Source organism: Zosterops lateralis (genome assembly GCF_965231275.1).
Source record: "Zosterops lateralis genome assembly, chromosome: 18".
NCBI lineage: Eukaryota > Metazoa > Chordata > Aves > Passeriformes > Zosteropidae > Zosterops > Zosterops lateralis.
In genome coordinates, this window is record NC_139778.1 from 11,481,905 (window position 1) to 11,623,024 (window position 141,120).

At 52.7% G+C, this 141,120-nt stretch overlaps 4 protein-coding genes across 8 annotated transcripts in view; 1 reads left to right on the forward strand and 3 right to left on the reverse strand.

Annotated features, from left to right (window-relative positions):
* Positions 1–5,779: 5,779 nt before the first annotated feature.
* On the reverse strand, positions 5,780–9,968 carry CHMP6 (charged multivesicular body protein 6). The gene is made up of 8 exons (XM_083874361.1): positions 9,875–9,968; positions 9,519–9,628; positions 8,952–9,039; positions 8,232–8,318; positions 8,078–8,143; positions 7,888–7,968; positions 7,657–7,711; positions 5,780–6,443 (listed from the first exon to the last, which is right to left on the reverse strand). The coding sequence occupies exons 1-8, from the start codon at positions 9,935–9,937 to the stop codon at positions 6,391–6,393; spliced, it is 603 nt and encodes a 200-aa protein (XP_083730487.1). The 5' UTR covers positions 9,938–9,968; the 3' UTR covers positions 5,780–6,390.
* An 874-nt stretch (positions 9,969–10,842) lies between these two features.
* Positions 10,843–109,655, reverse strand: RPTOR (regulatory associated protein of MTOR complex 1; the record flags this gene model as incomplete). 4 transcript variants are annotated; one of them, XR_014591336.1, is made up of 37 exons in its annotated part: positions 10,843–11,781; positions 11,812–11,965; positions 11,996–13,335; positions 14,841–14,970; positions 15,864–15,980; positions 17,857–17,943; positions 18,031–18,158; positions 20,193–20,299; positions 25,713–25,760; positions 28,296–28,400; positions 29,996–30,120; positions 30,585–30,699; positions 32,889–32,994; positions 37,259–37,369; positions 38,157–38,337; positions 39,113–39,216; positions 42,871–42,989; positions 48,498–48,656; positions 49,084–49,224; positions 50,462–50,579; positions 52,051–52,191; positions 53,146–53,337; positions 53,910–53,975; positions 54,457–54,531; positions 56,244–56,354; positions 57,267–57,350; positions 60,199–60,300; positions 62,779–62,854; positions 69,021–69,165; positions 70,058–70,158; positions 73,471–73,530; positions 77,360–77,535; positions 79,682–79,828; positions 82,314–82,472; positions 97,321–97,403; positions 98,826–98,928; positions 109,494–109,655. XR_014591336.1 is itself a non-coding variant. In XM_083874501.1 (35 exons), 35 exons carry the CDS (start codon positions 109,653–109,655, stop codon positions 13,267–13,269), a joined length of 4,053 nt encoding a protein of 1,350 aa, XP_083730627.1. In that variant the 3' UTR covers positions 11,717–13,266. The 4 variants fall into 4 exon arrangements, 1 of the variants encoding a protein (XP_083730627.1); XR_014591337.1 differs by having other exon boundaries at positions 11,715–11,965; positions 11,996–12,035; positions 12,108–13,335; XR_014591338.1 differs by having other exon boundaries at positions 11,717–11,965.
* A 13,304-nt stretch (positions 109,656–122,959) lies between these two features.
* Positions 122,960–126,693, forward strand: NPTX1 (neuronal pentraxin 1; the record flags this gene model as incomplete). The annotated part of the gene is made up of 5 exons (XM_083874925.1): positions 122,960–123,400; positions 124,177–124,384; positions 125,245–125,489; positions 125,561–125,740; positions 126,150–126,693. 5 exons carry the CDS (start codon positions 122,960–122,962, stop codon positions 126,369–126,371), a joined length of 1,296 nt encoding a protein of 431 aa, XP_083731051.1. The 3' UTR covers positions 126,372–126,693.
* Positions 126,694–135,002: 8,309 nt separating this feature from the next.
* ENDOV (endonuclease V) overlaps positions 135,003–141,120 on the reverse strand; it is an 8,697-nt gene continuing 2,579 nt past the window's right edge. Inside the window, exons 6-9 of one of the 2 annotated variants that reach the window (XM_083874487.1) lie at positions 141,100–141,120; positions 140,440–140,568; positions 136,746–136,831; positions 135,003–136,261 (exon numbers count right to left, since the gene is read on the reverse strand). The exon at positions 141,100–141,120 is cut by the window's right edge and continues 48 nt beyond it. In XM_083874487.1, the coding sequence (XP_083730613.1) occupies positions 136,234–136,261; positions 136,746–136,831; positions 140,440–140,568; positions 141,100–141,120 (264 nt within the window). In that variant the 3' untranslated portion in view covers positions 135,003–136,233. Of the gene's footprint in view, positions 136,265–136,745; positions 136,832–140,439; positions 140,569–141,099 lie in introns of both variants that reach the window. The other variant, XM_083874486.1, reaches the window with a different exon arrangement.

The following is a 141,120-nucleotide window of genomic DNA, read 5'->3' on the forward strand; positions in this document are numbered from 1 at the left end:
GGGCTCTGGGCACCTCCTGGGGGGCTCTGGGCACCTCCTGGGGGGCTCTGGGGGGCTCTGGGCCCCTCTTGGGGGGCTCTGGGGGGCTCTGGGCACCTCCTGGGGGGCTCTGGGGGGGCTCTGGGCACCTCTTGGGGAGCTCTGGGGGGCTCTGGAGGGCTCTGGGCACTTCTTGGGGGGCTCTGGAGTCTCTGGGGGGCTCTGGGCACCTTGGGGGGCTCTGGGGGGCTCTGGGCCCCTCTTGGGGGGGCTCTGGGGGGCTCTGGGGGCTCCCCCCTGCCCAGCCCGGCCTGGGGAGGAGCAGCCGGTGACACAGAGGTGGCAGAAGGGACAGGGTCAGGTCCCGCTGCCATCCCCTGCCCGTGTCCCCCCTCCTGGCCGGTCCCAGCCCCATTTCCCTGTCCCACCTCTGGGCCTGGGGCTGCCCATCCCAGCTCCCGGGAAAGCAGCAAAGCTCTGCATTCTGGGCCTGAAGGACGCGATGCCCAATTCCCCAGTTGAGCTCCTGTCCCGGCCCCAAGGCCGCCCCCTCCCCGCCCGCATCCCCATCTCTCCTGGTCACAGCCCGGCCCTGGGACGGCCCCGCTCGTTTCCTCCTCGTTAATTAATCACCGAGCGTCGGGATGAGCCTGGAGCCCGGCATGGCCCTGCTGTGATGAGTGACACGGGAGGGGACAGGGCTGGGGACACACACGGGCTGGGGACACAAGTTGGGGACACTGGCTGGGGACATGACTGGGGACATGACTGGGGACATGGGCTGGGGACACAGCTGGGGGCACACACTGGGGACAGAGGCTGGAGACACGGGCTGGGGACACCGGGCTGGGGACACACACAGGCTGGGGACACTGGGGGGCACAGGCTGGGGACATGGGCTGGGGACAGAGGCTGGGGATACAGGTTGGGGACAGGCTGAGGACACACACTGGGGACACCGGCTGGGGACAGACTGGGGACAGGCTGGGGACACAAACTGGGGACAAGGGCTGGGGACACAGTTGGGGACACGGTTGGGGACACAGCTGGGGACACAGCTGGGGATACAGGCAGAGGATAGAGGCTGGGGAACAGGCTGGGGACACAGTTGGGGACACAGGGGGACACAGGCTGGGGACACGGGCTGGGGACATGGGCTGGGGACACTGGGGGACACGGGCTGGGGACACTGGGGGACATGGGGTGGGGATAGAGGTTGGGGACACCGACTGGGGACACAGCTGGGGGCAGGCTGGGGACACAAACTGGGGACACATACAGGCTGAGGACACAGGCAGGGGACAGGCTGGGGACAGGCTGGGGACACAAACTGGGGACGCACACAGGCTGAGGACACAGGCAGGGGACAGGCTGGGGACAAACACCAGCTGGGGACAAAGGCTGGGGACACAGCTGGGGACATGGGCAGGGGATACAGGCGGGGGAACACGGGCTGGGGACACAATTGGGGACACAAGCTGGGGACAGGGGTTGGGGACACCCATCACGCGGCAGCTCCGGCCCTCGGGGACACCCGGCGTGGCCAGGGCTTCACCCAGGACTTGAGGAGCCGCATTCCAGAGCAGGGCAAGGCAGCCGGGGCCCTTTGGGACAGCAAAAGCGGTGACACGGCGACAACTGCCACAAGTGCCACCTCCCAGCGCTCCTCCCACCCACCGGCCGTGGGCTCTGTGTCCCCCAGGGGAGGAATTGGGGCTCCCACGTCAGAGCGGCTCCTGCTGAGGCATTTCAGCCCTGCCAAGCACCGGCAGGTCCCGTCTGGCACCAGGAGCCAGCAGAGGTCACATTCCCGGCCCTGCTCCCACAGACCCGCTTTGTTCCCGGCCTGCCTCTAATTAGGAAATTGCGCTGATTTCTTTTTTTTTATTTCTTTTTTTTTTTTTCTCACAGTCCAACTATCAAAACTTGGGTTTGTTCCCTGCCAAAGCCTCTCCTATTGCTCTGCTGGTGACTCAGCGTGACACCAGGGCACTGAAAATACACTGAAAATACGGCGGAGGGAAAGGGAAGGAGCTGGGGGTTGTTGGTTCCTGGTGGGTCTGAGTGGGCAGTGGGGATGGGGGGGTGGCACTGTGGGGTTTGGGTGCAGAATGAGGCACCCCAGTGGTGCCCCCAAGTGTGGGACCCCCACACAGGGCAGGGCAAGCTCAGGGTGTGGATAATGAAGAGGAGGAGGAAGATGAAAGATCCTCCCCAAACTGTGCCTGGTCCTGAGTTGGGGTTTGCCAGGGAGGGTGGGGGACAAGGGACACTGTGAGTTCATCCCCTGGGGTGGCACCTGAGGGGGACAGGGGGAGCCTCTCATGCCAAAAAGCAGCAGGACCCGGAGGAGACACCCATGTATCCCACACCTCTGAGTTCTCAGCTCGGTTTTGTTTTTCCAGGGGTGTTCCAGGAAACATCGGAGGCAGCAGAGCACGACAGTGAATCAGGGGGTGCAGCTGTTTGGGGGCTGTACAGCTGTTTGGGGTCCCTACAGCTGTTTGGGGGCCCGGCAGCTGTTTGGGGGCCCTGCAGCTGTTTGGGGTCCCTACAGCTCTTTGGGGGCTCCACAGCTGTTTGGGGGCCCGGCAGCTGTTTGGGGGCTGTACAGCTGTTTGGGGGCCCTACAGCTGTTTGGGGGCCCCGCAGCTGTTTGGGGGTCCTGCAGCTGTTTGGGGTGGGCGTGCAGCTGTTTGGGGGCCCTGCAGCTGTTTGGGGGCCCCGCAGCTGTTTGGGGTGGGCTGGCAGCTGTTTGGGGTCCCTACAGCTCTTTGGGGGCTCCACAGCTGTTTGGGGTCCCTGCAGCTGTTTGGGGGCCCTACAGCTGTTTGGGGGCTCTGCAGCTGTTTGGGGGCCCTACAGCTGTTTGGGGTCCCTGCAGCTGTTTGGGGCGGGCTGGCAGTCCCCCCTCCCCGGCAGAGCTGCCATCCAGCTGTGTTGGCATAGAAACTGCCGGGGCTCGTTACACAATTCCCTCCGAGCCCAGGGCTGAGGCTGCAGAGGAGGGGAGGAAGCTCCCGGCCTTTGCCCCAAAGCAGCTCCTGTCAGCTGGGCTGGGGGGCCTGGGAGGGCCCAGCTGCCTCCTGGACACCAGGGAATAGTCTATTTAAAGGCACTGCTGCTTGCATAACTCTGGCTGGAACCCCCAGGCTCACACATTGCTCTGAGATCCCATGGGATGGGGCAGTGTCCCCATGGAACAGGGATTGTCCCTGTGGGGGGAGGAGGGGATGGGCAGTAAAATCTCCCAGCAGAGCTCCTCGTTCCCCCTTTTCCCCTGCGTGGGGCTGGGACCCCACATTGCCACACCAGGCACGTTAAAGGGCACGGAGCTGGTGATGGCACAGACATCCAGGGAATGGTGAATTCCTGTCCCTGTCACAGGGCTGTGCCTGCACCGTGGGCTCCCCCAGAGCCTCAGGAGAGGGGCCAGGGCCGTGCCAGGGCTCCAGGGAGGGCTCTGAGCTCTGCGGGGGCAGCCCAGGCAGGAGCGTGAGGTTTGTTCCTTCTCTCCAGGGTTTAATTAACAACGAGCAGCGCTGCCTCCTCCTCACTCCCCTCGCTCAACATCTGGCCAACCCAAACACAGCTGGAAGAGCTCTGTGTGCAGCCCTCCCGGGGGGAGCTGGCTCCTCTCCCACCCCGCTGCCACAGCTGAGGGGCACGGGGAGTGTTAATTAAACACTCCAAACTCGGCACAGCTGCTTTCCCAGGGCCAGAGATGTAAATCCAGAGGAAAGAGGGAGCAGCTGCTGTCCAGGCACAGCCAGAGGCTCAGGGACATCCCAGGTGGGGCCTCACCCTGCACTGGGGTGTCCCCAGTCCCTGTGCCCGTTCCAGGCTGGGGACAGTCACACACAGGGCTCGGTGCTGCCTGGGGCAGGACAAGGCCGTGGGGATGGAAGGACAAAGTCCTACAGAGGGAGGTAAAATGGGACAGGACAGGGTGGGCCCTCAGGAGGGACCACAGGTCCATGCCAGCCCTGAGCCTGGGCACGGAGTGGCTCTGGATCAGTTTGACAATTCCAGCGCAATTCTCACCAATCCCCTCATTTGGCCTCGCTGTAAACCCAAGGAGGGGAGGGCAGTGGCAGAGACTGTCAAAAATCAGCCATCCCTGGTTCAGGGCCTGCCCCAGCACTGTCACCTCCTGGGACATCCAGGCAAACAGGAGTTTGTGTCACACACACACGGAGCCTGCTCTGAAATTCCCTGCCCACATCTGTCCCAGGAGCAGGGAGGAGGGAAGGCAAACTCCTGCTCACCCAAAACACTCCCTGTGTGCAAACACGAGGCTGGAAGAGGAGTCGGTGGAGCCACTGGAGCCAGTTTATTGTCCTTATTGTCACAGCACAGACAGAGGTCACAGCCCACTCCCGGCCTCCCTCCCAAGGAGACCCACAGGGCTGTTGGGGCAGAGGAAGCTGCGGCCAAGCTGCCCCCAGTTTTCCTGTTGGATCAGTAAATGGCCAAGGACTGGAAGGAGCTGCATTAACCCCTTCAGCACCAGCCCCACGCAGCCACCAGGACCCTGGGGAGGGGCTGGTTCCTCTCTCCTGCTGCCAGGACGTTTATCAGGAAGAAAAGGGGAGCAGAGGGACCGCAGCACACCCTCCTCATCCTCTCCCGGGGCGATGCCAATCCTAGGGAACAGGGTTTTCCCCAAGCAGCAGCAGTGGAGCTGCTCTCCCAGGACAGATCCCATTCCAGACCGTCCTGGGAGTGCCCTGAGCCCCTCCCGTCAATGCAGATGAATCAGGGGCACATTAACCAGCCCAGCATCCGGGCTGGGGAGGCCTGAAGGAAAAGCACAGCCCAGAAATGCTCCTGCCGGCACAGCACTGCTGAGTCCAAGGCTCTCTCTGGTGGGAACCGGCTGCGTTGCAGCACGGCCGGGACTGAGCAGAGAGAAGAGAATGAACCAGCAGAGCAGAGCAGAGAGAAGCCGGGCCCTGGGAGGGCTGGGAGCAGGAGCTGCCTGTCCCAACAGCAGCTGGAGTGACCAGAGACAGCCCTGAGATCACCAGTGCCCCAGGCAGCCCCAGGGGCAGCAGCTGCTTTGCCATGACTGTGCTGGTGTCACACACAGGGCCAGGGACTGTGGAACATTAGTCAGGAGTGGAAATGGGGAGGCTCCAAGGCACTCACTGCCTTGGGGACACGCCAGGAGGATGAGGAGGCCCTGGCCAGTCTTTGGAACACAACAGGGAGGACACAGAGGGCACGACTCCCCCCAGAGCTGCTGTTGGGGAGAATCCCAGTCCCTGGGATCACTTTTTGTCTAGCACCAGATCCCACAACCCCAACGACTGCCCCACAAAGTCTCCAAGGACCCTCTGGTCCTTCTGTCACAGAAATGCAGAATAAGGGTTGTGGCTTCAAGAACATAATAAACAAAGATCTGCAGTGTCCTGAAGAGCATCTGCAAGCCGACAGGTGAGTTCATTCCAAGAGCAGCCAAATCTGCCACCACCTGCCTGCCCAGGCAGAGTTCCAGACCCTTCAGCATCCCAGTGAGTCCTCAGAGAGGCTGGGGCTCCCTCCAGCTGCCCCCAGAGCCCTTTGGAGTGGTGATTTCTGAGCTCCAGGCCCCGTGTCCGGTGTGGTGTCTGAGCCCCCGAGGAAATGTCCGGTGGGAGCAGCTGGGGCAGAGTCCTGTGTCCATCAGTCCATCCTGCCACAGGTGAACTCTGATGCTGGAGCAGAGCCCACGAGGAGGAATCCTGGCTCTTAACACGGGCAGGAGCTCCTTGCTGGCACTGCAGGTGATTTCTGCTCAGCTCACAGGGCTCCAGAGCTGTGCCCAGGGCTCACAGCACATCAGACTCTGCCTGGCCACATCAGGAGCAGGGCTGAGCTCCCAGGCTGAGCCTGGCCCAAATCAAACCCCCTGGGGCTGGTTCTGCTGGTTCTGAGCCCAGCCCAGAGCTCAACGTGTGGGAGCTGAGGGTTCCTGCAGTGCCCAAGGTGCAGCAGGACAGGGACATGAACCAGGAGAGAGGAGGGACAGCAGAGTCCTGCTCACCCAGCCCCTGCCCAGCACAGCCACTGTCACTCTGAGCGTGGGCTCTCCTGGGGTTTGGCCACAGCAAAGGCAGGCTGACCACCAGAATCAAACCTACAGAGAAAAATTTGGCTTTGGATGATTTTAGAGTTGCTGTTTAATCCCGAGACAGCGCAGCTGAGTGAGTTTGGAATTTAAGTTACAAAAAAAAGAAAGCACTAGAAAATAATCTTGATACAAGAGCGATAATCAGCTGAGGTTCCCCACCCTGTGCAGGGAATGCTGCTCCACAATCCACCCAGCACAGCTGGGATGCTGCCAAGGCATTGCCTGCTCCCAGCACACACTGGGAGGGCAAACTGTCCAGGGTGAAAGTTTCGTGGGGGAATCCCCAGCACTGGGAGTTAAGATGCTGCCACCAGCTCTGCCTTTGGCCTGTTCTTGATGGGTGACACTTCTGTGGAAGGAAAAGAAACTTGTTACAGAATCAGGGAATGCAAATATCCTGCAGCCATCTCCTGAGGAGGAGCCAGGGCTCTGAGTCCACTCTGCAGGGCAGCAAATGCCTGCACAGCACCTGAACTGAGAGAAATTGGTTAAATAATCCCACATTCCCATGTGGAAATGGCCCTTTTTTACAGCACTGGAGAATTACAGACTTGCAGAACACGCCCAGCCCAGGGACAGATCCTGGGCAGGAGGAGCAGGGCCAGCTCTGCCCTCAGCCCTGGGATCCAACACCCCTGGGCCGTGTTTTGTTTGGCCTCAGCGCTGACATCTGAGCCCTGTTTAGGAGTAAACAAGCTCCAAGGAAACCAGCCCAGCTCCCCACAGCCCACATTGCTCCTGGGCAGATTCCACACAGGGAAATGGCTTCTTCCAGCTCCTCTTTGCACAGGCAGGGAGGTCCAGCTCCTGTGGCTCACAGCTCAGGGCTCTGCTGTTCCAGGAGAAGAGTCTTCACCAGTTTGAGTTTTCAGTTCCTCAGCACAGACACCTGATGAACCCCAGTGGGCTCCTTCCTTGCCAGGCAGGGCCACCAGGGCCTGTTTGGTCACCTTCTCAGTGAGCTCTGCCACTTCCCAGCTCCATCCCCACACAAATCCATCCACTGAGGCTTCGGATCGCTCGGGAACACTCGGGGACCATCAGCTGTGTGGAGCTCCTGCTCTGACAATCCTGCAACTGTGATCCTCATCCAGCTGGTTCCAAATCACTGGAAAGTGAGGTGGGAAGAGCTCCAAGTCATCCCAAGCCTCGGGGAAATCCAGTGTTGTGCAGGGTGAATCCAACAGCCACAAAATACAGTCCCTGCGCCGTGACCAGCCCGGGGCTGTGGGAGGAAGCCTTGCCTGGCCCAGGCAAGGAAGGAATTCCTTATGGAGCCTCCCCATGGAATGAGGTGTTTCAGGGCAGGAGGCTGCCCCAGAGCAGGTACAGGATGTGGCAAGGACAGCAGATGCCACATCTGCTCCCCAAGGGAACGACCAGATGGAACAGAGAGTGGAGCCGTGGATCCTCCTGGAGCTCTGGAGGGCTCAGCTGGGCCTGCCCCTCTCCAGGAGCTGCTGCTCCTTCCCATTTCCCCAGACACTCACACTGGGAGAAGGTCTCAGACCCCTGCAGGGGACAGGAGCACGAGGAGCCAGAGCTGGGCAAGGAGAACATACCTGGGATCTTCTCCGGGAGCGGCTCCGAAGGGACTTCTGGAAGCTCCAACTGTTCCTGCAAGGACATTAAACACAACATGTCACACATGTCACAGACCACAGCTGTGGGGTGGCAGTGTCCCACATTTCCCCCCAGACTGAGCTCTGACAGTAGGAAAAAGGTATTTTAACCACTATGAAAAACAGCTTCCTAAAAATGTGGATTTTAATTACAAAAACACCAACCCCTACCTGAGTAATAGCATTTAATTCTTCTAGAATGGCATCTTCATCCTCCTCAGTCAGGCTGCCAGCCAGGAGCTCGTCTATTTGCTGTGGGAGAGAGGGCAGGGCATCACATCCCCAGCCTGGTGGCTCTTGGATACAACACCCATCCCTGCCCTGTGCAGAGCAGAGCTGTCCCAGCCCCTCCTGTGCTCACCCTCTGGTACTCCACAGCATCCTGGGTTTCTCCTATGATCCTTTCCACTTCCTCTATGGACATAACCTGAAGGGCAGAGCCAGAATGCAGCTGTGGGAGGGTCTGCAGGGAGGCAGCTCCAGGCAGGCCCCCCTGAACTCCCCACCACAAGTACCTGGTGCATTTTGTTCAGACACTCGTTGCCAATTTTCAGGCCCTCGATGACCTTCATTTCAATCTGGGTGAATTCAATGTCCTGGACCTGGGGTGGGAAGGAGAAAGGGAAGAGCTTGTCACACTTTGGCCAGGCAGTGGCACAGGCTGTCCAGTGAATCCTGAAGGGATTTAACAGATATGGGGATGTGGCAGTTGGGGACAGTGGTGGCCCTGGCAGTGACTGGGCTCAGAGGGCTCTTCCCACCTCAGTAATTCCATGATTGCCATTATTAGGCAGACACAGGACCACCAGAGAGGCTGCAGGGAGGAATCAGTGGAGCCCTTTCTGTGCTGTCAGTGGCACCAGCAGCAGGAAACATCCACAGCAAAAGCTGAGCAGGTCCGACAGCCCTCGAAGTGATTTCACCAGCTTTTCCAGCTGAGACCTCCCCAAACCCAAACACATCCAGTTCTGAAACAACAGGGCTGAGACAAGCCCACAAGGCCCCAGTGCAGCAGCCATCCCCTCTGTGAGTAACATTTCAGCAATCTCCAAACCACCAATTTAACAGGGAACCTGCAGATTCCAAACACATCACTCTGTGTCTCCAGGGAAAATCGTGGCACAAGCACAATTTTAGAGACATTTGCCCTTGGACAGAGGGCTGAGCACCTGCCAGGACCTGCCAGCTGGGATGGAATTCCAGGGGATGCAGCCCCACCCCAGGGCCAGGCTCACCATCCGCTCCAGGTTGCTGATCTGGTTCTCTGTTTTATCCAGAAGCTGCTCCTGGTACCGTTTCTTCTTCAGCAGGAGCAGGGCCTTCCTGAGGGAGGGAAACACAGCAGGGATGAAGCAGCTGAAACCTAAAGGAACTCACCAAAGCCACATTTGTTCTGTGCTTTGCTAAAAGGAGGGGACTGGCAACTCAGACCTGCTCCTGTGAGGAGCAAGGAGGAGCAGACTGGGAATAAATATATTGAGAATAAATATATTGGGAATAAATATATTGGGAATAAAGATATTGGGAATAAATCCTGTCCTGGGAGGGTGGGGAGGCCCTGGCAGAGGTTACCCAGAGCTGTGGCTGCCCCTGATCCCCGGCAGTGGCTCCAGGGCTTGGAGCAGCCTGGGACAGTGGGAGGTGCCCCTGCCCATGGCTGGGGTATGGAATGGGAATAAACTTCAAGGTCTCTCCCAGCCCATTCCAGGACTGTGACTCCCACAGCCCAGCGGTGTTTCCGTGCCGGTGACACCCCGAGGTGCCGGCACCGCCCCCCGCCCGGCCCAGCCCCTTCCCCTCACTCTTTTTTGCCGTCCCGGAGCAGCTGCCGGGCCAGGGCCCGCTCCCGCTCCAGCCCCAGGCTCAGCCGCTTCTGGTACTGCCGGAGCTTGTCCCGCTGCTGCTTCAGGGTCTGCGGGGGAGACACGGGGCGTGAGGGGCGGACGGACAGAGGGACGGACAGAGGGGAGGACAGGGGTCACAACTCAGCCCTGACAGTCCCAGCTCCGCTGCCCCGCCCGGTCCCTCCCCGCCCTGTCACCGACGGCACCGGGGCCGCTCAGCCCCGGCCCAGCTCCTCCATGGCCACAAGGACCCGGCAAACCCCACGGGCAGCCCGGGCAGGCCCGGTCCGTCCCCCCGGTGATTCCCCCCTCACCAGCACGGCCCGGTCCTGCTCCGTGACGCGGCTCCGCCGTTTCCGCCCGAACAGGTTCCCCATGGCCGCTCCTGCCCGGCCCGGCCCGGCCCGGCCCGCCCCCGACGGCGGCCGCGAGGGGCCCGGCCCCGCACAACGCGCGGAGAACGCGGCACAGGCGAGAACGCGCCGCTGGGGGGCGCGCTGGGGACAGGAATGGGGATAATAATAATATAATAATATCGGGAATGGGGATAATAGTAGCGGGAATGGGGATAAATAGGGAATGGGGATAATAATTATACCGGGAATGGGAATATATAGGGAATGGGGATAATAGTAACGGGAATGGGGATAAATAGAGAATGGGGATAATTATACCGGGAATGGGGATAAATAGGGAATGTGGGTAATAATACCGGGAACAGGAATAATAATATCGAGAACGGGGATAATAATATCGGGAATGAGGATAATAATACCAGGAATGAGAATAAATAGGGAATGGGGATAATCATATCGGGAATGGGGATAATAATACCGGGAATAGGAATAATAATATCGAGAATAGGGATTATAATATCAGAAATGGGAATAACTGGGAATTGGGATAATAATATTGGGAATGGGGATAATAGTATCAGGAATGGCAATAATAATATTGGGAATGGCAATAATAATATAAGAATGGGGATAATACAGGGAGTGGGATACAGGGAATGGGGGGTGTGGGAGGGAGGCTGTAGGGCTTGGGGGCTACAGGGACAACACTGATTCATTCACAGAGCCATGGGATTGTTCAGGGTGGAAAAGCCCTGACCCCATCACGCCCAACCCTTCCCCAGCACTGCCAGCATCCATTTCTCCAAAGCCAGCTCATCCCTCTGCAGCCAGAGCTCCAGAGCAGGTTCTGCACCCTGGGATTGTGATATTCCTGCTGCTCCACTGGGGCTGGGACACAAATCTGTCACCAGCCAGACCCAGAGCACCCCAAATCCCACCTGGGTCCTTCCTTCCTGCCCCCAGCCCCACAGAAAGATCCTCACACCAGGGAGTGTTTCTGTATTTATTTTTTATTAACCATTTATTTGTCTGTAATCATTTTTACTCTCACATTACAATCGTGTGTGTGTGGGGGGGTTTTATATATATTTTATTTTTTTCTTAAACTTTATTTTTGTAAAATAAATAGAGATAAGTGAACTTTTAAGGTAGGACGCTCTCCAGATCCTTGGTTTAAACTCTGTGATCCCATGATTGAATCTCTGCCTCAGGTAAAAGCCCAACAGCCCCAATTCCTTAAAATTCCTTAAATTGGCTGCACTGGAGCCTGGCAGGAGCAGCTGGGCAGGAGCAGGGGCTCCCACCACGCCAGGAATGTCCTGTTCCTTTCACAAATACACTGATACGAGTTAAAAAATCTCTTGTTTTCGAAGCTGTGAATGTTAAAGGGGTTATTGAAATCCCAAACTCTGGCTCCACTCCCATGGACAGCCCGGGAGTGGGTTGGGAAGAGGCACAGCTCTGTTAGACCATAATTAACTTTGGGTAACTTACAAGTGGATTTTTAGGTAGTTTTTATTTTTTAAAGTTTAAAGCCTTTGATTCATTATCCTGGGATGTGGCCTGAGGCCTCCCTGACAGGGGGATGGTGCTTGGGGACACCCAATATCGGTGGGTTGGGGACCTCTCCCCAAAAAACAGAGTCCTGTGGCACCTTGGGGTGGCCTCAGCACACACAGACACTGCCAGGGGCAGCAGCAGCAGGGCCAGGGAGCAGCCACCAGCAGCACAGGGACAGAGGGTTCTGAGTCTTTCCCTCACTGCATTCCCGAGTTCTGAGCCCTCCCCTCACTGCATTCCCGAGTTCTGAGCCTTTATCTCACTGCATTCCCGAGTTCTGAGCCTTTATCTCACTGCATTCTCCTCTGACAGAGGGTTCTGAGCCTTTATCTCACTGCATTCCCGAGTTCTGAGCCCTTCCCTCACTGCATTCTCCTCTGACAGAGGGTTCTGAGCCTTTATCTCACTGCATTCCCCCTGACAGAGGCTTCTGAGCCTTTATCTCACTGCATTCCCGAGTTCTGAGCCTTTATCTCACTGCATTCTCCTCTGACAGAGGGTTCTGAGCCTTTATCTCACTGCATTCCCGAGTTCTGAGCCCTTCCCTCACTGCATTCTCCTCTGACAGAGGGTTCTGAGCCTTTATCTCACTGCATTCCCCCTGACAGAGGCTTCTGAGCCTTTATCTCACTGCATTCCCGAGTTCTGAGCCTTTCCCTCACTGCATTCCCCTGAACACTGGGAATTCCTGGCCAGTTCTGCACCTCTGGAAGGAAACCTGTCCCTGGGCTGTGCTCTCCCTTCCCACCCCCATCCCCATCCCGGATCCCAAGGGACAAAACATTCATTATCCAGAGGTGGAAGGTGTGGGAGATGGAGCAGAGTTTGCCAGGACAGCTGGGATGAGGGTGCTTTGCTCAGAGCAGTGACTGCTGCCTTCCTCCTCCTCCTCCTCCTCCTCCTCCTCAGTGCCCAGGTGTTTCCATACCTGGTTCCAGAGGGGCAGGTGAGCCCCAGGCAGGTGTGCAGCCCAAATCCTGCCCTCAGCAGCCTTGGGGAGCCCAGGATGAGCCCTCCTGTGGCACAGGGACAGGGACAGCACAAGGGGCAGTGCCTGAGGTGCCCCCAGCTCCCTGTGGGCTTGGGGGGAACGTGGTGACAACACCAGTGACTCGCTCCAGGCTCACTGAGATGTTGGAGATCTTCGTTCTCTCTCTTTCCTCGTCGTCCTCAGGTGCAGCTTTAAGGTGTGGGACGTCCTGCCCTGTCCTTGTCGTCTCCCTGAGCCCCTTCCTGCAGGATCCCAGCCTGCCCAGGCCACCAGGTCCTGTCTGTCCTTGAGTCCAGAGGGGAGGGCTCTGCAGGGAGGGAGGAGGAGGAGGTTCATGCAGAGGAGATGCTGCCCTGCCTCCCTGGCAGGAACATCCCATGCTGGGGTGGAGCTGCCCTGTCCCAGGAATGGGGTTTGGCACAGGGTTGGCAGCAGCTGGAGGGTCCCGTGGAGCTGTAGGTGAGTCCTGACTGTCCTTGAAGAACCCACACTCCAGCAAAGACTAAAACAAGACCCTTCTCAAGGGCGTTGCCTCATCCAAGTCCTTCCACGCCGTGTTTCTGACAGAGAAGCCAACCACTGGAAACAAAAATAAATGTTCCTTTTCTGTAGCTTTTAGAGGATGTAGCTGGAAAACAAAAACAAAACAAAACAAAAAAAAACCAGGAGATTGTCTCTTCCCCTCGTCAAACCCATCAGTAGCCAAAAATGTTCAAGTTATGGGGGTGCAGCAGCAGCCAACACGAAACATTCAAGTCGATGATTTCTCTATGTACAGGAGCCCTGGCCCCGGGCGCCGTCATCTGATCCTCTTCTCCACCGAGTACACCGAGATGTAGAAATCATTGCTGCCGACGGCCAGGTGGGGCTGCGGGAGAGCACAGCGACAGTCAGGGACAGTCAGGGACAGTCAGGGACAGTCAGAGCCCTCTGAGAGCACCGAGAACCAGCTGTGACCCTTCCCCGCCTTGGCAGGGCAGCTGCTCCTTGGGCACCTCCAGGGATGGGGATCCAAACCTCCCTGGGCAGTTCCAAGCCCTGAGCCCCCTTTCCATGGGGAAATTCCTGCTGCTGTCCACCCTGAGCCTCCCCTGGCCCAGCCTGAGGCTGTTCCCTCTCCTCCTGTCCCTGTTCCCTGGGAGCAGATCCCAAATCTGCCCGGCTGTCCCCTTTGTGCAGAGCCACAAGGTCCCCCCTGAGCCTCCTTTTCTCCAGGCTCAGACCCTTCCCCAGCTCCCTCAGCCCCTCCTGGGGCTCCAGACCCTTCCCCAGCTCCCTCAGCCCCTCCTGGGGGGCTCCAGACCCTTCCCCAGCTCCCTCAGCCCCTCCTGGGGGGCTCCAGACCCTTCCCCAGCTCCCTCAGCCCCTCCTGGGGCTCCAGACCCTTCCCCAGCTCCCTCAGCCCCTCCTGGGGCTCCAGACCCTTCCCCAGCTCCCTCAGTCTCCCCTGGGGCCCCAGACCCTTCCCCAGCTCCCTCAGCCCCTCCTGGGGGGCTCCAGACCCTTCCCCAGCTCCCTCAGCCTCTGCTCCAGTGACCAGCTCCAAGGTCCAGGTGTGGGGCAGTGACAGGCACAGGTGACAGTGACATTCAGCAGGGACACCCAGCTGCTCTGCAGGAGTTACAGACCCATTTCAGCCACAGGGAAAAATTATGGGCACTATTAGTTGCCAACTGCCAACATAATTTCTGTAAATGACTGCAAATCTGCTCGTTAGGAGCCGATGCCTGGGCTGAAAATGAGCTTTTCCTGCAGGGAGGGGACCTGGCCCTGCCGGACAGGGCTTTGCTTTGCTTGTTTAAAGAGCAAACTGCTCTCCCCATCACATATTAAATATCTGTGAGCTGATCTGCAGGTTCCTAAAATAACTCTGGTAACTCCCTCCTGTTTTCCCATCCATTCATTGTTTCCCCAGGTTTTCCAACTCCTCCATTTATTCTCCTCCCTGGGTGAGCAGAGTCCACCACACAGATGGGACCTCCCTGAACAGCAACCAAATTCTGTCTGTAACAACTGCAGAGCCCCTCAGGTATGACAGAGTCCAAAATCTCCTTTTGTTCTGCCTCATTCCAGCCTTTATCAGCTCCTGCTTTTAATTTTTGCAGCTCTCCCGTTTTCCTGAGGTGCAGTTTTTGCCTGACGTGAGAGCAGCCTCAGCAAGAGGCTGCAGAGCCCAGGCAGGGAGGGAATGAGCAGCTGGAATTTGGGAATTACAGCTCCTGTGGCCAAGGAGGAGTCCCAGCTGAGCCAGGAGCTGGGAGCCTGTGGAGTCAGCTCAGAGCCTCAGGCTGGCACTGGGGGGGTTTCTGTGCCCTTCCCTCTTCCCACAGGGACACCAGGATGTGCCAACCCCAAATTCCAGCAGGTACAGACCCAGTGGGGATGGAAGGCCAGGCAGCTGATGGCTCCCACTCTCTGCCCCATGAAGCCGTCGTAGTATTTGATGTTGTTGATCAGCTCCCCGTTGCCGTTGTAGATGGCAGTGAACTGGTTCATGGAGCCACTGGAAGGGAAGGGATGGAACAAGGAGTTACTGGGAATACTGGGAGGAGACAAAATTGCTGCTGCAGCCCCAGGCCAGAGTGCAGCCGCTCCCCTGAGTGGGGCAGCATTAACTGGTGGCTGGAACCACACTGACCTGTGGTCAGCTGGGACAGGGAAACACAGAGAGCTGATCCCAAACACACCCAGGGCACCCCAAACAGGCTCCAGGCCAGGAAAACACAGAGAGCTGATCCCAAACACACCCAGGGCACCCCAAACAGGCTCCAGGCCAGGAAAACACAGAGAGCTGATCCCAAACACACCCAGGGCACCCCAAACAGGCTCCAGGCCAGGAAAACACAGAGAGCTGATCCCAAACACACCCAGGGCACCCCAAACAGGCTCCAGGCCAGGAAAACACAGAGAGCTGATCCCAAACACACCCAGGGCACCCCAAACAGGCTCCAGGCCATGTGGCTGTGGAGCAGCTGCTGGTCCCCACTCAGAACCCAGAAATACAGACATTGAACAGGGACCATCACCCCATGAATGATGTCCATGGAGACAAATCATTCCCTCCAGGGATCATGGAATGGTTGGGGCTGAGTGAGACCTTAAATCCCACCTTGTTCCTCCCCCTGCCATGGCCAGGGACACTTTTCCACTGTCCCAGGCTGTTCCAAGCCCCATCCAACCTGGCCTGGGACACTTCCAGGGATCCAGAGGCAGCTTCTCTGGGGACCCTGTGCCAGGGCCTGCCCACCCTCCCAGGGAAGAATCTCTCCCCTGCCCTGTGGGAAGCCATTCCCTGTGTCCTGTCACTCCATCCCTCTGCTCACCCTGGAGCCTCCTCTGGACTCCCTGCAGAGCTCCCCCCGTGCTGGGGGCTGCAGGGGAGGCAGCAGCACTCACCACGCAAAGAGGTTGGCCTGGGGGTGGATGTCCAGGGCCGTGAGCCCCTTGACGATCTGCAGCACCTTCATGGACTCGGGCATGCGCGGGTCGAAGAACCGCACGTCACCGTTGACGCTGCAACACAGAGCAGGGATCAGGCTGTGCCCAGAGCCCAGAACGTGCAGCTCAGGGCTGCCCGTGAGCCACACACATCCATGGGGCACTGGGAACACACAGAGCTGAGTTCCCACTGGGGCTGTGGTGTGATCCCACCCACAGCATGTTCTGTGTGGAAGGAACAGCTTGGGAGCGATCCCAAATTTCTGATCCCAAATTTCTGATCTCACACTGCTGATCCCTCACTGCTGATCCCACACTGCTGATCCCTCACTGCTGATCCCTCACTGCTGATCCCAAATTGCTGACCCCACACTGCTGATCCCTCACTGCTGATCCCAAATTGGTGATCCCACACTGGTGATCCCTCACTGCTGATCCCTCACTGCTGATCTTAAATTTCTGATCCCTCACTGCTGATCCCTCACTGCTGATCCCAAATTGCTGACCCCACACTGCTGATCCCAAATTTCTGACCCCTCACTGCTGATCCCTCACTGCTGATCCCAAATTTCTGATCCCACACTGCTGATCCCTCACTACTGATCCCAAATTTCTGATCCCACACTGCTGATCCCTCACTGCTGATCCCAAATTTCTGACCCCTCACTGCTGATCCCTCACTGCTGATCCCAAATTTCTGATCCCACACTGCTGATCCCTCACTACTGATCCCAAATTTCTGATCCTTCAATGCTGATCCCAAATTGCTGATCCCTCACTGCCTCTCCTGCTTCCAGCCCATGGGTGAGTGTGCTCTCCCTGTTCTGGCACACCTAATACACCCAGCCCCAAATTCCTGGTGCTTTGCACAGCAGGAAATTGCCTTGGAAACCTGCAAGCAGAGGGGATGTGCTGGTGCCAGACTCTCCTCCAAATGTCTGGACACCAGGATCTCACTATGGATCACTGTGGATCCCACTATAGGATCTCACTGTGGATCACTGGATCACTGCAGATCTCACTGCAGGATCTCACCATGTCACCATTTGTTTTCCTTGGATTTTGCTGCCAGCTGAGGCAGAGGGAGCTGGGAGGAACTGGAGGGGAGGTAACTCAGCTCCACAGCCTGAGCTCCCCTGGGAAGAGCCCAGACCTGCCTTTTGAAGCCCAAAATTCCCTCCCAGCTCTGCAGCCCCAGGAGCAGCTCCTTAAAGCTCGAGGAGAGGGGACCACCAGCCCTCAGCCCTGGGCACAGGGAGCTGACCCCTGGAGCTGCTGGAGGAGCTTACAGAGAGGAAGATTAAAAACTCCACTGTGGGAGCCTGACAAATCTGGCAGCTGCATCACATAATCCCCTGTCTGAAAATCTTAATACATTTTTTCTGCCCCATCCCCCGCCTCAGGAATGTTCTGAATCCCAGAAAATTATGTTTTGTTTCCATTTTCCAATCAAGAAAAAAGAGGCTCTTTGTGTGCAAACGGTGGCTTTGTGACACAATAAATTCTGTTCTGCTGTTCCTTAATGGCCAAATCAGTACCTGCTGCTCTGGCTGCAGTATTTACCAGGCAGCAGCAGGAATGGATTTAGGGAATTGCACAGGAATCCTGTGCCTGACAGATGCACCATCCACCTTCCTCCTCCAGATGACCCTAGAGAGATGGTGGCATAAAGCCCCCCCAGGACAAGATATTCCATCCCCAGCTCCCTTCCCCTCCTCCTCACACACCTTGTGCTGCCAGCACCTTGTTTACTCCCCAACCACACCAACAACCTTCCAAGGAAAGCTCCACATCCCTTTTTTCCTGGAGGAGCAGGAGTTCATTACTGAAGCAAATGTCAAACTCAGGAGCTTTACCCTCCCAGCTGCTGGAGCACCAGGGACAGGATTTAAAGGCAAAAATAAGCTGTGAGTGAGGGCAGGCAGCTCCAGGAGTGTGTGACCCCCTGTACCTGACGCTCATGATGTTGCCCTCGGGGTGTTTCTGCAGATAAGCCTTCACCACCCAGGCCGTGTGCTCCCGGTAGGTCATGACTCGGCTGGGGACAAAGGGACAAAGGGACAAGTGTGAGGAGTGAGCTGAGGAGCACAGGGACACCCCTGAGCCCGGGGAAGGAGGGAGTTACCATTCACTGAGGGCCATCCTCCTGTCGAAGACGCGGATGGAGCCGTCCCCCAGCCCCGCCACGATCAGGGAGCGGTGGGAGTCGCAGGACAGGCTGGTGACACAGCTGTCAGCTCCTGTGGGAATGTCCTGCAGGGAGAACACACAATGCACACCATGGCCTGGACCCAGGGCTCCTCCCTCGGGGCCCTGAACCAAGGATCCTCCTCCCCATCCCCATCCTCACACTCAGCAGGGGGAGGCAGCTCCAGTGTCCCCCAGACGCAGCAGGGACACTTTGGCCCCTGGTAGCTCTGGCCCCTTGAGCCCCACCAGGGACACTTTGGAGCCCCAGCAGTGACACTTTGAACCCTGGCAGCTCCAGAGCCTTGCAGAGCCCCAGACAAGGCAGGGCTGTGTCTCCTCCTGTCCCTGCTGTGCCACAGGTACCAGGGACACCCAGCACATCTCATTGGAGTTGTGTGGTGGAAAAGGGACATGGCAAAAGGCAGCTGGAGCTGCAGGCACAGCCCCAGCTGTGCTGGGAACACGCTGCCACTTCCCCCCTTTTCACTTCTGGAGGCAAAAGAATTGCTGAGAATAATCCCTGTGGCTGTTGGGAGGAAAAAACACTTTCAGTTAAAGCCAGTAAAAAACATTGCAGAGCAGCACTGCAAAAGCAGGAATGACAATTGTGGAATGGTTTGGGTTGGGAGGGACCTTAAATCCCATTTCATTCCACCCCTGCCACAGCCCAGGCTGCTCCAGGCCCTTGTGCAGGAGCTGCAGGAGCTGCAGGAGCTGCAGGAGCTGCAGGAGCTCATTCCACACCTCAGTCCTGTTTGTGCCTCGGTGCAGATTCACCCCTGGAGCTGCTGTTCCAGCCTGGGGCACCAGGCCCGGGGCTGCTGCAGCCTCTGCCCACCCCCAGCTCCTCCTTTGAAGCAGCAACACTCAGCAGAAGTGCAAATGAAGCACTTGCTCCTCCAGCTCCAGCCCGAGTTGCTTCCAGAGGTGTGGGTTTCTGTAGTTCAAAGAGGGAAACACCTTTATCTGCCTCGATTATTCCTGCTCTTTGTGCTGATTCTCACTTTCCCAGTTTACTGAGTCAGGAAGTTCCAATCACTTGAATTTCAACACCCGATCTTCGCAATTAAAAAAAGAAACAACATGTTTTTAGATACTTTCGGTGCAATCATTAATCATCATCATTTAAAGAGATTTTCGCCTCCTGAATTTTTTTTTGCCGCTCCCTCATTTGCATAGAAAAAAAAAGAAGAATATGTGGAAGTAATTAAGATGAACAGAGGCTTAATTATCCTGCATCACAGGGTCAAAGTGTCGCAATTAATGTTCATCCAAGGGTAATTAATTTCGAGCAGCTTTGAAAACTCCACTTCCTTTTTATTCCAGCGTGGTGCCTCCATTCTCCCCGACCACCTGCTTCTCCTTGGAACCTCTGAGAAACTTCCCTGGGATTGGGGCTGGAATGGACTGGGGCAGGGCCTTCCCCTGTTCCCCAGCACAGGATTGTGTGTGTTTTACTGACTGACACCACCCCAGCCACCTGTTAATGTCAAATCCAACTGAATCCCAATTCCTGTCCCTGCACCCCAATTCCTGCCTTTGTATCCCAATTCCTGCCTTTGTACCCCAATTCCTGCCCCTGCATCCCAATTCCTGCCCCTGCATCCCAATTCCTGCCCCTGCATCCCAGTGTCTTCTCCTGCATCCCAATTCCTGTCCCTGCATCCCAATTCCTGCCTCTGTATCCCAATTCCTGCCTCTGCATCCCAATTCCTGTCCCTGCATCCCAATTCCTGTCTCTGAATGCCAATTCCTGTCTCTACATCCCACTTCCTGTCTCTGTATCCCAGTGCCCCCCTCTGCATCCCAATTCCTGTCCCTGCCTCTGAATTCCACAGCCTCAGCTTCCCCACACATTGCTGCCCACCCAGAGCAGATTCCAGGAGAGCCCTGACAGCTCCCTGAGTATCTCTGTGGTTTTATTGACCTTGGAATGCAACCCTGGGGCAGGGAAGAAGGGAAACAGGGAAAAAGGGAAGGAGGGAAGAAGGGAAGCAGGAGCTCCAGGGGCTGGCAGCTCCTCCCAGAGCAGCCCCAGGTGCTTTGGGATGGGCTCCAGGAGGGAGAAGGTGCTGGGGACAAGCTCACAGGGGTTACCTGAACTTTCATCTCCCGGTCCGTGTCCCAGATCCGGATTATCCTCACGTCTCCCGAGGTCATCAGGAGCCCAGTCTCTTGTTCCCAGTCCACCACCATCCCTGCTCCTGGGACACAGAAGGGCAGGGCTGCAAGTCAGAGCCAGCACGGGCAGAGCTGCACCCCTTGGAGCACCAGCTCTCCCCACCTGGTGCTGCAGACACTGTCCCTGCCAGGGGAAATGTAAAATCACACACACAGACACCCCACACACCCTCAATCAGCTGTTCCTGGATTTAAACCCAAACTCTGCCTTTGCTCCCTGGTCTGAGTGCTGAGAGAAGCTGAGCAGGGCTGGGCCCTGCTGTGGGAGAGGAGCACAACTCCCAGTGCCCAGCCCTTCATGAGAACATGAAATGCTGATTGAGGAGACCCAGCTGGTGCCACCTCACACTGCACGACCTGAGAACTCCTCACTCCATCAGAGGGATGTGGGAGATGCTCCTGGACAAGGAACAGCCAAGTCAGGGCTGCAATAGAGAGAATTTAACAGCTGGTGGGAGCACAAACCAGTTTGCTGCACTGACTGGTGAGGAGGGGACACCCAACAGCACAAACACCCTCACAGGAGCTTTTGCTCCTCGTCCCTGAAGGCACAGATCAATCTCCAGGGGAAGTTCAGCACAGCATCCCATCCACACTTGGTTAACAATACAAACAGAAACCCGGGAGCACTGCAGGAGGGAACCAGAGAAGAATTCCAGGCGTGGTGTCTGATTCCAGCCCCTCGGGAGGGCAGGGACAGCAGCGGAATTCCTGCCTCAGAGCAGCATTCCTGCCTCTCCAGACAGAATTCCTGCCTCTCCAGACAGAATTCCTGCCTCAGAGCAGCATTCCTGCCTGTCAGAGCATCATTCCTGCCTGAGACCAGCATCCCTGCCTCTCAGAGTAGAACTCCTGCCTCTCAGAGCAGCATCTCTGCCTCTCCAGACAGAATTCCTGCCTTTCCAGACAGAATTCCTGCCTCTCAGAGTAGAATTCCTTCTTCTCCAGACAGAATTCCTGCCTGTCAGAGCATCATTTCTGCCCCAGAGCAGAATTCCTGCCTCTGAGAGCAGCACTCCTGCCTGTCAGAGCAGTTGTCCACCCTCTCCTCTGTGCCAGCCCCAGCCTGTGGTGCTGAGCAGTGTTTCATAACCACACAGAAGCGGAGTCAGAACCCTCTGCAATGCATCAGGACTGCAGCTCCTGCCCCCAGCACTCCCAGTGCCTGTGTCTCCACCACTCCACAGAGAGCCTGTGCACAAGGTAAAAACGTGCATTTGTCTGGATTTCCTGCTGGAATCATCCCCAGCAGGGAACCTGAGCCTGCCCCAGTGTCTCTTTTGTCACCAAAGGGCCACAAGTAGCTGGTACAGAACATCCACCGTTGCAGAGCACAAAGGGAAGAGCAGACACAGCCTGTGAACACACAGTTCTCCTCCAGCACGATGGAGTGACCTTGTTTTGCTCAGCTTCAAGAGAAAACATTCTGCCCCTCTCCCCTTCCTAAGCATCACATAGAGCTGGTTCCTCATCTTGCTACATCCATGGAGAGGTCAGTGCTGTTTACTGACAGTCCCTCACCTCCCTGCAGGGAACTGGGGACTCTGGGCTGACCTGGGAGCCTGGATTTTTATCTGCAGTCAAATGGATTGTTCCTTCACATCGCCTGGCAGGGCTGGAGAGGCGAGGCAAACAAGCAGGCAGTGATGGAGATGATAAACACCACTGAAGTGTTTGCATTTGTCATCTGTTTACAGCCCCTGTGACAGCACAAAGATGGATCTGGCCATCACCAGCCCTGTGGAGGCAAAGAGCTCCAGAGCAGCTCTTTGCTTGAAGAAAAGGGTTTTTCCTGATCAGCACCAAGTCCAATCCAGCTGCAGTTCCAGGGGAGGGAAAGTTTTGGGGGCAGATTTGGTGGGTTTGATGCCTCTCCTGGTGTCAGGAGCTTGTCACTGAGGAGATCCAGCAAAGACATGGGGAAGGGGAAGTCTCACTGAGGGAAGAGGCTCCAGAGGGATCACACAAAGGTTCCCATGGGAGACAAGCAGGGAAGGGACAAGAGTTCACTCCCAAGCAGGTTGGAGAAAAAGGAGGGAGATGATCATGGAATCCTGGAATGGTTTGGGTGGGAAGGGACCTTAACAAGCACCTCATTCCACCACCCCAGGCTGCTCCAAGCCTGTCCAGCCTGGCCTTGGACACTGCCAGGGATGGTGCTGGGTAGTCCCCCCTTGCAGTCCCTGCCTTTCTTATTAAAACTTAGATAATTCAGCTCAGGGATAACTGCTGCTCCCTGGAAGAGGGAAGAGCAGGATTTGGATGATCCCAAAGCAAGGATCTGGTGCCTGTGCTGAGCCCTGGGCTGGGGGCTCTGCCCCTGCTGCACCCCAGTCCTGCCCTGACCAAAAAGGAGATGCTGAACCAGAATCCCAACCTGTGTGAGGAGCAGAAAAGGCCTTGTACAGAAATGTCAGTCACTTGGAAGGGTGTGAGGGGAAGGAAAGCTTCCTCTGACTGCGAAATGTTCCATCCAGAGCTGGCACTCACAGTATGGAATGAGACAGAAATAGCTGAACTATTTCTATGTACAAGCAAAGGTTTGCATGGCAGAGATGATCCAGGATTGGCTCATGTCTCCATGCTCAATTCATAGTATTTTGGGATGAGGAGCAAACGTGGGATTGAATGCTAATGATCATTTCCTTTTTAATTAACAGAGGTCCTACTCCAGGATGTTACAACTGAGCCTGCAGCCCACCCACGGGGCTTGGGCTGCTGGGCTTGGCACCTGAGCTGCTCCTGATCCCCTCCTGCTCACAGGTGCTGCTCTGAGCACACCTGGGCTGTTCTGAGCACACCTGAACTGCTCTGGGCACACCTGGGCTGCTCTGGGCACACCTGGGCTGCTCTGAGCACACCTGAGCTGCTCTGAGCACACCTGAACTGCTCTGGGCACACCTGAGCTGCTCCTGATCCCCTCCTGCTCACAGGTGCTGCTCTGGGCACACCTGAGCTGCTCTGGGCACACCTGAGCTGCTCCTGATCCCTTCCTGCTCACAGGTGCTGCTCTGGGCACACCTGGGCTGCTCTGAGCACACCTGGGCTGCTCTGGGCACACCTGAACTGCTCTGAGCACACCTGAGCTGCTCCTGATGCCCTCCTGCCCACAGGTGCTGCTCTGAGCACCTGCCCAGCCCTGGAGCTGTGCCTGAGCTTTTCCCCTCCCAGGAGCACAGAGGGCAGGGCTGGCACAGCCCCTGGCACAGGCCCTGGCACAGGCCCTGGCACAGCCCCGGGGTGGGATCCTGGTGCTCCCAACACTCAGGAGCTGCAGGGACCAGCCCTGCACTGCTGCAATGCATCAGGAGCTGAGAGCACAATTTTCCCCTAAGGGATATTATGTTCTTAGATAACGAGCAACAAATCCTCTACAGCTCAGGGAAAGGAATTTTGAAATGTCTGTGCTGGAGGTGCTGTTGTTTTTTTTTTTTTTTTTTGGTTTGGAGTTTGGGGTGTTTTTTTTTCCTTTGTTTGTTTTTGAGCCATTTAAAGGCAGTTCTGCATGGCTGAGTTTATCCACACCAACAGCTGTTCCTGCAGGTACAACTTCCCATGGCTGTTCCCTCAGGACTGTCCCTGAGCCAGAGAGATTTGCCTGGATGGGACAATTCCAGGGATGAATTCCAGCAGTGATGTGGTGAAATGAAAGCAGCTGCATCCCCAGCGTGGCCTGGACGTGGCCAGGCTGTCCTTGGCCTGTCAGTGGGATCAGGAATACCTACATGGAACAGCAGAGAAATCATCCTGGATTGTGACTGATCAGTTTTTCATCACTGGCCCTCCTGGTTGAGCACATCCCTGCTTTCATTTCCAGGAAGCAGTGGGAGGGTTGGGATGACCTCACTCATCATTAATTTCTACAACATCCTCTCAAAAAGTGTCACCCTCCTCCTGCCAAGGACTCTGCAGTGAGGGACAGCAGGAGCTGGGATGCTGAGAATTCAATTAAAAGAACACAAACCCCTGGAGCTGTGATTTCTCCAATGGTTTTATTGCCACCAAACAATCTGACCAGGACTGTGTTGCTGCTCCTGAAGCCTGGGAGGTGTGTGGGCAGCCTCCCTGCCATCCCCTGTGCCCTGGTCTGCAGGATGAGCCCCAGTCTGGTCCTTGCCCAGCTCCTGGTGCAGGTTTGGAGTTTTCCCTCGGCTCCAAACCCCATCCAGCCTGGCCTGGGACCCCTCCAGGACTGGGGCAGTACCCCAACACTGCTGCTGCACTTTGCTGCCAGGAGAACACCAACCCCACACATTTTTTCCAGTTCTCCAGAGGGCAGAGGGAATGTTTGTGCTGTCTGTGTCAGCAGGAGAGCAGAGGCAGCTGGAGGAGGCTTTTATTGACCAGCCCTGGCCGTGGGTTGGGGCTGCCCTGGGCTGGCATCGATCCCAATCCAGAATTCCCTGAAATGCTCCCCGAGTGGGGATTCCCTGCAGCCAAGTCCTGCTAATTTTAGCTTTTACTGGGGGATTTCAGAGCCAGGCAGCAGCAGCAGCAGCAGCAGCCACACATCAGCTCTGCTCAGTCCTGCCCCAGCTCCCACAGGCACAGGGATTTGCTGAACTGCACTAAGGAGCTGTGAATCAGCCCCTGGCACGGTGATTAATCAGTGCACACACAGCCAGCCCTGATCGCTCAGCAAATATTAATAATTGATGAACATCCTGAGGTGAGGACGTCAGAGCAGCCCCGGATGGGATCCCTGACACATCAACCATCTGCTCCCCACCGTGCTGGGAAAGGGGATCCAGACCCTGCACAGCCTCTCTGGGGGAAGGCTGGGGGTCCCTTCACCTCCCCTCCCCATGGCAGAGTGAATTTATGACATTTATTTGAGTCCCAGAAGGATTTGGGTTGGGCACAGCCCATTCAGTGTCACCTCCCACTGTCCCAGGCTGCTCCAAGCTTCATGTCCAGAGATTTCCAGGGATCCAGGGGCAGCCACAGCTGCTCTGGGCACCTGCCCTCCTCACAGGGAAGGATTTATCCCATGGATCCAACCTAAATTTCCCCTCTTTGCCTTATCTCTGCCAAGTGTCCGTGATTCTCCCCAGCACCTCCTTTCCACAGGTGTGTCACAGACAAACCCTCATCAGGTTGATGCTGCCTCCATCTGGAATCTCCCACTGTCCAGGGATGCTTTGAAATCTCCCTGGAAAAGGGAGAGTCTCAAATCCCCCCACAGCTCCTGTGGCTGAGGGAGCTCAGAGAGGCCTGACATGGAGATTTTCTCACCCCAGCAGGGTCTGTGCCTGCCCAGGGAGAATTGATCCCTCCCTGGATCCATCACAGGTGTCCTGGACACACACACAGGGCAGGGGATGGCAGAGCTGCAAGCAAAACTTCCCAGGAGCCACAGGGAGTCACAAACCACCCCAAAACCCCAACTCAGCACCCCGAGGAGCTCCTGAGCACAGGAACAGGAGCAGCACTCACCTCCCTGTTTGCTTCTGTCCAGGTAGATGGACACTCTTCTGGCCAGACCTGTGAGGAGAGAGGGGTCAGGGCAAAAACCACCTTAAAACTGGGATTGGAAACAGCAACTCAAAGTGAAAACATGGAAGAGAAGCAGCAGCACCCAGAGCAGGATGTGCCTCCCTCAGTGACTCCAGCACAGTGTTTTTGGGGCAGGCACAGAGCTGAAGGGTTTGTCTCCACACCTGGGAGGGCACAGAGCAACCCCAGCCTGGCTGTGCCAGCTCAGCTCTGTCCTCCCAGGGAAAATGAGCAAATTCTGTGCCTGACCTGGGCTGCTGCTCCTCCCTGAGTGTGTCACTGCCCATCTCCCACCACTTGGACAAGCCAGGGATGTTTTTAGGATGTATTTAGGTATTACACACTCCTCTCTTCTTTTGTTAAGTGGGAAAATGGCCCTTAAAGGCATGTTCTGGTCATGTTCTGGCTGTTCTCAAGAGCAGTTCAGAGGTGAGCGTGACATTCTGACACAGGGGAAAGGCTGGGAGAGGAGGGAAGGAAATCAATAGTGGGAGCAAACAAACTCCAGCAAAACTCCTGAGCTCTGCAGCTTCAAAGATGCATCCTCAGTTTTCTGAGGCAGGGCTGGACCACAGCTGTGGTCTTGGCAGCAGATGACTCTGAAGACTCTCATCTCCACGGGGACTTGCTCCACTTAGCTCTTTTCAAGTGGCTACATTTATTTCTCCCTCCACAAACAGATCTGTCCTTCTCTTCTGCCCAATCTGCTGGGAAGGTGGAAGGCAAGGAAATCAGGCCCCAGACTGCTTCAGTCCACAAGGGAAAGAAAAAGCCAAGGGGAAAAAAAAACCAAAACCCAATCCTAAAGAGAAAAGATTTAAAATTTTCCCCAATCCTGTTTTGGCAAATGGAACCATCCAGCTCTCAGAATTCTCCCAGTTCTGCAGTGTCAGACACTGAAAATCCTTTGCGGGTGTTAAATCCTGTGCAGATGAGGCACAACCAGCCCAGGCACAGTGTATGTGGAAGGAAGGCAGGACAATGGGGTTGGCTTAGGGAATTCAGCACCTTCCCTGCCCAGGACCAGCCCAGGGGCATTCCCACCACCAAAAAACCAAATCCTCAATCCAGGGATGAGAAACACCAACCAACAACCAGGAAAGCTGAAAAACAGAACTAGAGAGTGACACCACAAAGGACAACTTGTCACAACTCCTTGGGCTTGTTGTGCCTGAGCAGAGCCAGGCCCTGCCTGCTCACAGCAACCCCTCTATTCCTGCTGCCACCTTGGAAAGGGCAGCTGCTGCCATTTCCACAGCATGTTCTGAACCTCCAGCAGCTCCTCATCACTCCTGGGCACTGCCCCCAGCGAGGCAGAACCTCAAATTCAGCTCCTGTTCCCTGGGACAGACGGGAGGAGGTGAAGGGAAAACAACACACACGAGGCAGCCCCAGGAAAATCCAATGAATAGCTGAAAGAGCTGTGTCAGGCTCCTGGGATGAAGCACATCAGCTCAGAAATGAGAACTGTCAGCTTTTAAGGTCAGGATGAATGATGATGGTCATCTGGAGTGACCTCCTGCACAGCACGGGCCGGGCAGCCCCAGCCAGCACTTCTCCAGCAATCCCATAAAGTGCTGATGGGGCCACAGCACACACAGGAAACCTGCAGCCTTGGCTGGAAATATCCAAGGGGCAGAGAATTACCCTTCGAGCATTGGCACCTGGTGGGGGCTGGGAAGGGCAGAACATCCACCTCCTGGGATGCTGTGAAACCTCCTTTAACATCCTAAAACCTCCTTAAACATCCTAAAACCCCCTTTAACATCCTAAAATCCCCTTCAATATCCTAAAACCTCCTTTAACATCCTAAAACCCCCTTTAATATCCTAAAACTTCCTTTAATATTCTGAAACCTCCTTTAACATCCTAAAACCTCCTTTAACATCCTAAAACCCCCTTTAACATCCCCAAACCCCCTTCAATATCCTAAAACTTCCTTTAACATCCTAAAACCTCCTTTAACATCCTAAAACCCCCTTTAATACCCTAAAACTTCCATTAGCATTCTAAAACCTCCTTTAACATCCCCAAACCCCCTTTAATATCCTAAAACTTCCTTTAACATCCTAAAACTTCCCTTAACATCCTAAAACCCCCTTTAACATCCCAAAACCCCCTTCAATATCCTAAAACTTCCTTTAACATCCTAAAAACTCCTTTAACATCCTAAAACCTCCTCTAATATCCTAAACCCTCCCGTAACGTCCTAAAAACAGATTTCAGGGTCACACAACCTGGTTTCCTGGCTCCATCCCAGCTGTGGCTGCCTGCCAGGGCTCCTTTTTTCCACCCTTTTCCAGCCCAGCCTTCCCACCACTCCAAGCAGGTCGATGTCTCACTGTGCTGCCCTTCTGCAGGTGCCAGATTTAGACCACACGTTCCTCCACCACCTCCTGACCCACAATAAATAGAGAAGGATAAATGCCAAGAATTGGAGCTGGGGGCTAAAGGAGGTCGTGGGAAGCTGGACAAAAAGCTGATTCTCACCTTTTCCCCCAGGAGAACCTGAGCAGGACCCACCTCTTGTGCTTGGCAGCATGTCTGAGAGCCCCTGCCAGGCTGTCACCATCTCAGGGTTCTTCTCCAGGTCTGCAAAGTTCTTCCACACCCTGATGGCACCGTCGTCTTGGGGAGCACAAGGGAAAGAACACAAAGCAAAGTCACTGCTGGGGCAGCTCCTTGTGCACGGGGAAGAAGAGGAGGAGCAGAACTGAAGTCACACAGACCCCCAAATCTCTCAGTGTCACTTGAACACTTTTCATTGGAGTTGTTTTCCCTCTCTAATTTACATCCAAGAAACCTCAAGCTTTTGTTCTACTGGAGCTGTTCTGGAAGAGCTTTTTTTCTCCTCCTCCCTTGAACAACACCTGACATTCAATGTCTCTCCATTTCCTTGACATTCATTTTGTCCAGGATTCATCTCTGGATTGGTGCCGAGGGCCACACAAGTACCCACTCAACACAAAAACAGCCCCACAGAAGCAGCAGCAGCATCAAAGCCCAGCCCATCAGCAGCAAATCTTTCAAGAACATTGTGTATTTTATTTTTTTTTTCAATTTGCTCCCCATCTGTGAAATTTTTGTGCTAAGAATCAATAAATTGAAAGAAATATGTCCTAAAGGCTCTCTCAGCTCCCCTTCCCCCTCCATTAATTACACCCAACCTGTAGAGTTGAGCAGGAAGCTGTTGAAAACACTCTGAGTGCCAGGTTTGGAATGGTTCCTTGGGAGAGGAGCAGAATTGACTCACAGCTTTACAGAGCAGAGATGGGGCAAGGTCTCCTCATGCAATCCCTTCAATGAGCTGGAGGGCAGCTCAGGTGAGATATGGATTGGAGAGAAACTCAGAGAGGTTTGGTGCTGAGGCTGAGCCCTGCCTGCTCCACATCAGCACAAAGAACAAAACTGCAGCTCCTCCATTTTGGTTGCTGCCCAATTTCAGCTCTGCACAGCAGCTTTAATTAAATAAAATTTATTAAATAAAATCTTTCCCCAGGTGTGCCACAGGAGAGGGGTGAACACAACCCTGCAGTGACAAGCAAAGACTCAGATGGGAATGGTTTCAGCAAGGGTTGGATTGGAAAGTCTTTGCAGCACCTACTTGAGAGATTTCAGTGCTGCCAGGAAGAACTTGCAAGTTTGATCCTGGAAATGTTTGATCCTGGGAATGGCCTGAGATGAGGGAAAGGAAGGGGAGGGGAGGGGAGGGGAGGGGAGGGGAGGGGAGGGGAGGGGAGGGGAGGGGAGGGGAGGGGAGGGAAGGGAAGGGAAGGGAAGGGAAGGGAAGGGAAGGGAAGGGAAGGGAAGGGAAGGGAAGGGAAGGGAAGGGAAGGGAAGGGAAGGGAAGGGAAGGGAAGGGAAGGGAAGGGAAGGGAAGGGAAGGGAAGGGAAGGGAAGGGAAGGGAAGGGAAGGGAAGGGAAGGGAAGGGAAGGGAAGGGAAGGGAAGGGAAGGGAAGGGAAGGGAAGGGAAGGGAAGGGAAGGGAAGGGAAGGGAAGGGAAGGGAAGGGGGAGAAAGAGGTCCAGAAGAGCTCAGCTGGACTGGACTCATCCCAAGGCTCTGGTGGTGGGACAGTGTGTCCCTGACCTGTGACACTGTGTCCCTCACCTGTGGCAGTGTGTCCCTCACCTGTGACAGTGTGTGTGTGTCCCTCACCTGTGGCAGTGTGTCCCTCACCTGTGGCAGTGTGTGTGTCCCTCACCTGTGGCAGTGTGTCTCACCTGTGGCAGTGAGCAGCAGGGAACAGTCCTGCCCGTTCAGGTACTCCATGGCCGTGATCCGCGTGTACCGAGGGTTCCCGTTGTGGAAATAGTCCAGCTTCTCCCCTTTCTCCCAGTCCCAGAAACTGTGGGAGGAAGAAACAGCACAGAAAACAGTGAGTTTTCAGCTCTCTGTGCAGGCTGTAAAGAGATGGACTCGTTACAGGATTTGGCATAATTTATTAACAACCTGTAATGGAATCATGGAATAGTTTGGATTGGAACAACCTCAGAGCCCACCCAGTGCCACCCCTGCCATGGCAGGGACACTTCCCACTGTCCCAGGCTGCTCCAAGCCTGCCCTGGGACACTGCCAGGGATCCAGGAGCAGCCACAGCTTCTCTGGGCACCTGTGCCAGGGCCTGCCCACCCTCCCAGGGCAGGATTTCAACACCTCCCCTTGATGAGAGAGAGCCAGGACAAGGGGCAGCTGTCCCTGCTGTCCCCCAGGGTCCCCAGCCCTCACCAGATGCTGTCCCTGCTGTCCCCCAGGGTCCCCAGCCCTCACCAGATGCTGTCCCTGCTGTCCCCCAGGGTCCCCAGCCCTCACCAGATGCTGTCCTTGTCAGCCACGGCGATGCAGGGGGTGAAGGGGTGGAATTTCACCACGGAGGGCACACCCGGGTTCCTGTTGAGGAAGATCTGATCGTCCAGCCTGGAAATGCCTGTGGGGACAGCAGGACCTGTCACAGCTGGGCACAGCCCCGGGGAGAGCCCTGGCTCAGCTCATACCCAGGGATGTCCCCAGGGATGTCCCCAGGGATGTCCCCAAGGCAGCTCCAGCTTCCCAGTGCCACAAGTCCCCCCGGCCGCAGCTCTCACCAGGTCACCTCCAGCCCTTCCCTCCTTCCAGGAGTTTTAACAATCTTAAAACTCTTAAAAATTTTCCAATTCCAATGGCATCTTGGCCGAGTGATCAATATTAAACAGAGCAAGGCATGCACACAGGCTCATGGAAAGTGTCAGCTGTACTGTACATGACTTTTATCTCCTTCCTCAGCTTTCCCAGCCCAAGTTAATAATCTGTGCCCACAGGTGCTCAGCACACCTCCAGCTCCTCTGGATCCTCATTTTGCAGATTTTTTGATTAAAATGCTGCTAATCAGCCATCACCCTCTGCAAGGCAGCCTGCTCATCTTTCTGCAGGTGTGCAGCACTGACCATCACAATTCCCTTGCAGCAAAACCAAAGGAAGCCACCTCAGTGGCAGAAGGACAAAATCTCTGTTTTCCTCATATTTACATTAAAACTTATTTATTTATTATTGTGGAATGAAGAATACAGCTAAATTCCTTTTTTTTTTTAATCAAAGTAAGTCATATTTGCTTCCACGAGGATTTTGACAGGTAATCAAAGATAATTCATTTGCAAGGAAAGATAAAACCGTATTCCAAGTCTCACTTCCTGCTGATTCAAATTTCTTTTAATTTGAAGATTCTCAGACCCCCCCAGAGCTGTCTCAGGTCTTGAGGTGCAAACCAGGGACTTTGCTGACAAATCCTTCACCCTGACAAGCAAAGAGAACAAGCCCAGCCCAACCCAGGGAAATGCCAGGCTGTGCTGAAGGAAAAACCAACAGCATTTCTTCAAAATATAAAAATTACAAAAATACCTTTTTTATTTCTTTTTTTTTTTTTTTTCAGTTTAAAACACAGCATTTCGCTGTAGCTTGTGGATTATTTATTTAACCTTCCATCTCAGTTCCCTTCAATTTTAGGTTAATTTGCAAATGAAAAATGCATTTTCCACGGAGACTTTGAAATGATGGGTAAAAGATTTCTCCCACCCAGTTCTCAGAGCAGTTTGCTATTCACAGACAGTGCTGGGACCCCTGACACTGCTGGCTTTTGACACTCTCTGAATTCATCACACAAACCCCCAAACCCAGGAGACACCCCCCATTCAGCCTGAGTTTGTTTCACAATGCATCCATTGAATCTAATTTTCATTAAAAGCTTGTAAGTCTGTTTTAATTCTTTTTAATATTTCACGTTTTCATTATTTATTTTTTTTTTTAAATGAATAGTGGCATTCCAGTCACTCAGGTCAAGCAATCAAATATGAGCACTGCCTAAAAAGAGATTTAACTTCTCCAGGCAAGCGTGAAAAATCCCCTTGTTTGTATTCCAGCAGATCTCCCAGGCCACCTCCTGGGCTCCAGGATCATTTCTGATGATATCCTGCAGTTTCCTGGTGTGAAGCTCCACGCTGCACTCACAGCAGCAGATTCCAGTGATAAGGTTGAGCCTTGGGCACTTTTCCTTCAGCACTTTGGGATTTCCAGCCCTCCAAAAACATCCCTGGGGAGGAGCAGCTCCCACCCAGCCCAGGCAGGGCACCAGGAGCTCCTGGAATTGTGGCTCCCCAGTCTCTGCTGCTCAAACTGAGGAATGCAAATACCTCAGGAAGGTTCATCAGGTTCCACTTTATTCAAATAAATTCCTGTGCTGAGAGAATTCCAGCCCAAAGCTGCCTCAGAGAGCCCTGAAGATTCAAGCCCAGGTTCCTCCCACAGACCTGAGGCACCTTGGGATAAAATATCCCAAATAAAGTGGGATATAAGGAGTAAATATCACTTACAGAGCTCAGCAGGGCAGGGAACGTTAGAGACATCCCTGAGGTGTCTCCTGAGCTGGGGGGACACATCCAGCAGCTCCATGGTCTGTCCCACACCAAACCCTGAACCTGCAGCTCTGGATTTAACCCTGCAGCATTAACCCCTTCAATGCAGAACCTGAGCTGGGTAAAGGTGAGAGCAGAGAGTGGGAGGGAACAGGCACCATCCTGAGGGGCCATCACTGATTGGGATGGTGGCTAATTGGGGTTTTGCAGCCTGAGCAGGGCAGGCACTCACCCTTCTGGATGATCTTCTGGGCCTGTTTCCTGACTCTGGCGTTGCGCAGGAAGCGCCACTCCCGCTCCTTGCGGATTTGGCTCTCCAGGTCGTGCTCCTCGGGGATCTGCAGGGCAGAACACACACACACACATCACCAGTGAGCCCCAGGAGTGCAGGGTGAGCTCAGTGATGCCCCTGGCCCCTCTGAACACTGCAGGTCTGAGTAGATTCAATGCTGGTTTCTCTCTTAACTCTCCTCGGCTGAAAAGCGTCACGAACCAGCCCTGGGATCAAAGAGAGAGCAGAGCCCTGCCACAGCCAGCTCAGAACACTCTGAAATCTGTCTGTCCTGCTAATCAAGGGCTGCTGGCTGAGCAGGGCATGGCTGCATTCCCAAATCCCTGGGATTGTCCAGGTTTCCATTACCATTTACCTTGTTTTGGTCCCCTGTTCTGGAAAACGATGCCCCTGTGTCACCTGGGCTTTGGTTACACACAGAATTCCCCCCAAAACTGGAGAGTGGCCCTGCAGCCACAGCCACTCTGAGCCATTGGATGGTATTTATTCACACCCAGAGCTCCACGAGGCCAGGCCAGCCCCAGGGCTGCTCCCACCACGGGCATTCCCACCCTCATTCAGAACACGGGAGCAAATGGAATAAACTCACCCCAAACCATGGCAGGAGCTGGATATGAGGTGTTCTTCATACTTAAAAAATTACCCAAGACTCCCCTGCCCCAGAACCAGCCTTGGATCAATTCAGGAGCTGAGCTACAGGGCTCTGACCCAGCTTCCTTTAATGCTGGTTGTTCCTAAGGAGGAACTCTTGGAGAAAGGAGACAAATTCTCCACAAATTCCCCTGTTGTCCCTGAATAAGAAAGTCTTTAAATCATCTGTCACCATCACAAACACTGCCTTCCAACCATGTCATCCTTTGGAAAACAGCTGGTACTGAGCTGGACTTCTGCTTCTGTGAAATAAATAAAAAAACAAGAAACCCACCCTCCACCTTTCCTCCTGGCAAAGAAAAAAAGCACTTTATTTCAGCACAACACCTATTTAGACAGGCAATGACAAACGACCCCTAATGAAAAGCAATAAACAAACCTGAGCTAAAATACATCAAAGGAATTTGAGAGGGGAGAGATGACACCTACACCTTAATGAAAATCCAGCTTCTCTGGGAATAAATTAAAGGAAACCCAGGGAAGAGCCCTTGGGCCACCAGGGCAGTGTCAGAGCACTCAGGTAAAGGCTGTCCTGGCCCCCAGGAAGAGCCCTTGGGCCACCAGGGAAGAGTCAGAGCACTCAGGTAAAGGCTTTCCTGGCTCCCAGTTGTGTGGCTGAAGGATCATCCTGCCAGGAGGGAGGGAGGATTCATGGAAATACCAAACACAGCTCTGCTCCCTCCCCTGGACACCCTCCAGCTGCAGGATGGGGACAGGTCCTTCCCCAGGGCTCCAAATTCCCCCAGACAGGACCCAGTGAGCACCTGAACTCTCCCAGCTCAGTTTTCCCTCCCTGATCTGGGTCTGTGCCTCTCCTGTGGCAGTAGGTGCCAGGAGGGGAGCAGGGAGCACTTGGCACAAGCTCCAGAGGTAAATCCAGCTCTCCCTGGTCACCATCCCTGCAGCAGTGGCAGCATCTCACTCCTCTCCCAGGACTTCAAGCCAAGCAGCTCCAGCAGGGATTTATCAGGAAGGGCTGCTTATGTAATTCTCACCTTCCAGGATCCTTCCCAGCTCCTGCCTGCATGTTCTGCCAGCCCTGGAAATAACAGACGCTGGCTCCCGCTCTCCTTGACTCAGGACTTCCTGACAGCTGGCACCGAGGCTTTCCTGTTCCCCGTGGCTCCCAGAACAGCCCTGAGCAACCAGGGATTGCAGGAAGAGGAAAAGCTTCTGCAGAGAGCAGAGTTAGGGCAGGGACCTGCTTTTCCTGGCACAAGGAGCATTTACAGTGCAGAGTTTCCTTTCTCCGTTGATTTGATTAGATAATCAATAAATCAAACCTGGAATGATGGCTTGGAACTGAGCCCCTGATTTACACTGGAAATTAATCCCTCAGTCTTTCCAGTGAAAGCTTTCTCAGGGCAAGGTCCATGAAGCAAAACTAAAGCCATAAATTAAATATGACTAAGATGCACTCACAATCATTTTATGTTTATTCATTACAGGAACGGTTGCCTTGTCTCTCCCTGTTTATGAAGGCAGGGAGCAGCTCCAAAAGAAGGGCTGGAATAAAGCATCAGTCTCATTTCTCCATCAGCACTTGGTACACTTCACTCTTTGCCTTTTTCATGAGGCTGAAAGCTCCCCAAAGGCAGCAGGCAGCAGGCAGGACTGTTCCCTGCTGCTGCTGCAGGAACAGGGACTGCAGGAACAGGGACTCCATGGAAACTCAGCAGCACCCGAGCTGTCAGCCCTGACTGTCAGCCAAGAAAACTCAGACAGTTCTCACAGAGGGATTTCTCCCTGTCCCCTGCACACACAGCAGCCACTCCAAGCCCAAAGTCATCTCTAATCCCTGCCAGGACAGGGTGGCACCTGCAGAAAACTCCCTCTTCCTTGGCCTTTCGAAGCTGCTTTGCAGAAGTAACAGGGAAATCAATTCTCTCCCTGGTGTGATTAAAAAACACAGATTTGGTTCTGTCCAAGCTTCACCCACAGCTGGTGAGGATCAGCAGCTCAGCCTCAGGCAGGGGCAATTCCCAGCCCCTGGGAATTTGAATTTGAGCTGCATCTCTTGCAGAGATGCAATTCCCATCCCCAGAGGCTCAGGGATGTTCTGCCAGAGCCGGGACTGTGCCCTGCTCCTGCAGAAATCCCCTTTCCTTGCCTCCCCTCCCTGGTTCCTGTGAATTACAGAAGTACAGGAATGCTCCACGTTTTTTATTGCCTCCCCTACAGCAACTGAGTCTATTTTATATGCAGGAAGTAGTAGTAGAGCCACTCCCCCACAGAGCTCCCCATGTCCCCACTGCCCGTGCCTGGTTCCCTACTCTGATTTATTTTATTAATAAAGACCCCCCTCTTCCCTGGGAAGAAGTTTTCTTAGGGAGCAGATGAATGATTTTAATAAGAACTCAGAGCTCAAACATCATCTCCCTCCTCCTGTGCTCTGGTCTGGGTTTGAATCAAGGCACTGGAGCTCATCTTGAGGAGAAAAATCCCTGGTGGGCACAGCCCAGGTGTGCCCACAGGAATTCCTGGGTGGCTGCAGCAGAAAGGGAATTTCACAGCAGCTGAGGAAGTGTCAGTAAATCCTTCATTGGTGATTCCCCCTGGAAATCAAGAGCCAGCCTGTTCTGATATTCTTAAACTTGTGCAATTACCTCAGCCCAGCACCTGGACAGTCCAGGGGTAGGGGGATGATGGCTCAGCCCCAAATCCCAGCTGAGGCTGGGCTAAAACCACACAATTTCCTCATTATCACCATCTCAGCAGCAGTGCCTGGACACAAACATCCGTTGTGGGGAGGCATTAATGGAGCCTGGGCATTGTTCCTGCTGGCCACTGCAATCCCTCCAAGAGATGCAGCTCAAAGTCCTGACACCTCTGGGCTCCCTGAGGCTCCCAGAGCACCTGGAAGTTGCCTCTAATGAGGGAGATTTACTGCTTGTCCTGTTTCATACTTAAACCTGAAACCTGAGCTTTGCCTAAAACATTCTGGGAATTTAACAGCTAAAACGTTCTGGGAATTTAATAGCTTCTCTTTCCAGTCACTGACAGCCTTGCCCATCTCTTAGGAGCTCTGGTTTGAGTTTTTCCTGAAACAAGGGTTCAGTTCCTCTCTCACTTCACACAGAGACAACTTAGTTACCCAAACAAGTCACCTCTGAAGAGACCTGGATGTAAATTTGTAATTATCACCCTTATTCTTCACTACAACACAACTCCTAACATTTTTTTTAAGCTTTAAAACTCAACAATAATTCTCCCCAAACTTCTCCTCGTGGGCATCCAGCCATGCTCCTCTGGAAGTTGAAGGTGTCTGTGCTGGAAGCAGAGCAGCTCCCAAACCTCATTCATTTATTTTAAAAAAACAATTCATTTTAGCTATAATGCAACTTTCTATGTGCAGAGAAATAAAACATTTCAGACAGAACAACTCTGCAGTGCAACCAGGCAAAACTGGGGGATCTGGATATAGAATCTCCCCTCATTGCTGCATTTTTTGTGGGTTGTGTTCCATGGGATTTTCCCCTGGGCTGTGTCTGTCCCACCCTCACTGACCCTTCTGCTCCCTCTGCTCCCTTCTTCTCTTACTGACAGGTCCCACAGCTCCCCAGGGCAGCACCAGGTGAGGAAATCCATCCCTTTGCCTCCCCAGAAGGCAGGAAAGAGCAGGGACAAAGGGCAGGGCTGGCAGAGCCCACCAGGGTTACCTTCATGACGGGCTGGGCGAAGTACTTGGCGCTCCAGTCGCAGAATCCCGTCTGCACGGCGGCCGAGATGAAGCTCTTGTGTCCCACAGCATCGTCAGCATCATCGGCTGTCTGTGGGGAGGGGACAGGGCTCAGCCCCTGCAGGGACAGGGACACCCCCAGGGACACCCCCAGTGCCCCAGGCAGGCACCAAGAGCCTCCAACACCAGGACAGGGCAGGGAACTCCGCGCTCCCGGCTTTGGGATCAGGTCGCTCCTTGGGAAGGTGAACATCCCTCAGCTGCAGGATCTGGGCTGCAGCAGCCCCACAGCACTTTAGGGAGGTTCCTAGGAGGAGTTTTGTCACAGGATCCCCAGGATGTGGTGTGGGGAGCAGCAAGGAGGACTCAGGATCAAGGTGGATGTGGATGTGTCTGTCACACAGCACAGGACACCCCATGGGAGAAGGGAAAAGCTGCTCCATTCCCAGCCAGGCTTTCAGAAATACCCTCCAGGCTGCTGCTGCCAAACCCCAGAGAAGGGGAGGTATTGCTACTGCTGGCTCCTTGTGGTCACAGCTGTCCCTTGTCCCTGAGAGCAGCCCCAGGGTCGGGCACCTGACTCTGGGCTGGCATTCAGGCACACAAGTGTTCACAAAAAAATAAACCATGGGCTCTGATTAGACACATTGCTTAGTGGCAGAAGTGAATAATGCCCTATCAAAAGCTGTAAAACACGATTTATCCTGAAGAAAATAAATTAATCAATTTTTATTTGGCTGGTTAGAGGCAGCCAATCTGGATTGGCAGCAGCTGGAAGCAAACGAGGGATGCACAGAAATAAACCACAACCGACAGAAAAGTGGGACAAACCCCAGTGGGCAGAAAAGCTGTCAGAGCTGGCAGGGAAGTCTCCTCACCTGTTCTGGGCCTTTGTCAAACATTTTCCTCGTCCTGGGGAACTGGTGGGAGTGGGGGGTGTACTGGACCCCCACGTTGGTGACGTTGGGGCGCACGGACGCCAAGTCCCGGCTCACCGCCTGCTTGGGCACCTCGTTGGTCAGGCTGGAGCTGCTGGTGCTGGTGGTTGGAGGTGACCCTCTGAGGGATAGAACAGAGGGACAGGCTTTGGGGGTCGCTGGACACAAGATTTGTGTGTGTATTGTGTTATTTTCACTTTATTTCTTATAAGATTTGTGGTGCTTCCACTGCAGAAACATCACAATTCCCACATCTCCTCCAAAGACCAAACCTACCCCAAACCAAGAGTGAACTCTGACTGTGCCAACTCCAGACTGAGGGGATGAACCTCAGTGTTCTGAGAATCTGTGATGCCTGACCAGGGACTGCACTTCCATGGGAGAATTGAAGCTTCAAACCATTTGAATTTAAACTGGGCCCTCTGTTCCAGCCTGGAATCTTACTGGGGCACACTGGTTATGGCACCAGCAGAGATAATGTGTGCTGTTTTCTCCTGGAGAGGAGTTTTGGGCAATAATCCCATTTTCAGCCCCCAGCACTCCCTGTTTCCCTGCAGTTCAGGCAGGCTGTGATGTCCATCAGTTAACCCTGGCTTTTATCAGCAGGCACAGCTCAGACATCAGTGGGAATTTGGGCACCACAGCTCAGGGAAGGTAAAAAACAGCCAGGGCAGCTCTTCCCTTCAGCTCACTGTGAGATACCCACAGGGGCCAGTTACTCTTTGCCCTAAAAGAAAAACAGCAAGAAACTCCCCACCTTTTCCCAGAGCTTCCCTCCCTGGACACCTCACCCTGCTGAGAGCAGGAGCCCCATTCCCGTCCCTGGGGCAGTTCCCTGGGATGGGGCAGGGCAGGGATCACCCAGAGAGGGTGCAGGAAGGCTGGGCTGGACTTACCCCACTTGGTGGATGTGCATTCCTTTGTTGGTGGGGCTGGCAGGGGCCGACTGGGTCAGCGAGGAGGTGTCCAGGATGCGCTGGGGGCGAGCGTTGACCGTGGCCTGGGGAGAACAGGGAGCCTGAGCAGCCAGAACAGCCAGCCCTGGGCAGGCAGGGAGCTCCCCATGGGCTGGGGGGAAAAGCAAAGCCCCTGGGCTGCTCCCAACACCAGGTTGTTCACTTAGGCAGGAACACTTACCCCAGAGGGTCTTTGCTGCCTGCAGGGAAATGGCTCTGAGCAACCAGCAGAGCCAGCTGCAGGCAGGACCTGCCCCAGCAGCCCCCAGACAGGGCAGGGGGACAGGCTGGGGTCCCCTCAGCTGCTCCCCAAAGCCACCAGCCTCTCCCTCACAGCTCATGACTGATTCCTGCAGCTCCTACCGTGACCATAAATCATAAAGCAGTTCTGAGGTTCATAGAGAACCTTGTGGCTCTGCACAACTCCCTGACAGGAGGGGACAGCCAGGGGGGTCGGGTTCTGCTCCCAGGGGACAACAGGGCAAGAGGAAATGGCCTCAAGCTGTGCCAGGGGAGGTTTAGGTTGAGTATTGGGGAAAATTCCTTCCCTGAAAGGGCTGTGCAGCCCTGGCACAGCTGCCCAGGGCAGTGCTGGAGTCCCCAGCCCTGGGGGGATTTAACAGCCCTGTGGATGTGGCCCTTGGGGACATGGGGCAGTGGTGGCCCTGGCAGTGCTGGGGGAATGGCTGGACTGGATGGGCTCAGAGGGCTTTCCCAGCCTAAAGGATTCTGTGATTCAGCCTCAAGCCTTCTGTAAAAACACCTGGACAAAGCAACCTGGGCTGAAACAAACTTTCCTCTTAAGACTTTTTGATGTCAGAAAGTCTCCAGAGGCCAAGGCTGACCCCTGGGCCCCTGTTGTTTGTTTTGGTGCTCACAAAAAGCAGGTCTGGGCGTTTTCCAAGGCTCAGGCCGGGAAGGAGAACTGCACCATTCCCATCTGCATCATCAACATCAATCCCAAGGCAGGCGCAGCCTGGGTGAGGCCCAGCAGTGCCTAATGAGGCCAGGGAAGAGCAGAGCAGCAGATTCCTGCAGGAAGGCTGCACGCCTGGGCAGCCCACTCACCACCTGCTCACACCCAGCTCAGCCCCAGAGCCCTTCTGGAGAACCAGATCCACAGCCTGGCTCCAGTAAAAAATACCCAGCAGGACACTCTGGGCTGGTTTGGTAACAACAACCACAGAGTCACAGGATGGGGAGGTGGAAGGGACCTCTGGAGATCAGCCAGGTCAACCCCCCTGCCAAGGCAGGGCCACCTGGAGCAAGGGACACAGGGATGTGTCCAGAGCTGGGGAATGTCTCCAGAGAGACTGGGTTGGATGGGACATTGAGAAGAAATTCTTCCCTGGGAAGGTGGTGAAGCCACAGGGTGCCCAGAGCAGCTTCCCTGGATCCCTGGCAGTGTCCCAGGGCTTGGAGCAGCCTGGGACAGTGGGAGGTGTCCCTGCCATGCAGGGCTGGAATGGGATGAGCTTTAAGGTCCCTTCCCACCCAACCCACTCCATGGTTCTGCAATATTTAGTCCCCACACTCTCCAGCTGTGGAGGCCCATGGATGGTTTGCTAAGCTGTTCCCCATGAAGCCCCCAGCCCCAGCCAGAGCCCCCAGACCTTCTGCTCAGCTGTGCCAATGGAAGAAAACCTCAGCTGGCCCAGCTCCAAAATGAAGCCTCTCCTTCCCTAAATTTTACAGTAATTAAACCAAAATATTAAACTCCTGGAACACTGAAGTGTTTTACATCACCTGAGGCATTATTTTTGTTTAAGTACAACAATTTTTGTTTGCATTTCACTGGCAAAACTCAACCCCCGAGTGGGCAGCGCTTGCACACGCTGGGGAGGAGCAGTGCCCACGTCCAGCACTGCCTTCTACATCCAACCAGCTCCATCAGCACCAAGGAAAGGTCTCAGGACACAGTTAGCAAAGCTTTAATTGTCACTGATTTGCATTGGAGCTCCTGCCTGAGCTCCCAGCAGAGCCTGAGCTCGGCCCTGGTGCTGCAGCATGGCTGGGATGGGACCAGCAGAGGCCAGGGCAGCACCTGAGCCTGAACCCTCACTGGGGTGGGCAGCTCACAGCTGGAGTCATTTGTGTTTTGGGGGTTTGGTTTGCATAAAAAGCCTCGTTAGGAGCCACCCAAGGCAGGTGGTCCTGGCCAAAGCAAAGCCCCCGACATGCAGGAGCCAGGACTGAACACTTCCCTTACAAAGGCAAAGAAGAACAAATCAGTTTTGTTCACTGAAGCATCCCCAGATGAAAACCCTTGCAGGTGGGAATGTTTCCTGTTTTCCAAGGCCGTTGGAAGAGCTGTTGCCTGAGGAAGCAGGGGCAGAGCAGCTGGCCCAGCCGTGCAGTGTGAGATGCCCCATCACTTGAGCTTTGGGTCAGCACCAGCACAGCCAGGCCCAAACTTGTCACAGTCAACACACAACTGCCCCCATCAGCCCCAGCATTCCCCAGGGATATGACAAGGGAATGATCACAGCTCCTGCTGGCACAGCAGCATCGATATCAGGATTGACACCAGATATCTCCACTGGCCAGGGAGCAACTCCTGAAAACACATTTCGGTCAGGAAAAGCAGATCTGGTTCCTCCTTATATCCCTTTTAATAGCAGGAGCAACATTTCACTTTGCAAAGAGCCTTCCAAACACAGAACTGAAGTAGTTTCATGCATCTAGAGCAGAGAGAGGGAAATCTTCCACCTTTTCCTTTCCTTCTTCCCCTCGTTTGGCATCTCCAGCCTGTCATTTGTTGTACCCCTGTCCCAGCAGGGCAGGGCTGAGCTTGCTGCCCCCACTACCAAGAGAATTATCTGTCCCAAACCCAGCCCTTACCACTCACTGGCCACGTGCACTTCAAACAGATCAGAGTTCAAGTCAGTAACTGTTGTCTCAAGAGAAAAAGTGATTTCCAAGCAGAGATCTCTGAGGCATTAAAAGATGGCAGTGCACACAATGCTGGCATCTCTTACTGCAGCTCCAGCCCCGCAGCCCCGGGCTGAGGATCTGGGATTGTTCCCTGGAAAGGCCCAGTAAGAGAGTTCCCATTGCAATGGCTCATGGTCTGGATGCTTGAGAGGCCAGAAAGGTTCACACAGAGCTTTCTGTGCCCAGCCAGGGGACGCAGGGGCTGAGAAGATGTCCTGGGGTGGCCTGGCCTGGGGGAAGGTGCTGCCCCAGGGACATCTTGTCACCCCCGGGATGAGATGGGATGAGGATGGAGGTTTAGGCACCCAGCCTGGGCTGGGGTGAGGAGTGGCAGGGGTCTGCATGCTGACTCACATGTACTAGTTCACCTGGGTTGGAGAGCCGTTGTGGCTTCAGTCTGCAGGCCAGTCCCACTTGCATTATCTAAATCAGTTTGCAAACGGATAATTTAATGAAGGATACTTAAGGTTTGTCCCAGGGACTGATCTAGACAAGCAGAACTTCTAAACCAGACCTACTGTTCGAGGTCTGCACCTGATTTACACCCTAAAACAACCCCAGGCCCTCCCCCATTTATTCATTTTACCTGATCGAGGGTTCAGAGCAGAGTTTTATCATCGTGAAGCATTTTAAAAGCTCCTTCTGCAAAAGGCAGAGCACTCCAACAGACCCATCCAGGTCAGCCTGCCTAAGCCTTGCCTAAGCATGAGACAATCCACATCCAAAGAGCTGGCAGGCACAGGTGAGCAGGGACAGGCACATACCTTGTAGGCAATGCTGTTGAGAACCTTCATGGCCAGGTCAGACACGTCAGGATAGGGGTCAGCAGCCAGGTGAAGGAGAACTCTCCAAATTTGGGTATAGACGCTGTTGAAACTCACACCTAGAATAATAAAAAACCACAACAACAAACCCCAAAGCCCTGCAGCACATGACAATCCATCAACTCCAATTCTTTGATGTGATGTGAGAAAATTCATTAGAACTCCAAACAACCTGATGACATCTCGGGGAACATCAAGAGAGGAGCTCAAAAACATCCCACATGGGCATTTTGTCTCCCTTTGCCTGTCTGTGAACTCTGCAAGGGCTTGTGAAATCAAAGTGGGAGGAAGCAAAATAAATTAAAGACTCCCTAAATCATCTCCAGTCCAACTCCTGTTTTTTGCAGGCTCCTGAAGCAAATCACCTGGAAAGGCCAAGTGGAAAATATCTGGGCTGAAATATTTAATGGGATAAACCCACAGCTCCTGCCTGATGCTGTTGTGATTTTTTATTGAATTGTTCAGGGGGCTTGTACACTCCACAAGTTTACTAAATGTTTAAAGCAAAGCTTTAGGAGTTGAGCCCTCAGGAAGGAGCAGAGTCCAACTCAGTCTTTCCTATTGACATTTGTATCAATTCCTCCAATTTGTTATTTAATGAGCAGATCAGCTGTTCGGTATTTCAGCAGAAGGGACTGACAGATTCGAAGTACAAATCAAATTAATAAGCGCTTGCAACAAGTGACAGAATCCTGTGAACATTTTATTTGGCTGCTTTTTTGGGGGAGAATTTGTTTTTTTCAGGCTCGGAGCCCTGCCGGTGTCTGATCGTGCAACGCCCCAGCTGGGAGTGGAGCCATTTGGACAATGTTAAAGTGGTTGCACTAACAACAATAATAATAAAAAAAAAGAGCTAAAATAGAGATTTCGGATGAGTCACAATCAGTGCTAAATGACAGATCAAGCTGTTACTGCTTCTCTTCCCGTGTTTCTGGAGGCATCTAAATATAAAGTTGGGGAGGGAAGGGTCCTGTGGTCAGCAGGCAGATCCTCACCTGGCAGAGCTAAACCTGATCTCTCTGCAGGAGAGCAGGATGGCACAGAGCAGCTCTGAGCACTGCCTGAGAGCTCCAGGAGCCCACAGGCTGCTCTTGGGGTGCTGCTCTGAAAGGAGAACCTTCCTGTGCCCCAAAAAACAGTGACAAATCACTCTGAGAGGGTCAAGGCAGCCCCCACAGCCCAACTCCTCCCTCCACCCCACCTGCAGAAGGTCTCCCTCTCACCTGGCTCATCACCAAAGGATGCTCCAAGTGACATCTGCTTAAATCTGCACCTGGAAATCTCCCAGGTGTTTATGGAGAGACCACCTGTACTGTGCTGTTGGTGTGCTGGGGGTGACCCAGGCACATCCTCCCACTATCCCAGGTTATTCCAACTTGACCTTGGACATTTCCAGGGATCCAGGAGCAACCAGAGCTGCTCTGGGCACCCTGTGCCTCCCCACCCTCCCAGGGAAGAATTTCTCCCCAGTGTCCCATGTACACCCTGCACTCCAAGCCTCTGTGTAAATCCCCTCTCCAGTTCCCTTGGAGCCCCTTTAGGCACTGACAAGGCTGTAAAACCTCTGACAATGTAAATTGTTCTAAGGTTGTAAATTGTAAAGGCTGTAAACACATATTTATGTAATATTGTATAATATTTATATAATACTGTAAAAACTGCAAAGGCTGTAAATAGATAACAATGTTAAATCCTGGGAGCTTCTATTACCAAGGAAAGAAAAACTGGAGGGGGGAAGGATGAAGAACAAGAAGGGAGAGAAGGCAAAGTGCTACGAGGTGTGGGAGGAAAAAAGGCTCAGCTGGTGAAGCAGCAGCCAGGTAATGTCTGAGGTGTGCCCAGAGCTGTGCCCAGAGCTCTGCCTCCCACACTCCAGCCTCTTACATAAGGGCCACTGGGAAATCTGGATGCCTTCAACTCTTAAAGCCCTTGAAAGAGAGTAAAAGGAAAGGGAGAGGAGGAAGAGTGAGGAGGGCACCCAGCTGATTTCCCAGGGGCTCTGATAACCACCTCATCCACGGAGAGAGAAACCCAGAGACATTTTTTATACATCTGAGTGTCAGGGAAAAACCAAATTTTAAGCAGAACTGTGGCAGTGCAATTCCCCCTTCACAGCCTTTGTGAGAGAACCTCAGAAAGAGAAGCAGCTCACCTCTGCTGTGGCAGCCTTTGAGGAGAGCACAGGGAGTTTCTACAAAGGCACTGGGGCTCAGGGCTGCTGCCATCACCTCACTGTCAGTGCAGGAGTGACACTGACCCAGCTCCAGTCCCTGGGATGAGGGGAACAGCAGGAACAGCAGCTCCATTTCACATTTAGAGCTCCAGTACCTGAACTGTCCCCAAAATGCAGACCAGGAGCTGAGCAGGGCATTAATGGAAGCAGACAGCTCCTGTAATTAGTCACACCGACTCCCAGCCAGCTCAGAGTACCTTGCAGGGTGGACTCATGTTTACAAAATGATCCCTCTCTGCTAAGAATGTCAAAAATAAATTGCCTGCCTTTCCCCCCTGCACAGGTGGGGTTCAGCTCACCCGTGAGCCCCGAGGATGGGCTGGGCTCCAACAGCTCCAGGGAGAGCCACACTGGATGCAAACCCGACTGCTGATGGCTTTATTTATTCCCTTTGATTTGCCAGGCTGGGACAGGGTTTCTTTCCAATCCCCTGTGAAAATCACTGCAGTGATTTCAAGGCCTGAGCTCCACAGATGGGGCAGTTCCACTTCCCGCAGGCAGCGCAGCAAAACCAGCCCAGTGCTGCTCCCTGCTCTGCTGGCCCCGAGTCAGCTCCTGGGGAGGCACTGCAACCTTGCATGGCCACGGGGGGATGGGGAATTAAACCTTCAGACAGGCACACAGGGACAGGGCATGGAGCCTTCTGGTGCAGGGAAATGCAGGTGAAATATTTCAGCCGTGAGGATTCGGGGAGCTGCTCCCCGTCAGTGCCAACCACAGGAATGTGCAGGTACAAACCTCTCCTGCCAGGAGGAGAGGGGACACCTCAAATCCCCCCAGCTCCCTGAGCTCTGCCTGGGGGAACAGCTCAGTCCCTGCAGGCACAGCTCAGTCCCTGCACACCTGAGCCCTCACCAGCCCTGCAGGGGCTCATTCCCACCCCTGGGCAATTCCAGCTGGAGCTTCCAGAGCTTCCACACAAGCAGCTCATTGGAAGGAGGTTCCTCAGAGCAGGTATCCCCTGGCCAGAGCTGGTGTCACCACTGGGGAGACTGAGCAGCCCCTGCAGCAGTTCCCATCCCCAAATCCCTGGATTTTGCTGTTGTGCCTGTCCCCAGTTACAAACACTGCTGCCTCACCAGCTCCTCATTATCTCAGGGCAATAACACAGAGGGAGGAGGAGGCTCCCCTGCCCCAGCACTCTCTGTTTCCTGCACCTCAGTGTCCACCTCCACCTCTGCTCTCCTCACCCTGACTGCAGAACCTCCGCCCTCACTGGCACTCTGAGGCAGATCCTGGGAAATGGCAAACAAGTTCTCCCACCCCCAGCCTCTCCTGCTGCAAAAGACAACAATTCCCCAGCATTTCATTGCTCCAAGATTTATTTTCCTCCTCCTTTGATCACTCCTTAAGATAATCTTTCCAGAGGAGCTCTCTGTAGGACAAAGGCTTTCATGGTGCAGTTTGGATATGAATAATCTGCCTCGAGGTATGCAAACCCTCATCTCAACTCCATCCCTTTTTCCTATCTTAAAAACTGAACATTTCCAGGACACCAAGATTAATGAGTGGCTGTATGGAAAAGCAGCAAGGCTCAGCTTCCCTTCCAAAATGATGTCTTTGTTGACTAACCACAAACTGCCTCTTGCCAGCTGGAAAACTGGGCCAGAAATAAATGTCTCTCCTGGTACTGGCCTGTCTGGCCAAGGAGCAGCTGCCAGAGAACACAGAGCTCGCCTCAGACTGTGTCTTGCTGCATTTGGGGAGCCACAATGGGGACATTTGGCCCACAGCTCGCTGAGGAAGTGTTTGTAAAACGGGACAAGGAGGAATGGAGAGGTTCTCCTCAAGTTTTTTGGGAAGGAGTAGGTTGTGTGATGCCTCAGTGCCAGTGCAGAGACTGATCCAGATCAATCCCTCCCATGCCAAGTTCCTAAAGCTGCCAGAGAGGAACAAAGACCTGAGAATCAGCAGGTTGTGGCTGCTCCTGGATCCCTGGAAGTGTCCCAGGCCAGCCTGGACAGGGCTTGGAGCAGCCTGGGACAGGGGAGGTGGCACTGGATGGCCTTTAGGGTCCCTCCCAACCCAATCCATCCCGATCAATGAACCAGCTTAGGGAACGCAGAGCACAGAACACAAACTGTGGCTGAAAATTTCTCCTTTCCCTCTTACAAACCAAATTTCTGCTTCACTTGGAGCCTCCTCACAAGCCCCAAACATGTTTTTCATTGCTCTGGCTGTCTCAAAAGCTTGGCAGAGGCATTACTGCAGAGCCAGAGCCCCATTTCCCCTTTCAGAAGACACAGAACAGAGCAGAGCATTCCTTCAGTCCCAAATCTCTTCCCCCTGGGCTCTCCCCTGCAGCAGCAGCAGCTTAAGGCACGTCAGGACAGGAGGAACAGGGTTGGCCTGGGCTGCAGAGCTGTGGGGGTGGCTGGGGCTGTGGCATCTCTCCTCGGGGAGCAGGAGACAGGCCTGCAGGATGGTGATGCTTCAGAAGGAATGAGAAAAGCCTGGCTTGCAGCAGGCAAATGGGGAGGTAATGGGATTCTGTGCGAGTCATGAATTTTAAACACTTCCCTAAGCTCTGCTGTTTCCAGCTGGGTCTGAGCTCTTTGATGGAACAGGAGTGAGGGAGGCCTTGGAGAGCTGCTCTCTCTTTCCAAGGTTCCCCTCAGCACCTCCAGCTCCTCTCCAGAGCCTTTTCCTTTTCTTGTGAGACACACACAGCAGCCATCAAGCAGACACCAGTGGGAAAGGGAAAACTCAACTCCTAGCTCAAGATGGAGAGAAATTTCCCACCATCCCTGCCATGCTTCAGAAGATCCAATGTCATTACTGATAATCAAAAGCAAATTAACTGATCAAGTTCCTAATGAACTCATGATTTTAAACTGCCACAGGGGCTCAGTAATTACAGTTCCTCAATCTTTCAACTCGGCAGAGCCAAATCACCATTAATTCTCCTAGAAAACAGAGCAGAGAAAATGTTTCTTAGGTCAGGGGCAGTTCTATCACGCAGGTGATTTCTCCCTGCACTGATCTGTGAAAATATGGGCCCATTTACTGATTACAGAGGAAATACAGAGACTTCCCCCAGCATTTCCCTGGAAGGAGGCCATTCCAAAAGCCAGGTCCCTCTGCATGGTGCCTGTGATGTGGTGCCAAAACGGCTCAGACTGCTTGAAAAGCTACAGGTAGTTTAAAGCAAAGCTGTTGTGGCCCCCACATTTTTTGTGCCTGAATTCCTTTTACAGGATTTCAGCAGAGCTCAGAACTGGAGCCAACAGCTCCCACTCCCATCCCTCCACTGGAGTGACCCAGCCACGCACAAAATTCTGCTGGAATCAGGATGCCAATCTCCCAGAGAGGCAAGAGGGAAGGATGTGCTCACCTATGAGGGAGTTGAGGGAGGAGTAGGAGCTGACTCGTCTCATCTTGTCGATGGTCTCGAAGGACAGGATGTACTCCTCGTTCTCGGGGCTGCCCAGAGTGCTGCTGGCACTGCTGCTCGTGCTCAGGTTCCCAGGGGAGAACGCCACGGAGCTCCCAGCTGCCAGGACAGAACAGCAGATGCTGGAAGCAGGACTGGCAAGAGAACAATTTTCACCCAGACATAACAGCCCCTTTCTAAATCCAGCCACGCTCAGCCAAGGAAACCCCTCGCCCAGGGGGGCAAAGCCACAATTCCCCTTTTTAATACTGAATGATTAAACACAGAATAAGCAGAAGATTGAGTTAAAAATCCACTTCTGCTTGGAAGCTGGAAGGCACATTTTTACTCCCCAAACACTCAGAAAAATCAATGCTGAAGACCAGAAAATTGCAACTAATTACGAGGGGGCTCCTCATCCAAATCCTCGGAGCTGGACGGTTTGGGGTGAAGTGCCAATTCCAGTCAGTGCTGTCCTGCCCGTGGCAATTCCTGGCTGACACGAGGGGTGTGAGAAGCGGGAGAACAGGGCAGAAATGTGCCTTACACTCCTCGTTGAGGCTGAGGTTCTGCAGGGACTTGTTGAGGTTCCTGGCGGTGGTGACGGCGCGGATGTTGCCGTAGGAGCTGACGGGGCGCAGGCGCGGCGTGCACGGCCCGTCCCGCACCGGGGTCAGGCTCCCGCCCTCTGCCAGGCAACACCAGGAGGTTATGGCTGGAAACAACCCCTGCCACAGCACTGGGCTGATTTCCCAGCAAATCAGTCATTAAAACACCAACTGACACAAACAGGATCTGGAATTCTCTGTCAGGATAAAAGGGAATAAGGTACGGCAGCGGGTCTGGGATGGATCCCACGTCTCTGCTGCCCACGCTGGGATTTGGGACATCCAGCCAGGCCAGGAGAGCCCAGTGCCTCCCTGGGGCTCTGGTGACTCTTCTCTGCACCCAGGTGGTGCTGAGCACTGCCCAGCCCCTGTGCCAGGCCTGGGGCAGCAATGGCCAGCTCCTCCCTGCTGCTGCTCATTGAAATCCCCCTGGACTCTCTCATCCTCAGGAGCGATGAAAATTCTGCTTTTCTGACCAAATTTCAGGCCTGATTTCAAGTCATATTTCACCCTGAGCACACACAGTCCCACGGCCTCAGAGGGCTGCTCTGTTTCCCTGCACTGTGGTGGTGGGGGGGGCAATGCTACCAGAGTATCCCAACTTCAGGATTCTTTTGGATCAGGAAAAGCACTGTATAAACTGCATGCAGTGTTTATTTCCTGCAGCAAATGGGGAGGAGCTCATTTTCCAATATGATTCAATTATTCAGAGGACAGGGAGACTAAACCACCCTGTGCAGGGACAGCACACAGTCTTGTCTCCACGAGTCTCCTGTTATCCTTCAAGACTTCCCCTGCTGTTTACATCTAAAGAAAAGGTGAGGTCAGAGACAACTTCAGCAGAACATTTCATTCCTCACACAAATTCACAGACACAACAAAAGAGATGAGGTCACAGGCTCAGAGTACTGAGTTCTTCCCTTCTTTGTCTGGCCCTCCCAGCAGCAGGGCTGGCTCAGGGTGTGCTGGAGCTCTCCCAGGTCAACGTGACACTGAATTTTCAGTGGGGAGGAAGGAAATGAGCCTTTGTGCTGCCCTGACCAATATCCCCAGCCCTGAGCTGAAGGGAACCTCTCTGAGGGCAGGAGTGGAGCCACAGCCAAGGCTTAGGTAGGTGGAGGATGGATTTCTCCAGTGTAACATCTCACAGGGATGAACAGACACCAGATCTCCCCTCCTTGGCACTCCCCATGTCACAACAGGGCTCTTTAATAAATCCCCACCAGCACGAAGCTCACTGTGTTGGGAAAACCCCTTAAATAATTCCCCAGTCCTTTCAGGCCTTACATGTCCTGCCCAGCCAAAGCCAAGCCCCACCTGGAGCAGCTGGAGAAGGCAGGGGATAATTCTTCTCCTCCTCGATGAACTGCAAGGCCACGGTGCAGAAATTGCTCTCGTACTGAACCACCAGGTGACTCAGGGCCACCACCAGCTCCTGGGGACAGAGCACAGGAAACATCTCGTGGTTACACAGCTCAGAAAAAAGGGAGTGAAGGCAAACACTGATCAGTATTGTGGGTGTTACTGGGTGCCCATCCAGGGTGATAATCCTCCCTTAATTCAAGGGCTGAACTGCAGAAAGCCACAGGACTCTGTCTCACACACACTTAACTCCTCACAAGGCTTTTCTACCTGGACAGGCTTCTTCCCCTTTGAGGAGGTGTCCCTGCCCATGGACAGCAGGGCTTGGAATGAGATGAACTTTAATGTCTTTTCCAACCCAAACCATCCTGGGGTGCTGTGGCTGATTGTGCCCAAGTTTGTCAGACTGATGGAGTGTCACAGGCAGCCCTGAGCTGGCCCAGCCTTTAGGGTGTGCCAGGGCTGGGGGTTCTCAGCCCCCCATGGCACAGCTGGACCCTCCTGGCCCTGCCCAGCCCCTCCAGAGGCACCTCCTGCCCGGCCCCTGGGAACAGCAGACAGGAGACAGGGCTGCCTTTGGCTGTGTCTCTGCTCAGGGACTGATCTCCCAAGGAGAGATTTATGAATCTCACAGAGCATTCAGTGTGACACGCAGCTCCCTCTTGAATTAAACTGATTAAATGCTGGAACGAGACAACAGAAATGAATCTTTGCCACAACAGTGACAACTGCCAGGGTGTTGATGTTCCACTCAAGTAAACACAAACATTAGGACACTTCAGAACAGCCCTCAAAAACAATCCAGAACGTCAAAAACCATCTAATGTACTACTGATGGTGCATCAGAAGCTGTAACTCTCCCAAACCTGCTGTGGGGCAGCATTCCTGGAGCTCCAAAGGCAGGGAGACCTTTCCAGTGAGCAGAGCTGCCACATTCTCTGCACAGACTCAGGGGAGCTGTGGGGGGCCAGAGCAGAGCTGGGGTACCTCTCCTGGGTTGTGGTGTAGGATGTGCACACAGTATTTATTCCATCCCCATCCCCATCCCCATGAGCTGTTGGAACCAGGTGGGGCAGTGTTTTCCCAGGCCCCTCCTTTGGGCTCTTCTGCTCATGGCCCATCAATGCCTTGCCCAGGACTCACAGGGAACTCCCTCCAGGAGCTCTCTCTGTTTAATGGGCCATCAAGGAGCCACTGCACGACTCCTCATCCCATTGGGAGATGCTCCCAATGCCCAGGGGGAGGAGCCAAGCATTCCCACCTGGAGAGAATCTGGCATTTGGGACAGGACAAGCAGCCCTGAGCCACTGGATTCCCAGAGGAGCAGAGCTCCCAGACCTTTCTGTGGGATCACTGCTTCAGGAAGAGCCCCTCACCTGGACTGCTCCCACCACCCTGCTCAGGGTGTGTTCTGACTCTGTCAGCGGTCTTTTTGCATTATCGCATTTATTTTATTTTATTTTACTTTTTTTACCTTTCTTCTTATTAAACTGTATTTCTGACTGGAGCTTCTCCCTGTTTTTGCTGCCAGAGCAGGACAGTACCTTGCGGACCATGGGGCTGCCATCGTTGATGAGCTGGGCCAGCATCATGGCCACGTTGTGGTCGATGGTGGTCGAGTGGTCCGTGCGCTCCGCGGAGTTGCCCACGAAGGTGCCCAGAGCAAAGACTGCAGCACAACGAACCTGGGGACAACAAACAGCCCTGGCTGTCCCCTCTGCTGCCATCAGGCTTCTATATACCCCCACAAAGTGCTGCACACCCAAACTCCTGTGTCAGGGGAGGAGCAACAACCCCAGCAGCCTCAGCAAAGCGAGTTTTGAGCATTCACAGATGGGCAGGATGTGTTTAATTTCCCAGAGTTACTCAGTGACCTTCCCCATGGGTGACTCTTCCAGTTGGTGTTGCCTTGAATATTGATTAACAGGAGTGAGGTACACACAGCTCCTTGTTGGGATGTGGGTGTTTTACAGGAGTGCTGACTGCAGTCTTCAGGTATGGGGTTATGGGGTGGTAGATGATGGAAAAAAGGAGAAAAATCAGGGAAAAGTTTGGAAAGCCATCCCAGCTCTGCAGAAACACTGCTCAAAAAGTGGGGAGGATGGGGTGAGAGGCAAGAGGAGGAGGATGCAGGACAGAGACTGGATGTGGAAGGGAATCTCATCTCTAATCTCTGCACGTTATCAGAGCTGTTTATCTCAGCTCCCTTGTCCCAGTGTGTGTGCTGGCTCTGATGGGCTCTGTCAGTCACTGCCAGGCCCTGCACAATCCCTCCTCTCCTGGGAGTGTCACCAAGGTAAAACACAGCCAATTAAAGATGCATTTTCCCAATGAGCAGGGGGAGACGAGTTTTCACACGTGGACAAAAAGACTAGAGGGTTTTTTTTTTGCAAAACACAGTGAGTTTTGGGAGCACATTTTTAAGGAAGCAGAAACCGTGGCATTTCCCAACTGCAGTGGCCAGGTCTCAGGGGTCTGGGGCTCTATCAACCCCCTCTTTGGAAGCTCCTCTTGTTTGATTTGCATCACCTTGAAGTGATGTTCCTCTGAACCAGACACAAACACAAATCTGCAGAAGGCCCTGCCATGCAGGAACTTCTCTCCTCCTGCCAGCTGAGCAGGAGAGCTGGATTTTTTACCTCTGGGATTGGATCTGAGAGGAGGCTGTAGAGCTTCTCATGGGCGCTGTCTCTCACTCCACACCACCTGGCAGAGTCAAAGTTCTGCCAGATCCTGCCCAGACAAATGGCCACCCACTGCCTGAGGAGAGGGTGGGGATCACTCAGCTGCTCCAGGCAGATCGCTATCAGGTTCCCCTGCAGACAGGCTTCCTGCAACACACACCAAGCCTTTGTTTGGGATGACAGCTTCCCACCTCATCCCCACAGAACCAGATATTTCTGAAGGAGTCAGGAAGCCAAGAGAAAAAAATAATCGTTTAGTGGTTCCAGGTTGATTTTTGTTACAGAAAACCAGCAGCATGGAGGGAAAGGCAGCCAGAGTTGATTAAATAGTTGAGCATTAAAATGGTTTTTGTAATGCATGAAGCTTCGTTTTTCCTCTTTGGAAACATTCCTTGCACCTGTCAGAGCTCTGGGGTTTATGGCTCAATCCACAGACCATTCCCAGCCATCAGGTTCCCACTGGACAGGAGCAGGACTCTCTGTGCCAGTGGCTGTGAAGAGACTCCTGTCCTTGTCCCCCACTGCCAGGTGCTGGGTACAGAATGTCTGTCACATCTCCAGGCCAATTCTGCTCTTAATCCACACAGAAATAACAAAACCCAATGTCCTGCTTCTCTTTCCAAGTTCAGGTTTGGGCTTTAATGCAAGCCAGGACACTTTTATCAAAGCAAAGGCATGAGGCAGAGAGAAGATGAAGGGAAAAGGCTGCTGGGACTCACCTGGCCAGTGTTGTAGTTGTTGACAATCACAGCCAGGATGAAGGCTGTCATGGTCCTGTGCTCAGCCTGCAAACAACACACACTGAGGGTCACCTGGAGAGCAGGGCAGGGAGCAGCCACAGCCCCCCTGGAACACTATCCCAAGAGCACTTTATGCCATGTTAAAATAAAGAAAAGTCCAGCTTTCTTTCCCCTTTCTTGGCATCAGCCCTGTTACACCCCAGTATCCTCCCACCCAGCCTGGCCCCAAACATCCCTTACGGGAACCCAGCTGCTGCAGAGGGAATTCCCAAAGCTCTGGGGCAATTCCCTGCTCCTGGAGCCCCAGTTCCCACCCTCAGAGACTCTGCTTTCAGAACTCCAAATGAGTTTGTAAAGCCCTGGTTGGTGTGGCTGCCTCTGTCACAGCTCAGCAGTGACTGCCCACAACATCTCTGGGTGCCACTGCAGGGGGAGGCAGCCCCACAGGGCACCAGAACAGCAGCACATCAGCTAAAACAGGGCAAATAAATGGTAAAGAGTCTGAATAAATGGGACTTGTCCTTACTGGCATGTAAGGGTCTGCCAGGACTGAGAGGAAATACTTGTGTCCATTGTCCTTCACCAGGTCAGCCTGGCACGACTGAAAAAGAAATCAAGAAAACCACAGTGAGAACCCACAACACACAGATCTGTTCCCACAATGATGTATAAACCTTTCACTTCTTAACCGTTTTCCTCCAACTTTGTTTTTCATTTGAGAAGCCAAATAAAGCTCAAGCCCTTCCTGGAGGCTGCAACCAGAACAGCCCCACAGGGACAGGGCAGGGAAGCCTCTGCCACAAACAGCAGGAAAAATGTGAGTTCCTGCTGCGGGCAAGAGTCAAAGGAGTCATCTCTGTGCCACATTAATCCTCCCCAGCACATTTCTATCTCCTGCTACAGCCTGGGGAGCACAGGGCAGGTTCCTGGGCTGGGCTCAGGAGGACTCAGGCCTTGGCTGACACACCAGCTCAGGCTCCAGGCTCATTCTGGGGTCACCCTGAGAGGATCCACATAGAAAAAGTGAAAATGGAAGGGAGGAAACCTTGACATGGCATCAGCTCCCTGTGGCACAGCCAGAGACAGCATCGTGCATTTTCCAGCAGGAGGAGAAGGGGAAGGAGGGAACTCACTGCTGAAAGGGGAGGGGATGGCAAGGCAGGGATGCAAGAGAATATTTCAGTGCTGGAGAGAGTGGAGCTGCTGGTTTTGGCAGAGCCAGGAGCAGAGGGCCTGGATTGCTGCCAGGCTGCAGCTACGAGAGGCTTCCCCAACTCTCTGTGCCCTCTGCCCTCCCAGTGCCAGCACTTTGTGCTCCTCACACAGAACAGCCCCTGCCTCTGCTGCAGTGAGGAGAGGCTGCACAGCTCCACACTCAGCTCCTGGGGCTCAGGGATGGCCACACTGAGCTCCAGGGAGTGCCACGGGAACCCAGCACTGCTGACACCTCCTCCTCCTCCTCACGGAATAAACAGCTCCACTGTGAGTAATAACACAGCACGACCAAAGCAGGCTGCAGGCTCGGTGTGCAAGTCCAGAACTGACAGAAAACATTCTGTCTGCAAGGAGCTGCTGCCTGTCCCCTCCCTCAGCATGTCCCTGGGGAAGCTGCCCCCTCCTCCCTTCCCACTCCCACCATGTGCTGGTGGAACGAGTGAAACAGCACAAAGAAACCCAAACCCAGCACTGAACAGCTTTTTTTTTATGTTTTGCTGTAAAGCTCAGCCTGCAAACAAGTGAGGCAATGGCTGAGCATGGGAGGGAAGGTGTGAGGGGCAGGGGAGAGGGCACAGCAGCACATGGGAGTTACACCTGAGCCCCTGCACACACCTGGGGCTGAGCCACCAGCCTTGAGTGTATCACAAATTAGCTCCTTCAGAAGAGCTCCAAGATGAATAGTTTTCATTTTCTTTGCTTTCTCAAATCCTCTTAGGATGTTAACAAAAAAATACTGTTATAAAACTAAACCTGACAATGCTGGATCAACAGCAGGAAAACCTTCACAAATTCAGTGCTGTGTTCCATCCTCAAACGGAGGAGAGATACAAAAAAAAAAATAAAAATCCCCAAAGATCCAACATCCACAGCAGCTCAGACATCCTACATGGACTTGCAATTGTGCCTGAATTAATGTGTGCACCTCTCCTAATAATTTTATAGTGCTCAACTAATTGCACCCACAAACCACTGAGTCAGAGCTACGACTCCACAAATTTATCTGCAATTACTTACCAGCTTCATTATTTATTTGCAAGCCCAGCAAGCAGAGCTGTGGCTGAGGCAGGGCACTGCTGCAGGGGCAGGAATACTCACACTGTCCACTGCCAGGATCTTGGCCCAGATGAACACAAGGAGAGGTCTCAGCTCACGGGCTGAGCTCTGCAGGAGCTTCAGGACATAGGGGAAAATGCCAACAGAGAGGGCCTGGGAGGGAGGGAGGGAGGGAGGGAGAGAACAAATCCCTGTCAGTAAAACCCTGGGAGAAAATCCCTCTGGGCAGCTCAGCCCCCCAGCAGGGCCCAGGATGCAGCATCTCAACAGACACAGCTGAGAAATCTGGTAGAAAATAATTCTTCACATTTCCAGTACAGAGGGGATCCCTGTGTGTTTGTCTATTGCTCATTTTAATCTTGAATGTCACCAGGTATTTCCAGACTCATTTGGTCCGTGGGGACTGAGTTAATCCAGCTCCAGCTTTGTCTCCTCACAGCCTGGGCTGGTTTATCCTCACTTCCCCCAGCTGGGGCCACTGGCTCTCCCAGTGAAAAACATCACAAAGTCCAGGAATTCCCCCCCTGGACATTAACAGGTCTCTCCAGGAGGAGGTAAAGCAAACCACTGAAAAGTCCCATCACTGAGCTGCTCCACGACCAGCTGGTGCTTCATCTTCATCACTTTGATCCACAAACAGCTCCATTTAGGGGAGTGCTTTAAACAGTTCCTCTGTTTAATTCTTATTTATGCTCTACACTGTGCTGCCACTTCCCAAACTGCAGAATGCAGCTGCTGCCTCCTCAAAAGAGCTTGTAAAATCCAGACAGCAAACAGATAAAGGAAGAGAAGACAATGATGCAGGCAGTAAACTCAAAGAACACATAATAAATGCATATGCTTTTTTTTTTTTTTTGGCTATTTATTTTACATGACAAACCCTTTTTACCTGCCCCAGATATTTCCTCCTGGTTTGTGCCTTACATTATTTTACACTTAGCTATTCCCAAGGAACTCCCTTTTGCTGTACTGGAAACGAGAATGGGAGTGAAAGTGATGAACACAGAGCCCAGCTGCATTTATCATCCCTGCTGGGACCCAGAGGAGGGTGCAGCTCCCACTCACCAGACTGACAGCCCAGGGGCCCAGGTCCAGGAACCTCCCCAGCAGGTCCAGAGCTCGCAGTCTGTGCACCTGGCTCAGCAGAACCTGCAGGGAACAGGGTTATTGGCCAGGGAAAACACAGCCTGGGCTGCAGGGCACAGGGTTATTGTCCAGGGAAAACACAGCCTGGGCTGCAGGGCACAGGGTTATTGTCCTGGGAAAACACAGCCTGGGCTGCAGGGCACAGGGATGGGTTATTGTCCTGGGAAAACACAACCTGGGCTGCAGGGCACAGGGTTATTGTCCAGGGAAAACACAGCCTGGGCTGCAGGGCTCAGGGATGGGGTTAAATTCCAGGGAAAACACAGCCTGGGCTGCAGGGAACAGGGAAAGGACACTGGCAAACCCTGGCACTGGGGAATGCTCCCTTGTGGAGCTGCTGCAGACACCAGGGGACAATCCCTGAGGATTCCAGCTGCCTGTCCCAGCCCAGCTCGTGGTGGTTCCTGCAGCAGGAGCCAAAGGGCAGCTCCAGCCCAGCTCCCAACAGCTCAGGAGCACAAGGACAGGCTTTGCTTTCCTTGGCAAATCAATATCAGAGACTTAAGAGGGAGCAAAAGGTCATGTTGGTCGTTAATAAAAATCTCATTAAAATGGAGTCTGACATTGCTAATGAGGTGGTGTTTTACTGGCTTATACCTACCCTGGTGTGAAATATTAACAGATAGACTTGCAGTTCTTAATCTCCTTAACAGATGTAAGATATTGGAATGCAACGTTTAATCCTCAGTTTAAATTGAGGAACATCCTTCAGCAGGGATCTCAGGGAAAGAGGCTCCTTGATTTACCTCCCCAATTCCAGCCCCTTCTCAGCGTGTTTGCACGCTGCATATCGAAATTAGATTATTTTTCATGTTTAATATTGAAGAATAACTAAATTACTTGGCTCACATCTCACACTCTGGATGACTGGTACTGGATACTGAGGTGCTGCAGGAAAAGGAGCAATGTGTGTCTGACTGGAAAAGCTCTGTTTTCCATTGTCCAACCCAAACAAAGGATCACAGGATCTCCCTTCCCACCTCCCCAGGGATCTGCACAATAATCTGAGCTTGGGCTGACACAACCAGAGCCTGGCATGAGGATGGGGGCTCAGTGCACAGTCCATGATGTGCTGGGGGAGCAGTGGAGGTGCTGCTGTGCCACCCCACACACAGCCCTGTAGAGCACAGGGGGTTAATTACATCCACACAAGTAAATTAGGGATGAACCAGGACACAGGGGGACATTTACATGTCACAGTCTGTGTTTTAGCAGGCAGCTCCTCACAAGGAGGATGAAGTGAGGGTCTGCAGTGATCCCCACAAGCTCTCTGTGCATAGGAGATCCCACAGGGATCTGTGTGTGCTGCCTGCTCTCTGATGGCTTCTCTCCCTGGGGTCTGAGAACAGACCAAAAAGGGTCTGAAACTCCCTCCCTCCCTGCCCTGGATCACTGTGAGCATCCTCAGACCCGTCACCAGCCAATCTTATCCCACTGTACAATTAATGTGCTATAATTATAACAACAGTGACGCTGTCCCAGCTCAGTCCTGCTCCAGGCAGGAACACACAAGGTTCCTTTGCCAGGTGACCTCTCATTTCCACCTCCCAGTTCCACTGCAGTCACACTCCTGCAGAGCCTGCTGCTGCCAAACAATCCATTGGAAAGCAGCAAAGTTGGAGCTGGAGCAAAGTCCTGCCTGCCTCCATTGCAGTGACAGAGACAAACCACACATCTGCCTGTCCACCTCATCTCTCAAGGCTTGGGAGGCTCAGGAAATTAAAATCTGTTCTTGCAGAGATGGATGGTGCTGTCAGTCACAGACCAGCCAACAGGGAATGGGAGTCTCCTCTCATATCCCTGCACAAGGGACTGGAACCATATTCCTTTAAAAGAAAGGCTTTAAATTGTGCTGCTGGTACCCACGGGTGCCTGGGCAGGGGTTTGTAGTTCTGTCAAACTCCTGGGGAGGGGAGGCCAGAGCAGGCTGACAGATGACAGCTGCAATCCTGGCCCTGCCACAAAACACCAGCTGAAGCTTCCCCTGGATTTGCTCTCCTGTGTCTCATCTGAGCAGTGCCTACACAACCCCTCATCCTGCAGAGACCTGCTGTGTGCTCCTGCAGCAGCCCCACGGTCAAGGGAACACTTCCCAGATGGATAAAAGATGTTTCCAAACGATTTACGCTGAAGTAACTTCCACTTTCTGAAAAGGGGGAAGATAAAAGTCTCTGCCTGACAGAGCTGGCACAGAGGAGATGCCAGAGGAGGGACAATGAATATGTGCTGCCCTGAGAGAGGCAGCAGAGCCCAACATGGACCAGAGCAGGGGCTTGGCTCAAGCAGAGCCACGGGGTGGGGTCAGGAAAAGCATTTTGGGGGTCTGGTGAACACACAAGCAGCTCTCATTTATCCTGGAGAGGCCCCTGGGATTTATGTTCCCAAAGGCCAAAGGATTGGGAGCTCGAGGCTGAGGGGGCAGGAGAGACACGGACATATGGCATGGACAGGGAGAGACAGGGACACCCCTGGCATGGACAGGGAGAGACAGGGATGCCCTGGTACAGACAGGGACACCCCTGGCATGGACAAGGACATCCCTGGTATGGACAGGGAGAGACAGAGACACCTCTGGAATGGACAGGGAGAGACAAGGACACCCCTGGCACGGACAAGAACAGACAGGGTCACCCCTGGCATGTACAGGGAGAGGTGGGGACACCCCTGGTATGGACAGGGACACCCCTGACATGGACAAGGACATCCCTGGCATGGACAGGGAGAGACAGGGACACCCCTGGCCCAAATGAGGACACCCCTGGCACAGGCAGGGAGAGACAGGAACACCCCGGACACGGACAGGGACACTCCTGGCCCAGACAAGGACCCCCTGGGCCAGGGCAGCACTGACCTGCAGGACGATGGGCAGCTGCTCCGGGGGGTTGCGGTTCTCCACGCCCATGGTCAGCCACACCTGGAAGGCCGTGAGCTGCTCGGCGAAGAAGGGGCTGTGCTGGGGGGGCAAAGGGGGAGTGCAGGCAGGGGTTAAACACCAAGGAGTGTTAAAACACCAAGACAAGAGCTCTGACACTTCTGGATTTCAGTGTTTCCTGAGGCTGGGATTTGTAGCTGATACGTGTTTGTTTGGGGTTTTCTAAATGCACAAAAAACTTCCCAAAGAATGAGCAGACACACGTCCCTTTGAATGTGTTAGGAAAAAAAAAAGAAAATAGTAGAGAAACAGGAGAAGGGACCACGAAAAGTCTTAGGGAAGTGTGGCTGCTCTCTGCCCAGGAGCAGCAGATGGAGCAGCAGTGGATTTATCTGCTCTGCAGAGGCCATTTCACTCCTACAGCAGCACTCAGAGCTGCCTCTGCCCAGTCCACAGACACAACCCCAGGGCAAGGAAAAGAAATTCCTGGTGTCATCCACCCCTCTGAGGATGTGCTACAGCTCAGGGTGAGAGTGCACTGACCAAAGCACACAGCAGCTTCAGGCAGGAATCCACAGGGAAACAGAAATCAGAAAGATGTGGAGGAGGGAAGGAAAACCAGCCCAAACCTCTCCCTGCAGGAGCAGCAGGAGCCCCCAGGCCTTTCTCCAGCAGGTTATTGTATTTTCCAGGTCTGAACAGGCAAGAACAGCCTGGGAATGGCCAGGAGTGGGTTGTGATGTGTTGCTGAGACAGCCCAGCCCTGAGGCAGGCTGCAGTGCCAGCCCCCAGCAGGTCCCTGAGCCTCACCCAGCCCTGCCAGGCAGGCAGGGACAGGCTGAGAGTGACCACAGTGACCACAGGGACCACAGGGACTGTCCCCTCCCCTGCCCCCTGCCCAGCCCCAGCCAACCTCCTGCAATGTGCCTGCACACTGACAGCTCAACCTGCCTCCAAATCCAGCCAAAACACACAAAAAAATCACATTTGTCAGCCCTGAAAAGCAGCCTGTAAATTGTTCCCAGCCTACCCTGAATCGATCTCCAGCTGAGAATGGCCAGTCTTCTTCACTGACCTCCTGTCTGATCCCCAGCAAGCCTGGGCCTCCTCTGCCCACCCCAAAACACTCAGAAATCTCCTCAATTTCAGCTCACTTGACAGAGAATGCCCAGCTGAGGGTTAACACTAATAAAAAAGCCTCCAGTGACTTTGTTAGAGACTGAAAGTAAAAATGAACGTAAGCCAGGAGAAGAAAAATAGTATTTTTTTTTTTTTTTTACGTTCTGAAGCAGAGCAGAGAGTGAGGAAGGCAAGGGGTGGGAGGATAAAGGCCTGAGGGCATCCTGATCAACCCCCAGCCTGGCAGGAGCCCACAGCTCTCTCCTCCTGCACTCAGGGCTTTGGAGAAAACCTGCAATTACAGCCAGAAAACCTTTGGAAGTTTGGTAATATAAATAAACCGCAAGAATGTTACTGAAAATTAGAGAGACATCAGGGTGGAACAGGGAGCTGAGCTTGTACAGTGTTTATTATTTAAAGGTTTCACTTTCATGAAATATCGAAGGAATATCGAGAAAAATTTCGTTCTGAATAAAGGAATTTAAGTTAAATATAATATTAAATTTTTTACTTTTCTGCTCTCTGAGATTAAATAAAGCAGAACCCCCCCCCCAGTGACTTCTGTTAACAACACTGAATTTAAGAGAACTCTCTGGCCATACCCTCAAACTCTAATTTATATTTGAAAAGAACTCTAATAAAAGATAAAAGAACTCTAATAAAAGATAATTTTCATATTTAGGCCTTTAATTTCAAAAAGTGTGCTGCATGTTGGGACCTTTTGGGTAAGAACACCTGGGGAAGTCTGAGTGCTGTGGAATGTTCTGAGTCAGGTCCCAGACACTGCTTTTCCTGCCCAACCCCACCTGGGGGCTGGATCGTGCAGCAGGGAAAAGTTTAAACAGATTTTTGTCTGTTTTCACAGAATTCCATAATAGTTTGGGGTGGGAGGGACCTCAAAGCCCATCCAGTGCCACCCCTGCCATGGGCTGGGTCACCTCTCACTGTCCCAGGGTCACCTCCCACTGTCCCAGGGTCACCTCCCACTGTCCCAGAGTCACCTCTCACTGTCCCAGGGTCACCTCCCACTGTCCCAGGGTCACCTCCCACTGTCCCAGGGACACCTCCCACTGTCCCAGGGTCACTCCCACTGTCCCAGAGTCACCTCTCACTGTCCCAGGGTCACCTCCCACTGTCCCAGGGTCACCTCCCACTGTCCCAGGGACACCTCTCACTGTCCCAGGGTCACCTCCCACTGTCCCAGGGTCACCCTCCACTGTCCCAGAGTCACCTCCCACTGTCCCAGGGTCACCTCCCACTGTCCCAGGCTGCTCCAAGCCCTGTCCAACTTCCAGGGATCCACCTACAGCTTTTCCCTGTGCACCCTGAATTCCCCACAACCAGAAATCCTTAAAGTGCCCCAGCAGAATTGATGGGCTGAGCTGAGGAGGCAGAGATGGATGGGAGTGGGTCCAGGTTTTGGGACAGTCCCCAACTTACCCTGAAGGCAGTTCCCTCCTCGATGATGGTGGGTAACTGGGAAAGGCAAATGTCAACAGCAAGGTCCCAGGCTTGCCTGCAGGGAGGGCACAGAAGGCATTACAAGTTATCCATAAGGAAGGGAAATTAAAAATCTGACCATCAGTGATGTCTGACTGGCTTTTACAGCTGCTCCATATTCCTGATTTCAGGGAGAAATGGGAAAAAAACACCTAAAGAAATTTTCTGCAGCACTGGAGAATGTCAGCCCACAGGGCCTTTGAGGTACATTTTACTACACAGAAGGAGAATGGTTTAGGGATCAGAGATAACTGCTCTGATTTTGGCTGCCCACAAAAGGATTCTGTGGGTCACTCACAGAGAAGATGCTGAGCTCTTCACAGTAATTTTAGATAAGCAGCACTAATGCTGCAACAAAAAAAAAATGCCCAAAGCAGCCCTGTGAGGTCAGATCTCAAAGGGTTTAAGTGTTATCAGAAAGAACAAACAAAAAATTTAAAAAGAGATTTGAGTAGATTAAAATGAAATCTCTTTTTTGACGCTTCTGAAAACAGGCTGCTGGAAACCACTGGAGCCACGTCACCCAAACCATTCAAACCTCTGCCAACCTTCTCAACCCTCCAAAACAAAACCACCAGCTTGAGACCTCAAAGTAAAACAATTCTACTTCCAACCACTGGAACAGCTGCTCCCTCCTCAGAGGGTTACACCCAGGTTACACACAGGTTACTCACTGTGCTGGCTGAACACACAATGCCATTAAACACATGTTACGATAATTACAATAATTACAATAATTAGGATTCAAACCAAGCCACAAATGAATGGGAAAGGACTAAACCCTGGAGGGGAGGAGGAGGGAAAACACTGTGACAGGGATGGATGGGAGGAGCAGGAGGAGCAGGGATTGACACCTTTAATATCCCAAAAGGAATGGGAAAGGTGGGCACTCCCTGGATGTGCTGCCTGAACTCCCAGCACACAAACAAGAGATAAATTTGGGAACCAGGATGGGAGGTGCTGCATCCCACCAGTGATTTATGGAAGGCAGAGATCAGTGCAGCCCCTCAGCAGAGATTGCTGTCTGTAAAGATTTGTTTACTCTGCATTTGGGACACAAAGGGCTCAGCATCTTTCTCTCCTCTCTCCTCACTGTTCTCTCTCAATAACTCCAGGCCCTCCAGCCTGACTGGGGGACACTGAAACAACCCTGAGAAACACCCCAGGGCTCCAATGGAGTTATGCTATGAAAGAAAATGTTAAAAAGGATTTTTTTTTAATACTACCTTGAACTTATTGCACAAAGTTAAAAGCTTTCCTTAGCAGGAAGATTGACTCAGTTTAAAATAAGTGATTTTGCTTATCCCAAAGCCAGCACAACAGGGATGGTCTGTGGAGGGAACCCCACCTCAAATCCAACAGCCTTTCACTACACCAGGACTGCTCAAATATTTAATAATTTAGCATGAACTCATCAGCTGCCTCTTTGATTCCCAGAGGTGCTGCAAAGTTTGGACTCCAAGCAAAGAACAGAAGAGTCGCAGCCCTGCTCAGGGACTGGTTTATTGCCCAAACCCAGGAAAGCCCCAGAAAGACTCAAAGAGCAGAAACTCAGCCCAGTTGGAGCCCGTGTCTGGCTGCACCCACGGGTTCCCATTAGCTGGCAGCTCGTGGAGGCTGATGTTCTTACACTCAAATTTTCGGGGCTGACTCAATGTCTAATGTTTTTAACTCTGTCCTTTTTTTTTTTTTTTTTTTTTAATAATAACGTATTCTTGACGTCTTTGGGTGTTTTTAACGTTTTTTTTTTCCTCTGGGAACAGTGGGGACCACACAGGGACCAGGAGAGTTCCTGCCTCGTGCAGTCTTGGGGCAGCTCTTCCTTCTGAACCCATTAAACATTTCTGAGCTCGTGGAGTGTGTTGGATGAGACATCTCACATTTGTTCTGCCACCCCAGTGCCCTGTGCGACACCAGCCCCAGTTCACCTGTGTGGCAGCGACCCTGTCACCTCCCTAAGCTGCTTTAGGGCACAGCTGGGGAGCTGCTCAGACACAGCTATTTTTAAAAAACTAGTTATTGCTATGAATATTTGGCACGAGCCTGAAATCCTTTTCTTCTCCCAGCACATCCAGGCACAACTTAGAGCACAGGCTTTGCTATTTCTGTAGCCTGATAATGGGACTTGGAGATGTAAAGACTAACACATAGACACAAAAAAAAAAAAAAAATCTGGTTACAGTGTAATCTGAACTAATCTAATCCTTCAAACGTCAAACAGCTCCAAATACCTCCTCAAACAATCAGTGGCTTCTTGCAGAGCCCTGGAGTGTTTGGTGCAGCCTCATTTCCCTGAGGGATGGCTGAGCAGCCCTGATCCATCCTGCCCCCTCCCACCTGTAATTGCCTCTCTGCATTATGGTTTTGTTTCCAGCCCCAATCTCCAGCTCCTTGTGTTTGCAGTACATTATGACTCCTTTCAGCCCAAATTTCATGGCCTGCAAACACACCACTGGCTGCTTCTATTAGGGATGGGTTGTAGCTCTTCCAAAGCATAATTAAGGCACTTGGGGGTTTAATATACGACCTGTGTTAGGAAATATTTCCAAACACATTATTAGGTCTTTTCAAAGGCCATGAATAAAAGCAGCTGGCACCAGCAGTAATGCACAAAACCCAATCCATCAGAGCACAGATCAAGGTGCTGACAGAGCTCTGTGCTCAGGCACAATAGACAGAGCCACTGGCAGCTGAACAGCACAGCCAATCAATGGATATTAATATTAATGTTAATATTAATCCTGTATTAGAGCACTGCCTGCAGCAGGGCAGGGAGAGGCACCACAAACAGAGCCAGAGTCCCTGCCCCAGGGCAAGGGGCTGAGCAGGCAGAACTCAGAGAGCCAATAAAAGTGGGAAAACCAGAAGAAACACGTCAGATTCTGTCCAAGGGGCACAGGCACAGAGATCAACTCTCCTGACTCCAAAACACATTATCTGTCTTGGTGAAGGGAGGACACTGACAGCTCCTGGGTCAAATATCCCCTCAAAAAATGGGAATTCTCACTCCTCCTCAAGTCCCAGCTGAAAAGGACACTGTGAATTGGCCAGAACACCAAATTGAAAGGTTAACTTTATAAAAAGGCAGAGCAGCTCCACCTCCAGCAGCCTCAGCACTTGTGTGACACCTGTGCCACATCCCCAGCCCAGGGGCCACACAGAGTGACTTGGGGAGCTCTGCACAGGCACAGATGGGGATGAGCAGAGAAAACAGAGAGCAGAGGTTGATTTTGGGCCCCAGAAGGGGCAGTGGGAATTATCCAGGAGGTAAAAATTGATGCTCAGGTGTCAGGGAGTGTTTGCAGTGCTGCTCCCACCATGTGCAGATCTTGTCACTGCAGCCAGACCCAAAACACTCCCTGGGGACCAAAAACCCACCAGAAAACTCTGCTGGATCAGCCAGAGCCACAGACTTTGTTTCCACAAAGCTCCACAACCCCCTGGCTGGAGTTTCACCCTCTCCAGAACCCTGTGGCCAACTCCCCCTGCCCTCATCTCATCACCCACCTCATCCAAACTGTAAAATGGGGCTGCAGGTTGCAGATCAGGGATCCATTAGAAATCCCTGAGTGAAAGGTGATAGACAAGTGATTATTTTTAGAAAATATTTAAACGAGCCCTAAATTAGTTTCTAAATCTGTCCTTACTGAAAGTTCCTAATAACATCCTGAGCCCCCCTGGACAAAAGTGGAATTTTCCCTTTGCTGGATTTGCTGTTTTTTTGGAGGGCACTGAATAAAGTGTGTCAGTTCCCTGCTCCCCTGCTCTCTACCTCACCAGAATTTAGGATTCATGTGGAAAAGAGCTCTGTGCGTGTCTGTTCTTAAAGAATTTTTTTCTGGTAAACCCTAAAAAGCAGCAGCAATGGTGCTGTGCTCTGGGGGGCTTCACAGAAATATATATTTAATATATATATTATATCTATCTCTTATATATTTATTATTTATTCCTAAAGGCATTTCCAGCTCCAGAAGCACAATATAAGCAAAGAAAACGTGTTTTTAGACCCCATTGTGATGCCTGTGAGCCTGAGAGAGATAAAAAATGGGATCCAGGAGTTCCCAGCTTCATTCCTGGGGCTCAACCCGTGGATTGCAACACCAACTCCAAGTCATGTTCCCATAGGAAACCAGAAAACACAGGCTTTTAATAGGCTGGCAATAAGAAGGAATTATGTCCCTATAAGGAACAGAAAATATAGATTTTTAATATGCTGGCAAAAAAAAAAAAAAAAAAAAGCAAGCTATAAATAACTCCAGAAATTTACTGGTTTAATTTTGCAACTCCTGCAACACTCTGTCCTCCCTTCCTGCACTTTGCAAAGTGCAGCTGATGGCTGGAGCTCTGCCATGTCCAGCTCAGAATTATCACAGGGGACTTTTCCTGTTCTGTCCCCCTCTGTACCTGGCCCAGTTTGGTGCTGCTCTGTTCATCACAGTGAGTAAGAAAATAAAAGCCAGAATTTCTGTTATTACTGTTATTATTATTATTTTTATCATAATTGTTCGTGGGACATTGGTTTGATAGGCAAAACTACATTTAAGAGCTTTTTGATAACTGCGCCACCTCCATTTCCATTAATCATCTTAAAAGCAACAGGAAAAGTAGAAAAACTTTCTCCTACTTCAGCAGCACAAATGAAGGATCTTTCCCCCAGGCCCTCAGCTTTTCCCAGCCCTGGGGACCTGCTTTACCTTGGGAAAACAAAGGCAGCAGGAAACTCATTTCTTTGGTGTTTGGAGGGAGAGATGACAGGGCTGGAGTGGAGCTCCTGCACCACAGAATTACAGGATAATTGTGAATACTGAGAGCAGAAGCAGCTTTGGGGATGGGTATTAGGCTGCCACAAGCTGTTCCACTCCTGATCCACTGACTGGACCAGGGAAACGCTGCAGAGATTTGAGTGGAATCATCAGCAGTGTCAAGGTTTTTAATTGTGCTCATTTTTATAGGGGAAAAATTGATTATCTCCTCTCAGCTGGGGAGAGTGAGTGATAATTTGTGTATTACAGACATACTCAATGGACCAAAACAAAAATACAGGTTACAGCTGACAGAGCAGAGCCAAACCCTCTCTCTCAGAGGTGTCAGAGTGGTTTTCAGGGAGAGGATTCACCACTGGGTGTTGCTTCCTCTGAAAACTCTGGAAAAAATGTGCTGGGGTTGGAGGGGACCCTAAAGTGTCACCTGGTGTAACCCTGGTTTTGTCCCTGAGATGGTTTGGGTTTCTGAAATTCTTTTCTCAATGAATTTTCTGTAATCAAGAGAAGTGTTTTTGTAGCTGTAACTTTGTTTTTCATTCTTTTCCCTAGGAGGGACTTCTGCTCTGACCAATGTAAAAGAAGAATTTTGCCTTCTTGTCACCAATCAAACTGCTCTGTGTAAAATAGTATACAAAAGAAACACACCCCAAAAATAAATTTTTTTTAAAAAAAAGTAACTTTCAGCATTCTGAAGTTTGGAGTCTGTGTCGTTGTGGCATCAAACAGCATCAACCTGGGCCAGCTGTCACCATCCCAAACTGCTCTGAGCCCCTGGGGACACTCCCAGGGATGGAATAACCATGGAATAACCTTTTCCAGGGCCTGTCCACCCTCCCAGGGGCAATCCCTGCCCAATATCCCAGGGAGAATTCCTGCCCACCATCCCAGGACTGCTCTGAGCCCCTGGGGACACTCCCAGGGATGGAATAACCACAGAATAACCTGTGCCAGGGCCTGGCCACCCTCCCAGGGGCAATTCCTGCCCAATATCCCAGGGAGAATTCCTGCCCACCATCCCAGGACTGCTCTGAGCCCCTGGGGACACTCCCAGGGATGGAATAAAACACGAAATAACCTGTGCCAGAGCCTGCCCACCCTCCCAGGGGCAATTCCTGCCCAATATCCCAGTGGGAATTCCTGCCCACTCTCCCAGGGGAGCAGGGACCAACTGCCACCATCCCAGGACTGCTCTGAGCCCCTGGGGACACTCCCAGGGATGGAATAACTATGGAATAACCTGTGCCAGGGCCTGGCCACCCTCCCAGGAGGAATCTCTGCCCAATATCCCAGGGGGAATTCCTGCCCACCATCCCAAACTGCTCTGAACCCCTGGGGACATTCCCAGCCATGGAATAACCATGGAATAACCTTTTCCAGGGCCTGCCCACCCTCCCAGGGGATCAGAGGCTGCAGACTCACCACATGGCATGCATGTATGTGGGGGGCAGGCGGGGGCTGCTCACGGGGGTGCAGTTGTAGCTCCTCATGATCCTCTCAGCCAGCAGGAAGTTGCGGAACAGGCTGGCCACCAGCAGGTCCTGCCGGAAGAGCTTCTGGAAAAGATCTGCCAGGAGAGGAGAGTGCAGCAGTCACTACCAGCACGTTTTCAGCACCTCAGCTAACAAGCCAAAAGGGTTTAAGGTGTAAAAACCACGTCGATGTTGTGTTCCAGTGAGGAGGAATGTGCAGCAGCTCTGCAGGGATGTGATGACAAGCAGCAAAGGGAAATTCTCCTGCAGAGCACGCCCAGAGCACCGTGGCTGCTCCATTCTGCATTAACACAATCAACACTTTCCACCTCGGGTTCTTTTCTGCCTTTTCTGGATCAAAACCCCATTTTGGGGTTTCATTTCAGCTCATCCTCACTAAGTTTTTGGAAAATTACTGCAGGAGAACAGGACCTCTGTGTACTGTTTAATCAAGAACTATCCATCTGTTAACTGGCAGTTTGATGAGGAGCCAAAATGAATCCTAAAAGATAGAAAATGTGCTCTCTTCTACAGGGCAGAGAGGAACTGATGCCATGTGAGCATTAGGAAGAGCAGGGTTGGAGAACTGTTTACAAATTTGGCTGCTTGTGCTCCAGAAGTACCAATTCAGAGCACAACAGGGGGAGAGAAATGAGGGATGAATTTACTCATGGGAAACAAAACTGCCTTACCAGCAAAGAGAGGAAAAAAAAAAAAGCCTTTATTCATGCTACTAACCAAGGCTGCAGGAAAACAGATTGCTGTGTACAAATACAGTAAGAAAGAGAATTACTCAAGCTACAACAATTGTGTTAGCACACAAAAACCCTTTCTGGGTACTAATGATCTGCAATGCTCTGAGTAAAAAACAACAAATAAAAACCAAACTAGCTTTCAGCTCCATCCTGATCTGCTCTTCCAGCTTTAGGGTTTAATTTTCTCCCCCTTTCAGTGTCTCATTGATGGGACTCCTCGTGCATTCCTCACCTCTGGGCAGGACATTCCAGGCAATGGTGTCAGTGATGGCTGTGAAGATCCAGTTCAGCTCTCCCAGGGGAGTTCTCCTGTCGTTCAGCCTCCCAGGGATCCTGCAGGGGGGAAATAAAACCCTTCATGAGACCCCTTTTATTTTGCTTTTCTCCTCGTGAGAAAGTGTCAGCAATAGGATGAGGAAGTTTCAGAAACATGCAGCAACCTGCTAAGACATCCTGTGGATTTAATCCTAATTTCACCCAATTTCCTTTCTGTGACAGGTTTTTAAATATCAGAAATATCAGGACCAACACAGGAAACCTTTCTGTGGCCACTCACTCCTCTGCCACACGCAGCAGCACCATTCCCATGGATCAACACAGCTCTAACCCAGCCAGGAATTAACATCTTATGAAAAAAAATTCCTGTCTGTCTTGGTATCAGAGGAAAAACACACATCTCTGAAGAGTGTTTGCTAACGGATCCCCCGGAGCGAGCGCGGGGAACACGAGGCCACGGAGGCTCTGCTGAGGATTCTCTGGCAATATTTGCATTGCAGAACACCCTCTGCAGCTCCCCAAGCCACAGGGGCTTCCTTGGGAACCAGGGGGATCCTTGCTGAGCTTCCCCAGGCAGGCAGACACAGCTCACACCATGTCTGGGTATCAGGCTGTGTGATGGCAACACTCACTGCAGGGTTTAGTCATCAGGAGGAGTTTCTCCATGGAAAGGGTGGCCAGACCCTGGCAGGAGCTGCTCAGGGAGGTTTGGAGTCCCTGGAGGTGTCCAGGGAAGGCCTGGATGTGTCACTCAGAGCTCTGGGCTGGGGACAAGGTGAGGATCAGGCACAGCTGGGACTTGGTGATCTCAGAGGTGTCTTCCAACCTCAAAGGTTCTGTGTGAAACCTCCTGGTCTGGCCAGAGCTGCTCATTGAGGACCCACAGGGGCTGCTGTGCTCAGAGACGTGCCCAGCACCAAACCCCAGGGCTGACCCAGCTGTGCCATGCCCAGGCTTGGCAAACCTGGGGAAAACAAAGGTTGGAGGCTCCGGGCTGGAGCTGCAGAGCCTCTCCAGAAGGAGGATGTGAGCACAGCGTTGCCATGAAAACCATCCCTGGGAGCTGGAGCCTCACTCTGCATTCACAACAGGCTGTGCCTGCACTGCCTGAGCCCCCCCTGACAGCAGTGACAAAGGAGCCACTCCAGCACAGCAAACTGAGAGAGAGCAGGGGGGAAACTCCTGATGGTGACATCCTGCAGGGCTGGGGGAGGTCCCCAGGGCTCTGAGCCACAGCAGCCCCTGACATCAGGGCCAGGAGCACCCCCTGAGACACAGAAATCACCTCTGACTGACTTTTCTACAAGAAAATCGTGGGGCTGAAAGCTGCCAAGCCCAGGTGGCAAAGGCAAAGCATGAATTTTCATCTTCCGCTATAAATAATAAACAGACGTTAAAACATGAGCAATTTCCAGCCCCTGACATTTGATAATGCTTCAAGTGGAAACAAACATCAATTCCAGCCTCACATTTGTTAGTTCTGGTGACTTTTATGGATGTGGGGCTGGTGCACGAGAGCCTGGAGGAGGCTCTGCTCTGGAGCTGCCACAGCAGGACCTTCCTGGTGACACCCAGAGGGGCCCTTTGTCACCAGGGACCTCTGCAGGGACAGTGACACTGAGCTGGGGGCCCAGACACAGCCACCTCCTCACACTGCCACAGCAGGAACAGCTCTCGAGGCTTTTTTGTTTAGAATTCCTTGTTTCTGCACAAAGGACCCAAGCTGAAAAATCCCAGGAATGCCCTAAATCATTCCTGGTCCTCTGAGAGTGGGATTTTTTGGAGAGGGAGCCCAATGGACAACAGAAATTAAAGCATCTTTGTACATCCCCAGTTCCTGGTACCCACTTTTGGATTCCCATTACCATGGATTTATTCCCATAACCCATTCCTTAGGCTTTTTTTTTCCCCCAATTTTTTGAGAAGCAGAACAAAGGCCAGTTCATGTCACTCAGCAGCCAAACCTCCAGCACAGATGATCTGAAGTCGTGGGATCAAACAGCAAAGTGCCCTCAAGGCAGGAGAACACGGACAGAGATGCTGCCAACACAAAGTCTCAGGAGGTGGCAGCCAAAAGTTCCCAAATCCCCAACACTCCACCAAAATTCCTTTGTATTTTTGCTGTCTGGCTCCAGCAAAGATCTCTGTTTCTCAGCTAAAGGATTGTTTTGTCTGAAGCTCTGGGATGTAAATGCACATCAGGACCCACCACACGTTCCCTCATCAGGACACGGGCTGAGCCTGGATAATTGGAAATCTGAGCCCTTCAGAGAAGGTGCAGCTTCATTTGGCCTCAAAGTCTGCAGCTTAATTGCAATATAAACTCCTTCCCCAGTTTTGAAGACAACTGAATTATAAATTACAATACACACATAGGCAATCCAGGAATTATTCTGTCTCGAGACTGTAATAAAAATCTGTGTTTTCTATAATTGATCTGAGGAGCAGGTGAAGATGATGAGGTTTAAATATTTGATATCCATAGGAAGCTGCTGCTGGCACCTTTCCCCTGGAGAAACCTGTACACACCTGTGTGCTGTGGGTACAGACCAAGAGCCTGAACACAAACCTATTTCTGCCAGGAAATCTTTATTCAAAGAGGATTTTAAGTGCTGTGTGAGGCTGAGTCAGAGCTGCCCAGCTCAGACCTTCAGCGACCTCACCACGTCTTTGATTAGAGACACTCTTGTAGCAATTGTTAATTAATTAACACAGCACAGCCATTCTTCATGCAGTGCCCTGAGGTGGCCTCAGCTCCTCCTCATCCCCAAACCTGTGCACAGCTCTGGGACAGCTCAGCCCCAGGAAAGTTTCCCTCCTGTTTCCCATCTCCTCGAGGCCACGAGAAACCCAAACACCATTTTCCCCAGAGCTTTCAGAGGAAGCAACACCCAGTGGTGAATCCCTTCCCTAAAAACCACTTTGACACCTCTGAGAGACAGGGTTTGTCTCTGCTCTGTCAGTTGTAACCTGAATTTTTATTTTGGTCCATTGAGTTTGTCTGAAATATAGCTTTATACAAATTGCTGAGAGGAGATAATCAATTTTTCCCCTATAAAAATGAGCACAATTAAAAACCTTAACAGTGCTGATGACCCTGGCTAGCCCAACACACTTGTGTGGAAGGGCTGGCAGCACTGAGGGGCTTTTTGAACCTCAGCTGATTGAAAAAAACATGCAAAAATGGCACAGGAAATTGGAACTGATGTGATCTCACCCCGTTACTGATAAGGTGCCAGTGGCAGCTCCACACACCTCACTGAGCACCAGGGAACACTTTTCCTGTCAAGAATTTACACTTCTTATATGCAGACTCCTGTTCTCCTGACCCCTTTCAGGACACACCAATAGACATTAAATTTGACTTACTTCTCTATTAAATCCAGCGTGACTCCTGGCACCAGCCTGACACTCTTCTGCATGCAGAACCTGGGGAGAGACAGTAAAACACAACACACTAATTGAGTGTTTAATGGCAAGGAGGGCTCTTTATTGCACTGTTTCTGCTTTTAAAATGGTGTTTGGGTAGGGAACTTCAGCACGGTGTGATCAGAGGCAAACGAGGCCCTGAGCATTTGTCACCCTGGTGACTCTGGGGCCGTTTCCATTGCCAGGTGTCAAAACTGGGCCATTGGAATTGTCAAGGTGACAAGTGTTCCAACACAGCACGGGGGGAAAAGGGCTCCCAGCATCCAGCACAGCCTCTCTGGGAGCAGCAGCACAGAGCAGGGGAGGATTATGCTGCTGGAATAATGATCAGCCTTGCCTGGGCTTCCCTGGGAGAGCTGGCACTGCAGGCAGGGAGGGAGGGAGGGATGCGTCAGGTTCAGACACCTCCGTCGTTTAATTAAAAAAACTGCTGACTCCATTTCCTCAGCCTTACAAATCCCACTACTCCAGGAACAGCAGCCTTGGAAAACGGCGAGTGCTGTCAGCAGTGCCTGGAAAATCCCCAAAGCTGCTGAAGCAGGAGTGTGTGGGAAGGGGGGACGCTGCCTGCCGGGAGCACGGGGCAGCAGTGGGAGCTCAGCTCCACAAATTCACCTTGGAACGACTTCCTCTGACTGTGCTGCATTCCCAGCCCACTGCCCCAGTCCCTCAGGGACCCACTGTGCTGTTTGAGAAGGAATTTAGCCCTCAGTGCAATCTCAGCTGGTGTCTGCCCCAACACTGCACAGAGTCCTGGGCTCAGCTGCCCAGCAATCCCATCTCTCCTCACCAGAGCCACACTATCCATGTCCAAAAGGGTTTTCCCCAGATAAAAGGGGACAACAATTACTTATTAAACACAGGACATGCAGAGCTCATTTCTGAGATCTCGAGGAGCATCTACTGGAGCCCAGGAGTGGGACAGGCTGTGGAAAGCTCACAGTCCCCCTGTGAGCTGCTTTCCTGCTGCCTGCGTCATCCAGCAGAACGAGGAGCCATAAAGAACCCAGGAACCTGCAGTGGGATCCCTGTGCAATCTGCTGAAATATAAAATTCTTACGACAGTGCATTACAGAACCACGCAGGGAAATTCCCTCCTAAACAGCCCCAGGCAGACTCAGCCTGGCAGAGGCAGGTCCCTGGGATGAGGCTGCAGAGTTTTAACCCTTCTGATGGTGCCTGGGAGCAGCACAGCTCTGCACAGTGACATCTCCTGCCTCTGTCCCTGCAAGGCCAGCTCAGAGCAACCTGGGATCCTGGAAGGTGTTAATATTCCCAGATTAGAGAAGATGAAGGGGAGAGCTCAAAGACCAGGCTGGACAGGACCTGGAGCACCCTGGGACAGTGGAAGGTGTCCCTGTCCATGGCACTGGATGGGATTTCCCAGAAAGGCAGGAAATGGTGCTCAGCATCACAGGAATATTTTGAAACTCAATGTGGTTTGTCTAAACCAATGTGGGACAGAGGATTGGCTGAGTTAACCCCAAAACCTCAAGCAGAAATGCCAAATAAATCCATTAGGGGAAACCCTACAAAACACTTCAAACAGAACATCAGCAGGCACAGCTCCAGCCCTTTCCCATTCCCTTCCCATGCTGGCTGTGCCTTCTGGGGGACAACCTGCACATCCCAAACTCCCCAGGCTCAGCAGCTCCTCAGTGTTCTATTCCCTGCTGTTTGGGGGTTTTCCAGCCCTTTTCAGGATCTTTACCCCTCTTTACGGGCAGCTCTAAGCCACACCAGCCCTAAAGTCATCTGAGGCCAACTCTGTGTGTGTGTGTGTGTGTGTGTGTGGCTGCAGCTGGTTTGTGCCTTCCAGGAGTGATGTGAAGGCAGGCAAATGAGTCAGCCCTGAGCCCAGGGAGCTGCCTGTGCTCTGAGCACGGGGATCTACGTAAAGCAGAGCTCCAAACCCTGCTCCAAACCCTCCCAGCTCCTGGAGCTCCACGCCTGCCTCCGACAGAGCCATCCGTCAGGATTAACCATCCCCGTGGCTCAGCTCCCAGCCCGCCTCACACGCAGCTTTAGTTAGTCACAGCTTCTCTCTGGACACGTCAGCTCCCACAGCCACCACACACACACAGGGACAACCAGCAGGGACACAAGTCACACTCCAGGGTCCTGGAATTACAGGCTGGCACCCAGGAGTTTCATGCCCCACATCCCAAGGGCTTGGCTGGCCTGGGCTTCTCCTCCCAGCATCAATTCCCCCAAAATCAGACAGAAGTGGCTGCAGCTGCAGCCCCGAGTGATGAGGGATTTTGTCCTGCAGAGAACAATATGGGATGGATAGACATTTATCCAAACTTTCATTTGCCCATAAATTCAATATATGAAACCTCAGTAGAGCCCCAGTCTAGAACTGCACAAATGTTGTATTTCAAAAGCAGTTCCATGGGGTTCTGGGTCAGCTTTAGGAAAAGGGCTGAGGTGAAGGAAAATGGAAGTTTTAATGGCCAAGGTCTCTGTGTTTAACTCTGTTTTTCTTTAAGAGCTTAAGGACATCAACACAGCTTGGATGAAACTCTTAGAATGCAGCAGAGGGTCTGGTTTTGCACTTGTTGTGTTTAACATTAGTAAAACCCAATGATCCACAGCAGCAGTTATTATTTACAGGATTGCAGGGATAAAACCACACCTGCAACAATGCCAATCAACTGGGAACACAAAAGGAGCATAACCTTCATCAGAGAATGAGACTCCTCAGAGTGCACTGAGCACCACACCATCATTGGATTGGAGTGGGAGGAAATTCTTCACTCTCCAGGAGCTCCCACGGCACCTTCCAGCACCAGCCAGCTGAGGCTGAGGTGCTTAAACCCTTCCCCTGAACAGTTTTACAAACACCTTTCCTGTCAAACGCCCTGAGACACAGCTCAGAGAACCTTTCAAGCTCGTGCAGGTGTAGCCTGTGGAGAACCTGCCCTGCTCACCCCCTCAGCCACATTCCCATGGAGATGAGGAAGAGAAAATTCCTCAACAGATCACAGTAGCTGAAAAAAACCCCTTTCTTAGCATATCTAACAAACAAAAGCCACCTAAAATCCTCTCCTGCAGAACTCCACATACCCAAACCAGAGCCTGGCCACAAGACCTTGCTCAGTTTGCTGCTAATGTGAAACAGAAAGGGTTTAAAGAATTATAATTCATTATAAATATCTCCAAAGGGCTGTGAGTGACTCCTGGAGCTGTGGGGACAATTTCTCACCATCACCTGCAGTGTCCATGGGTTTCTGCCTGTTTAAACCCTTTCAAGCAAATGCCCTGAGGTTTTTTTTCCATTCAGGACCAGCACAAACTTGAGAGCAGCAGCTGGAAAAGCCTCTGGGAATGGACTCTGAGCTCTGGGGGCTCCAGGTCGCTGATGTTGGGTAAAACACTGCTCCTGGAAAGCTCCTGCACTCTGGAGCAGCCTTTTCTAACTTTCTGCCTAATTAACTTGGGCTGTCATTCCAGAACATCTTTCCCTGGTTTATCACTCCAGCACTGTTTAAAGCTACTGCATTATTTACAGCAAAGGCAATATTTGGAATGTGATTTGTGCAGAGGACAGTTTACAGAAAGTTGTATTGCACTATGTACCATCCCTGCTCTCTGAGGAAGCAGATATTTAATTCCCAGAACAGTAAATCCCTTAAATCTGAGCAAACCCAGATATTGAGCTGGAAACTAAAACGCAATAAGTAGACGATAACAATATTTTCACCTTCCTTGCTCTCATTAATAAGCTGCTGTCCCCAGTGCCCAATTCAAGCCCTGCTACTCGATATTCTGTGGGTCAGGGGCAGCATTTGGGACCCCAAAGCCCAGACAGGGGGGTCTCACTCACCAGCGCAGGGCGATCTTGATGGGGGTGGTGAGGCAGGAGGTGAAGAGATCAGCAGGCAGGTCTGGGATCATGGGCAGCAGCTCGTTGGCCTCGCAGGCTGCCAGCTGGATGCAGTTCTTCATGGAGGGGGGCAGAGGCATCTGGGCAAGGGGGTGGTTGGGGTTGATGGCAGCCACCTGCAGAGAACAAGGGAATTCCCCCCAGGGGGGAGGTCAGGGATAACCCAGGAGAGCTGGCAGAGCTCTGGGGGACTGTGGCAGCACCAGGCACAGATTTAACCCACATCTAATGAACAGCACTCAACTGCTGAGCCCAGAGTCAGTCTAGAAATACCCTGTAGGCCAAACCTCAGTCTATAAAGTAAAAATGCCCTAAACACCAATATCCTTGTTCACCAAAACCACAGGGATTCTGCTGTTTAAGGTTTTGACTAAGAATATGAGCTTTGAGACTAATAATTCAGGGAGTGAGAACATAAATAATCTTCCCAGCATATTTCTGAAGCAGGTAAACAAAGTAAAATTCAGCCATGAAAGTTTCTTGCCAACATTTTGCATTTTTTTCATTAGGGCAAGATATGGAATCAGAAGGTGAGAATCCCTCTGGCAGATTAAGGGAAAAGCAAACTCCTCTGATCTCCTTGCAGGGAAATGGGGAACAATTATCCTGATCACTCTGGCAGCCCCTCTGGAGCACCAGTTGCAGCTTTGCTTCACTTTTCATGAATTTGAACAAATGGATAATTTATAATTTTCCAAATGAATTCCCCTCCACGCTCTCCTGACGCCGTGAGCACTCTGCTCTCCCTGTGAGCAAAGCTCTGCTTTTTGTCTCTTCCCCACGAGCAGGAACCTCAGTCAGGCACCAGGAGTTAATGAAATCTAAGGACAGAATGAAAAGCTGACACATAACCCTGCAAGTATTTCCATAACCAAATTAACTGGTGGTGTTAACCCTGAGAGAGCAGCAATACTAAAGTAACCTCACGTATTCCACGAGATGCAAAGATGGAATTGAAATAAAGACTTTATCATTTGTGCTCATCCTCCTCCCCTGGCTGGACTTGCAGAGGTTTTCCTGCACAAATTCCACCTGAGCAGTGGATCTGCCCCACAGCAGAGGTGCCCTGGGGCTGCTCCCTCCCACAGCAGCCTCCAAGTCCTCCTGGAGCTCAGCACCAGCCAAGGGGAAAAGGAAATTGGTGAGGAAAGAAGGGAAAGGGAAAGTGAAGTCAAACCTGCTTGGGAACAGAATGAGAAACCAAAATGCTGAAGAGAGAATTGTGTAAACAAAGGAGAAAGGCTCCAGAAATATCCCAGTGGAAGTTCCAGGCTGATAAGGAAACTTGGGGAAGGATATTCTGACCACCTTTCTCTGACTTCAAAAGGCATCTATTACCAATTCTATTGATCTCTGTCTGGCAGTTTCACGTTCAGCTACAGACTATGGGAAGTTTCTTATTGTCACAAAATATGGAATTATTTTATGGAAGAGAAAGAATAATGAAATGATCTGCATATCCCAGGCTATCAGAGTGTCTCCTTTCAGTACAATGGAATTTCCATCTGCCAAGGAGCCCCCATTAAATCATCTCTAAAAACTGGAACTCCAGAGGAAAGGACTGACAGGCAGGGACATTTAACATCTGTTTGGAGGTTGTATTTGTGACACTCAGCTGCCTGATTAATTAATATTCCTTCCTTGAAGTTGTGGGGTTTGTCATGCAGTGTCCTGGAAGTGTGAGCAGTGAACCTTTGCAGACCTTTCCCTGGGAGCCACAGGCAGCAGGGGGAGGCTGCACACAACATTCCAACAAGAATTCTTCCCTTCCACTCTGCACTTCGGATTTGCTTCAGTAAATTTATTACTAATTCCATCTGCAACCAAAGACAGCTTTTCATTGGGAACACATTCCACCCTCTGCAGAACTGGAACCACCAGGACAATCCCTGTGTGGGATCGGGTTTTTGTTGTCGCACATTTTCGCATTCACTTCGACAGCACAAAACCACAACTGCATCGAAATCCAGCCCCAGATACCAGAGTTCTGCAACCAAAAATAATGATGTCTCGTTCACCTCGGCAGAAAAGACCATTAGGGCCCAAATTGATTCTATTAACATTAACATTTAATTAGTGCTTGTATTAAAAATCATTCCGAGTTTAATGGGATAGCAAACCGAACCAGAAAGATCAGAGTGGCAGAGTTATTTGCAAATTAATTTGCCTTTCAACAACAGTTTTAAACACATTTTTCAGCGTGTACAGCAAGGCAAGCTTAAAATTCATTTGTGTTCAGTAAACTCCAGCCTGAGCCCTCACCTCCAGCTCCTGCTCTCTCTGTAGTGCAAATTGTTTGAAGGATTTGACGATGAGGCCGGCGTTGGAGCAGTCGTAGACAAAGATGGAAGGGCTCCCCATCCACGTCTGCAGGTCATAGATGGACAGGGGGATGTACTGGGTGTAGTTCTGCAGGAGAAAAACACCAGAAGGACATGGAAACAACACATCCTGAACTGGGAGAGGTCATAAAACACACCCACAAAATAAAACCTACACTGAACTTATTAATGAATGCAAATCTCAATCAGTATCTATCAAAAATGAGGATGTGAACCCAAGTCAACACAAATGACAAGCAGATTTTATTGTGGAATTATTTGAAACATGCAACTCTTTAAAAAAAAAAAAAAAAGCTCAAAACTTTGCCAAGAGTTTTCAGTATCAGATATTTAGAGCTCTGATATGTGTTAACAACTCCAAACAGCATTTAATAGGCCAATTTTATCCCAAATTTCTGCAACGCTGATAAAGGATGCAAACCAGCTGTCTGTAATTTAACATCAAACATCTTAAACTGAAAAGCCCATCAATAAATCAGGATGGATAATTAAGCCCCTGCAGCCCATCAGCGCTACCCCGCCTGAGCCTAACGAGATGCTTCAGAATTTTATTATTTTATTACAGCTTCAGCTTCTGCGCAACTTTCCCAATTATCCATTAAAATTAAAACCAACAAAGCTGCCTTCAACGGAGTGAAGTGCCCACAGTTTCCTTTCTGTAAATAAGAAGGATCTTGTTCCTTGTCTTCCATCTTAACGAACGCCCCCAAATAACTGGAGGCAAGAGGATAAAAATCAGTCGTTTAAAAGCAGCTCTGAGGAGCCAATCCTGAACCAAGGGAGCTGAAAATATAAACCACAGAGTCCTGCCTGCAAAGAGTCACCACCAAATAGCCAGTGGCTGCCAGCAGGATCCTTCTCAGCTGCAGGCAGAGGGCAACCTGGTGTTCCTCCAAGCCTCAGCTCAGCCCAAAATCCTCAGGAAGAGCTGTGATGTTCCTATTAACATCAGCAGGATGATGGATGGGATCATAACTCTCATTTAAATTCAAGAGACTTAAAATAGCTGTAATAAAACCGGTAAACTTTTTACAAAAAATCAAATTTTCAAGGACGCATATCGGCGTCGATGAAGACAGGAGGGATCATAAACCCCGTGTTACGTAAGGCAGGGAGGGCTGAGGCATTTCCAGAGCCACTTTTAACTACAGATAACAGTTTGGGTTGTTTCATTAAAAATGAATAGGGAAAACTGTTGGTAAAAGTCAAAGTTTTTGGGAGCTGGAGCTCTGCAAATCATTACAGGGTGGAATGAGGTACCAACAACTCATTTCTTTCTTAAGGTCACCACTCACGTGAAGAATGTTCCAACCCCAAGAATTTCCACATAAAAAACCTGCTCTGACACATCTCATCAACGACATTTTATTGTTTTACCTTTATATTTCCAGTGCATCTTGCTCCAGCTACGATGGGATTATAGCTCTGATTAATATTGTGGTATTTCCAAGCAGAGGAGTTTTATGTTCCAGCTCCACTGTGGGGGTCACATAAAACATCCCATTTGCTAATGAGATGTAAATGAGGCAGTTGGGTGCTAAAAGCAGAGCTCTGCAGTGCAGTTGCTCAGGGTACAGCTTTGATGCTGTTGCCGTTTTGGGCTGGACACACGGTTTGTTCCCTGGTTTGGGCAGGAGGAGAAACTCCAGAACTGCTCCCACCAGCCCTCTGTGCCTCTTCCCAGGAATGACACAGCAACAGCTGAACTGGGAACTGCCTGTGAACAGATTCCATCCCCAATTGTTTAGTGAACAGCTCAGAAATACTTAAAATTTGCAGAGAAGCTCCTCAAAAATGTCAGAATGAAGATGTCTGAAGTTGGGGCATGTTGATTTTTCTCCTCTTGAAGCCACGTTGAGATTTGCTCAGGAAACAGCAGCTAAACTAGAACGTTATTCCTTACTGATACAACAGCACTCACAATAAATACATGAAAAATGTATTTAAATACATGAAAAATGTTATTGTAGCCTCAACATGTGGAAAAAGGCCAGAAAATGCCAAATTAATCAGTTTCCAGGGACTGTCTTGATGCTCTCTTGGTACATCCACAGTGGACAGTGAGTCAGAGCAGGAACAATTCTGAGTTTCCATGTTCCCCTGTCACCTCTCTGGCAATAATTTATTGTTTCAGTGCACTGGAGAGAAGCTCCTTGTGCCCTCCAGGGCAGGGACAGCCACAAGAATACAAAGAAAGCAAAGAGGGAACTAAACAGCTGTGAACACATCCTAAACCTGGGAAAGTGAGGAGACAATGGGTTCAGACTGAGAAGGGAAAGATACATAAGGGTATCAGAGAAGGCATTGGGAAGAAATTCTTCCCAGTGAGGGTGGGGAAGCCCTGGCTCCTCAGGGTGCCCAGAGAAGCTGTGGGTGCTGTCCCAGGCCAGGCTGGACATTGGGGTTTGGATCACCCTGGGACAGCAGGTGTCCCTGCCATGGCAGGGGTGACACTGGCTGTGCTGTAAAGTCCCTCCAACCCAAAGCAGACTGTGACCCAAACCCATCAGGGGCTGCAGAGCCCTGGCAGGGCTGTGCTGACCCACACCCACCTTGTTGAAGACCCAGATCTCCCCGTTGACCGTGGGCCGGGGCACGCCGTGCCCGTTGTAGTGGAACAGCACGCGCTCCTCCTTGGCGTTGCGGCGCAGGGACGTGCAAAGCTTCTTCACCTCGTCCACCGTGGGGTCCAGGCTCTGCTTGTACCTGGCCTGGGACACAGCAGGGACAGGGTTAGCACTGCTCACAGCCCGTGGGCACAGCAGCTGCCTGCTCTGGGTGATGCCTGACAGGATATCTGCAACAGAGGCTGGATGGTGTTACAGAATAAAAAAAATAAAGCAGGGGTTTGTTAAAAGAACTTCAGAGGATACACCTTGGGCAGAATAAAGCTACATCAACACCCAGCTGAGGCTCTACACAAAATGGATACCTGGTCATGAATTTTCACACTTTTATAAGTTTTGGTCCATTTCCATATTGGGGTAAATTGTCCCATCACAGCTTCAGATTATGAAGTTCCATCCTCCCAGTTTGCTCTCCTCAGTTCACTGCTGTTTGCACTTTCTGAGCCTGAAGCTGCAATGGTGTCCTTGGTTCTGGGGCTGGAAAAGGATTGTTCTATCTGAATAGAACTTTCTAACACTTTATATAAAGTTCAGAGTGATTTACTAATGCAGTACAGAATCTGGAAAATATGAAAGTTAAAGCTTCACCCACCATGGGGAAAGGAAACGTGGGGCAGGATAAACAGAGCCTGTCTGTGGTGCTGTGTGGGACTCACTGACAGCACAGGCTGGAGGGAGTTCAGCACAGCTCCCAACTCCCACCCAGCTCAGTCACTTTTCAATTATAAATATTCAAAAAGCCTTAGGAAGGTGAAATCTGTTTCAACATTAGCCAGTCTCCAAAGTAACCCCTTTACTTAATCCCCCAGTTCAGCCCCTCTGCACCTCCAGCTGAACAAATTCCCTCTTTTGAAGAGAGAAAATTGTACAGGTCAACACCATTCTGGAGACAAAAGGAATTTGACATTCACACAGTTGGGTAAAAAGGCGGGGAAATGATGGAGAAACTGCCTTTGCCTTGGGAAAAAGGGATGGGTTCCCCCAGCTGTGGCTGTGGACAGCCCGTTCCCCCAAACTCAGAGCACATTGGAGGACTGAGGAAAAACCAAACTGGCAAAAACCCCAATGCTTCAAACACCTTTTAACTTGGCTGAGTCCAAGACACCCAGGTAGGAACAGGTTTGTCACGCTCTAAAGTGCCTTTTTTTGAAGGAAGGCCAAATAATAACAGAAAGTCTTTCAACTGTCCTTTGAAAGACAAAAGCCTGGCTCTTTCTGTCTTCCCCAGAGCTGCAGAGACTGAAACCCCAGAATCACAATAAAAACCTTTAATCTGATGTGGTGAAATAAAGAGCCAAGTTTAAGAGCAGGACAAACACACCCCTCCAAAAGCTGCCACTGGGAGCCTGTTTGTGAACCAAACCAAGGCTGCAGAAGTTTGGGCTTTTTAGGTTTTTTTCTCTGTGACAGCCAAAGATGAGAAAGTCTGAAAATGTCACAGTTAAAGAGGGTGAAGGACTCAAATTGTTTATCTGAGGAGCCTGAAGAGCAGGTACAGTGCTGCTCAATTAACAGCCAGAGTCTCCAGCCAGCAGGGGAGAGGGAACAATGAATGGAAGCATTTAATGATGGCAACACCCAGGAAAAGCAAGCAAAAGGAGGAAAAATATGAAGCAAGAAGCAGTGATGTGACACCCTCATCCTTTCTGGGAACCTCAGCACTCAGGAAAGCCAAGAGGCTGCATTAATCTTCCCACCTCCTCCTCTCTGCACTCACAGTAGTGATGGAGACACTGATTTGCAAAAATGTGCCCCTTAAATCCCAGCCTGGCTGTTGGCAGCTTCAGCAGCCACCTAAACCTGAGAGCTGAGGAATTTCAGTGTTTTTTTTTTGTTTGTTTTTTTTTTTGGTTTTTTTTTTTTTTTTTTTCCACAGGAGAACAGGCTCATTCCATCCCTCCTCACGTCCCTGGAGCATCAATATTAAACACGGCTCGCCCTTAATGGAGGTGGATTCAGGCTCTAAAGCTAAAGTCTGTAGATCTCAATTTCCAAACTGCAAACAGATCATTTGGGCCTGGAGAAACACGAGGGGAAGGGAAAGCAGGGGAGGGAGCCTGTGAGTAAGCACAGCCTGAGCCCTGCTGCCAGCTCAGGACTCAGGTGGGAGTTTCAGATATGACAAGAACCAGGTAAGTGAGTAACACACCAGCCCAGGAGGTGCCTTTTTTGTATTTTTTTTTGTCTTTTTCTTTCCTCCCATCGTTATCCCTCCACCTGTCAAGGTGCTGATTCCTTCCCCTCCAGCTCCCAGCAGGAGTTTGCAAACACTAATGAGTGCAAAAGGTAACAGAGCACAAGCACAACCCCAGAGTTCTGTGGGGCTTAACCTGTTGGCAGCACAGCCACACCCCAGATTTTGGGTTGTTTTCATCATCCATTGGCCAGTTCCTGAGCACTGCTGGCCCTGAACACCTCCTGCCTTCCATCAGGGGCTGCTGACAGGCATTTCTTGGCCTTTGGCAAGGAGTCTGTGCTCCCTGATGGAGCCAGGACACTCCAGCCCTCACCTGGATGCTGCACCTGGAGCAGCAGAGCAGTCCCAGAGCCCTGACAGGGATGGCAGCAGCTCTTCTGTGGGAATAGGAGCTCCTGATCACCTCCTGCCTCGCTGAAAAGCTCCTGTCAAAAGCAATAAGGTGGTGGCCTGATCCAGGGGATCCTCATTATTCTGCTCACACAGGCAAAGTTAAAAGCTCTGCTTGTTTATTGCCACCATTCTGTGAAACACTCACTGGCTTATCCAACCTTGTCTCTGTTAACTTGTGACAGGATGGTGATTCTTGAGACATTTCACCCTTCAGTGGTGAAACTCCAGCACTGATAAAACACTGACTGTATTGACAAATTGCAGGAAATAGGAGGAGTCTCAACAGAAAGGAGTTCTGGCACCCAAACCAGGAAAAGAAACCAGTTTGGGGGCAGCAGCAAATGGTTTTACTGTGAACATTACACATGTTTAATGCTGAAATGGGAAATGAGAAGGTGCCACTCCAAAGTCATGGTGCTGATCATCCCCCACAGAACAACCTCCCAAATCACTGTTCCTTTATTTCACAAGGGATTTACTTCTTTCAAAGGAAAAATAAAGCAGGCAGGTGTTCACTGGCAGGGCACAGCAGTGACCTCTCCAACACGAGTCTGTCCAGAGGAGAAAAACCCTTTTAGTGGATTCATCAGCTCCTATCCCACTGGAATGTCAGTGTGCACTGGCTGCAGAAATTCCCTCAATCCTCGGGATTTGGGGCTTAAATTAATGTCTTTGCTTTGGAAACCTCACTAATTACAGCTTTTCCTTTAATTTTTAATGGGGCCAAGACACAGGTGTGACAGTGAGGAGGAGCCCCAGCCCTTTCCTGAGGATTGGGGCTGCAGCAGCTCCAGAGCTGTGCCAAAGGGCTTTGCTGTCACCTCAGACACCAGAACTGGCTCGTCATCACCTCCCAAACTCAGCTCTGCTCACCCTGCCAGCTGCTGAGTGCAGGGAACTCAGCTCAGCATCAGGACCCGTGAAAGGGAAGGAATGCAGACTGCCAGAGGTGACAGAACTGGGGATTGAAGTTGCTGATGGTGCTCAACTCTCAGTGGCAATGGGAAGTTCTGGAAGGCAGGGAAGCTCTTCCACCAGGGAGATGAATTTTTTTCCCCTTAAGAAAATATGAGAATAAACCCATTTTCTCATCAAAGCTATAAAATTCAAGTGTTCCTCTTTCATTTCTCCTGCAGCCCAAGACCTCAGTCTTTGTTGCAGGAACACTCCACAAGGCTCAGACCACAGTGTGTGAGTGATTCCACGCCAAAACCCCAACCCCCAGCACAGAGGACACAAAGAGGATGAAAAATGTATGACAAATGTCTCTGCTGGCATCCAGAGCCTCTGCTCTTCACAACAGCATCCTCTTCTCATTCAGCAGAACAAACCCTCAAGTCACTCCCCTTTTATCCCTAAGATACCTTACTGAATGTGTTCCAAATTTATCCACAGAAGCAACTACTCCAACATTCAGTATTTTATACTGAAACTGCCTTTTACACCTCCTTGCAGAAGAAGGATGCTCCTACCCAGAATCTATAATGAGATATAAAAGCTTTATTTGGCTGGAGATTGGGTTTTTTTTTTTAAACAGCTTCTGGGTGACAAAGAATCCCAAACGCAAATGGCACACACAAGGCACTGCATGTGGTGGGTAAAAGAAATAAAACTGAGGCAATACAGCTGCAGGGTCTGAGGTTTCCATGGTCCCATCATTGTCCAGAGCAGCTGGGGCTGCCCCATCCCTGGCAGTGTCCAGGGGATGGACAGTGGGACACAAGGGATGGACACTTGGACACAAGGGATGGACACAAGGGAGGGACAGTGGGACACAAGGGATGGACACTTGGACACAAGGGATGGACATTTGGGACACAAGGGATGGACACCTGGGACACAAGGGATGGACATTTGGGACACAAGGGAGGGACAGTGGGACACAAGGGATGGACACTTGGACACAAGGGATGGACACTTGGACACAAGGGAGGGACATTTGGACACAAGGGATGGACACTTGGACACAAGGGATGGACACCTGGGACACAAGGGATGGACACCTGGGACACAAGGGATGGACACCTGGGACACAAGGGATGGACATTTGGGACACAAGGGAGGGACAGTGGGACACAAGGGATGGACAGTGGGACACAAGGGATGGACACTTGGACACAAGGGATGGACACCTGGGACACAAGGGATGGACACCTGGGACACAAGGGATGGACACCTGGGACACAAGGGATGGACATTTGGGACACAAGGGATGGACACTTGGACACAAGGGATGGACACTTGGGACACAAGGGATGGACACCTGGGACACAAGGGAGGGACACTTGGACACAAGGGATGGACATTGGGGACACAAGGGAGGGACATTTGGGACACAAGGGAGGGACACAAGGGATGGACACTTGGACACAAGAGATGGACATTTGGGACACAAGGGATGGTGCTCCAGGCTGGAGCTCCTGGTTCAGTGGAAAGTGTGCCAGGGCTGGTGTGGAAGGTCCCCTCCAAGCCAATTCCATGATTCCATATCTGCAGGACACGGACAATCCCCAGCACTGGAATATTTCCTGCCCTGTGGAACCTCAGAGAGAAGAGCTGGGTGGGATTTCCTGGAGGAGCCATTCCCACCCCAGTTATCCCAGTGCAGAATCCATCACACACATCCTGGGCTGATCCCAAACTCTGAGGTGCAGCAGGTGCTGCTCTCCCTTCCCCTCAGCAATGCTTTTTCCTCATCCAAATTCCAAGCCCAAGGTGCAGCTGCCACTTGGAGCAGATCTGCATCCCCAGGTTCCAAAGGCAGAGAAGACACTAAACCTGTGCCTTTGCCATGCTCACAGCCAGCCTACTTCACATGATTTAATTAAAAGGAATCAAAGCAAGCTAATTATTCCAAGAGAGAAGGCTTTGGAGCAATGCCCAAGTTGGAAAAACCCAACTGTAAGAAGCCTTCCAGAGAAGTGACTGAAACACAAGAGGAATGGAGCAGCAGCTTGCAGGGCCAGGGTAAAACCACCCCAGTCAGAGGTGTTCTTCTTGAAAAATCTATTAAAGTTGAACACTAAAAATCCTGGATTAAGTTTTCTTGTAAGTGAAGAGCATAAAATAGAATTCATTCATATTCCACTTTATATGAGCTGCCAGTTTGATGCAACGTGTTCCTGAGAGTGTCTGGAACAAAGTGGGGCTCAGACACATAAAACAGGCACATATATGTCAGAAATTCACAGCCAGGAGGAACATGTGGTGCACACGGCAAAGCAACACCACTATATTTTACTTTTTAAATCTCCTGAACACGTTGGAGCATCTAAGCAATGAACAGGAACATGGCCAAACAAACAAAAAATTTAAAAAATAAAGGAAAATACAAGATAGGATCAGATAATTTCAATAAGATGAGAAGCCCAGAGCTGAACCACTGTGGGTGACACAGTGAGACCCCCCAGTTCCCACATCCCCATCCCATCTCCAGAAACTCAAAAGTATAAACTGAATTCTCTCTTGTATTGAATTACTCAGCATCACCTGTAGATGGTAAAATCCCTCTGAACCCACCTGGGGCACCAGGAAAGGGGAAAGCAGGAGGAATGACATCAACTTCTGAAGGAATGCAGAGGAAATCCAGGCTGAGCTCTGTGCTGGGCACGTTGGTGGAATAATAATAAACAACCAGAACCATGAACAAACACTTTGGGGAACAGCCCATTCAGCATCTCTAATGAGAAGCCAGACTTTTCAAATCAAACTCTTATCTTGTAGGGTTTTCTAAAGAAATCAAAGAGCAGAGAGATGAGAGGAAGTATCTTTTTGATATAAACCCATTTGGATTCCCAGAGGACATTTAGCAAGATCTCAACACAGATCTGGAGGAAAGTCCATCTATAAAGCCTGGCTGATCAAACAGGCAGGTGGGGGAGAATCCCCAGCTCTGTCCATGGAGAGAAGGCTCTGGGAAGCTCCAGGAGGATCTGTTTTGTAGCCTGACTCATGCAAACATCCCTGCAGGGAGGGGGCAGGAGCTCTGCCTGACCCAGAGGCACTGCAGGCAGCCCTGGGACAGGATTTTCACTGCCACTCCTTCTATACTCACAATTCCCTTTCCATAACTCCAGCACTCCAGTCCTCCATGTGCTGCCAGGCTGGAGTGCTGCCAGGCCTGCTGAGGGGGAAGCTGTTCTAGTGAAAACCCACAGACTTCACTCACAAACAAAAATACTTTGTTCTCTGGTTCATCCAAAACGGTGATTAATAACCCGAGCCTGCAATTCACCGTGATTTCACTCCAATCCTGACTGCAGCACAGCTCTTCCCTTGCATCAAAGGAGAGATTTGGGATCCTGCATTTACACTGCCTGTGGAGACACATCACAGGACACACGAAATCAGAGCTGCACACGAACACTTTGGGGTTTGCACAATTCCAGAATAAACATCCCAGGACACAGCAGTGCCAGGACACAGCAGTGACAGGACACAGCAGTGCCAGGGCTGTCCCAGGGCTGTCCCAGGGCAAGACACAGCAGTGCCAGGGCTGTCCCAGGACAGGACACAGCAGTGCCAGAGCAGGACACAGAAGTGCCAGGGTTGTCCCAGTACAGGACACAGCAGTGCCAGGGCTGTCCCAGCTCAGGTCACAGCAGTGCCAGGACAGGGCAGTGCCAGGGCTGTCCCAGGGCAGGACACAGTAGTGCCAGGACAGGACACAGCAGTGCCAGGGCTGTCCCAGGGCAGGACATAGTAGTGCCAGGACAGGACACAGCAGTGCCAGGGCTGTCCCAGGGCAGGACACAGTAGTGCCAGGGCTGTCCCAGGACTGTCCCAGTTCAGGACACAGCAGTGCCAGGGTTGTCCCAGTTCAGGACACAGTAGTGCCAGGACAGGACACAGCAGTGCCAGGGCTGTCCCAGGACAGGACACAGCAGTGCCAGGGCTGTCCCAGGACAGGACACAGCAGTGCCAGGGCTGTCCCAGGACAGGACACAGCAGTGCCAGGGCAGGACACAGCAGTGCCAGGGCTGTCCCAGCTCAGGACACAGCAGTGCCAGGGCAGGACACAGCAGTGCCAGGGCTGTCCCAGGGCTGTCCCAGTTCAGGACACTGCAGTGCCAGGACAGGATCCCACCCCTGATGGCTGCAGAGCTCAGGGAGCAGGGACACACCAAGCCTGCTGTGTGATAAGCTCAGAGATAACTCAGCCCTGTGAGAAGTGACTGCAGCTCATCCCCATCAATCACAAACCCAATCACCTCAAGCCCACGCTGATATGGCCACAATAACTCTTGTGTTGGACACATCATGCAAATACAAATTATTCTGAATCTCATCCACAGACTCCAAGCTTCTTAATTTTATATTAAAAAAAAAACCCTCCACCTGCTTTTAGGTGTTTTAATTTTAAGCTGTGGGCACATGAAATTACCCTGATGCAAATTCATGAGGATTAGGCCAAGATAATAAAAGCTGCATATTTAAGTACAAGGGAGTGTGCTGGAAATCCCAAATTGACGTTACAGGCAGCAGCTTAACCTGGTTAACACAGGCCAGGAGAAAACATTACTGATAAAATTATTAGTCATTGCTAACTCAAAAAAATATTAATTAAAAGTGGAGACAAACTATAACTTAGAGATGCTTTCATTTAAATATTAAACTGAGCCAAAGGGAGAGTCTTGCCAGCCTGAGGCAAGTCCTCTGCAGGTATTTGGGTGCATTTCAAACCCCTCTGCATCCCCCCTGTGCTAATTCCCTCTGGAGCTGCTGCTGCCAGGACAGGATGGTGGCTGGAGCCAGCTCTGAGCGTGGCACATCCCCTCCCCTGCCTGCAGCCAGCAGAGTGGGGACTTTACCTTCCCTCTGCAGAGTCTCTGACCTTGCTTTCAAGCCCAATGTGAAATGAATTCCAAAGTACCGAATCCTCTCTGTGCAGGCCAATAACACCTCCCCAAAAAAAACAACCAAAAACGCCTCCGAGCAGTTTGTTCATGAGAACTGATGTTGACAGGGAAGACAAAAATCAGGACAACCAACCTTGAGCTGCTGCTACAATACATCCAGGAGGAGACAGGTGTGTTCCTCAGCAGTTCCAAGCTGCTTCACACTGCAGCCTCGTGCCAGAGTTCACAGCAATTCCACCCACCAGCCTCCCCTGTTTGGTACAAATCCTTCCCTCTCTGCTCAAACGACCGCTCTGAGAGGGGCTGGGTAAATAACTGCTTGCTTTTAAACACAGGGGATGGTGAAAGAACTCAAATCTGCTTTTAATGTGTCAGATCTGCACCCTCAGCCTGGTGACAGCTCCATGGGTCACACCACAAGGTGCCCTGACAGGATTTTAACTCCACCCCAGGTCACATCTTTCAAACCTGCTTAGTCCAACAAGGTAACTCCTCAACATCAGTGTCAGTTCAGTCCCATTCCTTCTCTAGAATCTCAGGTTTAAGAGCTCTTTAAAGTTTCAGGCTCTGCATCTTCTTGTCTCTTGAACAGACACTTGGATCTTACTGGGAGCCCAGTTTAGGCTGCAGGAACAAACTGGTAAATTCTCAAACTGGGTGTCTCTATACCCAAGTGCTCCAAGGAGGAGCTGCAAGGCTGGGGCCCTGCAGGGCAAGAATTTCATCTTCTCAACACTAAATAATTGTTCAGTAATTTCAGCTCTCCTCTGATTGCAAAGTAATTGCCTAATGAAGCAATTTTCTGATTACAAACACCTTAACGAGTCATTCCAAGGCTTCTGCTTTGCTAAACTCCCCAGGAAAGGAGTTAAAACCAAAGCATCTCAGGATTTTCTCATTCTGCCTTGGAGAGGAGCAGGAATAGAAATAAAAATGTCAATAGATTCCTCTGCTAACCTCTAAGTTTTGCACAGAACTGGTGGTGCCTGTTAGCAGGAAGCTCCTAATGCAGCATCCTCTGCATGTCCCAAGCACTGCCCCCCTCTCTCTCCAGTGGATCCAGGAGTTATTTATTTCACACAGAGCACCAGGATGATGCTGCCAGAGGATCTGCAGGAGGCTCCTCCCTGTCCCCCAGCCCAGGGATTCACCAATCCCCACCCAACACAAAGACAAGGTGTTTTTTAAATAGGTCACCCAGAGCTGGGTGGTAATTACAGAAACACGTTAATCAGCTTTGCCAGGCAGAGCTGCTTTTCTCTCCAAGAGCCTTTTTCCTATCAGCTCTTTCCTTCCCATCTCTGACAAGCTGACATCAATGGCCACATGGAGGAAAATACCTCAAAACCACAAATCTTGTTTCCTGCCAGTTCTGGCCCCATTGTGATGACAGAGCACAAACCCAAACAGACACGAAGAATAAAACACATGAAATAAAATCCTTGTCAGGAGTGTGGAAATGAAGGCAAGGGCTTGAACAGGAGTTCAGATTGTAGCTGATCTCCTTCCTTGGAGCACCTCCTGCCCACAGAACTCCAAGACCCACAGGATTTCAGGGTTTTCCCACTAAACTGACTTGGCAAGTTTGTTGTCTCAGCTCCAGACAGGCAGCCCCTGCAGTTCTCAGTTCTCCTCCTGCTCCCCACAGCTCCTGAACACCCTTCCCCACAACACTTCATGCCCACAAGTTGGTTTTTTTTTCCTATTTGTGACTATTTATTTTTTTTTCCTTTTTGTGACTCATTTTTTTCCAGGAGAATCTCCTAAAAATCACTATTAAGTCCACCATTGCTGCAATTTCACAGTTTTCCACTTTCACTGGTGTGTTAAAGATTTATCAGCGCTTTTTTTTTTCCCTTACTATCAAAAGCATTAAAACATGAGCTGCACCCAGAGCTGCAGCAGGGAGCTTTTCTCCCTTGCACAACAATTCCCAAACCCTCAGTTATCCCTTCTCCAGGAGCTTTTCCATGTTCAGCTGCCCCCAGAGGTGCCCCAGGTGAGGGTTTGCAGCACAAAGGAGCAGCTCAGGTGTGTTTGGGTCAGCCAGGCTTGGGATGCACCTGGAGAGCCACCAAAAGGAAAAATGCAACCATTGGCTCATTTCTCCTCATTTTCTCCACATTCCCAAGGCATTCAGGAGTGGGTTCCATCCTTTACCACACCTGAGATCTGTTTTGCTGGCCCAGTGACTTCAGAGGGGATTTGAGTTTGGCTGACAGGGACACTCTGAACAGCAATAATTTGGTTTCACAATTAGACTTGTTGACTCCACTTTCTATGGAAGATTTTTTTTTTTCCCCTTCAGTTGGTTTATGCTGAAGACAGTTGATCTTTAACAAGACAGCAAAGGATTGATACAGCAGAATTTTATTTTGCAGAGCCTGAAATAGCTGCCAAATTCAAGAGGCTGTTGGGAAATGAAAACCAACAAACACAGTCCTCTAAGGAAAACCTGGTTTTGTTAAACGAGGTCACACTGTCTCCTTGTTTTTTTTTTGTTTTTTTTTTTTTTTTTTTTTTTTTTTTTTACTTCCTTATTAATTTCTTTTTTTTCTTACATGTTCTTACATCTGCAGATATCTCCTACAGGAGACCAAGCACCAGTTTTTCCATGTTCCCCTTTGGAATTCTACAGTTATTTCTTCTGCAGGAGCAATTAGTATTTGCTGTTGTTTTAAAAGAAAAAACCCTACAGAAATAAAGGAGAAGTATGACTCACTGAGAGACCAATAATTAGGTCGTGTGTTCAATTAGTTTTCATGCTTAAGTAGTTACTCTTTAGGAAATGCTCCCCCTTTGATGTGCAGCAGCAACTTCCCAATTAATTAGGCAGAAAAAAGCAATGAAGGAATGAAACCTCAGCCACGGAATCAAAGCCCAGAGATCTCTAATGAGGGGAACAACAGCATCAACAACAGACAACATGCACTAAAAGGTAGAGTGATTTCAATGATCCATTTCAAGCATCCCGGCTGCACTTTGAAATGAAGAGAAAAACTGTTGGGAAGCAGACTAGAAGACAGGGAGAGGCAGCCTGTTTGATCAGAAAATCACTGTTTCCTTGAAGGCCTGCCACAAACAGAGACAATTTATCCACATTGTGGGAGATGTGTCCTCAGAGACCATCACTCACTGGGTGAGACTGGATCAGAGAGAAATGGGAAAACCCTTTTTTTTTATAACCAGCCCAAGGAGCAGGAGCAGAGCAGAGCCCACACCACCCTCAGCAGGGCTGCTCCAGCTCCAGGCACTCCCAAACACCAGCACTGGCTTTCAAACCACCCTTCCCAAAGGCTCCCTAAAAGTTTATTTAATCTTGTCTGTTAGATTTCCCCAGCCCTTTCCCCCATCCAGGATTCTCATCCCCTTTCATGGCTCACAGTTCTCCCTCCTCCCCAGGGGATGCCCATTCAGGTATAATCCATTCAGCTCTAATGAAATCAGCTCATTCCAGGAGAGAATTAAAACAGCCCAAACGACTCTCTTAGTGGAAAAAGGAGGAAATTGAGAGAAGAAAAAAAAAAAGGGAGGCAAAATTGTAGCACTTGAATTAAAAAATCAATGCTGTAATTGACTTTGTTTTATGGAGGCAAGTGGGTGTGAGGGGGAGGATTCTCTGGGTGATGTTTCAGTCCCTTGTCCTGGCAGGGCTGGGGAAGCTCGTCAGGGAATAAAGAAGGATTGCAAAAAGCAGGATCTGGGATCTGTGCACCAGGAAAATCCCAACAGGAGCATCAAAGTGATTGAGCAAAGGAGGAAAAACAACTGTGAGTGTTCCGGTCAGTTTAGAGTTAAAGGGAGAACCTGATCAAAAACCAGAGCTAACAAAGAGGGAAAAAAAAATCTATAATTTCATGTAAATTTAATAAGCATATGCTCCAGACTATTTCATACCAGGTCCTGAACTATGTAAACTGTGCCTCATCCAAGCCCAGCCTTGGGCTGCACAGCCCCTTCTCCCCTGACAGGAATGGGGGCACAGGGCACTGCATGTCCTGGGAGCCAGCAGGACAAGCAGGAGGAACAAAGGGTTCCCCTCTAAAAAGGCAGAAATTCCATCCTGCACAGGCTCTGTGCAGGGATCAGTGCACACAGGCTGCTTCCACACACAGCTCTGACAATTCTGGGGCGTGCAGAGAACTCACTCTGAGCAGTGTCCCAGACAGCAGAGCCACCTTTATCCTCCCCAGAACTCCTTCATCCTCCCCAGAGGACTTTCATCCTCCCCAGAGCATCCTCACCCTCCCCAGAGGACCCTCACCCTCCCCAGAACTCCTTCATCCTCTCCAGAGCATCCTCATCCTCCCCAGAGCATCCTCATCCTCCCCAGAGGACCCTCACCCTCCCCAGAACTCCTTCATCCTCCCCAGAGCATCCTCATCCTCCCCAGAGGACCTTTATCCTCCCCAGGACACCCTCATCTTTCCCACAACACCTTTATCCTCCCCAGAATATCCTCCCCAGAGCATCCTCATCCTCCCCAGCCAGCTCTGCAGGGCTGCAGTACAGGGCCCAGGGCCCAGCTCCAAAGCCAAACTGGGACTTGCAGAGCAGTAACTCCTGCTCATAAAAATCCCCACGAGCTCCTGCATCTCCATAAAGCATCCCACTGCAGCAGCACTCGGTTTGCACTCCATCAGCCCTGTTTTCTAAAGGCTCTTGACTCTTGCACTAAGGCAGGTCCCTGCCTTTGAGGTGGCACGACATGCAGTGCTGCCAAAAAACCTGAATTTACACCCCAACACAACAGCAGGGAAATATTTGCTACTCCCTGGCAGCACAGCAAAGTCCTGCTCTGGCTGGGCACCAGGCAGGGGGTACTCATGGGGGTCAGCAGCACAGAAATCCCATTTCAACATGACCAATTCCTTATGGAAATATTTTAAATACAAAGCATGCGAGGAACCTCCCACAGAAACTCTGATTATTTTATTCTGGGCGGTTCTGTCTCAGCCCAAGGCTCCCCTTTCCCAGCGCTCCAATCCCCATTCCCAGCCCCTGCTGGAGGATTCCCAGCACAGGAGCAGCCCCAGGGAAGGTTTTCCCCTCCAGCCAGGCATTACTGGGTCCTGCACTCTTCACTTTCACTCCCTTTTCTCCTTCCATCCTCAGCAGCTTAAGCAGCCCCTTTGATCCCTGTAATTGAGCCTCTTTCCAGATTATCCTCAGCTTCAACCCCTTCCCTGCCCACTAAAACTCAAGCCCCAAACCCGAGGCAGTGTCAGTGCAGAGCTGTCTTGGTTTTCCTTCCACTTTTTCCACCAGCAATCTCAAAGATATCTGCACTGAATTTCAGGAACTCTTTACATGTTCAGAGAACTCTTTAGCCAGACAGATGGAGCCCAGAGCCCTGTCATCTCCTACCCTCTCCCCCAGCACAATCTTCATTTCAGAGCTGCATGAAATGACTGAATATTGCTTAACTGCAGGATTTTTGCAGAGGAAACAGCAGCTGAAGTGGTTTTTACTCCCGCAGCACACACAAATTTATGTAGCTACACAACAATAAAGCAAAGTCTTAAATTTAATCAGAACAAATACTTCAAGCCATGGCAAGCTGATAAATTATTTAGAAAGGGGCTCAATAAGACCTGGAAGAAAAGATCCATCAGCTGTGCAGCCTGGGAGCTCCCAGAACCAAAGAATTTTCATGCTTTATCCCTTTTTTTTTTTTTTTTTTTACAGTTTCCTCTCAGAAAAGCTGTTTGCATTGAGCAGGAAGGGGGATGTTTGAACAGAAGGAGTGGACTGGTCACACAGTGTCACCAGTGCCACCAAGCACTGCCAGCAACCAGCAGCATTTTGTGCATCCCCAACAAGGTGCTGATGGCAGCCTGGCAATATTGGCTCTTTCAGAAAATTCTCATGATTTGCTCTTTTTTTTTTTTTTTTTTTTCCCCAAATTGTCTCCCTGCCATCCACTCCTCAAACACTCCAAGCCCCCAAGAAACAGATAAAAAAAACTGGCTGTATTAGTATTTCTATGAAAGCTCTAGGAAATTCAATAATGTTCCTATTGTTTTATTGCAGATGGCACACCAACTTCTCTTTATTACTGCAGAAAGCTCCAGAGCCCTGTGGAGTGCAATAAAGCAGGACGTGTTTGGCTTTGCAATTTGTGTCAGGGGCTGTGATTTCCTGCAGGAACCAGAGAACCAACCCAGCCCTGGGATTGCCCACACAGAGAACCTGCTGCTCCTGAACCTCAGAACACAGGGCACAGCAAAAAGGCTTCTTTTCAACCTCTGCTCCAAGATGTTTTTTTTTCTCCTGTTTGATTGCAGGTGCTTTTTTGAATTTTTTTTTTTCCTGCTAAATTCTCGCACTGTTGGGATTTAAAAATTGTCAAAAAACGCAAAATGAAATTCTCTTAAGTGCACACTTAGAATACACACAAGAATAAAGGCTCCAAGACATAAATACCCTTAGAAACACCCCAGAAAAAAGCCCAGGAATGGGCACAGACTCAGCCAACACTCACCCTGGGCTGCCAGTTCTCATATTGCTTCTGCAGGTTGGCCCCGATGGTCTCCAGAGCTTTCTGAGGCCCCATGGACAGAGGATCTGGGAACAGAGCACACAGAGCATCTCTCAGCCCCAGCTGCACCACTCAGGGATATTTTCATGCAGTTTCAAACTCATGAGCATCTTCTTCCTTGTGGAATTTACTTTAATTTTGGGGAATTGGCTTTACAACACCCAAAAATCACCCCTGAATTCTTCAGCCCAGTCCCATCACGGGTGTCAGATGTGGAAGATTTCTCTCACTTGAGGTGCTAAACACAATTTTGTTTTGAGAGACAGGAGAGGCATTGCATTTGTTTCTTTTACTAATGAAATAAGGTTTCTATTGTAAATAATGACAAGAACTCAAATTGGTTAAATATTTGATGACAAACATTTTCTGTTGATGAATGCAAAACCCTGCCTCATTTACTTCCTTTGCTTGCTGCTGCAGAGTCTGTGTGCCATTTGTAATATTTAAGAAGTTAATTTTATTGCTAGATAATTACCACAATCCATACAGAGCAATGCAATTCCAGGCCATGTGCTTTATTCAAACACCACGGACATATAATTAAACAATTAACAAAAAACAAACCCACAAGCTAATATTTTCCTACTTAATATCAATTATTTTAAAAGCACTAAACCAGATCAATGAGTTGTTTTTTTTTTTTTTTTCCCAGTCTTTGCAAATATACTTTTGTTAGAAATAAAATGCAATCAAGCAGGACTTTGAGTTATTTTTCTTATAATAAATAAGAATAAAAAAATAGAATAAAAATAAAAAATAAGAATAAAAAAATAAGAATAAAAAATAAAAAAATAAGAATAAAAAAATAAGAATAAAAATAAAAAATAAGAATAAAAAAATAAGAATAAAAATAAAAAATAAGAATAAAAAAATAAGAATAAAAATAAAAAATAAGAATAAAAAAATAAGAATAAAAAATAAAAAATAAGAATAAAAAAATAAGAATAAAAATAAAAAATAAGAATAAAAAAATAAGAATAAAAATAAAAAATAAGAATAAAAAAATAAGAATAAAAATAAAAAATAAGAATAAAAAAATAAAAAATAAGAATAAAAAATTAAAAAAAAAATAGAAGAATAAAAAAATAAAAAAATAAAAAAATAAAAAAAATAAAATAAAAAAATAAAAAATGGAGGGGGATTGATCCAGCCCTCTGAAGGTGTCTCTGCTCAGACATTTCCTTTAGACATTTATAAATCTAAAATAATTAAGAGGAAGCCAAGCAGCTCATTAAGAGCTGTTTTTCTCTGTGGTATTTTATCTCAGAACACAGCAGGAGAGGTGACCCAGGGCAGCAGCTGGAGCTGGACTCTCCATTAACCCAGAGAACAACCAGCTCCCACATTTCCCTGTGCTCAGGGTGGTTTGGAGCTCTGGGCAGGCAGATTTTAGGATGAATTCTGTGCTGTGATTGTGCCTCAGGGGAGTCTGCAGGCTCTGCACTCACCAATCCAACACTCCAGGCGGGCACAGGGAGTGGTTTTCACCACGTCTGGGGGGTCCACGCCGACGTTGAGGCACAAAACTAAGGCAACACTGACAGTTTTCATCTGCAAAGAGAGGCAAGAGCAAAGTCTTAGTGCAGGAACAGCTCCTGTCCTGGACTTTCAGCACTTCCCAAACTCCTGCAGGGCTTTGCCCAACCTCCCCACCTGCTCCTTCACGGGGAATATTTTAAGCAAAGCCTGACTGATGAAATTTTTCATCTTTTTTTATTAGACTCCACGTTACTATTTTTGTTATTATTATTTCCAGAGCCCATTCTTCTCTTTCTGAGCATGGAAATAGATAGCAGTGAACTCCTGGTACTCATCTTAAATTAGCCACTGTCCAAGTGAAGCACATTATTAAAACATGAGGCAATGCTATTCAGGGGCCCTGACCAACATTAGAATGCAGTGTGTGATCTCTAATATTGAAACTAAAAGAGTTACAATGGAAAAAAAAAAAAAAAAACTCTCAAGTGACAAACAAAACCGTGACAAAAAAAAAATTAAACAAACAAACACGCACCAAAATAAATATATTTAGTGCTGTTTTTATTTTGTTTTCTTCACGTGTTGGGTTTTCCCTGTAAGGAGAAATCCTGGTTTGGCTCCAGGTGCTGCTCCACATCCCCCTGGCAGCACATTCCCACCCAACCTCATCTGGGACCCAAATCTGCATTAAACCAATGACAAAACACCTTGGGCAGCTAAAAATATTGCTGGGAAATTATCACTTCACATCTTTTTCCTAGACTTCCTCATGCCAACACCTAAACCAGAGGAGGAAAACAGGCAGTGATGAGGCTCTCAGTGATTCCAGGAGTTCACCCACATCCCCAGGGTGTTCCCTGCAATCCACAGCAAGAGGGAAAAAAAAAATCCCCAAATTTCACACTTTAGAGAAAACCCCAGAGCCACACAAATGTGTAATTTATACAGAAAGTGGAGCAGCCAGACACCATTCCCAGGCTCTGCACCAGGACAGAAATCCTGCAGGGTTTTCCTCACTCCCATGATGGGAAACATGGAATAAATAATCAGCAAGGACTGAGAAACTGTTCATGGCTCCATCCCAAAATGTGTTCCTGCTAACAATCCTGTAGGAGCTCCTGGTGCCAGGAATTACCCAGGCCTGAGCAGCACTGGGATGAAAAGAGGAATTCCCTGAGCAGGATTTCACAGGGATCCCAGGAATGCCCAAGGATGGGATGAAGAGCCCAGAGCTGCAGTTCAGCACTTTGGCAAAGTCAGGGACACCCAGAGGAAAAGCAGAGCCAGTGGCAGAACCAGGAGCAGCCCAGCCCTGCAGAGCCTTCAGGATATTATGGACCACCCAAAAAATACCATCCAAAAAAAACACCACCCAAAAAACACCACTCCAAAAAATACCACCCCAAAAAATACCATCCAAAAAATGCCACCCAAAAAACGCCACCCAAAAAATGCCACCCAAAAAACGCCACCCCAAAAAACGCCACCCCAAAAATACCACCCAAAAAATGCCACCCAAAAAACGCCACCCAAAAAATGCCACCCAAAAAATGCCACCCAAAAAATGCCACCCAAAAAAATACCATCCCAAAAAATGCCACCCAAAAAATATCACCCAAAAAATACCACCCCAAAAAACACCACCCAAAAAACGCCACCCAAAAAACGCCACCCAAAAAATGCCACCCAAAAAACGCCACCCAAAAAATGCCACCCAAAAAATGCCACCCAAAAAACGCCACCCCAAAAAATACCACCCAAAAAATACCACCCCAAAAACATCACCCCAAAAAATACCACCCCAAAAAACACCACCTAAAAACACCACCTAAAAATGCCACCCAAAAAATACCACCCAAAAAATGCCACCCAAAAAACACCACCCAAAAAATACCACCTAAAAAACACCACCCAAAAAATACCACCCAAAAAACACCACCCAAAAAAATACCACCCCAAAAAATACCATCCAAAAAATGCCACCCAAAAAACGCCACCCAAAAAATGCCACCCAAAAAACGCCACCCCAAAAAATACCACCCAAAAAATGCCACCCAAAAAATACCACCTAAAAAATACCACCCTAAAAAAAAAAAACCACCCAAAAAATACCACCCCAAAAACGCCACCCAAAAAACGCCACCCAAAAAATGCCACCCAAAAAATGCCACCCAAAAAATGCCACCCCCAAAAAATACCATCCCAAAAAATGCCACCCAAAAAATGCCACCCAAAAAATACCACCCCAAAAACGCCACCCAAAAACGCCACCCAAAAAGCACCACCTAAAAAATACCACCCAAAAAACACCTGAGCACTGTATAACCCCTGCCCTGCCCAGTGATCCCTCAGCAAAGAGGGAGCTGCAGGTTGTGGAAGGGCAAAAAAAGCTGCCAGAACCATCACAAGCTGCCACACACACACTGATCACCCCAGGGAACACAGAAAACTACACACAAAGTGACTTATTAGACAGGGAAACACATAAATCATCCTTCCAAGAGAAAGTATCCTGCCATGCAATCTTCTCCATCTCATTTATTTATTGGTTCCCATTTGCACTCTAATACTGACTTATTTTTCAGTGTTTTGCTGGTAACATCTGATTGGTGGCTCATGCTGAACAGGCTGATATTTCTCCTCCATTCCCAGGTTTGGGGTTTTAAATAAGTGTTTCTCCTGGAAAACTGACAGCAAAGCCACGAGAGGGAACAGGAATTGATCCCAGAGATAAATGGGGTGATTTCCCCTCTGCCACCTCCCCCAGAGGATGTAAAGCCTTGCACTCCACACCATCTGTTCTGCCAACAGGGAGCCCACCCTGAGAGCTGCAGCTCATCCTCTCCCCTCTGACCACTCCTCACAGGGAGGATTTTTCTCTCAGTATCCCCTCCTGGCACTCCATCCCTTGGGAAAGACTCTCCCCATCTTTCCTGAGCTCACCCCAAAGGTTCTCCTGTCCAGGCTGGACAATCCCAGCCTTTCCTCCCAGCAGAGCTGCCCCATCCCTGGGACCATCCTGGAGCCTCCTCTGGGCTCTGCAGCAGCTCCAGGTGCTCCCTGGGCTGGGCTGGGGCAGCTCTGCAGGTGGGGCCTGACCTGGGGACAGAGGGGACAATCCCCCTCACCTGGGGACACAATCCCCCTCACCTGGGGACAGAGGGGACAATCCCCCCTCACCTGGGGACAGAGGGGACAATCCCCCTCACCTGGGGACACAATCCCCCTCACCTGGGGACAGAGGGGACAATCCCCCCTCACCTGGGGGCAGAGGGGACAATGCTCCCTCACCTAGGGGACAGAGGAAAAAAAAACAAAAAACAACCCCAAGCTCAAAAAAACCCCAAAAATGCTTTTCCCATTTCTAAAGCTCTTTTGGAACACACCAGAAACTTCCCTGCATATTTAAAGGTTCTTAACCCAAGCAGCACGAGGACATTCTCATCTGTCATTAAGACAGTGGAAATTTTCCTTTCCCCATTTCAGGAGGAAATCCATCAGAATACATTTCCATGGATTTTTTTTTTTTTTTTTTTTTTTTTTTGTTAGGATTTTTAAAATGAAGCAGAAGGACGTTTGGCAAGTTTGTAAGAAAATCCAATACCTGAAATGCTCTGTCAGCAAAGGCTCAGGATGAAAGCCCAGCAGCTCTTAGTGTGGGCTCTGCACTTTGGAGTGTCATTTGTATGTTAAAAAATGGGATACAAGTCCCAGGCTTGTACTGCAGCCGTTCTAAAGTGATTTAATAACTCTGGGTCAGAACCTGCAATACTTAAATGGCAAAACCCACTCGGTCAAAATGCTCTTCCTGAGAGGTGATGGCAGAGAATTCATCCCAAAGCCACTGAAATGGGGCTCAGGGAGCAGAGGGAGCTCCGTGTCTGCTCGGAAGAGAAGTTGTTTATTAAAGCATTTGACACTAAAATTTACATCTTATGCTAAAGAGCTTTTAAAATATTCCTAATTCACCTCTTATTTCATTTTAGAGGCCAAGCAGATCTGCAGGTGAGTACACTGCAATATCTGCAGGTATTTTCAGCTGGGAAAAAAACCCTTTATCCTCTGGGTTTGATTGAAAAATGTGAAGTTTTATCACCCCAGAGAATCCCCCTGATCCCACTGGAACATCCCTAAAAAGTGACTCCAGGCCAGGCTGAAACCCAGACACTCATTTATTTCTGAGTGAGAGCAGGTTTGTAACTCAGAGCCACAGAACTGCTTTATGTTCTAGTTCAAGTAACACCAAGAACAAGTGAGGGCATTGATGAGAAATCCTGCATTTTGTGGTACATCTCAGACTGGGCGTTTTAGAGCCCATTAATATTTGATTTTTACACTGCAATTTGCAAGCTGAAAACTTTCTGCTTAAACATCACCCAGATGAACAGTCAAGTGTTAGAAACCTGCCTGGGTTTGTGCCAGCGAGTCCAAATTGCTTCTGGGAGTTAATACAAACACGAGATTAAGTCAGCATTAAAGACGAAATATATGCAGTTATATTATTTTACAGAGTCGAGGATGAAGTTCTCAAGCATTAAACACAGATCCTGGGACAAATTTCCAAATTCCAAATCCTCAAACGAGTCTCATTTGAAAACTCATCCTGGCCAGGAGGGTTTCTTGCTTGGGCAGGAAATCCATTTCTTTCTTGAAGCCTTTTTTTCCACACACATTTTCAGATTTAATACAAATCTCTTCACCATCAGAGAGGATCTCCTCAGGTAACTCCTGACCCTAGGCTCCTTTGGAGACCTGCCATGAAATGTTCCAACAAAGGAGGTCCCCAGAGGGAGCAGGAACAGCAACATTTAACCAGAGGAAACATTGTTCTCCCTCGAGTTCCCTTCACTCTGCAACACCACAAATTCCTCTGTGCCAACCTTCCCTTTTTGGGCTCCCAGCCCAGAGGTGACAAGTGGTGACATCTGTCCTGCATCTGTCCTTCCACTGAGGAAGGCAGGGCTGAAACCAGCCAGGGAAAAAGCTGAAGGTATTTATTGAACAAGGAAACAAAGCCTTGACCTTCCACTCCATCACACAAAACCAAGGAAGAAAAGGATTCCCGAAGTAACAGAGTTCCCAACCCAAAGGAACAGAGTCCCTGCTGCCTCTTCAGCTCCTGCACCACTTGCAAGGTAAAAAGCATCTTAAAAGAAGAGTTTTCAGCTTCAAGGAATTTTTTTTTAAATGTAAAGTTTAAGATAAATAAAAAATTGCTACAGAAAAATAAATCTCTCTGTGTGCTTCTCCACAGCAAGAGGAGCAGGAGAATGCAAAGAACTCCTTCAAGTTAACATCAATAATTCAACAGCTCTGCAGGTTGTCTCCAGCCATGTGCAGCCCACAGTGAGTTCCTGGTGTGCCAGCCTGCTCTAGATTCCTCCATCCACTCCTCCTGAGGGCTTGGTTTCCTCCTCTAACCTCTGAATTCAGCATCAATACTCTGAATTTTCTTCAGAGCTTTTTTGTGCCCAACGTGTTTATTTGCCCAGCTCCTACACAGGGCTCCAGCTCCTCACAGAGCCCACCCTGAGCTGCTGCCCTCAGTGCTCACCTGAAACCCTCCCTGAGCTCATGGCTGAGTTCCTGCTGTCACTCCCCATCCCCAGGTGCTCTGTGTGACAGCAGTGACATCCACAGACACTCCCAGAGCCCTCAGAGACCCAAGGTGACCGTGTCAGGTTGAGGTTAAAAACTCCAGATCCTGCCTGTCACAGCACAGCAGCCAAACTCTGCTTTCCAACCACTCTGGGATGCTTAGAGCCAAAATGGGGATTCCTTCCCTGTCAGTCTCTTCTTTAAAATAATAAAAAGCAAACATTTCACTGCTGTGATCTTTGCTGTCCTTACTCAACCTGCAAAGGGAACGACAAGAGGCGCCTCGCAGACGTCATTCCCCATTTATGTGCGACAAGGGCTTTCCTCCCTCCTCTGTTTTGCATTCCTGCAGCTTCTCCTCATGGCTCCACGGCATTCCCACTCCTGTCTAGCACTGCCTTTCAAAGGTGTCCATCTTCCCAGGCACTGAGTGCTGCAGCTTCAGATCTTCCTCACAAACTGCTCCTTCAAACCGTTCCTGGACGGCCCCTGAGATCCTCGGGGAGTCACTGACTCGGGATGTGCCCGGAGTGTTTGATCATTCCTCATTTGAGGAATCCCTGAGCCACAGCCAAGTGCTCCACATGCAAATGATTTCCCGCAACAGGAACCTTGCCCGGCGTGCAGGAGAGAGCAGGAGACACAGTCAGGACAAACCCATCAGTGCAGGGCAGTGCTGGGCTGTGGGGAAGGCACAGGGCACAGGGCTGGCCCTGCCTCACCCCCTCCATCCTTTATCCCTCCATCCTTTATCCCTCATCCCCTCCATCCCTCACGCCTCCATCCCTCACCCCTCCATCCCTCCACCCTTCATCCCCTCCATCCCTATCCCTCCATCCTTCATTCCCTCCATCCTTCATCCCTTCCATCTTTTATCCCTCCATCCCTCACCCCTCCACCCCTCATCCCCTCCACCCCTTATCTCTCCATCCCTCATCCCCTCCATCCCTCATCCCCTCTCCTTCCTTCTCTATCCCCTCCATCCTTCATCCCCTCCATTCCTATCCCTCCATCCCTCACCCCTCCATCCATCCCCTCCATCCCTATCCCTCCTTCCCTCCATCCCTCATCCCATTCTTCCCTCGTCCCCTCCACCCTTCATCCCCTCCATCCCTATCCCCTCCATCCCTCAATCCCCTCTATCCTTCCACCCTTCAACCCCTCCATCCCTATCCCCTCCATCCCTCACCCCTCCATCCCTCCCAGGGCTCTCAGTTCCCCCCTGGCTGTGCCATGGAGAGGAGAGGGCACAAATCTCCTGCTGCAGGCTGTGCCAGGCTCCAGGGAACCCAGCAGGACCCCAACACAGGGTTCCATCCACACCTGCTCCCACTGCCTCCTCCTCCTCCTCTGGGCACTGCCCCTGCTCCCCACTCTGCACAGCACTAATTACACTAATTACACTCATTACCCTCATTACCCTCTGCTCCATCCCTACCCAACAAGAGCTGGAGGTCACCCTGTCCAGTCCAGCAAGGATGGATCAATAAATGCCAACACAGAAATGAAAACACTGCTGGGGCTGCTGTTGGGACAAGGGGATAAAAAGGGACCCCTCACACCCCACTGAAGGATGGCATTAACACAAACCTCAATTCTTTACACAATTCACTGAAAGAGGCACACACAGAGTGTTCTCTGGGGAAGAGCAGAGGAATGAGACAAAAATCAAGCGAACTAATGGGTTTATCAGATTTGGCAGTGCCAGAGGGATCCATAACCCCCCATCACCTCTGGACAGGCCAGGGGTGAAGGTCAGCACAGCCCTGAGCCAATGAACTCCAGCTCTGAGAGAAGAGCACAGAAACTCCCCAAAAAAACCCCACCCAGCCTCAGACACTTCCATGGGTGTCCTGTGCAGGCAGGTAAATTCTGCCCAAATGAATTTAGCACATTTGTATGCAGTCCTGCTTTAATCTGCATTTCCAGAGAAACCTAATTGTGGATTCTTCTTCTCATAAAAACAGGATTTAATTCACACTCAGTAAGTTATGAGACAGCAGGAAAAAAAAAAACAAAACTTGAGGTAAAACTATTACAATCAGCTTTGTTGCTCTCTGCTTATCTTAGAAATCAATAGAAATACAGCAAATCTTAATTTAAATATTCTGAATTTAATAGCAACTTGTCAGTAAAACCTGGTGTACTTGGAGTCTTTTTCTTTAAATCAAGTTAAATGCTTTGGTTGCTACCGAGGCTGGGAGATTTAATTCAATACACAAAGCATAATTCCAACCCTCTCGTGTTAAAAATATTCTTTAAATAAATAATAGATCAAAGCAGTGTCACTTTGATGGCATATGCAGTCCAGGGAAAGGAGAGAGGAAGGATTAAATGTTTTCAGAGAAGGAAGGGGCGGGGGACACCAGTGAATTCTCACTTATTTTCTCTACATTTACCACTCATTACTCTGCTGATTTGATTCTCCCCTTATCAGAGCTCTGCCTTCTAAAGAACCTTCAACTTCACACAAACTCCGGGGTTTTTAGAGCAACAAAGCAGGATGAAAAGAAGAGTCATTGCACTCCCAAATCTGTGAATCACTTCCTCTCACTGTAGTAGAGCTGGGCTCACTCCCCATGACTCCTCGATGAATAAGGCAAAATCTGCCATTGCTTGGGGCTTTCATGATTCACAGGGAAAAATGCCACGGCTGCACCTGCCCCGGGACTGCCAGAGCCTGCCTTGGGCTGACCTTTGAGCCCTTCTGCATTTAGAGACAGGCTGGGGTGTTTAGTGACAGGCAGTGATCCCCAGCCGGGGCTGTGATGAGTTCATTTATCAAATTGAAGGAACTGGAATGTTTTCCACACTCGGCTCCCAGCCAGGGGCTCATCCCCTTCCAGCCCTCAGGAAACTCCTGCAGCAGCAGCACAAAGAGAAGGGCACACCTTGAGTCCAGGAAACCAAAGAGAAAAGGGCACAACTCCAGTCCAGGGACCAAAGACAAGGGCACAACTCCAGTCCAGCAGCTCTGGAGACCAAAGAAGCTGCAGAGCATTGGGGATGGGGCAGAGCCTCACCCTGGGGCTGCAGGGGAGGAAGGGGCTGAGCCTGGGCTGGGCTGGAGGAGCAGATGGACACCAGGGGCTCTGGGCACTGACAGGGCACTGCTGGAAGGCAAAGAGGAAAGAAAGAGGAAGAGAAGAAACTTCCTGATGACAGCTAAAACAAGGAGTAATTAATTTATGATTCCAGGGAGCAAAACAAAGAGCAGTTGAGGCACAACAAGGAGAAAAATCAACATCCTATCCGTTCTCACTGAGGGCACAGGTCACTGCCCTCACACCAGCCCTGCCCCACAGAGCCCTGGGGTTTCTCCAGGTGCTCCATTCCCTGGACAAAGCTGGGCCATGGGAAAGCAGCAGCCTGGGTGAGCTGCACCTCCTGCTCTGCTCACAGACACAGGGTCACACCAGATTAGATTTTATCAGTTATTTTGCAGGATTAGATTTTATTTTGCTGTTTTGCAGAAACTCCAGCTCACTGGGTGGAAATATTTCCCAGACATCACCCCTGCAGCATTGCAAGCCCCATCCTCAGCCCCTTCCCTCCCCAGCTGAGTTCTGAGTTTGTTAATTCACATTAAGCACCCAGGAGACAGAGAGTGATGGTTAAAATGGGGAATAAAATACAAGACATGAGAAAGAGCTGCTGAGATGTAAAAGCAACGAGGTTGAGCATTCTTAAATCTGCTGCTCTTCCTCTCTCAGGTGTCTTTTGGAATCTTCCAATGCACCTGCTCTTAAACGAAAAGGAATTACACACAACAACAAGTTTGTCCAAACAATCCCTGATCCAGGTGCCCAGATAAAACAACACCTGAGCTGCACCTCTGGCCTGGTGTGACGTTATTGGGCTCCAGCTGACAGAGAAAGCAGAAAGATTAAACCCAAAATTCCAGATTTGTTTCTATTTCCTTCTTTCAGAGGAGTCAGATTGGAGGGTGACCCAGGGCTCAGCCCCAGGGAGCAGCAACAAGCACCAGGGGAGGGTCCCAGAGGAGGAGCTGCAGCCCCCAGGAGCTGGGTGGGATCTTTATTGATCTTCACAAACACATGAAACGTTTAACAGCAACCACAGAGAGCCCCTGAACTTGTGCTGCTGCTGCTGCTGCTGCACAACCTATTGATCAGCCCAGCCCAGGCAAAGTCATTCCTGAATTAGAAACGGGCGACTCTGCAGATCAGGAAACGAGGGAACAGGAAGGCAGAGGCACCTAAAATAGACCAGCAAGCTCATCACACCTCCACAGTCTACTGGAGAGAGTCTCCTGTGTGCCAGAAATTACAGCCTGGAGCTTCAGGAAGTGTTTCCATCCTATTCCAAGAGGATTAGAAACATAACGGGAATGTGGTCACCAAAACCCCATAAATATCACCAAAACCCCATAAATATCTACAAACACAAAGTTCTGGCCACAACAACTGTGAGAGCCAAAGGCTGGAAGCCAGAGCAGGTCCCAGAATCACAACAAGTGGAGATAATGCTCCAGGACATTTTTTAGGTGCTTTGTTTGCTCTCTACTGAGACATTTAAAGTGGTCACAGAGGCAGCAGAGGATCCCAAACTCCCAGCTGGGACCTTTCTCTGTCAGTTTAACACACAACACATCCACAAACACATGAAGAGCTCTTGCTGGAACACAACAATTTCCTGCTTCTAAAACCCCACAGTCCATTTCTCCGTGTCCTGGGACACTCCACATTCCACACTCCACACAGCTGGAGCTGCTGGCAGGCTCCAAACCCCCAGAGCTCCTGTGCAGCTGCACCTCCTGCCCCTGGGAGCTCCAGGGCACTTCACTGCCCTGCCCAGAACACACCGAGTTCCCTTTCCAGAGCTGCTCTCAGAGCTGTGAGCACAGAATGAGCACTCCTGACCCATCTGCAGCTTTGCTTCCCCAATTCTGCACCACAGGGACACAAACCAGGGGATCCAGAGCCAGGTTTTGACCTGCCCCAGGCTCAGCACGCTCTGAGCTCTGACTCCTCTCCTCCTGTCCCCCGAGTGCTCCTGTCCCAACCCCGGAGCGTTACCCGGTCCTTCATCCTCCAGCTCTGAGCCAAAGACTTGGAGCCCTCGATCTTCTCGCAGTGCCTCTTCTTCATGAAGGCCAGGGGCAAGTTCCAGTCCGTCAGGTCGGACTCATCCTCCTCGCCGAGCCCCAGGAGAGGCGACTGCAGCATCTCCGCCTCCATGGGCGGGGGAGCGGCGGGCAGCGGCTGGGCAGCGATGTCCAGCCCGGCCCCCAGCGGGCCCGGCTCCCTCCGGCCGGAGGGGAAACGGCGGCCCGAGGGCGGCGCGGGGAGCGCTCCCCGGTGCGCGGGTAAGGACGGGCTCGGGGCAGGCGGCGGCCCCGGCCGGGCTCTGCGGCGCGGCCCGGGGAGGACCGAGCGACCGGCGGGGACCGGGCCCGGGGCCTCCCTGGCGCCTCTACCCCCGCGGGCCCCGCGCTCCCTGAGGCGGGCAGCGCGCCCGGCCCATGGCGGCTCCCTGGCACACGGTCGGGCCGAGGGCGGCTCGGCGGGCTACGCTGCGCTGCGGGCGGCGGGAGGCGGCGGGCGGGACGCGCGTCCCGGGGCGCCGGCGAGCGCGGCTGGGCTCAGCACCGCAGCACGGGGGCGGCCATATTGCCCGGCCCACAATGCCCCGCGGTACGGGCCGCCGGGAGGGACACGCCGCGCCGCGCGATCCGCCGCGTTGCCATGGGGACGGCGCCTTGCCGTGGGGATGGAGCGGGAATCCCAGAATCCCAAAATGCCTGAGGCTGGAAAAGCTCTCCCAGAGCATCGAGTCCTACCTGTGAGCCATCCCGGAGCTGTGAGTGCCATGTCCTTGGGACCTCCAGGGATGGGACTCCAAACCCCCTTGGGCAGCCCCACCAATGCCTGACCCCATTTCCCTTTCCCTTTCCATGGGGAAATTCCTCCTGGAAATTCCATGGGGAAATTCCTCCTGGTGTCCTTGTGGCACAGCTCGAGGCCTTTCCCTCACCCTGTCTCCTGGAGCAGCAGCTCTGTGCTTGCAGAGCTGATGAGATTCTGAAATAAAGGTGAAAAGGTGGAAAGATTCACTTGAACATATCCCAAGAGGATCATAAACATAACAGAAATCTGGTCACCAAAACCCCATAAACATCTACAAACACAAAGTTGTGGCTACAACGACAGTGAGAGCCAAAGGCTGGAACCCAGACCAGGACATTAGGAAGAAGTTTTTCACTGAAAAAGTGATTAAATTCTGGAATAGTCTACCCGGGGGTGGTGGAATTACCATCCCTGGGTGTGTTTAAAAGGAAACTGGATGTGGCACTTGATGCCAGGATCTAATGAGATGTTGGGCTGGGATGGACTCGATGATCTTGAAGGTCTCTTCCAACCTCCACATTCTGTGATTCTGTGAAATAAAGCTGAAAATCAACCCCTGATGCTGAGCTGTCGGCTCAGAGCAGTGACAGCCTCACCCTGGGCTGTCCTGGAGCTCCAAACACACCCAGGCACAGGCACCAGTCCATCCATTCCTCCTCTTGGACCTCGCTTTGTATTTTGTGGTCACTTATTCTGCAAAAGAGCAAGAGAGGGTGAAACTGAGCACAGCCTCCAGCAGATGTGTCTGATGGATATTGAGAAAAGCAGGTGAAGAATCCTCAGATCCTCCTTGCTGCTAATCTGAAGGTTAATGAATATCAAATATTGCTGCTGAGGAGGTTCCTCAGTGTTTGCTGCTGGCACTAATCGAGCCCCACCACACTCTTATTTGTAATACCTGAACGTGTATAAATTATTTCAAAGTAAAAATGAAAGAATGCACATATAAATTGATTTACAGAACTGTTAGTTTTCATAAATACTTTCGGTGTGTTTGCACTCATGGAATATTTCAAATGCAAAGACCTTTATTCACAAATAGATTGGGAGATTGGCAAGTGATGTTTCTTGGGGTGGCCAAGGTTTGCTTCTGCTCCTTTCCTGAGGAGCTGATTGATTTCCTCGTGGTGTTTTGTGCTGATCAGAGCTGCATGATTGTCACCAGAATGAACTGCCAGGCTGCAGAAAATGCCCATGGCTGTGTTTCTGCTGACCTTTAACAAATTCCTCAACAACCAGAGAATCACAGAATTCCTGAGCGCTTTGTGTCGGAAAGGACCTTAAAGATGTTTTATTTCCAACCTCCTGCCACGGGGAGGGTCAGAAGGAACAATCCCAGTCCCTGGAGAGCTCAGGGCTGCACAGATGGAGCGTAATCCTGTCTGGTGGAGCTTTGGGCAGGGTGTGTCAGGACTGGAGCCCAAAGGTGATGGCAGAAATCCCCTGAAGGGCAGGGCTGGGACAGGGCAGAGCACAGGAAACAGCACAGGGCAGATGTGGCAGTGGGCACAGCACTGAGCACATCTGGCAGCAGGCACAGCACAGGACACAGCACTGAGCACATCTGGCAGAGGACACAGCACATCTGGCCCAGCCCCTGCCCGTTCCCAGCCAGCCCTGCAGAGCTCTGTGTGTTCCCCATCCCCTCCCCACGTCCTGGTCCTTTCAGGGCTGTCTCTGAGACTCTCCCAGTGCCCCCAGCCCATCCAGCCCCATGCTGGGCTCCAGGGCACGGCTCAGAGGTGATGCCATCAGCCCTGCCCTGCTCCCACGGGCACAGGCAGCACTTCCACAGGATCTCAGCTCTCTGATATCCCAGTCTGGCCTCTCCACTCTGCAGTTCCCATGGGATTCCCCCTCTCCTGTTGATTTCCCAGCACTGCTGGCCAGGATTCCCCGCTGTCAGAGCTCTGTGCCAGGGCAGATCTGTGCCAGGCCACCTTTCCACACAAAATCCACCCTGCAGCCCCGGGTTCTGGACAGGAAAACAGATTAAATTACCCCTGTGTTCCCAGGGAGGCCAAGGAGTGGAAACATCATGTCAGGTAAGGCCCAGTGAGTGATGCCCTAAACCCAAAGCACAGGATTATCTCCCAGAAACACACTTGGACACATTCTCCCACCTGTCACTCTTTTTAATGAAAAACCCTCCTATCTCAGGCTCCGTCAGTGTCCTTTGTTTTGCCTTATTCAGCCACCTAATTCCAATTCCACTTTCGGGCAGGAAGAAATAAAGATACGGGAAGGGGGGAACGTTACTCATAAATATCATGAGAGATCTTATCTTTGGATTTCATTAGTCAAACTCGCGGGTCACCAGATGAGTCAGTGGGATGCAAAGCTCCATTCTGGGAGCCAAAAGGCCACCGGGGCACCTTTCCCGAGGCTCCAAGGGCAGGGTTTGTGACCACAATCCTCCCCCAGGGCAGCCCCTCAGCCCAGCGCTGTTTTCAGGCATTTAGGGGCCAACAACCAGGTTTGTTTTAACACTTCAGTCGGGGGAGCTTTCCCAGCCTAAAGACAGGAGGTAAAATATTTATCAGGAAGAATATCTATTTTTAACCGAGCCTGATTTTCAGTTGTATTATTTATGCATGTGCAGCACGCAGATTTCCTTCCCTCCTTCCCGGCAAATGTGGGGCTGGGATGGGGAGGGAGGTGAGAAGGGGGTGGGAGCTGCTCCTGCCAAACCCAAAACGCGTCCAGACACGATTCATGAAATCCAGTCCCGGTGTGTGCAGCCTCGCGGTGACCTCTGAGAGAGGGAAAACCGCGGTTATTGCTCCTGCCTGCAGGGGAGGGGTGGTGTCCTCACCGGGCCCTGTGGGTTTGGTGCTGCTCCTGCCTCCTCACCTGTCACAGGTGTCCCTCCTACCTCCTCACCTGTCACAGGTGTCCCTCCTGCCTCCTCACCTGCCACAGGTGCTGCTTCTCACCTGCCACAGGTGCTGCTCCTGCCTCCCCATCCTCACCTGTGACAGGTGCCCCTCCTGCCCCCCCCCCCCCATCTTCACCTGCCACAGGGGCTGCTCCTGCCTCCTCATCCTCACCTGCCCCAGGTGCCCCTCCTGCCTCCTCACCTGTCACAGGTGCTGCTCCTGCCTCCCCATCCTCACCTGCCACAGGTGCTGCTTCTCACCTGCCACAGGGGCTGCTCCTGCCTCCTCATCCTCACCTGCCCCAGGTGTCCCTCCTGCCTCCCCTCCTGCCCCAGGTGCTGCTCCTCCCATCCTCACCTGCCACAGGTGCCCCTCCTGCCTCCCCACCTGCCCTAGGTGCCCCTCCTGCCTCCTCACCTGTCACAGGTGCTGCTCCTGCCTCCCCATCCTCACCTGCCACAGGTGCTGCTTCTCACCTGCCACAGGGGCTGCTCCTGCCTCCTCACCTGTCACAGGTGTCCCTCCTGCCTCCCCATCCTCACCTGTCACAGGTGTTCCTCCTGCCTCCTCACCTGTCACAGGTTCCCCTCCTGCCTCCCCATCCTCACCTGCCCCAGGTGCCCCCGGAGCAGGGCGGCAGCTCCTGGATTGGGGAATTCCACACGTTTACGGCATTCCTCACTCTCCTGCTGCCAGTGGCAGAGAACTGGCAATACCCATTTCTGCTGCAACTCTGCCAACTCTGGAACCAGGGCAGGAACAGCAAACTGAGGCTTTCCCTGCCCACACAAAAACCACAGAATCTTCTGGGCTGCAAAAACCCTCAGAGACCACCAAACTCAACCATTCCCTGGCACTGACCCCATCCCCAGGTACCACATCCACCAGGGATGGGGACTCCAACCCTGCCCTGGGCTGGATAATCCTTTTGGTGTAAAAAATGTTCCCTAAAATCCAACCTGAAACTCCCCTGGCACAGCTTGAGGCCATTCCCTCTTGCCCAGTTGTTGTGCAACTGATGTGATGGGATGTGCTCCTTTGAGCACAGTCAAACTGCCTTAAAAAATACCAGAGACATAAAAAAGGTGTAAAGTGGCATCTTAGTCAGCAGCACCCATGGGGAATGTGACAGGGATTCATGTTCTCCTCTCGTGTTGAAAAGGCCAGAATAAACACTAGGTCAGAAATCTCTCCTTGCTCTAATGGAAGAAACACTTTGGCATCAGGGGAAAAAAAATTTTTCACCGGGGAAGAAAAGCGAGGGAGAAAGGAAAGGTGATGCAGCTTTTGGAAGCAGAAAATTTGGGAGTTTTATCTGATAACCAGTGAGCTATAAAAGGGCGAGTTTCCGGATGAATCAGAAGCTGCAGAGTTTAGTTAATGAATGTATCTGACACTCTTGGATTCCAGGTAATACACAAGTTAGGAGTCATTTAGACCGTGAAGCCGCCGCCGCGTTTGACCCCGAAGGCGACTTCAGTTCACCACGAATGTAAAGATTTCTGTGTTCCCAGGGAGACTGGAATGACCCCTCCGCACACTGACAGAAATTGGCTGCTTAATGGAGCTGCTTTCCTCGCACAGCCCGAGCCAGGCCACGCTCGATACGTTGGGGATGCGATAGATTGGAGGCTTTGGAGGAGCTGCTAATAGAGTTCTCCATCTCCGAGCAGCTCATCTGTCACCATCATCTCCCCCTGTGTCCCCGTGGGCCGAGGGGATCGGGCTGGGTGTGTTTAACAGCAAGAAATCGATGGCACCGAGGCACAAACATTCCCTGCTCTGCTCCTTGTTAAGCGCAGAAATGTTTCCTTGAACAACGTGTTGTGGATCGCTGTCAGCTCTGACCGAGCAACAAAACCAGCCCAGGGCAGAGGGAACGGGAGTGGGGAATTCTGGTTCCTCCACCCCAATCACTGGGAATAGGAGTGGGGAATTCTGGTTCCTCCACCTCAATCACCAGGAACAGGAGTGGGGAATTCTGCTGGTTCCTCCACCCCAATGCAAAGGGAACAGGAGTGGAGAATTCTGGTTCCTCCACCCCAATCATCAGGAACAGGAGCCAGGGAATTTTGCTGGTTCCTCCACCCCAGTGCAGAGGGAACAGGAGTGGAGAATTCTGCTGGTTCCTCCACCCCAAACACCGGGAATAGGAGTGGGGAATTCTGCTGGTTCCTCCACCCCAAACACCGGGAATAGGAGTGGGGAATTCTGCTGGTTCCTCCACCCCAGTGCAGAGGGAACAGCAGTGGAGAATTCTGCTGGTTCCTCCATCCCAATCACTGGGAATGAGAGTGGGGAATTCTGGTTCCTCCACTCCAATCACTGGGAACAGCAGCCAGGGAGTTCTGCTGGTTCCTCCTAGGCCTGGCAAAAGCTTTCAGCCCCAAAGTCCTGTGACATTTTTTTCCCCTGACAATGTCACCACAGCACAGCTAGGCACTGCCAGCCCTCAGAGCAGGGATGGAGCTGCAATTCCAGTGTGAAAAGCCATGGACCAAATGAGCTCCTGCCATGTGTGCAGGAGCCCAGAGCTGTGCCAGGCCATGTCTCACCCCAAGAAAAGCCATCCCAGGGGGCTCAGAGCTGGGCCCCTGCCACCCCCTGCATCTCCAGCTCAAGAAATGCAGCTGCAGCAGCAGCCAAAGTGTCTCCAGCTTCACTCAGTGCCTGGAAGCAGCTCCTGGGCCTTTCCAGTTACCCTCAGGCTCTCTGCAGCTTCTGCAGCCTTGACCTTGCTCAGGAATCGATGCCCCCAGCCCTAATGCAGCCTCTCTGCAGAGAATCTCCGCGTCCTCAGAGCCCTTTTCACACTAAAAGCTGCACTTGAGCTCGGGGTCAGCCCTGACAGCAGCAAACACAGGGAATCCCTGCAGCCTCTGAGTGCTTCTCTCCATCCTGGCTTTAAAACCTTCTGTGCTTTAACCCCAAACCCTCAAACACGAATTGAGTCTGGCACAGCAGATCCCCCTCCCAGCAGCCAGGACTGAGCTCTGGGCAGCTCTGCCCCTCCAGACATCACTGTCCCTGCTCCAGCTTCTCCCTGTTTGGAGCAGAGCCCAGCTCAGCTCCCTGATCCCTATCCCTGACCCCTGTCCCTGTGTTTGCACACCCAGCCTGGGATCTGTGCACCTGGAACTCCTTCTGGGCTTGTCCTGCCCCACATCCATCCCCAAGCTGGCCATGGAAACGTTCCCAGTCCCCACAGAGGTGTCTGGGGTTGTGTGACAGGGTGAATGTGGCAGGGGGACACAGGGGGAGCCCAGGCTGCAGCAGGGACACAGCACAGGGAGGAAGGAGCAGCAGAGACACTGAGGCATGAACTGCCCACAGCCCCTGCTCCTGTCCCCCGTGTGTCACTGCAGGGAGAGGATTCAGGAGTGAAGATGATCCTGGGGAGCAGGGAGGGCTGAGGGGAAGCTGGTTTAACATTTCGTTTTTATGTCTCATTATCCTGCTCTGATTTCATCGGTAACAAACTAATTTCCCCGAGTCCACTCTGCCTGCCCGTGGTGGCTGAGGGATTTCTCCCTGCCCTCATCTTGCCCCACCAGCCTTTTGCTCTATTTTCTCTCCCCCCCAGCTGAGGACAGAGGGATGGAGAGGCTCTGGGGGCACCCAGTGTGCAGCCCGGGCCACCCCAGCACAGCACATTTAACAGAGCACAACAGAGGGCGTGGGAGAAAAGGAGCAAGAGACTGCAAAATAATAAATAATCATGGAAAAAACTAGGGCACAGCAGTGTCACCGGCTTCTGATGATTCCTCCTCATCCTGCCCTGCCTCTTCTCCCACAGAAAGGGAACGCTGCAAGGTGGGAAGAAGCTCCAGAGCAACAGGGACACAGAGCTGTGTCTGTTCACAAGCAGCAGAAGGATTACAGATAAATATTGAAGCTATCAAAGAAGCTTAAGGGATTTAGGAACCCACTCCCCATTATTATCCTCACTGGGGGAGGGGAAGTGATCTGTGCAGCCCTACAGCAAAGACCAGAGCCCTGCTGAGCTCTGAGAGGCCCCACACGGGCTGTAAATCCCCCTTGTTTGCTGTGAGCACAGGGGGGAAATGACAAGTGTGGGGTTTGTAACACACAGAGTCACCGTCAGAGAGGCCGAGCCCTGTGAGACCCCACGGGCAGCACTGCCAGAGCCCCCCTGAGCTGCAGGGCCAGTCCCAGCACCTGGGCAGGGCTGGGAGGGCTGGGCTGGGATCCATCACACAGGGGATCTGTCCCATAGGAGATCCATCCCATGACAGGATCCATCCTATACCAGGATCCATCCCACACTGAGATCCATCCCACACTGAGATCCATCCCACACCAGGATCCATCCCACAGGGAATCCATCCCACAGGGAATCCATCCCATAACAGGATCCATCACACAGGGGATCCATCCCACATTGGGATCCATCCCACAAGGGATCCATCCCACAGGGGATCCATCCCATACTGGGATCCATCCTACACCAGGATCCATCCCATAACAGGATCCATCCCACATTGGGATCCATCCCACACCAGGATCCATCCCACACTAGGATCCATGCCATAACAGGATCCATCCCACAGGGGATCCATCCCATAACAGGATCCATCTCACATTGGGATCAATCCCAAACCAGGATCCATCCCACACCAGGATCCATCCCATAACAGGATCCATCCCACATTGGGATCCATTCCATACTGGGATCCACCCCACAGGGGATCCATCCCACACCAGGATCCATCCCACACCAGGATCCATCCCACACCAGGATCCATCCCACATTAGGATCCATCCTACAGCAGGATCCATCCCATAACAGGATCCATCTCACATTGGGATCAATCCCAAACCAGGATCCATGCCATAACAGGATCCCAGGAACCAGGAGCTTCATTCTCAGCCCAGAGGGATGGGAGGGATGGGAGGGATGGGAGCATCACTTTCCTCTCCCAAAGCCACCTCCGGATGGGCTCAGGATGGGCTCAGGCCTCTCTGTGCAGGCTCAGGGGTGGGTTAAAGCTTCACTCCCCTCTGCAAAAAGCACCTAAAGGGGCAGGACCCAAGCCCAGCTCCTTCCCTGGTTCCTACAGGAAACATCACACCCAGCCCAGGCCCCTTCTGCAGCTCCCCCTGCAATTCTGGCTCAGCCCTCCAGCAGCCAGAGTGGTTTTCTCTGCTACACTTTTCGAGGGGGATGCTGCAGTTTTAAACCACAAATTAAATTTTTAATGAAACTTCATAACTGTTGTACCCAAATGTAATGTAATATTGATAGGGAGCTGTGCATCCAGCTAGCATGAGACTGCCCTAGAAAGCTTTTTAGGATGTTATGCAATATAGAGCTAAATTAATTATTTGTAATGAAAGGATCTGTGTCCCTATAGCATCACAGAGACCTACTGGTACAGAGAGCACACTCCCCAGCCTCACTGAGTGTAAATGTCAGGCAATTTAGGAGGAAACTGGCTGGTGAGATGGGAACAATGAAGCAAGGGAAGGGAAAAAGGGAAGAGAGTGAATGTGCAAGAGAGGGAGAGAGAGAGAGAGCGAGGGAGAGATCTGCAAAGAAAGACTGCAGCAAAATGCAGCAAAATTCCCAACTCCTGTCCAGAGTGTGTCTGTCACAGAGGGGAATACTCCATCTCACACACACTGTGTGCACTGCCTGCACCCCATGCCTGAGCTGCTCCAGTGACAGCTGGAGCCTTTAGAAGGCACCAAAAAAAAAAAAAATCCATTTTGCATCTCCAGCATTCTCAACAGAACCACAGAGCAGCTGGGGGCTGCCTCCCTGTGCCTGCTCCAGCTGCAGAAGGAAAAGGCTTTGGAGATGCTCTTTCCCCCCACAGCCAGTGGTGCTGTGCCCAGAGACCCTGTCCTTGCTGCAGTTTCTCTAAGAACAGGTATTTAGATTTAAAAAAAAGACAAAACAACCTGGCAGTGCCTGGGCCTGCTGGGGATGAATGGATGGGGTGTGTGGCTGGAGGGGATGAGCCCTCAGGAACCTCACTGACAACAGGCACCACCAGCAGCCCCATGCACAGGCAAAGGGAGCTGAGCTCCTGCAAGTGCAGCCACTGCTTTTTCCCCATCCAAAGCTGCCTCCATCCCATAATGGATCACACCGTTCCCACTCCGCAGAGGAGACTCAACTGTGGGATCAGCATCACCTCACAGGAGATGGTTTATGCACAGCAGGCTGCACAGGCAGCACAGAAAAAGCTTCCCCTGCCTGCTCTCCGGGGCTCCAGCTCCTGGGATTAGAGAGATTTGTCCACTTTGAAAAGCTGTCCTCTGTGCACTGGCGATGCTGCTGCTGGCACACAGAGGTTAGTGAGGAGCAGATGGAGACTGACACCCCTCACCTCTGCACGGGCACAGGCCACAGGGCCAGCAGCACCCTGGGCTGTTCCAAACCACCTTCATCCATCACCAACACAAATGTGCCTGCTGGCTCCTGCTCAGAGCCAGATCCTCTGAGAGGGTCCTTGAGAGCTGTGCTCAGCTCTTTTCAGCCACAGAGCCACAAATCAGCTGCTACAGAGCGTTGGGAGGAGGCAAGAGAAGAGTTAAAAACAGGGGCTCCATTACAGCCACACAGCTCCTAAATCTACAGAAGCAATAACAGATCCTCCTGCATGATTCAGTGATTCTGGGAAAGCTGAAATCTTGATCATGTTTTCCGGTCCTTTCTCTGCATTAGGAGCCACGGGGGTTATTTTGCTTATCTCTTGTAGCTCAGCTTTGTTGTTTTGTTGGTTTTTTTTCCCATCCAGGCATTTCCTGATCTCCATCACCATAGTATCCGAGTGTTTATTTTATTGCATTTGTCACCTTGGTCTCATCTCCGCATAATGTGCTATGGATGACAAAAGATTGGGAGGGAAATTGGTTCAGCGACACGCTCGGCTCTGTCGATACCGTGCAGATGTGAGCAGGAGTGGGACCTGGCTCTGCTGCCTCTCACACTGCTTCACATTGGTGTAATTCTATTGCCTGCAGTAACATTATTTTTTTGGGTTGTGTTCCTGCCTGTGGCAGAAGGATTAGACCTGCAGTCCCGTCAGCTTTTCCTCTCGCCAAAAAAACCCCAAACCCAAGCGGCACAAAAGGGACATTACTCTACCCAGAAAACCCCATTGGGGTCTGTCCCCTCCTCCTGCCCCATTCCTGCTGCACTGAGACCCTGCTCAGCACAGAGAGCCCACAGCAGGGACAGTAACCAGGGTGATAAAACCAGAAGAGCCTGCTGGAAATGCAGATTTTCCCCAAAAAAATTTCCTGCAGCGAAGCACAACATCCCAAAAGGGAACAGTGCCAGAGGTGTGGGTGGCCCCACAGGGGAGCAGCACCTCAGGTGGCTCTGAGCTGCACAGGCAGGGTCACAGTGAGGCCCAGGAGGCTCAGGAGGGACACCCAGGGCTCTTCAGTCCCCAAAAGGACAGGTTGGATGGATGGTGGTGAAAGCACTACAGGATGCCCATGAAGGTGCTTTTGTCAGCACTGCCCTGGGCTCCCTGGGCTGGAATAAATGGACAGCAGAATTTCAGAGGGTTTATCAGCCTGTCATCCTCCTCTTGCTGACTACCCTTGGCCATGAAATGCTGCTTTAACTGGACCAGGGCTGGCTGGGGAAAGAGGCTCCCAAGGGCAGCTGAGCTGCCTTTGAGGATGAAACACTCCCTGCCACGTCAGTGTGTCACAAACCTCCCGGGGCTGGATGAAGACCTGCTCCAGGAGAGGCATCAAACCAGGCACAGGCACCACTGAGAGCAGCTCAGGGAGCTCCAGCCCCAGCCTGGGCTCCTCAGGCTGCTCCAGGCACATCAAAGGGGAAAGGACCCGTGGAGTGGTGGTGTTTTATCTTTTACAGATCCACCGGACTGAAAGCCTTTGTATTTTACTGACCCACTTCACTAATCAAAATTAATTGCTTCATATTTCACAGGATAACTTGGCATTATGTAAATACTCCAGCCATATGTGCTGCTGCAGTGCTGGGCTGGGCTGAGGGGGCCACAGTCCCCATTACCCTGCAGTGGGAGCTGCTCTGCAGGCCAGGGGTGCCACAACACAACACAACACAACACAACACCCCAGGGAGAGGACAAGGGTAAAATCAACAGGCAGCAGAGGCTCAGGGAGCTGGGATGGTTCTGCTTGTGTTCAGGTGTCCTGGCCAAGGGCAGGACCTGGGGAACAAGGACAGGGGCATTTCTGGCTTCCTGCTCTGGGGCTGAAGGAGAATCGGCCTTGGCTGAAGTGCTGAAGATGAGAGAAGTGACAGCTCCAACAGCCACGAGCTGTTCCCACCAAGGACAGATCCAGACACACCTGCAAGGTTCTTTCGCTGGTTAATAAAGAACCAAAGCAGCAACTGCTCCTCTGCACCAGAGCGGGCACAGCCCCGGGACCAGGGGACACCTGGGGGGCACCCAGGGGACAGCCAGGGGATAGCCAGGGGATAGCCAGGGGACACCCAGGGGACAGCCAGGGGACATCCAGGGGACATCCAGGGGACAGCCGGGGACAGCCAGGGGACACCCAGGGGACAGCCAAGGGACACCCGTGGCCCGGCAGGGACAGCCCCACACAGCCTGCACATACCTGTACCTTCACACTCTGCACACATCTGTACATGCACAAATCTGTACATGCACACACCTGTACATGCACACTCTGACACACCTGTACATGCACAGCCTGCACACATCTGTACATGCACAGGCAGAACACACCTGCACAGGCACACCCATCACACACCCGTATGGGCACACACCTGTAAATGCACACCCTGCACACACCTGTACAGGCACACTGCACACACCTGCACGGGCACACTCTGCACACACCTGTATGGGCACACACCTGTATGGGCACACCCATCACACACCTGTACACGCCCACTCTACACACACCTGTACCAGCACACTCTGCACACATCCGTACATGCACAGGCAGAACACACCTGCACACACACCCGTCACACACCCATATGGGCACACACCTGTAAATGCACACCCTGCACACACCTGTTCAGGCACACTGCACACACCTGTATGGGCACAATCTGCACACACTTGTGCATGCCCACTCTACACACACCTGTACATGCACAGCCTGCACACACCTGTATATGCACATACCTGTACACGCACAGCCCACACACACCTGCATGGGCACACACACACACAGACACACACACACACACATACACAGACACACAGACACACACAGACACAGACACAGACACACAGACACACACAGACACAGACACAGACACACAGACACACACAGACACACAGACACACACATGGACACACACACGGATGGACACACACACACAGACACACACACACACACTCAGACACACACACATACACACAGAGACAGACACACACACACAGACACACACAGACACACAGACACACACACACACTCAGACACACACACACACACAGACACACACACACAGACACACACACATACACACAGAGACAGACACACACACACACACACACTCAGACACACACACACACACAGAGACACACACACACACACAAACACACTCAGACACGCTCCCAGGCTTTCAGCATCATCCCCACTCTCTCTCCTCTCCCTCCCTCCGCTCTCCCACGCGTTCCCCCCCCGGGCCGGGATCCCTCTCTCCGTGACGCCCCTCTCGGCCCCGCCCGGGCTCTATAAAAAGCGGCGGCGCCGCAGCGGCTCCGGAGCCGGCCCGGGGGAGCGGAGCCGAGCGGAGCCATGGCCGCGGGGCCGCCCGGCACCCGCCGCCTCCTGCAGCCGCTGCTGCTGCTGCTGCTGCTGGGGCCGGCGCTGGGCCAGGGCTTGGGGCAGACGCGCTTTATCTGCACCTCGGTGCCGCTGGACGGGGACGTGTGCGCCGCCTCGGCGCTGGGCACCGGCACGGCCGAGGAGCTCAAGGGCACCGTGCTGCAGCTGCGGGAGACGGTGCTGCAGCAAAAGGAAACCATCATGAACCAGAAGGAGACGATCCGGGAGCTGACGGCCAAGCTGGGCCGCTGCGAGAGCCAGAGCGTGCTGGAGCCGCCCGCAGAGGGAAAGGGCAGGAAGGGCTTTGCCAAGAACACCATGGGAGACCTGTCCCGGCCCGCCGCCGCCGAGACCCTCAGCCAGCTGGGCCAGACCCTGCAGTCCCTGAAAACACGCCTGGAGAACCTGGAGGTACGGGAGGAGAGCCGGGGGACCGCACGGCCCGGGCACAGGGAGATACGGGGAGATACCGGGGAGATACCGGGGAGCCCGAGCATCCTGAGCGGAGCCGGCACCGGGAACCCGCACCGAGCACCGGGGGACAGGCACCGGGCACTGGGAACCTGCATCGGGCACAGGGAGATACGGGGAACCGGGGAGCCCGAGCATCCCGGAGAGGGGAGTGTGGAACCGGCACCGGGAACCGGCACCGGGGAATCCGCACGGGGGAACCGGCACCGGGAAACCGGCACTGGGTACCGGGAACCCGCATGGGGGAACCGGCACCGGGCACCGGGGGACCCGCATCGGGCACCGGGGATCCCACACTGGGCATTGGGAACCGGCACCAGGGGACAGGCACTGGGCATCGGGGATCTCGCATAGGGGAACCGGCACCGGGCACCGGGAAACCGGCACTGGGTACCGGGGAACCCGCATCGGGCACCGGGGGACCCGCACCAGGGACCCGCATGGGGGAACCGGCACCGGGGAACCCATACTGGGCACCGGGGGACCCGCACCGGGGATCTCGCATAGAGCACCGGGGAACAGGCACCGGGCACCGGGGGACCCGCACCGGGCACCGGGAACCCGCACCGGGGATCTCGCATAGGGCACCGGGGAACAGGCCCCGGGCACTGGGAACCCGCCCCGGGCACTGGGAACCGGCCCCGGGCACCGGGGATCCCGCGGAAGCGGGCCCCGGGAGGCGCTGACATCCCGCTCTGTGCTCGCCCCCCTTGCAGCAGTTCAGCCGGATGAACTCCTCCAGCCAGACCAACAACCTGAAGGACATCCTGCAGAACAAGATCGATGACCTGGAGAAGCAGGTGCTGTCTCGGGTCAACAGCCTGGAGGAGGGAAAGCTCAGCCCCCGCAACGAGTCCGAGGAGCGCGGCAAGATCGAGAGCACCCTCACCTCCCTGCACCAGCGCATCAGCGACCTGGAGAAAGGTACCGGGGCTGCCCACCCCCGTCTGCCCTCCCCCGGGACCCCCGGGACCCCCGGGACCCCCAGGCCGGTTCCTGGAGCTCCCCCATCCCCAGGACCCCCGGGACCCCCAGGCCGGTTCCTGGAGCTCCCCCATCCCTGGGACACTCGGGATGGCTCCTGGAGCTCCCCCATCCCCAGGACCCCCGGGCCAGCTCCCGGAGCTCCCCCATCCCCAGGACCCCCAGAACCCCCAGGCCGGCTCCCGGAGCTCCCCCATCCCCGGGACCCCCAGGCCGGCTCCCGGAGCTCCCCCATCCCCGGGACCCCCGGGCCGGCTCCCGGAGCTCCCCCATCCCCGGGACCCCCAGGACCCCCGGGCCGGCTCCCGGAGCTCCCCCATCCCCAGGACCCCCAGGCCGGCTCCCGGAGCTCCCCCATCCCCGGGACCCCCGGGCCGGCTCCCGGAGCTCCCCCATCCCCAGGACCCCCGGGCCGGCTCCCGGAGCTCCCCCATCCCCGGGACCCCCGGGCGCTGCCGGACGATGCGGATCCGCCCAGCCCATCCCATCCCGTTGCCCTCCCCGGGGTCTGTCCCTGTTTCCCAGCTCGGTTTTCCCCCTGGCAGGGGGTGGAACAGGCTGATCTTTAAGGTCCCTCCCGACCCCAAACCCGGCTCGGTGATTCCCCGGGATGCTCCGGGCTCTGCCCGCGGGTTCCGCAGCCGGGGATGCTCCGGGCTCTGCCCGCCCCGGGATTAGGGATGCGCCGGAGGGATTTGCTCCTCGCTGCCATCTCAAGGCCCGTTATATAAGGGATGGGGAGGGGTGAACCCCCCAAAAGGGGGCCCCGGCAGGAGCCCACCGGCCCTGCGCCCCCGCAGGCCAGAAGGACAACCGGCCCCCGGACAGGTTCCAGCTGACCTTCCCCCTGCGCACCAACTACATGTACGCCAAGGTGAAGAAGAGCCTGCCCGAGATGTACGCCTTCAGCATCTGCATGTGGATCAAATCCAGCGCCTCCCCCGGCATGGGCACCCCCTTCTCCTACGCCGTGCCCGGCCAGGCCAACGAGCTGGTGCTCATCGAGTGGGGCAACAACCCCATGGAGATCCTCATCAATGACAAGGTACTGCCCCAGGGGCTGGGGGAGGCCTGGGGGACCCCCCTGTGCCCACCCTGACCCTGTGCCCCCCGCAGGTGGCCAAGCTGCCCTTTGCCATCAATGACGGCAAGTGGCACCACATCTGTGTCACCTGGACCACGCGGGATGGGGTGTGGGAGGCCTACCAGGACGGCTCCCAGACGGGCAACGGGGAGAACCTGGCCCCCTACCACCCCATCAAACCCCAGGGCGTCCTGGTGCTGGGACAGGAGCAGGTAAGGGCTGGGGACACGGGGGGTCCAGCCCGGGGGGGGTCCCTGAGGGGATGGACAGACAGGGCTGGGTGTCCCTGAGGGGATGGACAGACTGGGCCAGGTGTCCCCGAGGGGAAGGACAGACCCAGCCGGGTGTCCCCAAGGGGATGGACAGACTTCCCAGGTGTCCCAGAGGGGATGGACAGACTGACCCGGGTGTCCCCAAGGGGATGGACAGACCCAGCTGGGTGTCCCCAGGGGCACGGACAGACAGCCCAGGTGTCCCCGAGGGGATGGACAGGCCGGGGGTGTCCTCAAGGGGATGGACAGATGGTCAGGTGTCCCTGAGGGGATGGACAGACATCCCAGGTGTCCCCAGGGGCACAGACAGGCTGGCCCAGGTGTCCCCACTGACGGCGGCTCCCCGCAGGACACGCTGGGCGGAGGGTTCGATGCCACTCAGGCCTTCGTGGGGGAACTGGCCCATTTCAACGTGTGGGACCGGCGGCTGAGCCCGGGGGAGGTGTACGGCCTGGCCACCTGCAGCTCCAAGGCCCTGGCGGGGAACGTCATCGCCTGGGCCGAGGCCAACATCGACATCTACGGCGGGGCCACCAAGTGGACTTTCGAGGCCTGTCGCCAGCTCAACTAGGGCCACGGACAAGCCAGAGAAACCTCCTCAGCGGGTTCTTTCTATTTATTTATTTATTTGGGTATTTTTTTTTCCTCCTCTTTTTTTTTTTTTTTTTTTTTTTTTTTTTTTGCGCAAAAAACCCAACCGAGAACGAAGGCGCCCGACTCGTCCCGGGAGTGGGGAATTGTCCCCCCCGGAGCCCCCACGACCCTCCGGTTTGTGTCTTGCCAACAACGTCCTTGAACGCCTGCGTGCCTTGGCCTGGCGCCCCCGGCCCTGCCCTTGCTTCGCCGCCGCTTTTCTTGGGGCGCCTGAAAACCCCCCAGCGGAGCCTCCTCGGGGCTCATCTCACCCACCGGGATTGTAACATCCCCCCGAGGGGACCCCGAGGAGGGACACCCCTCTCTGTTCCCAGCCCCGGGGGGAGAGGAGGCGCTGCAGCACAGCCATAGATAACCCCGGACCCCCGGCGGGACCCCCGGCCCCGCTCCCCGCCCTGCCGCACTCAGGTACCCCCGGCCCCGCCTGCAGCCCCCCGGGGGTGACCCCAGCTCAACCCAACCCAATCCAACCCAACCCATCCCAGCCAGCCCAGCCCAGCCCAGCCCTGCCCTGCCCAACCCAACCCAACCCATCCCTGCCCAGCCCAGCCCAACCCAGCCCAACCCAACTCAACTCAACCCAACCCATCCCTGCCCATCCCATTCCATTCCAGCCCATCCCTGCCCATCCTATCCCAGCCCATCCCAACCCAGCCTAGCTCAGTCCAGCCCAAACCAACCCAGCCTGGCCCAGCCCGTCCCATCCCAACCTATCCCAACCCATCCCAACCCATCCCAGCCCAACCCAACTCAACCCAACTCAACTCAACCCAACCCATCCCATCCCTTCCCACCCCACCCCATCCATCCCATCCATCCCATCCCACCCCATCCCACCCCAGCCCACCCTGCGCGCCCTCAGCTGGTGACAAACAGCCTTGTGTCCCCTCCCACTGACAGGTCTGAAGCCTTTTCTGCTTTTGATAATACACTCTCTTGTTTCTCTTACTGTAAAAGGGGAAGTTTATTACCAATATAATAAAAAAAAGGGTATTTTTATGAAGATATAGAAAAAAAAATTATAATTATATAGAATTATCAGCGCTCCCTGAGGAAAAAAAAAAAAAAAAAATGCTTTGAGATTCTGCAGGATAAAAAAAAGAGATAAAGAAGCGTATTTTGAGATAACAGATGCATTTTGTACGGTCTCCTTTTCTAAACTCCTGGTTTGTACTACAGATTGCAGAAATCACTCCCCAGCCCCCCTCCTGCCCCCCCCTCCAGGGGAGCTGAGGACGAGGCAGAGAATTCACCCGGGGCTCCAGAGCCTCACGACCAACTCCAAAGATGCGGCAAAGGGACGGGTGGAGCCGGGAATTGCTCAGAGCCGGGCCCGGCACAGGCAGAAACAGCCCCAGAGAGACCCAGGGCAGCGCATCCTCAGCCGTGCTCCTGGTGTGAGACAAAAAAAAAAACCCAACCTGAACCATGGAGAATTAATTTGAGTCCCTCCCAAGCCCCTGTTCACATCGGCGAGCACAGAACAACCCCCGGCACAGGTTTAACCTCCAGGTGCGTTGGATTTGCCAAAAAAAAAAAACCAAAAACCAACAAAAAACAAAACCACGAAAGGGTGTGATGTCAACTCAGTGTACATAGTGTACAGTAGGGGAGAGAATTAATTAATTAATGTATCTTGATTTGTCATTCTTTTGCTGACCAAAGCTGTACATTTTTCCTACTCCTGGCTCTGTCTCCTTTGGGATTTGAAGGGGTTCCCACCCCCCCACCCCCCGTGCATCGGCAGCCCTGACAATGCACTGTTTCTACGGATTCTCATGCTTTTTCCATTTTATTGCTGGGATTACATGAATTGTTGACTTTATTTTTACACAATAAAGCGTGAAGAAAGACGCCGGCTCCTCTCCCATGTGTCTGTTCCCCCGAGCAGCCGGGGCTCAGCAGTTTGTCTTTTTTTTTTTTTCCACACAGGAAGGATTTGTGCCTGCGTGAAGCAGAAATTTCTGCCCAGTTTCTCCTGGAGCTGGCTCAGTTATCCCTGAGCCTCTCTGCCAGGCTCTCTCCTTCTCCTGTACCCTCCAACCACGTTTTTCCCTGGTTTATGTAACACATCACACAAATTAATGTGGTTTTTTCCTCAAGCCACTGGCTGGGCCTCCAGGCTGGTGCAGGGGACAGTGACACCCCCTGAGCTCCCTCTGGGCTGTGCCAGGGGACAGTGACACCCCCTGAGCTCCCTCTGGGCTGTGCCAGGGGACAGTGACACCCCCAGAGCTCCTCTGGGCTGTGCCAGGGGACAGTGACACCCCAGAGCTCCTCTGGGTTCTCCAGGCTGGTGCAGGGACAGTGACACCCCCTGAGCTCCTCTGGGCTGTGCCAGGGGACAGTGACACCCCCAGAGCTCCCCCTGGGCTGTGCCAGGGGACAGTGACACCCCCAGAGCTCCCTCTGGGCTCTCCAGGCTGGTGCAGGGACAGTGACAACCCCAGAGCTCCCTCTGGGCTGTGCCAGGGGACAGTGACACCCCCTGAGCTCCCCTGGGCTCTCCAGGCTGGTGCAGGGACAGTGACACCCCCTGAGGTCCTCTGGGTTCTCCAGGCTGGTGCAGGGACAGTGACACCCCCTGAGCTCCTCTGGGCTGTGCCAGGGGACAGTGACACCCCCAGAGCTCCCCCTGGGCTGTGCCAGGGGACAGTGGCACCCCTGGGTGCTCCCTCTGGGCTCTCCAGGCTGTGCCAGGGGACAGTGACACCCCCAGAGCTCCCCCTGGGCTGTGCCAGGGGACAGTGACACCCCCTGAGCTCCCTCTGGGCTCTCCAGGCTGGTGCAGGGACAGTGACACCCCGGGGCTCTGCAGGAGACCCTCCCTGTGTGAGCACCAGGACAAACCCCAGCCCCAGCTGCCTCTGCTGGTCCCTGGGGGGCCGGGCTGGGCTCCAGACACCGTTCCTGGAAGGCAGCGCTCCCAGGGGGAATCTGAGCTGTGTCTGGATGTCACCGTGTGCCACAGGCAGGGACAGGCCACCTCAGTGTCCCCTGCAGGGTCCCCCTGCCCCACACCGGCCGTGCCACAGGAATGGCATCAAAGCCACAAGGAGGAAAATCATCATTTATTCCTTGAATTCCCAAGAATTCCTGCAGCCACTGCAGCCCCTGGTGAAGGTGCCCCTGATGGGTCACTGGGCACTCCCAGGGAAGGGAAAAGGGAAGGGAAAAGGGAAGGGAAGGGAAGGGAAAAGGGAAGGGAAGGGAAGGGAAAGGGAAGGGAAGGGAAGGGAAGGGAAGGGAAGGGAAGGGAAGGGAAGGGAAGGGAAGGGAAGGGAAGGGAAGGGAAGGGAAGGGAAGGGAAGGGAAGGGAAGGGAAGGGAAGGGAAGGGAAGGGAAGGGAAGGGAAGGGAAGGGAAGGGAAGGGAAGGGAAGGGAAGGGAAGGGAAATGCCTGGAGCCAGACTGCAGGGCTGGGAACCAGACATGGATTTCACATCGAGAGATGTGGGCGGTGGCCGAGGGAGCTGCAGGAACTCCCGCACTCAGCAGGGAACAAACCTCCCGGCTCAGCATCCCTGGGGATCCCCGGGACTGCGAGAGACCCTCGAACCCCCAAACCCTGTGGGTATTGATGGGCTCAGTCAGCCCAGGCAGTGAGAAGGGAGGGGGAGCAGCACAACCGGGGCCATCCCTGTCCCTCCCTGTCCCTGTCCCTGTCCCAGCCCCTGCGGGAAGGTCCTGGAGAGATCCATCAATCCCTGACCCCTGGGGCTGCAGCAGGAGCTGTTCAGTGGCAGCAGCGCCAGCCCCGGGCGCTAAATCCTGGAGCTTTTAGAGCAGATGGAGATCTTGGGCTGCGTGAGGACAGAGCCCAGGGCTCGGGAGATGGCTCAGAAATACCCACGGGGGCGAGGGAGGCTCCTTAAGGGCAGGACACAGCTGGGATTTACAGCTCTGAGCCGGCTCCTCACATGGCAGGGAAACGCCCGGCCGGGCGCTCCGAGCCCCCTCTGCTCCTGCGGGGGTGATGGGGATATGGGGAGATGAGAAAATGAACCAACGGCCGGGAAAACGAGACAGCGCGTCCTGAAAGGGCCTTTCCCACATCCCTGCGGGCACAGAGAGCAGAGCTGGGACCGGCCAGTCCCGCAGCATCGTCACCGCCAATTAATGAACGCGTTAATTAGCAGCCAGTGTGCGGCAGCACGAGGCTCCAGGAGACCCGGATTTAATAATCTGCGGGAGGAGGGGGGAGATGGGAGAGACCCCCGAGGAGGGTCCCCAGGGACCCCAGGGGGAATGGGAGCTCTGGGAACACCGGTTTCCACCCCTTTTTTGCAGCCTCAGAAGCTTTTCACAGCCTTTTCCCCCGGGGTCCTCCTCCTGCCATTTCCCAGCCGCTTCCTCCATCCCTCCTGCCCATCCCGGTGGGTTGTGGAGGGTCCAGGGTCTCTGGGGGGCTCCAGAGGGGAATCACAACCCAAATCCCCCCCCAAGCCAGCCCCTCTCTGCCCTGGGACAGGGTGTGAGACTCTTGTCTTCCAAAGCTGATTAAAAATACATGCGGCATCAGACTAATTATGCTGATTAATTGGCATTTGTGGAGCACAGGAGGGGGCGGTACAGCGGGGTCAGAGCCCACCCTGTGCTGCCCCAGTCCCCCCGGGGGTGTCCAGGGCTGGGGCAGCACATTTTGGGGGGTCCCCAGGGCCCCATTTCCCTCCCTGGCAGGAACAGACCCAGAACTCCCCAGCGGGGCTGGAAATGAGGTCAGGGATGGGCTGCAGCACACGGAGCATCCTCACCCTGCCCAGGCCCTGCTGCAGGGCCGGCAGCGAGGGGAGGAAAGGGATGGAGGGGTTTGGAAGGGTTTGGAGGGGTCTGGGGCACCCATAAATCCCCTCCTGCCCAGGAGGGACGGGCAGAGCCCCGAGTGCTGCTGAGGCAGTGCTGGGGAAGCTGAGGAATGAAGCATCCCCCACACCTGAATGTGCCCCCCAGCACTGATGGGGCCGGAAAACCCCCCCGGGACGTGGAGCAGGACCCCCGGAGCCCCCAGTGATGGTGCCCAGCCCCTGTTCACACCCAGCCCTCCCTCCCCAGCCCCGGCATGGGGGGTTTAATGCACCCACGGTGGGTTTGGGGTGGGTTGTGCTCCACAACTGGCAACGCTTTTCCCTCCTGCTCCCTCCCCAGGCCCCCGTGTGTTGGTGCCATAAATATTCATCATCTCTGTGGGAGCATCCAGGGCTGGGAGAGGAGCCCCAGAGCCCTTCCCGGGGGCTGGGACAGCTCCTGCTGCAGCTCCGCTCCCCTTTCCCATCGCGGTTTGGGGAGCAGCTCCCTCCCGGGCAGGAGGGTGGGGAAAGGAGCGAATTCCAGCAAAAATGGGATTTATCCGCCTGCTCTCAGAGGCTCCGCGGGGACACACAGACCCAGGGGCTCCTCCTCAGGCTGGGCAGGGATTGGGCTCACTGGGAGCATCAGGAGGGGCTGGGATGTCCCCAAGGGACTGGGATGTCCCCAGGGGACTGGGATGTCCCCAAGGGTCTGGGATGTCCCCAGGGGTCTGGATGTCCCCAAGGGTCTGGGATGTCCCCAGGGGACTGGGATGTCCCTGGCCCCGATGGAGCCCCTGCCCTGCCCTGTCCTGCCTCAGAACCACATCACACTAATGGGATGCCAGTTTAGTGCCAACACAGAGAAGGCTGGTGACATTTACCTAGCGGAGTAATTGATATCCCAGTAATTGGTTGGAGTAACCTCATTACACGCCAGCTGGATTTTCCACTCCCTCCCAATCGCGCTCATTACAAACAAGGTTTGTGTGTTAATCAGAGCGCTTTCATCACGGCGCTGCCCACCAGCGAGTTACAAAGGCACCAGATTTATCTCAGAATCTATAAACATTCCCAAAGAAACGCGGGGTGTTTTATTAGCAGGCGATGCTGCTCCTGGGGAAAACACCGGACATTTGTGGTGGCAGAGCCGGCACCACTTTTCCTCCCTCCTCTCTCCCTCCATCCCTGCCTGGCTGATTTTTTTTCTCCTCCTCCTCCTCCCCAGCGCAGTCAGGAGCTGTTCCCTCCCCAGAAGCGGCTCCAGTCACAACAGGAGCCGCCGGCAGAGCCTCCCACGCCGGGAGAGCGGCGCTCCCCGAGCCAAAATCACCGACACAAACCCCCCAGGGCCGGGCTGGAGCTCCGGGCAGCAGCCCCGGGCAGTGACCAGCTGGGCTTTGCAGGCAGAGACACGGAGTAGCCAAGAAAAGCAGGGAAAAAAAATCGTGTTCCTAAGGAAACATCCCGCATGGAGCCCCCGAGGTGGGAACCAGCCCAGGAATTGAGCACGGGCGGATTTTACAGCCTCGGTTTGTGTTGGAGCTGATCGGGCTGACAGGATCAGGAGGGGCACAAGGCACTCCCAGAGTGTCCCCATGGAAGGACACAGATGATGGGGGACCCCACAGGGCACCCATGGGACCCCACAGAGCACCTGGGGGACCCCACAGAACATATGGGGGACCCTACAGAGCATCTGTAGGACCCCCGAGAGCAGCCAGGGAGTCCCAGAGCATCCGAGGGACCCCACAGGACAGCCATAGAACCCACAGGGAAGCTGGGGGACCCTACAGAGCATCCATGGGACCCCAAAGCATCCATAGGACCCCACAGAACATATGGGGGACCCCACAGAGCATCCAAGGGACCCCACAGGGCATCAGGGGGACTCCACAGAGCAGCCTGGGGACCCCACAGAACATACACAGGACCCCACAGGGCAGCCCCCCTCCCCTGGCACCCCTGCTCTCCCCCTCCTCCTCCAGCCCAGGCTCTCACAGCCGGCTCTGCTCAGCACTGTTGGCCCCTTGGCTACCAAAACTCCCCCCAGTAGCCCAAGAGGGAAGGGAGCACCTCCCATGTCCCTCCCTCGGGGGGACACAGCCCAACAGGAGGGATCTGTTGCCCCAGGATCTGCTGCCCTGCTCCATCACCCCGATGACACAGCTCATAATCATCTCATTCACTATTAATTTGCTTGTCAAGAGAAATTCCACTCATTTGCTTTTAATTAATGGGGGTCTTAAAATAAAGCTGGTGGGGGGCTTTGGTGAGAGGATCAGGGAGGATGAACCAACACCAACAACGGGAAGAGCAGTTGGGGCGGAGAACTATTTATAGGACAAAAGGAAGGGAAAAATAAAAATAATTTTAAAAAAAGGACAAAAGGACAAAAAAAAGAGAACAAAACAAGCCTGCAGGGGAGCCGTGACGTTCCTCAGCTCCCACCACAGCCGGGCCCTGCCCAGGAGCCACCACGGCCAAGGGGCCTCAGCTGCTGCCAGGGGAGGGAGCGACACTAAAAATGTCAATTTGGAGCCAGAGCTGGGGAATGATCCGGGATCCAAGGGACACAGCTGCCCCACTAACACCAAAGGCTCCGGGATGGGGAAGGGAGGGAGCCCAGCTCCACACCCAGCCCAGGGCTCAGACCTGCAGCTGGACCTGGCCTGGGGGATGGATCAGGGGGGAAACAGCCCCTCCTAAACCCACCCCACCGAGCCTAAGGGGAGAGGAATGAGAACTGGGGGCAGGGAGGGGGAAATCCCAATGAAACCCTCCCCCAGGCCTCGGCAGGAGTGTCCCAAAATACAAACCCTGAGTCACCAGAGCTCAAAACTGCACAGGCAGCACCTACACTGCCACAAGCTCCAGACACGGAGGTGGGAACTCATCCCACCCAGCCCCAGACACCTGTGATGGAGCTGCTCGCCCAGACTGCCTCAGAACACACTGAACAAACACATTTGCATCCTAAAGCATCTCCTCCCCCTTCTCCTGGGACCTCAGAGGAACAAGGCAGGGGCAGGGATCCTCCTTCCTCATCTCCAGGCGTCCAAATAAAACACAGGGAGCAGATCCAGAGAATCTGCAGCTGAACCATTCAGCACCTGGGAGTCAGGAAACCCAACCCCAAAGCAATTCTGCCCCATCACTGGGCAGCCACATCCCTGCTCCAGCCCCACAGCACTGGGGGTGACCAAGCCCTGAGACACCCCCAGAGATTCCCAACCAGTCCCACATGGAAATGAAGAGAAAATATCCATGGACATAATAGGAAGATTTACAACCAGGCAGCAAGAAGTATTTTCCTCTGATTGCCAACAAGTTTACAGCCAGAAAAGCCAATTCCCAGCAAACAGAGAGTTAAAAAGGACAAGCCATGTATGAGTTTATTTCGAAGGACTCTCGAGCTCCAGTCTCTGAGTTTGTGTTAAGAGGTTTCAAGCATTACAAAGCGATTTTCCCTTCCCAGGGTTATAAACCAATTAGATAAAGACCAAGTTAATCCCTTATTGTGTCCAAAGAGGCACAAGCAGACACCAAACACAGAGATTAGTCCTTTCCTTTAAGCACCCTCGTTTGGGCAGCTGGGAGGGCTGAGGTAAAGCCCCAAGGCAGGAGCACAGAGCTGCCTCACCCTGCAGCATCCTCCTCCTCCTCCTCTCTCTTTGGGGGTTCCCTCCAGCCCAGGCTGGTGGCTGAAGGCAAAGCCCTTTTTACCCACAATAATAAATTAATAAAATAAAACCACACGTTTCTAGAATATCTCAGCTCTGCAGAGTTCCCTCTCCCTGCCCTCAGGGATGCTCCTACACCTCGGCTGTCCCCCAGCCGTGTCCCCTGGCACAGCCAGCACAGGCTCCCTGTGCCCCCACAGCCCCAGGGATCAAAGGAGCAGCTCCTAATGCAGATTTCCCCCGCCAGACTCTGCCCACCCACGGACAAACCCGGGTGTGAAACAGCCCCGAGGCTCCCCGGGAGAGGCGGCTCCTGCTCGGGCCGGGCGGCTGCAGCTTTTTTGGCTTTTTAAAGCAAAGGCTTTTTAGAGCAGTGCCCTCCCAGGGCCTGTCCCATGCCCAGCAGGGCCAGGACCAGCCCCGATCTGCCCAAAGGACCCCAGGGGAACAGGGTTGTCAACCTCCTCCCTTTTCCCACCCACTTTCAGGAGGGACAGCTCAGTCCCCGGCAGGGCAGAGGCACAACAGGCTGGGCTTTGTCCTCCCCACCCACAGCAGCGCCAAGACAGAGAAAAGAATGAAAGTTGTACAAGAAATTTATGCAAAATTGAGGTCAAAACAACCCAGAGGAGGCTGACCTGAGCACCCCTCCTCACCCTCAGGAAAGCCTCCTCCTTCCTCTTCAGGCTGGAATCTTACACAGCCACACCAGGATCCCCCAGAGCACTTTCTGCTCCTCAGGAACAGTCAGGAACCCCCTGCCAACCTCAGCCAGGATCCCACACCTCGGGAAAGCTTTGGTCCTGCAGGCTGGATGAGGGATGAGGAGGATTTGGGCACAGAAGCTCCTCAGGCTGAGCTGGGGCTGGGCCAGAACTCCAGCTGGGGTTTGGGCACCTGGAGTACAACCTGCAATGGGGCTGCTGCTGCCCAGGGAAGGGCAGAGCCCAGGGACAGGGGGAAACTGCTCCAAAAACAGCAGGAAGGGAGAGTTCTGTGCCACAGAGGTGGCTGTGCAGTGGAAATGCCTCAACATCTCTGTAAATCACCCCCTGCAGCTGCCCAAGGACTCCAGTGAGGGGCTGCAAACTCACACATGAGCCTTTGCTTACATGGAGATTTTAACAGTAGTTGAAAATGAACCCTGAGAAATTCAGTGCAAGGATTCTCCCTGAGCAGTGGCTGGTGCTGTCCTGGGGGACACAGCTGTCCCTCAGGGTGGCTCTGGGCTCCTGCATCCAGCAGGACTCAGCCTTGGTGCAGGACAGGACCCAGTGAAGAGGAGCTCTGCACTTTCTTCTGGCACCAGACTAATCCTCCAGTTCAACCTCCTTTGCGCTGCTGGGAACAGAAATGAGAAAGTAGGGAGTAGTTTAGAAAAAAAGTAGAAGCCAACAGGCACAAACAACTGGCACTTGGTGAGTTTGAATTCCTGCACCTCAGGGGACCCGCCACACATTTACCTTGAACTGACACCCACTGGCCCACCTTATGTAAGAGTGAGGGACTCTGACCCTCCCCAAGACCTGGGGACCAAAACCAGCTCCCTGCAGGTATTTCTGTTCACCCTCAGGTCACACCTGTGGGCGTCAGGGCTTTGCTGAAAAAAGACCAAATCCCCTCTGCCCTTCCCCAGCTCAGGACACGGCCCTGTGAGAGGCAACGTGTGAGGCAGCGTGGCCACAGGGAGCAGAAATCACCTTGTGCAGGCAGCACTTGTCCTGAGCTCCCCACTGAGCTCACCTTGTCACCCTGCCTGGACCTTTAATGCCATTAGTGCAGCTCATGGCAGCAGCAGATCCCCCTTTGCCCACACACCCACCTGTCTGGGCTGGCAGGGGCAGCCTCCAGCACCTCCACTGGAGCACAGGGCTGCTTCCGAAGGAACTCCCTGGACCTAATGTCAGCCTGGAAACGAGGAGGAAAAGGAGTGAGCAGGGGCTGAGCAGCCTGGCTGGTGCCTCCTCTGTCACCCCAGTGTGTCCCATCCTCCCCGACATCAGCACATCCCACCAGGAACACTGGGGGGCTCAGTAAGGCACAGCCTGGGGCAAGGAGAGCACTGACCATACCCCAGGAACTGTTAGGAAGTGTTGCTGGGCATTCTCTGGTTGTTGCTCTTGCCCCCACCCTGAGGTATGTGCTCAGCCCTCTAGTCCTGCACAACACCAGCAGCAGACCCTTGATGCCATCACAAGCACACCCCAGGACAACTTTGAGGACCGGCAGTTGATTTTTTCCAGCCCTTCAAAGTGGTTTTTTTTTTCCTCTTTGAGAAACTTCTCTCCCAAAGGCACTGACTGCTGTGCCACTTCCGAGCGGCTGCTGTGCCCACCTCAAAGGCAGAGCGTCTCTCCCCACTCACAAAGCAGGATGTGACCTTCCCAGCTGGAAAAGCTTCACAGTGTCTGGTGACTCAGAAACTGGGTTAACACATCCCCAGGGGACTGTCCTTGAAGCATTTGCTGCTCTCCACCCTGTGCTGCTCCCGAGGAGCCTCTCCTGCAGCCCCCAGGCCCCTCACCCCGAGCCCTTGGGGGAGGCTGTGCCTGCTGCTGGAACCTGCTCCACAACTGCAGAGCCTCCTGCCAGCTGAGGAGGAGAGAGTTACATAAGGGGTGGTTTGTTTGGGAGATTTTTTTTTTTTCCCCTTCTCTCTATAATTGGACAGTTTCATAACCGAACTGACAAATAACTTTGATCACTCTTCAGGATAAGCGATTACGTGATGGATTTTATAACCAGGGAAGGAGGCTGCTCAATAGTCCCCACGGGGAGACCAAGGAGCAGCAGGCACAGCTACCAACTATTCTTCCAGGGAAGAAAAACCCCAACCACGTTCTGCTGAGAACATCAGCTAATGCTTGATGAGGTGGCAGTTCCCAGGCAGGGCTCACTCCTAACACAGCACTGGAGTCAGCTTAAGGCAGTGATTAACCACGGACTAATCAATAAGATGGATCACTGTCCTGCAATAATCCTCACAGATTTGGGCTATTTTCAGAGGGGATGAGTGCTGGCTGTGGAAATGTTGCTTGGCCTGTTATTTGGGGGGCCAGGGTGGTCCCTGAGCACAGCAGGCTGGGAGGGGGTGCACCCAGCAGGAGCTGCAGTCTCAGGACTGATGTCCAGCCCCAGAGGAGAGGCTGATGCCTTGTCTCACTCTTCTGAGGGCAGGTGTTCTGTGTTTCTGGGCTCCCTGGTGGGCTGGCTGTGCCCCTCCTGAGGCAGCCAGACCCGCTGGGCACGGGGCCAGGGGCAGCTGCAGGGAGCACCAAGTGAGCAGGAGGTTGGTGAGCAGCCAAGCAGGGACAGGACCCAGCGAGAGCAGAGCAGGATCCCGGGGCAATCCCTGGCAGCAGCTCCTGCTCCCCTGCTGTGCACAGGGAGCCCAGGAATGGCAGGAGTGTGGGCAAGCACCAGGGAAGGGGGTGACCTCTCTCAGCAGGGTTTGGGATTGTTCCAGGACCACTCAGGGTGAGTGCTGTGCTGATTATTTTGGGATGGCAGCTCCTGCCTGCCTCGACTCCTGTCTGGGAGCTCCGAGGAGCAGCTGGGAGCAGGACCCCAGCAGTGAGCACAGCTCTCCTGGCTGGGCCTGGCACGTGGAGCAAGGGATGTAAACACTGATTGCAGGTGACAAGGGAAGTTCATCCCTCTGCTTCCTCCAAGAGATCTCACTTCTCTCACCTGCACCACAGCCAGTTCCCTGGCAGCACAGCCACACTGTGGGCTGAATGCAAATGGAACCCCTCCTGATCCCTGCCTGGATAATGCTGCATTCCTGGGAAGCACCACATCCCCCAAAGCAGGAGGCTGAGCTCCCACAGCAGCTGCACTGCACATGCTGCCCTCACACAAAGCTCAGGAGCTGTGGGCAGCTGAGTTCTCACAGCCCATTTCATTCCCAGAACTTCCAGACCAGGAGCTGATGATCCACAGGTCTTTCCTGACACTGGGAAACCTGTAAGCACTTCTCCTCTCAGGTCTGCAATTTCTGGAGATGTACCATGGCAAAAAGGCTACGTCAGCCACTCGTGGCAGGATTCTCCACAGCCTCCTACTTCCCAACTCCAGCTGCAGGTGCTCAAGAGCTGAGGCTTTCAGCTCTGCCTGTGCCAAGAGCTGTGGCAGTCACCACACAGAGGAAACACAGCAGGAACAAGTCCCTTGGAAAGGCTGAAGTGTCCTCGTCTCCTGACATCTCTCTAGAGTAAACCCACTCCCCTGTTGGACTTTTCATCTCTCTGTAAGAAAAGTGATAATAATTCATCCCATCACTCTAAGAAAAAGGTCACAGGGAACTGGAAGAGTCTCCGAACATGAGCAAATCCTGGAGATGGCTGGAAGGGAAATGAGGGTGATGAAAAGCTCCAAGGCACCTTTTTGTTTCCAAGAGGAATGCTTCTCCCTTCCCTTTGAACACGCAGAGCTGCAGAGCTGGCTCGGAGCTCTGCAGAGGCATCTGTGCCTGGCTGGAGCAGGTTACATAAGGAGCTCCAGCAGCCTGCTCTGGTCTGGCAGGTACTGGGGCTGAGACTGGAAACGGCAGCTCTGCTGTGGACACCCCAAGGCTTGTTTTGCTCCAAGGAGTCAGGATTCTGGGGTAGTTTATAAGAAGTCTCAGTTCCAGGGAACACTGCAGCTCTGGAGCAGTGCCCAGGAGGGTCACCCAGCACTGCCCAGGGGCTGCTCAGGTGGGCACAGTCCTGACCCCACCAGCCTGGGATGCCAACGGGCCATCCCAGGGCAGTGTCAGGGACAGGGACACCTGGGCAGGCCCTGGGGTCACTCCTGGCTCTGGGCTGTGGAGCCACCAACAGTAGAGTGACCTCGGGGAGAAGGGAAACACTTGCCAGGCCAGAAACCCCAGAGGCTTTGAGCTGCTCGAGAGCCTTTCCCCAAGTTCTGCTGCGATTTAACAGCAGCCAAGGCTGAGCCTCGGTGGCAGCTGCAGCTCGGTGACAGTGATGCAGTGCTGTCACCTGCTGGCAGCGGGGAAAGGCCCCGAGGAGCAGCACTGCGGGCCGTGCTGGGCTCCAGGCGCCCGGGAAACTGCATTCCCAGCTCCTGGGGACTGACACCAGCACCGCAGCGCCTGCCTGCAGAGATGGAGCAGGGAATCAGTCAGGCCGGGGCTGGGAATGCTGCCGGGCGCTGCGTCAGGAGAATGGGCCTGGAAGGATCAGTGAGCACCGCCAGGGGCTGGGGGAACAGCACAGCCCAGCAGGAGGGTGTGAACAGCAGAGCAGGGGCACACCGGGCTCGGGAACACCCCAGGGGGCTTGGGAACACCCCAGGGCCAGGGAACACCCCATGGCTCGGGAACACACCGAGGATGGAGAACACCTCGGGAACACCTGGAGGCTAGGGAACACCCAGAGGCCTGGGAACAGCCCGAGGACTGGGAACTCCTCGAGGATTGGGAACACCCCAGGGCCTCAGGAACACCCCGAGAAGCTCGGGAACAGCTCGGGAACAGGCTGGCAGACGCCCTGCCCCGCCCAGGGCCGTACCTGCCGGATGGGCTCCGGGATGCGGAAGCGGCAGCAGCCCCGCACCAGGCGCACGGCCGTGTCCAGGCTCACCCGGTGGCCCACGGAGACGTACAGGGGCTTGGAGCTGTTGTTGTAACTCCGCAGCACCTGGGCGGGCAGAAAGGAGAGATCAGGGTCTGAAGAGGCTCGTTTGAGCACACCTGGAGGGGCAGTGGGATTAGGAGCCAGGCAGATCTCTGGGGTGGGGTGGTGGCTCTGTGTTTGCAGCTCCCAGCCCTCCTCAACACCTTCTCCATCCCAGAGTCTCCTCCAGGGACTGTCTGTCCCCCCTGGCCCTTCCCCAGACGCCTGAGGCTGCTCTGGGATGCAGGAGCTGTGCCAGCAGGGCTGACAGCACACACAGGAAGTGTCTCACAGCTGCTCTGAAGCAGACATTCCCAGACTGATCCCGGGAAGCTGCCAGGGAACTGGCACCTCTCCCAGACTGCAGCTCACAATCCGGGGTGCTGGAGCCCCTCAGGTGCCACGGCCAGGGACATGAATGTTCCCAGCACTTGAGCTGCCAGCTCCCCAGAGCCACCTGAGCTGTCAGGAAGGGGCCAGCAGTGTCACTGGTGACCTGCTCACACCTGTGACAGCCCCAGGGGAGGGAGGGACAAGTGGCCAAGTGACACTCACCATGCCCAGGACCTTCCCCGA

Bases quoted from the DNA above. Each gene is read 5' to 3' on its own strand.
- CHMP6 (XM_083874361.1), bottom strand. From the start codon at position 9,937: ATGGGGAACCTGTTCGGGCGGAAACGGCGGAGCCGCGTCACGGAGCAG. The intron at 8,319-8,951 runs GTGAGCCTGGCC...TTCCCACCCCAG, and splicing joins TCAGCAACCTGGAGCGGATG to GTCCAGGACATTGAATTCAC. The intron at 8,144-8,231 runs GTACTTGTGGTG...TCTGCCCTTCAG, and splicing joins GTCTGAACAAAATGCACCAG to GTTATGTCCATAGAGGAAGT.